The sequence below is a fragment of the Nesoenas mayeri genome, assembly GCF_963082525.1.
Source record: "Nesoenas mayeri genome assembly, chromosome: 9".
NCBI lineage: Eukaryota > Metazoa > Chordata > Aves > Columbiformes > Columbidae > Nesoenas > Nesoenas mayeri.
In genome coordinates this window covers 9,051,431-9,195,609 of record NC_137557.1, presented here as the reverse complement: position 1 = coordinate 9,195,609, position 144,179 = coordinate 9,051,431, and the positions used below count along the sequence as shown (strand labels likewise).

The window sequence follows — 144,179 nt, the reverse complement described above, 5'->3', positions numbered from 1 at the left end:
GCATTTTGAAGACATTCCCAGGAAATACCTAGTGAAACACTGAATAAGCCTCACGCTTCCTCAAGGTGTGCAAAGTTCCCCAAAGAGTTTGTGGCTGCTGTATTGCAAACACAAAGTTAAGGAGCAGATTTACATTTCACAGATGTCCTTGCAAGTGCCCCCATTAATTCTATGTACCCAGTCACTGCAGGAGGAAAGAAAAGGGTTGTGGTGACAGCTGGTTAAGCGGAGCCCTGAGCCTGGAGCTCCCTTTAGCGGGCCGAGGCGCGCAGTGCACCGGCTCCGGGGACTGCACGTCGCAGCAGCTCACACTGAGTCTGAAACGCCGTTATCCGACCCGTTTCCTGCATTTGCAATGGTCTGCTTAGCAAAAAGCTAAACTTTGTTAGTTGTAAGTCTGGACTTGAACCCACCAGCTGAGCTGGTTCTCCTGCTTGATTTGGGAAGCAAGCACCTCCTTAACACTAAGCTCATAGAGCTGGGACTTGAAACAGTTCTTTCCTTCCTTGGTCAAGTGTGTTACAAAAACAAATGTGCCCTGTTACTGTGTGCCTCCAGCCCAGGATAATGGAAGACCTCAAAACCCAAGTATTTATCTGTGGGAACTAAAAGAGGCCACCTGAAGAGGTGATGGGTGGAAGGGAAGGAATTGTCTCCTCTCCCCCTCTGGGTGTGAATGACCCTGTTGCTACAAGGACACACCATGGGCCTCTTACAGCTCAAGTGCTGAGCCTGTGACTTGCCTTTTTCACCTTCCCTTTCCCCACTTCCTGCTGTGGCAGCATCTCGGGCATTCAGAGCACTGTATTGTATGGTCTCTGCCTCTTGATCCTATGGGCAAACTGCACTGACTTCTCTGGAAAAGTGGAACAGAATGTAGGACCGCAATGTCAGCGATGAGCCCTTGGAAATAGATGAGCTGTCTCTGGCATCTGACCCCTGTTTACCTGTGCTTTGGGAGTGGGTGCTACTCCAGCATCTCCTGCATGCCATGGCTGCCTGTGGTGAGGTGGGGCGACTGGAAGTTTGTACTCCAGCCTATTCCCAGCAACTTGTGTACGTTGTCATCAAGTCCTTGAGTTGATGATACAGAGTCCTTTTGTTTATACATCTTAATACTGGGAGAAAATTGTTACAAGCCTGATCCTGTCCTGCCTACTGAGGGCATTTAGAAGCTCCTAAGGCACCACCTGCTGCTGCAAATCCTTGACATACAGCTTACAAACCATGATACAATTCTGGAATTAAAAGTGCTCCTTAAGAGCTATGTGAATGACCAGAGCAACTGTAAATGAAATTGACAATGAAAACCTGATTGATTTATGCTCCTGCAGGTTAAAACCTTGACTTTTGAATCATGTATTGACTTTTTCAGGTTATGACATAAAATGTTCTTCTAAAGATTTCTCTTCCCCCATGGATCCCATGCAAATATTAGTGTTTGCATCAATTATTCATGGGAACTAGTTTGTTTTATTTTTATGCAAGTGAAGTCATCTTTAAGAGATAATATTTGAGCTGTACTGCTGGGTGATGAGTACTACTTACATGTCTTTCTTGCATTTGTTTCTTTGACAAATAGTTTATTCATATTTTTACACACCCCTTTCCAAACTCTTATCTTCAGTCTAGCATGTCAAAAGTGCTTGCCTTGCTGGAGTTCAGATTTCCCATTAACTATTAAAATTTACACTGCAATATATGGCATAATAGATTTTTAAGGAAGTAATCTATACCACTAATAATAAATATTCAAAAGGTACTGATAAGTGTCCCTTCCCTGAAAGTATATCTTGATAAGAAGAATACAAGTCTAGTCTCCATATCCATTCAGAACAGATAAATGAAAATCAATGGTCTGAGTTGCTGGCAGCCTGTACTGTGTTTTGACTGATTGCTTGTATGCAAAAAGTTTGATTTCATTATCAACTACTTTGGCTGTCTGGTCCCCGAAAGTCTCTATTTACCATCCTTCACTGTGATGCAATTGAAAAATCCTGATAACATGCAAACATATTAGAGTAAGCATGCACATTGATAATGTAGAATTTCTTGCACTTTGGAATAAGATAAAGAACGAATGTCTTCCTTGGGGGCAGGAGTCAGTGCCTGGCTTTTGATGAGAATCTAAATTTTCCAAGTCCCAGGAGCGGTCAGGTCTCATGCTGGAGCTCTCGGCTTCCAGCACACTTTGGGGGATACTGGTTGTGTGTGGTAGCACATTTGAGAAATGTGCAGAAAATCAGTAGCGGCTCTAACCAGTGGCTTCAAAGGATGAGGGAGCTGACAGGAGAGAGCAGGGGATAAGATCTTGACAATGTTGCAACTTTCCATAAACTTGTTTTGTTTAATTCCACGGTTTTGAACATATGGTCTATCGAGTCCTCATGAGCATTTAAATTACATTTCCTAGTGACACTGAGGGATGTGTTATTAATGCAGGATGGTGGGAGGTGTATTCACAAATCCATTTATCAGATAATGGGATTAGCATGCATACCTCCCAAGCACTGCTTTAAAAAAAAAAACCTTACTTTTAAATCTACATATTCAGCGACTATAGCAGCCACATTGCAGCACAACAAATGAAAGCGCTGGACAAGCGTTTTGAAGGCCTTCTCTCACGGTTCTGATAATACAGCAGCAGCCCAAAAGGGGCGACAAGCTCCTGTGTTACCGAGTCGATTGGAGGATGTGAGCTCCTGAACTACTGATAAAGTGAAACAAAGGCAGAAGAGATTGCAACTGTGTTTGAAGCAGAAAAGAGCAGTACCTAAACACTGAAGGACACTGTCCTGGCTGCACCAGCATCTCCCTTGCTTCTGATTTCAGCAGGAGACAAAATGGGCCCAGGCAGAGGAGGGGAAAGTTGCAGATGATTTAAAGATTGGACCAGACCTAAACTTCACAGTTCTGCTATGTCTTCTATAGGGCTGGCCACAACACAGCCTCTGTCTGCTTGCATGCACTGGTCTATTATGACTTTTTGTGGTTTCCTCTCTTATCCCACCCAAATTCTATTTTTTTTTTTTCCTACTTTCACCTATATTTGTTACAGTTAACTACTCTTTTAATGTGTAAGTTGTGGTTTGATATGTTCCTTTTCTGGAAAGTCTCATCTCTAGAAGCAGTCCTTTGAGTTTAGAATATGATCAGCCACTGCATTTTTACTATTACAAGCATTATCCTTTTACTGCAAAATAAAAGTACAGGACAATGCATTAGAGGCAGGTCCTCTATGTGAGTTAGCATAACGAAGTTCTAAGTGTTCCTGCTCTGGCAGGGGGATTGGACTAGATAATCTTTTGAGGTCACATCCAATCCCTAGCATTCTGTGATATGTACCTTCTCTTTTGCATGTGGCCAACCACAAAGCTTATTTAAAAAATTATTTCCATAGGCAAATACAGTTTGCATTAAACTTTATCATTTTTTTTCTCTCTTAAAAAAAAAAAACTTGAATGGGAAAAGAGTATTTGCAAGTTTCTTTTTGTCTTTGCTGGTAGAGACTCGAACAGAACTCAGGCTGACATTGCTGAAGTTGTAAATGTTGTAAACATAACCTCTGGCTTTGTTGCACCAGCCTTTATAGTGCTCTCTTTGCTCATTTCATTCTTGCAAAGCAGAGATGAAGGAGCAGTTTCAATATGCAAATAAGATCCCACCGTTTGCAGAATGAGCTAAGTTTCTAAGAGAAGCTGGTCTCTGCAGCCATAAGCCCCTTGGCTTTGGCAGGAAAACCTTGTTAACAATTTGCCTGCCCTATAAAAACTGCTGCATCTTCTCATTCCCCTGCTGCCGTTCCTCCCCCAGCCCCATGGGGCAGGCATGGGTGGAGGAGACATGTCTTACCCTGACTTTACTGCTAAAGCAAACACATCCAGCATACTCAAAGTTTAATTCTCTCACAGTGCACGTGTGAACATCCACTACTGAAGAACATGCACAAATTTGAAGATTAGTAATAACACAGCAAAGTATATTGTGAGGTAGGATATGGAGTTTTATGGAGGAAAAAGATTAGTAGATATTGCAAAAATCCACTGCAGTAAAAGAAATGCTGAGATTTTAATAACCTAGGGTATTAAGTTTTTATCTGCGTTTTTCTAAAGCTCTGCATCAAGGGTTTTTTGAGACATAGGGAGGATTTACATACACACACAAAATCTATTAATGGAATCTGGAAGCCAAGCACCTTGAGACAAGCCAGCCCCAAATTTACTGGTTCTTCTCATCATACTGGATCCCCATTGGATAAGGCACTGGCCTCCTAAACCAGGGACTGTGGGTTTGAGTCCCAGTTGTGGTGACTCCCAGCAGGTGCCTCTGTTCATCAGGCATGAGGCCCTGGATGGGGAATCCTCGAGGCACAGGGGGCAATGGCAGCACGTTGCTGCCCAGCCTAGAAGGAGGAAAGTCTATTCCCAAATAGGAACAGATGGAACCAAACCTCTCAAATAGGTATGAGGCTTTGCAAGCAAAACCAAACTACAGCATTGAGAGAGGTTGTAAGAGGCAACAGGTGGGTTGTGATGGCAGGGAATCAGAAAGCTCAACATGCTCTGTGCATAGGAAGTGCTGCCTCACAGGAATTAAAGGTGTAAAAATCTTACTGCCCTGGTTAAAGCCTCAAACCATTTAGGCGCATGGTTTAGCATTAGACTTAGGTTGTGGTTGGACTCAATGATCCTGAGGGTCTCTTCCAACTGAAATGAGTCTTCTATTCTCTGATTCTACAAAAGTCCAGAGTGTGGCCCTGTTAGGAGTCAATCTTCTGTTCTCTCTCCTGACCTTCAAATGTCAAGATAGACTGATCTGTGGGAGTCCACCATGTGCATTTTTCCCTTTGGACCAAGTAGAACATAGAATACACACTGTTCACTCTTATTTTTGCTGCTGTAAAGCCAAAATTGGAAAGATCAGCCTGTCATCAGTGAGGTTATAATACAATATCCTACAAATTAATCTTGTATTAGTATATTCTGTGTACAAAGGAACCAATAAGGAAAACTTATGGGGAAAAAATCCTTGTTTGGTTGGATTTTGTTTTTTTAAATGGAAGTTAGACTTTGTGAAGTATGACACGTAACTGAAGTTTTTAGATGAGTGTCTGGACGCAGTGAGATAAATAGTAAGGCAGTAAGCAGAGGTGGCAAAAAATGAATAAACAGGGCCAGGAATATTGGCTGAGGCTCAGCTGGGCTGGCTCCCCACAACTCCCCAGCATAGCATGGACAGCTGCTCCTAAGGCCACCTGGCAGAGCAGGCTCGGAGGTCTCCATCTACAACGTCTCTGTTGTGCCAGCTGCCATCATGGCTGTGTCTACTGGAAAACCCAACCATTGCTTACAGACCTTTGTATCACCCTCAGAGGAGGAGGAGGACTGCTTGGTTTGTGTTGTCTTTGCTGGGAGAGCCCTGGTTCTAAAGGGACACGTTCACAGAGCTAGCAGGACCCTTGTGCTGTTGGACCCTGTGTGTGTCAGGAGAGCAAGGCCTGCAGACACTGGGTCACTGTCTGTGGAAGGGTGGTTTACCAGCCTTTTCTGATATGGTAGCATGGAGCCAAATGAACAAAAGCTCTTCCTTAAAGCCCCTTGGCCCTGCTGGCATGGTCAGCTTGTGCCAGCCGGCACACGGCCTCCAATGGGGAAGGACTGTAAGCAGCAGTGAGAAGATCAAGATGGAAATGGCAGGAGCAATGGAGAGTAAAATGTATGTGCAGGGAGCTAAAATACCTGAATCTCAGTTGGCAGTCACTTTTTTCCATTTTTTCCTAGCTCCACCTTATTTTCTCAGTTGTGATTATACCCTGACTCCTTCCCAAAGAGAAAAGAGAACATTTATTCCCAGGGAATCAAGCCCATACTTGGTTTTGTTTCTTTTTCCTTAGTGGGTGTCACTCCCAAACAATGTGTGTCCATGTAAGTCTGATAATACACAGATTTTTTTCCTTTTTCCCGCTAGATGGTGCTTGAGCATCTCCCACCGCCTGCTCACAGAGTCAAAGCTGCTCCTGCAGCTCTGCTGCCCGGAGAACCTGCTCTGTGCCAGGGGAGCTCAGCTCAGGCTCTGGGAGCAGAAGCCTCCAGCAGCTCAGGTCTGGCTCTCGGCCTGCACCCTTGTGCATGGCGAGCACCATGCCATATCGTTCATAATACATTCATTTTCCTCTGCTGGAAACAGCAGCAACACATTATTGCTTAGTGGAAAGCCAGAGACCCTGTGAACTGATTCCTTGTGAGAGCATTCCTGAAGTCACACACCTGTTTGCAGAGTGCCATCATGTCATATATATATACATATATATATATGTATATAACGAGGCAATTTGCATGTCTTTAAGTGATTTTATTTTGGAAGTCTGCAGTGTAGCTGTGTTCCAGCATAAGCTTTGGGCTGTATGGTTTGGGAAAGTAACTTCCAAAATACGGCTGGACTCTGTTCTGGTACAATGCCATTTGATGGCAGATTGTTTGAATCCACAGACCTCCAGTGATAACAGCATCAGGAAAAGGAACAACACCTGCTAGTCAGGCTGTGGTGCATGTTGGCTCTGAAGCTCAGCTACCGTGTGGTTTGTGTCAGTACTAAAATTCACTGCAAATAGTTCTAGACAGATATGAAAACTGTTCTGTGAAGACCACACTGATAGACATTGATATTTTGCTGGAGCCTGATGGGAATGAGAAGTTTAACTGTGTTTCCAGGGCAGAAAAAGACAAAAAAAAACCCTGATTGTACTGTTCACAAAAGAAACAAAAACAAAAACCACCACATCTTTCTTCTTGTCTCTTGCAAATCAGCAATAAGCCTGCTTGGGTATTTTTCTGAATATTCAAAACTGTGTCTGTGCCCTTCTCAACCTTGGTATATGCCGATTTCATCTGGTTTTATATTCTGTATTTGTAGTTCCAGGAGTGAAGCCTTTAAAACTCTCTGAAATGGAAAGGAGCCTCTTGTTAGTGAGGGAGGAGGGAATTACCAGCTGCAGAAGGAATTCAGTGCTCAAGGAAGTAAAGCTTAAAGTGAAGCTGCTGATTTTCCCAGAGCTGGGCCTCTCTGCATTGCTGAGGGGCTAATCAATCTTTTTAAACAAGCTCACTTAAGTGAAAAAATGTGACTCTTCCCTTCCCATATACATAAAAGCTGAGAACTTTTTTATTTAGCTGAAATGTTCCTCTCCTAAGAACTGTTTCTCCTATACGGTTAGGAAACACTGTGTTATTAATCGGTATTAATCTGTGTCTATATTATATCTGTGATACAGTACTATGGGGAAGTGATGCTTTTGTTATTTTCAGAAATTCTGAGTGTAGGATTGAACACCCTCAGCAGGACTGAGCCCACCTGGCTGGTTCCTGGGAGTCTGTACAGCATTTAGCTCAGTCTAAATAGACTGAAATGTCTTATTAATCACAGTAATACCGACGTGAAGCGTGCATAACTGGAGGGTGCACTGATGAAACATCATTCCTTAAGGAAACATCAGAGAGTAAATATTATTTCCAGGTTATTTTGTTCTAAATCAAAGCTTTTGTTGCTAGGCAATTTATTAGTCTTAAAATTCAAGATGGTCCTCAAGCTGAATTTTACTGATCATCATAAAACTCTGCAGAAGGGATGTTTTCCCTTCTCCTGGGCAGGAGATTGGGAAACTTGCTGTTAACACAGCAGTCATTCTGCTGCAAGTGAAGATTTCTGCCAACAGATTCCTGCATCAGGCATCCTTGAAAGCCCAGGCACGTCTGCGAGCTTGACAAGCTGCTCACCTCTGAGCCTTCCCCAGGCACTCGACGTGGGTGTCAGTTTTCTGACTCCACTTGCAAAGTGCTTAATTGTGATCGAGCCCAAAATGATCAGCCTATTGTGCACTGTCCTCCCCAGCAAAGGGTGTCCTCATGAATGGTTCCTATTACATTAGCTCCCCCACTGCACTGATTGCAGAGATAAACAATGTATGTTAGGAACTACCCAAAGTGATGGGTGAGCATTTCAGAGCCTGCCTCTGTCGCAGGCTTCAGTCACAAAAGGCATTGCCTTTTTCTCTCCTCTTGTTCTCTGGTTATTTTGGAAGTGTGTTTGGTTTCCAAAGCTAATGGTGACATTGTTTGCTTGCCAGTCAGCTGATTAGCCATTGTTCTTTTAAATGGGAGGGATTTAAACTAATGCTTTTTAACTGTTCTGGAAAAAATAAAACTTTACAACGGGATTCAAACAGATAATGGCAGTGAGAAATGCCACCCAGTGTTGCAAGAGGGCTGCTTTCAAAATGATCCGCAGTTGTAGTGGGGAAAAGAAAAGGTTGACTGGCAGCTGGTAATGTAATGATCCACCTGATGTTTCTCTTATGCTATTATAGCTGGTTTGTCAAGGGCACCTGGAGAGTCAGCTATTGCACTGGAACAGCAAGGGAAAAGTTATCCTGCAGATGCTCGGAAACAAACATATCACCATTTCAGGGTCATCCCCCCAGTGCTGCTTTGCATTTCCAAGACTCCCTTCTGAAGGTGAAAGTACTTGGAGGATACTGTTCAGCTTTGGCATTTTCAAAGGCATTGCCACAGCTTAGATGCTAGATCAACAAAAGTGAGGCTGAGCATCTGGAAGCCAGGGAGGCAGGCGTGTTTAGGACTGAAGTCAGAAAAAGTGAAAGATTTGTTTAAAAGGAGGCAAGAAGTCTATCACATACCCAGAACACATCCTCCCCATGGAGCACAGGAGCTGTCAGACAGACATCTCTGATCTGAGTACTTAAAGCATTCTCACACTCCTGGTTTTTTTTTTTATTTGTATGCACAGAAGGGACAGAGAAGGGTGCTTCTGTTTTCAAATGAGGCTGGAAGGAAAGAGTACAAGAGTGTGCCTAGTGGTTCCAAACCCTTTTTATCTTGCATCTTTCCATCAGCCTGCAGTAATGATCATACCCACAGGGATTTGCTCATCTCAGCTGGAGTGCAGGGAAAGCTCTCCAAGCATGGCAGGGTTGACACACAGTTGCAGAGCATATCATAAATATAACTGCTAGGCTCAGGGGAGCACAGATCAGAGACACTGAAGACTTACAAGGTGGGCAGTAATTCACCCTTGGGGATAAGGATTCAGCTACAGGGCAAGAGCAGTGCTAAGGCTGGATGTGGAAGTCAGAGTCAGTGTAAAACTTGTAGCCAAAGCCATGTAGCAAGTTCTTGGATACTGGGCTGTGTTTCTTCAAAGACTGCTGTCTTCTCCAGGGGGGAGCACTTCGTCTCAGTCAGTGTGTTAGTTTGTCAGCCGCCTTCACACCCTGCCTTCCCACACTCAACAGTGGCTTTCTGAACTCTCTAATGCCTCTGTTTTCAAATGTATTTCCTTATTATTTTCCCCTGAGATGACTCTCTTGTCATTTCACTTCAGGCTATGCTGCAAGTTGTTTTTTTTGTTCTGTTATTCTCTGTAAGTGCTGGTGTGTAACTGAGCTGTCACAAGAACAAATTGGCAAAATAATTGTCTCTGACGGGGTATTCACATCATGTAACTTCCAGGGTCTGCCGCAGATTTAAACTAGCCAGAAAAACCGCTCTGAAGCACACAAAGGCTTTGATTTTTTGAATATATCGTAGGTCTCAGTGTTACCTCCCTGTCTCATCTCACCCTAGAGGTTCCACTCTTACCCCTCCCCAGTCTGGAGGCAGCCTTTGCATTGACACCACATCCAACCTGGAATATTGATTGAATCTGTGAAAGAAGGAGAAGAAATCATGAGAACTGTCTCAAAACAAGCCCCTCCTGCCCACAACCCATAGCCCTGCTTAGTGGCTTCAATTCACACCCAGGAAGGGGTTAAGGATCTGATTTAGGGCTGGGGCCGGCTTGGTCCAGGACAGCTGGTGGGGTCACTTCTGCCAGCTGTGTACCTGCTTGTGCTGTTTGGAAGGGCAAATGGGTTGTGGGAGCTCTGGCCCAGCTGTGGCTTCCAGCTCAGCACTGCAAAGCCAGGCAGAACTGGTAATAGAGGGGAAGATGTGAGAAACTGCACTTCTCACGTGGGCATCCTATGGGCACACAAAATTAGACTGCCTGATTACATGGTGTCTTGTAATTTGTCCTGATCTCCCCTCACTTTGATCTTAGGAGGAATAAAGACCGAATTTTATGAAGTGTGTTCAAGTATTTAAGTATGCAATTAGGAAATGCAACTTGAAAGTCTCACTAATTGCCTGTCTGCACCATTAGCCATGTAAATAGTTTAAAAATCTATACCCTCAGTACCTGACCCTGTTTCATAGAGCATCTTCCTTCCACCTGGGCACCCAGCCACTATTCTGGGTGCGAAGGCAAGTGAGCAAAATGGTGCAGGGGTTTCTGCCTAAAACAAACAAAACCCACCACATTTTCTCCTGTAGCCATGGGGTTTCTTTCTCTTCCCATTTCAACTGCAGCCACTGCATCCTCACTCTTCCCACTGCAGACAGATCAACTCTAGCAATGAGGGAAATACGCATCAGTAACATAGGGAGTATATCTGTACTGGGAGGGATGGTTAAGCAATAGAAAGCCCTGAGGTTCCTTTCACTTCCACTTCGCCAAGATCAGTTTCAAAACTATCACCCTGCAGAATACCCAAGATTGACAATGACTACAATGTCTAAATACACTGCCTAAAACCATCATCAGATTACAAGGAGGGCTCCCTTAGAGTGTCCTTTGTTCTTAGTCCCCTTCCTTAATCTGCTGCTGACTATTTTGGAAGACTGATTCAGGCCAGTTGTTCATATGTATGCATTTATACACATAAATATTTTCATATGTGATCACTTTATGGCTACCCCCGATAGATGCAAGAAAGCCATCAACCTCAGAGAAGGTTTATTAAAGGTTTTTAATTAGCTTTTTTTTTAGATAACATAATTGTTGTTAATAGTTCATATTGATAATGAGAGAATTGCACCCAAGATTCAGGTATGAAGATATGTAATTTCAGAGAACCTCAAAATTTGTGGTTAATATAATGTAGAGAGAAGTAAAGATTTGTGATATTCTTAGGGAGACTTTAATACTAGAAAACTGTAAGCTACTAGCTAATTGTCACTCTTATTAAATGTCTGTCTTAGTGCAGAATACAGCTTATGAGCTTTAAAGCTTACACTAATCAAGAAGCCAGATCAACCACTGATGTAGGTCACTTATAGCTCATCTGATACGTAGCTCCTCCTCATTGATGTTACCACTTAATCATTTACACTGATGAAATAAAAAGTTACAATTCCCCGACCTGAAGTAGAGAAGTAATTACATTTTGATTATTTGGAAGTCAGTCACCAGTGCCATTTGCACAAACACTCAAGCAGATAAAAGGACAGAAAACTAAATGGTTTCAATGATAAATCATCTGAATTGTATCACTTATAAAAAGTATTGGATCTTCCATATAAAAGTCTTAATTACTGTGATTATTTTAACCACAATTATTGATGTATATTGCAGAAACACTTAGAGCTGTGTAGGTACTGGGTTGTGGGCTGTTGGGAAGGAATCTCTCTAAATCTCTCCTTCGTTTATGCAATGCAGAGATGGTCCAACACTTTTATGGCACGAGGACCTGGACACACATCTCAAGTGAGCATCCTGACTGCTATGTGATATAAGCCAGCCTCTCTTGCTGCCCAGTGATTATTTTTTTCCATTCACTGAAAAACTGTTTCAGTAGACAGGCTGCATCCTACAGGACACTGTTGTTTGATAGAGGTTTCTCCTACAATGGATGAGATGCAGGTTTGGGTCTGCGTTTCATTCCTGGCTCAGGGTGCTCTCTTCACTTGGTTTCTTAGAATATCCCCTGTGAAGTGCATAGAAGAGAGAACTTGGATTGAGGCACAGGAATGAGTAATAAAACAATTGGAGCATGTCAAGCAACTCTAGAGTAACTCTGCATCCTTCTGTGAGCTACTGAGCTACTAATTCCTACTTATATTGGTACCCAGGGAATGCAACAGCATTATTTTTACATATTCTTCATACTATGAAAACTGTTGCCTTAGAAGTTTGCAAACTTCTGTACATGTTAACTATTATTAGTAGCTGATATTTATACATTGGTTCTCCTTTCACCTGTGCTGGTGTAACCAGTGAGTGATTCAGTGAGAGCAGGTCCAGAGCAGATGTTCTCATCACAGTACTACTGACTTACAACAGTAGTTCATAGTAACTGTGGCTCTTCCCCAGTAGGGTTATACCAAAGGAAAGCATTACAATTCAGTTCTTGAATCCAATACCATAGCTGCTTAATGCTTAAATACCATAACTACTAAATGCTTGAAAATGGAGGCAAGGACTTCATAGCTGTGAGATCTGGGGCTACTTAGCACAAGTATAGAAGTAGAATATTGCAGGATGAATATAAAAGGATTGAGAGTTTATTAAAGCTTAGGAAGTCATTCACACTCTCTCCTTGGATTATTTGGATGTGTATTTTAATACTCTCTGTAGTTTAAGTAACAATGAGGACATGAACCAAGGTAGCAAAAGCAAGAAAGTTCAGTTAATGGTGACATTGTCCTTCACTCGCCCTGAGCTGGAAAGGTGCCTTCATGACACAGCAGAGTACTCTAAGGACACAGCAGCGAACTTCACTTGTGTTTTGCCTCTGGCAGGATACAGTACAAGTGTAAAATAACTTAAATAACTTCCTTTCAGCTGAGAAACAGCACCAAATGTGCAGCTAGAGAGACATCCAGCTTCTGATCCTCAGTTCTTTACTTAGCTGTGCTATCATGAGTTTGCATTTATGCAATAATTTGGCCAGAGTTAAAGAATCATGCGAAGGCTTGGTCTGCCATTCCTTGTGCTTACTAGTGATGTTTTCTATGGAGTGCACTGAGTACTGGGTTAGACCCAAAACTAATTAATTTTCCCAATAGCTTGTTCTAGAAGTTATTTTTAGTTTATCCTGATCCAGCTGCATTGTCATTTTGTTAAGAGCACTTTGATAAAGTAATTCAATCGGATGTATTAGTACACAGCAGAATCCAGAAAGCAACATCTTGTGTAACAAAAAAGACATAACAAGAGTTACCAAGTAGGAGCTATCATTTCTATCTGCAGTATTCAGCTTATTATATGAGATTCTGGGTAACGTGAAACAATCCTATTTCGTGAGTTGTAACTAAACATTTGCCAAGGATGATAAACCTTATTTTTTGCTTTTAGCATCTCTGGTGTAAGAGCACATCTCTGGCTCAGAGAAGCCCCTTCCATTTTCCAGGGCCCTGCACCAGGAGGTTTTGAATCAGTGGCTGCCTGAAGATCTTAACATGTAGCAAACAGCCTTTTCTTTCTCCCAGCTCCACTCTTGGAACTGGCTGCAGTTGTTTAGACATGGCTTTTTGTTTCCCACAGAACTTGGCCTGTTGCCGATCTCAATATGGAAAGTCACAGTAAAAGTTTTAAGGTGGAAAACTTGGCCTTACTCTTTTTAACAATTTGTTTACGCCACACTTTTCAAATCAGACTGCCTAGGTGTAGCTCTCTAGCATATGCCCTCTGAATCCATCTGCAAGGATTTAAGAAACAATTGCCAATGTGTCGATGTGGCCTTTCTGACAGGAGATACCACACGTCAAGAAGGGCATGAGCCCCGAATTCAAGGGCTCCAGTTCATGCTGTGGTACCAACGCCAGCAATCCAAATTGATGATTTCTGTTGGACCAGCAACGGGAATAACAGAGTCTGAAGTTAAGCATCTGCTTGAAGTTATGCATGATACCAAACAGGCACCTTAAATTGCACTGAGGCCTCTTAACACAAAGCTGAGTGCCTTGACAAGCTTATGTCCACATTAATAATAAATCCTGGTGACACAACCCCTTTAAGAAGAGCAGTAAGACCTGAAGCCTCCTTAGTGGAAGCAATCTGCTTTGTTTTGTTTCAGCGCAGCCAGAATACTTGGAAAATCTATTTTATTCTGAGCCGTCTCTCATCAGAGGTTCCAAAACCAGTATGGTTCGGCTAATATTCTTTTAACTAGATTGTTACTTTGTCAGGTTAGTCATTTTGAGAGTTATCCACTTGTCTAGGGAAGTCTGTATGTTTTCATTTTATTTTTATCCTGACTGACTGCAGTCATCTGGCTGTTTATGTGGATGATTAAAGTCTTTAAAAGCCCTGATGGATTTTTGGTTTTGCCCACTCACTCCCATTATGTTTGAGTTTTGTGCAAATGAAGGCAAACGTCTGTCGCTTTGTTAAAAAAAAAAATACTGTTAATAAACACTAAATAAACTAAACCCAACTGGACTTCCGTTATAATGACAGACTAATGAGCCAAGTAATTTGAGTGGTATTATAAGGAATGGCCAGAAAGCAATGGAGGTTCTAACAGAGACCATTGTAATGAGAGACTGAGTTTACTGAAGCCTTTCACTAGAGTGATTATTTTATAAAAAGCTTTATAAGCAAAGGTCCTAGGCTTGAGCCTGCTTCTACTGCTTTATTGCTCATAACAGGAGGAGCCTATAAGTGTCAGTGGGATCTGGTTCTCTTGAGTTCTAGCAGAAATGGAGGAGAATCTGGTCTCATGGCTGGAGTTCCTCATTGGTGGTGTCTTTCAACCTGGAGTGCAAAACTGGGATGGATTTCATCTGCAAGAACTATTTACTTAAGGCAGGCAGCTCAGATGTGTCCCTGGCAGGGGAGGGAGCAGGGGAAAGGGCCAACACCTTGAACCTGCAGAGTGTGACAAAAACACCACTTGCATGGGAGGGTAAAGTGGGAATCTGGAGAGCGGTGAGAAGTGAGTTGAAGTGGGAGACTTGGTGGAAAGGATGGTATTAAACTACTTTTCCTCTGAGATGAGGCAAAATGATGCATTTACGATATGTGTATATACATCGGTTTTAGAGAGCTTGTGAATAGATTTTGGAGCAGCAGAGTATAGGAAATAAATGGGCACTGGAAATGACACTGAGGGTGTAGTTAGAGATGAGCAGGACATTTTAGGGATTAACATCTATTATTTAGGGATTATCAACTATATCTATAATTTTAGGGATTATCATCTATTATTTAGGGATTACCATCTGTATCTATAATCATCTATTATACGTATATCATTATCTGAAGGAAGGAGTGGATATTATTCTGCAGTTATTCCTTGCAGAATAGTGTGATGTGGTGTGAGACACAGGACCAAACCAGGAAAAGGAAATCCTGCCAAGGTGTGGATATATCCCAGATCTCTATTCATATAGGCCGAGTTGAAGAGATGCTGATAAAGAGTAGTCCCTGCCTCCCCAGCATGGGCTCCTAGCCAATGTTAAACGTTTTTCCTAGTGTACTGTTTGCCTACACGTGCCACAGGATACTCACAACTACTTTTCACTCCTGTCTTATACTCTCCTGACAATGACTTTTGACTGTGTTTACTTGTGGCTGTGTCAACAGAAGCTGGTGTAAATCAGATAGTTTTAGCTGTTCTGTTATTCAGTTCTGTATTCAGGTTTTAAGTGATTGTGCCTATAAAAGTGTCCTTGTTTCCATCACCTGTGTTCAGCTTCCAAGCTGCATACTATCACTGAAATCTATAGATATTTTGTGGCTTACAAATGCTTTGTGGAGATTTATGAGGAACTGTGTTCTCCATAGGCTTTGAAATTGAGGCTTCATCTGAGTGGAAGTGGTGTTCAGGGCCCAAAACCAAAGAATAAGCAGAGTAAAAGCTGTTTCTCGTGAGCATAATGGCTGCAAGTTTAAAGCCATTTAAAAATGTCTGGAAGAGCCTCCTGAATTATGTCAGGCATTGCAGAGTAAATGATCATGTCCCATTTTTACACTCTATGACAAGAAGAGAAATTTATCACCTCAGTTCCAGGGTGTCCTTGAGCAGGTTGATGCTATTGAGATTCACATGACTTTTTCTGTGCCCCACCAAGTGCCATGAATCATACAGTGCCAGTGAGAGTGGCCCACAGAGAAGAACCAGCCAATGTCAAACTTGGAGCCAATGTCTTTGCATTTTACTTTCCCCCACAGCTGAATATTGTGTCATCCTCTTCTATTTACATGCTGAATGCCACCCAACAACAGTCTCTGCTGCACATAGGAAGAGGTCTGCCCTCCCGTGATGTTTCTGAGGTCTCAGAAATTGCCAGAGCGCTCTTGGGACCTTCCTAGGGCAATGATTTTTCTCTTGCAAAAATACACAACTGGCTTTTATATATATATATATATATATATATATATATATATTTTACTGATAATTCACTGTGCTTTAAACTGGAAAAAAAACCACAAAAATCTCTTTGTAACAAGCATCTGACAATGTAGCTTGAGAAATGCTAATAATGCTGCTTAGTCCAGCTTATTGTACAGGAATATTTGTGCTTTACAAAAACTGACCACTGGAATGGTTCGGCTTGCTTTTGATTATATTTTCCATCCACACTGAATTTTTTCCCTGTAGCAGGTGCAGACAAGTACAAGAACTGAAACAAGAGTGTAGCAATGTGCTTCTTGAGGAAACAGCAAGTGACTCTATAATTTACTCAGTAGAGTATTTCTACTTATAATTATTGCTAATTCAAAAAAAATCAGCGCAAATTGCATGACACTACTGTGCAAGTTGGGTGTAGAGATAAAAGATGAATACAACTGGTATCTTGCAGGCTGACAAATGAAGTGTAAAATGCTATTGTTTGTTTACTGACTGCCTACACATATGATGAACGATTAGCTCTGCCTTGAGAGGTAGCCCAAGGTTTCTAGTGGTATCAGTATTCCTGTTTGACACTCATTTGTGCAAACAGTGGAAAGCTGAGCATGTAACCATGAAGGCAATTAGCTGATTACTTCTCTGCCCTTTAAAAATGGTGGTGTTTCTCCATTCTCTTTCAAAACTCAGGCTTGCACTAGAGTGAGCCTGGGAGGGTGAGCGCCCCTCCAACCCAAACATGACGGGGCAGGTCCAGAGCCACAGTTGTGCTTGTAAACCTGTCCCCTGCAAATCGCTGCCTCCCAGCAGCAATATTTTTTTCATGAGCTCACAGAGGACTGGAGGAGAAGCTGCATTCACCATGGTGCATCCAGGGCTACCAAGGGGTGGGAGCGACCTGTCGCGCTCCCAGGTGGAGGTGGCCTTTATGTGTCATGTCAGGAGATGTTGGATGGGGTTGGCTTTAGGGCGCCACATCCTTTCTCTGCTTCCTGCATAGAGGCGTGAGGAAGCCCCAGGGGCTGAGGCTTCATCCCAGCTCGCACCACAGCTGCAATGGCAGGCTGTGCTGCTGGAAGAAGTAAAGTCCCAGCCTGCTCTAGGCTCTCCTTACCGGCCCGGCTAATGGCAAATTCAATGGGGAAACAGGTCCAGACAGAAAAAATAAAGAAATAAATTTTAAAAGTCAGGTGTGAGCCCAGTGGGTTCCTGAGTCCTCTCTTCTCCAGTGCAAGGTGACAGTGGAGCAGCAGCAAGTTGGGGGGCAACCGAATGCCCAGGGAGTTCCTCCAGCCCTAATGCAGCTGTGAAACCACCATGGTGCCTTGATCCCCAGGATTCAGCTCCGAGCACCTCGACTGAGCATTTTGGGAAGTGCTTCTCTCTCCCTATATCATGCAGCACCCTAAACCTATTTAATCTCTGAAGTGCCATGGTGCGAGGTCTCTACAAAATCCCCTCAGCAGCATGTCCCGCACAGGAGCTGGGTTTTAGTGACATGAAATCTCTGATTTTTCCAGGATGTGCCAAGTAGCATCATCATTTCCCCACACCAACCAATTACACTCAGGCATTGTTTTGCCTTGCAGGTGCCTCTTTCTTTCTGATTTTGATCTGTAATACTTTATTTATTCTGCTTCTGGCCATGTGATTCCCCACGAAGCACTGCCTGTCTGCAAACCAAGCTGGGAGAGTAAGCTGAGCTCTGGAAAATAAACAGAGCTCCCAGTGAAAATTGCAGAAAGCTTAATCCGTTTAGTGGATTAACACAAAGGTGAAGTGCTGACTAGATAGTAGTTTGTAAATATTTACATAAATAAGATATCTGATAGTACTGGACTCTCTAGACTTTAAAGGGCAAGGGGACACCTAAATCCAGTGGGTACCTTAAATCAGATTCAGGTTAAAGTTTTGCCTCTGTTTTTAACAACGAAGCGATTGGATACTCTAACAGCTTTGTAAGTGAGAGCAGGAGGGAGTTTAGAACAAATGGTTTAACTGGCCTGTGAACTTACAGTATTATTTACTACTAAAATAAATGCTTTAAAATTAACATAGCAATTACCTAGCAGCTCTTGAAGAGAGTGTTAAAAACTGAATTGTGGAAATGTAATGAAAACAACATTATGACAAGACACAAAGCCCTAATCTCCCAACTCCCCAGGCCATAGAGGAACCTGATGAGAAGACTGGAATGGATAATTTTGCTACAATTTCCTACAATCTGAAAAAAACCCAAAACAATCAACCAAACAAGAACTTCTGGGTTTTTAAGAAGTACCTCAACTCTCTGTGGCAGATCTGCCCACTGGGGCAAATAAACCACCAGTGACTTAGCATTTTATTCTGTATGGCCTACATTAAGTGCTGTTAATTTTTGTCAGAACTAGAGAAGTTACATTTCACCTGCCATTTGAACAAAACAGAAAGCTGTAAGCGAACAGGTGACAATAAAATAGAATATTTTGAAGCCAGGTTGTGACATTTACAGGAACACCTTGCCTTTCCTTTAATCGCAGCATGGGAAGGATGGGGACTAGTTGTCCCTCAGAAAACACACTGTTGGCGCAGCCAGCTCACAGCCCTATGGACTAAATACAAACAAAAAATGCAAACAAATACAAATAATTATTTGACCATACTAGCTTTCTTCTGGAACTTGGTTTGGATCCTAAAATAGCATACACCCCATCAGCTTTGGTCCTGAAGGCCGTTGGTTTGCCCAGTCCTTGCTTGTGTAGCCAAGTGTCTGCAGGAGCATCACTAGAGCCTGAGGATGATGGAATGAGGTTAATTTCCATGGACCTGCTAGAACTGATCTCCCAGAAGACTGACTCTCCTTACCCACATATCACTTTCTTCCTTTTCTCTCTCCAATTCAAACACTGATGTTCAGCCTCTATTAAAACTGAAAAAAATGACTAATTGTTCTCCAGGAAATAGGAATCTCTTGCAGGACTCTTTTTTTTTGTTTGTTTTTAATACTACCCTTAACCCAGCAGCATCACTACATTGCTATCAGAGTGGAAATGTATACAGTACAGGCTGCAGCCTTAGCTATCTGATCTTATATAGTACAGTCTATCCATGTACCAATTTGTAACGTGTCCAAAGCCTTGTGAAAGCAGCCTGACGTGTAGAATTACATTTGTGTCATATTTATTTAATGATGGATTTGCTAATACAGCATCCACTAAACAGAACTGCAGACTACATTGAAATCAATCACTGTAAGCAAACTGCTTGTAGCAAATGGGATAGGTATCTGTCCAGCTTACTTCTGGTCAGACAGTTGTGTATAGTTTTAACTATGCACACATGTGTGTGTTTAGTCATATTTTTAAACATAGCTAGTAACCTTGACATAAGGCTTTTTGGACATATATTAAATGTTTCTTCTGTTTCTACTGTGTTTAACTAAATGAAATGTGGTGCCTTCTCTAGACTTGGAACCAAACTTATGGGAAGTCAGTGGGTGTCAGGAGTCAGGGCCTCTACGCAAGTAGGGAGAAAATTGTTTCCAGCTAAGCTAGAGCTTCTTCTAGATCTGTATACATGTCTTTGGAGATAGATTTAGAGAGGTTTGAGCTGGAAAAGGCTGTGTTGGCGTTAGTACTTTCTGGCAACACTTTTCTGGGATGCTTGTGGGTGAAATGAAGTATTGCGGGTTCTGACCTGCTCTCAGACTGAGGCGCGTTCTGCTCACCCTCCACATCAGATGTGCCTTTGGCCACGTGCCTAAGAGAAGGAAAATCTCTTTCCTCTGTGGTATGTTGACCTGAAACAGCCCGTGGGGTGGGAAGGATATCTGAGAACACAAGGGCCTCATTCTCATCCCATTTACATCCCTGTTTGAACTCCACTGGCTTCACTAGACCTCTTCCTGGATGACTACCACTCTTAAATACACAGATAAACATTTGCTACTACAAACTCCAACAGAGTTTCCTTGCTTTAGAAAACTGCTTTATTTAATTTTTGGTTTTAATACTCACTTGGAAGCTGGAAGTACTTGAGCTACAAAAGGAGCTTTGTGCACTCGATGCAGCTGACTTGGTTTCTGTCACAAAAAATATATTTATCATCAGTTGCAGGAGTATGTCTTGAATGTTTCTGATTAAAGTGCCCCCCAAAAAGACATTCTAAAAGTTAAGGTAACCAAAAGAAATCTGGTATTTTTTAAGGCACTGGCATGAATTATAAACAATACGTTATATTAAATAAATATAACATTAATGATAATTAATGATGAATTATTGGTTCAGTAAATAAATTAATGATTTGGTACACTACCAAAGACTGACTTGGGGTTAATTCTGGCCATGACATGAAGGAGAGCCAGAATCCTCCCATGATTAACATTGATGTCTTTTTTTTCACGGTTCTGAATTAAAAACAAAGGGAGTATAAAAACTGACATCATTTCTTTAGCTATAGAGGTAACTTTCACATTGGCGCTACAGGCCCCTGCTGTCATAAATCAAACAAAACGGTACATCCGTTCCTTCCTGTACACACTTCCTGCTTTTTGGTTAAAAGTCTGTTTTTCAGAACTGCCAAGACAGAAAGCTTTAGCTACTCAAATATTGGAGAGTTTTTCCTGTAACAGGAGATATCAGCAGAAAAACTGTTGCTCAGCTGTGTGCCATCATTGTCACTGTGAAGGGCACTGGCAACTGGAAAGTATCTGACAAATTGACAACTTGACAGGGATGTGAGATCCTGAATTAATCTACCTTGGCAGAAGGCTGTTGGTGAATATTTAAACAGGTTAATAGACAACATTAGAACCCTGAAACCAAATACAGGCTGGCAACAGAACAGGCCAATCTGATATCTAAATTATACTGTTAATCATGTGCTTCAGTCTCGGAATGAAAATCAGATTCTCAAATCTGAAATTAAAGAGTTAATAATCTTTCCTTATAGGTTCTTTACTGAGCAACAGCCTTTTCTATCAAAATAAAGATTTTTTTAATTTTCCTTTAATTTGTGTGTGCCTTTACACAGGAAAATCTCCAGTTCCTTATGCAGCTCAGATATATGCATTCAAATAGAAGGATAGGTAAGTTAGAGAAAGAAAATTCTATTAAGAATAAATAAAGCCTGTCTGGATCGGTTTTGATAGATTTTGATATTTCCTCAGTTTCTCTGGTCTTTCTCCCAAAACATCACGACAAACGCCTGCTGGTCTGAGCACCTGTGACTGACAGACAAGTCTTTTTGGAGTGGTTTCACAGCCACGTTTTGTATTCCTGAGGGCAGCATCAATCCAACACCAGAGCTGGAAATGCAATAAAATGAGAATTGAAAAAGGAACATAAGGAAGCTTAGCAATTGTGTAGATGATCTAACCTCAGCTGTTAACCGCTGGACTTTCTGGGTCATCTGCAGCATCTTTTTGGCAATCTGCAGAAGGGCTAACTCAGCTGGCACCACAGACATTTACCTTGCAGAATATAATTAAAAATGTAGAAGTTGGACAATGCACTTTGTCTCTATCACTTTCAGGTACTTTCAGGTGGCATTTCTCCAAAGGGCTAACACAGTTTAATAATAATTGTTTTAGCCATCTGTGTGCTCCGTAATGAATTCTTTGACTAACCCAGAATCATGTTTATCTCAAGAAAGGCTCCAGGGTATCCATGCAAGTCTGTTTTCTAAGGATAACTCAAATCCAAATAAGAGCTAGTGCTGGCCAAATCCATTTTTGCTGTGAAAATGGAAGGATGCTTCTTATGGGAATCTGTTCTGGGTCCAATATTAATTAGTATTTTCATTAAGCATTCAGATTAGGGAACCCTGTGTTGTTATATTTGCAGATGATACCAAGCTGGGAAGCACTTTGAAGAAGAGCAGAATTCAAAATATTGTTGGTAAGCTAGATAAATAGTCTGGGTGGTGCTAAAAACATGATCAATGAAAAAATAGGAATTACTTAAGAATAATTTGTCATAGAAGGGCACACATTGACCAGTAGTCAACAGTGTAATAGCTATGGGGTAAAAAAACAGTGTCTTGTTATGGGTTATACAAAGGCATGCAAGATAAATGAAATCATTTTTTCCACTCCTTGCAGCACAGATAAGGTCTCAGTTAAAGCACTGGCCGTGCTTGGTACTTGGCAATCTGGGAAGGAGGTGGCCAACTGGTAAAAGTCCAGATGAGGGCAACAAAAATAATCACAGAGTTTATGATGAAAACTTGAGTAAATTGAAGGTTCTTCAGGTTAAGAAAGAAGGACTGTTTTCAGACAATATAAAGCTATTGCTCAGTATTTTTTCTTGTATTTGGGGCAGGATAAGCAGCAAAAAATTTAACCTCTGGTGAAGAAGATATAGGTTAAGGTTAGAGGTTCGGAAAAACTTAATACTTTGGAGGATGTTGAGCCTTTGTCACTGATTTTTAGGAGCAGCTGGATGACCAGGACTGGCTGGTCTATGGGGCTGGAAGAAAATGTGGCCATTTGATTTGATAGAAAACAGTTGCTTATCTAACAACTGATGTCAGTGATATTGAAGTATTTGCATATATCTTTATGGAGTGATCACAAAATGGATAGCATGAGCAAAACAAAAGAAAATACAGCTACTTAAAAAACATGAAATGCTATTGTTTTTGCTTGCTATTGCTTGTCATCTAACCACATATGCCTGACTACTATATGCTGAACTGTTGCCTTACATTTTAACACAGGATCATAGCACCTGCCATAAAATCTGTAAAGTATAAAGTGGCTAGTAAATTCATTATTCAAAAAGCTTTACTATTAATTATCATCTCATATTAAATTTGAAGTTTTCATATCATTAATACAAGTAACCATGTCACAGATGCATCATTATCACAGTGATGCTGTAAGCTGTAGTTGCGAGAGAAGCATGATTTGTGTGGCAGGGCAATAGCAGCAATTAAATCAATCAATAGAACTGGAAAAGAAGACAGACACCTGAGCTCTTATTTCCACTGACAGGCACTAAGTTTTTAGCTTCTAACCACATAATATTTTATACCATGTCACCAAGGGTTCATTAGTCAAGAGCACTCAGTTATTCTGTGTAGATGCCACAGAAAGAATTACTATAAATGTATGCTTCAATTTGTAAATACATTTACAGTGATTGTGTTGCCACATGTATTTTAGAAAAAAAAAAAAGAAATTGGAGAATATTTGCAGGACTTGCTGAACAATTTATAAATGTGAATATTCTATGCTTAAGAATTATTTCTGTTTTAGCAAGCAAGAAAAAGAAGGAATAACATGTCAAATGTGAAACAGCACATTCTTTCAGTACTTCCAAAGAATAACTTTGGTAACATTTGCAGAGTAGGGATAAGCCTCCAGTGGCCTAGCGCTATTCCCACCCAAGCCAACAAAAAGACTGCTATTTATTTCAGCTGAACGATCTCACAGCTATTTTAGCAATTAGGTTCATGTAATGAATTAATTACCTAAAATTATAAGCAATTTGTAGACAAATACAGAGAAATTAAATTAACTGGATAAATTATATGCTGTGAATCGCTCAGCTGTAATACTTATCTTTTGCTATTGTACACCCTTAGAAATATGCCAAATAAAATATACAGTTCAAAAAAGGGTTTTTTCATTAAAGAAAAGCATAAGAATTGGTGTAAAATAATTTAAATTGATATGTGGATTAATTTATGAAGTTTTTTATTAATTTTATGAAACTGGTAAATTCCAAAATATCTCCTGGAAATATAACACAAAACACAATCACTAGAGCTCTCTTCATTGTTTTCCTGATTTCTGCATTTAAATCTGTGCAGGATCCTGCCCCTTCTGGCCATTTTTCATTGAGCCAGTCAAATAATTTCTAACTATACCAGGGGCACAAATCCTGGGGTAAAAGCAGGAAACGGCACCAGGTTGCCCACAGAGAACTTAGTGCTCCAAAGCTAGAACTGGTTTTTACCAACTAGTTTGTTTATTGCTATCTTGGATATCTTCTGGCTTCTTTGAATTATGCATTGTTGACATACCCTCAGCCAACCCCTACTGATATTAATAAAACATTGAATACAAGAGATATTCTACTAAGGACAGAGTAAAAAATGTTCAAAGACCTCTAGGTTTGTTCTAATTCGTGCTCCAATAGGGTGAGGCTTCACATTTTATAGGCTCAGGCACCAGTACAGCAGTAGCCTCAGTAAAGTACCTTTGCTGTTATCAAACATACAGCACCATAAAGAAGCTGGCAGAAGGCTACAACCCAGACCACTCACTCCATTAGAACCATTACCAACCAAAAATTCATGCTTTGAGAAAACAACAGGAGATTGGGAAATAAAAATATGCAGGGAAGTCACAAAATACAGGAGATTTACAGCTGCAGCAGGCCTACATGGAGAAAGTGAGACATCAGAAAAGGGATTAGGATTAGGATTGCTTATGCACTTATATAACGCTTGTTCTAAATTTGATTACAGTACTCAGTAAAATGAGCGATCAGTATTCATCATGCGCATCAAAAAACGACGTGTCAGCAGCATCATTTACATTTGCAAAAATAATTAGGAATCATTTGTAAAATGCTTTAATTATGTTAATCGGCCAATGTTTTGCTGCACTGTGAAGACATAAAGCATTGTAGGAACTTCAGACGGAACAGCCATATGTTTCTTTGTCTCATATGGCTGCAGGAACATCATCTGTCATGTTCACAGCTACTTTTTTTTTGTCTGCAGAGATCACAAACATCCATCCCTGCATGGTAAATAGATCATTGCACCCTACTTCTAGAATAGTATGCCACAAATGGATTTTAAAAAGTATATATATATATACACTCAAATTTTATTCACAAAGCTTAAGAAGCACTAAACACTTCCTATGATTTTATTCATTACTGTAGTTAGTTCTGAAGTTTGACTCTGAAATTATAAACAGATTTCTGAAACTCCAAGTCTGCATGATTTTTCTTGAAGCTTAGCCAGAAGTGAAATGTGGAGGTGTTGTGGTATCAGCAGTTCCATGATCTGTCATTAAACTACACATATACTCTTGTATATATGTATATTCCTAGTATATGAAATACAACTTGTGCTAAAAATAACCTTTTTCAATCAAGAGACCAGATCATCAGTTTACAGTGACAGAGCTGGGATGAGCTCAGGGTCCGGATCAACAGGTCCACAGCTGGGAAGGGCTGGAGATTGGCATCCCATGGTGTTGTTAGGGCAGATTGGGCAAATATCCCACCGTAAATATCATCTGAAGGTGTGATTAATTTACAAATTCTAAAGTGACAAAAACTTTACTATAAACATTGTACTGGAAGGAAGAAGTATTTTTGCTATCTTATTCTGTCAGGCGAACTCTTTTGCTAAACTCTTTTGCTGTATAAAATGCATCTCTGTTAGAAAAAATTGCTTTTACAGCTGTACTAATGACCAGCCTCAGTACTGTTAAGGGCAATCTAGTGATTTTGCCTTGATCTGTGAGACCTTCTCATACCTGCTGATATATCTGAAACCTGCATTCATGGCCAACATTGGCAAAGCTCTTTTATTTTGTCCTTCGCAGTCCAAGGTGGCTTTATCAGCTTTAGATGAGGCACTGTCATTTTCTTTACCTCTCCAAGGTGTCTGTCTTGCCCCTCCATGATGTCTGTGCCTTGTTTGCAGACACACTGGAGCCCTGTGCTTTGCCATGGACATGCCTGAGCTGGGGGATAACCATCACTCTTTAAGACACCTGTACAAAGCAGGTACAGAGTTAGAGTCACCATCCACCATTTTAATCTTACGCACTCTTGAGAAAGGGTTGAACTCACCTAGACTGCGTAATATGTCCTCACTCACTATTGAGTTGCTGAAATGACAGGGAGCTGATGGAGAATGCTGAATTAAGACACTCCTAAATTGTTTTGCCTTGATCCTTGGGTGAGTTGAGAGAAGGGAAGAGCCTTGAAGAGGAGCCTGTGTAATCCGAGCTCGTTGCTGCTGGAAGTGGCAAGATCCACAGGCACCCAAGTCAGGTTTTCAGCATCCAAACTGGCCACAATGAGCACTGCAAGGAACACCTTGAGGAATATCTGCTTCATAATTTGAATGTAGTACAGGGACAGCTAAGATAGCTTTGTATGAGCTAGCGCAAACACTAGAAAACCTGAGCCCTGGAAACAAAAAATATAGTATAGGTCTACCCTTAGTTAAGACAAGCTTAACTCATATCCAAACCCCACTGAAATTTAGTAACAAAGCTTTTTTCCACTTATGTGACTAGTAAGGTCTGAACCAGAAGGTGCTCTCAGAAAAGCTCTATCAAATTCAGTAGTTTGAACACTCCTCCAAGACATGGGAAACAGAGGTTCAACTTCTACCTCCCATTACCAGGAGAACGTCCTATACAGTAGATGCTACACCAAGAGAGAATGTGTTCAGCCATGAACAAAATTTCTCTGTTCCTGGCTCACGAAGATCTCAAACTGCTTTCCAAAGCAGTCACCTGGGTATCTAAGTGTTTGTACTACTGTCGTCACGGTGGTGTCCCAGGAGCCTAGTGTTGAGACAGCAAGATACTAGTCCCTGTGTTTATGCATTTTGATTCTCCAGAAATCAGTTGTTCATTATCTGCTCTGTGGTCTTAATTGAGATGCTATAAAGGAGAAAAAAGCATACCTATAGAATATACTATAAGTGTTTATTAAGAAATGGCAACATTGAGATGCATCCTTTTTTACCTGGCCATTTTTTACAAGGGCTAATCATGAGGTGATGTATGAATGTGCCTGATAATCACTTCAGCATTTAAAACACAAAAGTAAATTGTTATGAAAGAGTGAGTTTAAGAATGACGAAGTTGGAAAAGCATGTTTTTATAAATCATTAAATAAAGAGTCTGGAGAAAAAAATCAAATTTTATAAGGATATCCATATTGCTAATACAGAATAGCAAAAAGATGTCACTGTCCAGGATATAATAGCAATTAATTGGCTAATCTTAACACATTACCTCACAAAACCCTGTTTTGCAAGATTATGAGTCCTCTGGTTTCCATCAAGACAGGGCCATTGGAGATGTTTCCAACCTTATGAACCTTGAGTTCAAAATTTACCTCTACCTTTAAAACTCTGGTTGTTTGTACCTTTTTTTTTCCTCCCCCCCCCCTTTTTTTTTCGTTCTTCACCCTGGTCATCCTCATCTTCATGAAGATAAGGAAGGGCTTTTAAACATTTCCTGTTTCCTCTAGTCTTGGACTGCTACCCTAGGAAAGAAAAACACAGCTCTAGGGAAAGCCAGAGGCCAAATATTATGTCTTACCAGCAACACAGAATTAAAAAGTTAACGGTGAAGCTGAAAGGGATGTTAAAGTGTAATGTTTTTCAGAGTTTGCTGTTATGCTGCAGCCTTACAAACTGGGTAGCGCTGACCCTAAACTGACTTGCATTTAGCACACCAGGCTATTCCACATGGCCAGGAGGTGACGTAAGTGTTGAGCATCTTTTCATGGAGTGTGGCACAGTGCAACATCCTCTGAGTGCACGGATGCCCTTCAGCACCAAGCCCCTCACCTGGCGCTCTGGGATCCGGCTCTGCTCAGCTTAATGTGTTGGGTAGAAGCTGAAGCTCTGCACTGTAAGGAAAGCTTTCAAGTGAAAAAGAAGAAAACAATAATAGAAAGGTGAAGTTTTACATCAGGATCCAGGTTTTAGCAATTGACAGAATCAGAAAGAAGAAATAACAAAATAATGCACTATTGTGTAGCTCTAGTAAGTGTCTTAGAAATGTCATCTTGTGCATCCTGTAATTTAACCTGACCTTATTTCTTGCAGGGCACAAAAAAGGAATAACAAACTACACACAAGGTTTTCCTTTAAAAAGCCCAGCTCATTTTCAAACTCTGTAACTTTTTCCCTGAAGACTGGTTGCTCTAGGCAAGAATCCACATGTGTGTTTAAATGAAGGGCTTTGTGACTGAAAATCAGCCACTGCTTATCTATATATAATTGGTGCTTCAGCCAGTAATTGAATGCCTGTGGAATAAAGATGCCTTGAAGAAACCCTGTGTCTCTCAGGCAGCTCCTTCTCTCTATGGATTAGAAACAAAACGAGCATTTTTATAGTTAGTGTACATTTTTAATTAGCACCGTAGTTGCTGAAGTAATGCATAGATTAAAATACTCATTTAAAGAAACAACACAATACTTAATTGAAAACAAGATAAAGAGTGAGAGTAATTCTCCATCAGGAAAATAGTGGAGCATAAACAGCTATTGCTATTAGTAGTCATTTGCTACACAAATCTATGCCCCTGCTCCACTGCTCTCAGCCTTTGCTGTTTTTCTGTTTGGCCCCAAAGGACCCAGGTGCTCACCAGCAGCAACACAAGCCCAAGGGTGTCAAATTTGTCAAAGGCAGAACTGCTGGAGGCAGCTCACCCTCCGGCATCAGTGCTGCATTTCCATCTCCCCTCATCATACAGTAGACGGGCCATTTGGCTATGGACACGTCCAACACCTCACCAGCTCCTGCTGAAGAATGGCCCCAAAGCGCCATTTAGGAATAACGGAAATGCATGAATGTCTCACACAAGAACAAGCTCAGAGAAGAACACCAGCAGCCCCAGTGTTAACCTGATGGTTGCACATTTAGGCAATGATTCTGAGGCTACCAACATTTAATTTTATAAACCTGAAAGTAGTACCGTTGATTATGTAAGAATTACTCACACACACATAATTAAAAGCTTGCTAGACTTAACATCTAAGTGTGTGCTTTTATGTTTGTGTACACATTTTTATATCAGAAAACATTTGTGTCCTCATCTTGCTAAACAAACATCTCAAATTATTGCTTTCACAGATACTTAACTGGAAAGCTTGGAGTCTCATCAAGAAATCCTAGACGACAGGTTAAGCTTAATCTTCATATCAGGTGAGTTTTTTATTCAACAGTTGCTTTTTTTTTTTCTGTATAAGGTGAGGCTTCAGGGCAACATTTTAAAGTGGGATCTCTGATATGGGAGTTTTCATTCTTAATACAGTTGACCTTCAATTTCAGAAGTGCTGGAGTGTTATTGGCTAATCAATATCTGGCTTGGCTGCTCTGCTTCAGTTTTTCTCTTCTGAAAACTATTTACCTCTCAAGGGTGAGAAGAAATTTCATAAATGTCTAGCGTGGGCTTTTGAACAATTTAAAAGGTGCCAAGTTTTACGAGCCAGGACACTAGGAAAGAATGTTATTCTGGTGGAATTTTGCTGTGCATTGGAAAAGGAATGCATGTGGTCAGAGCCTTCTGCCACATACAGCAAAATAATTTCATCCTATCAGTATACTTCATCCACTAAAATATACACTTTTCAAAGTGAAAAATGTAAACCACATGGTTCAGATCACTTGTAAATTGCTTCCAAGTTTTCACTGGTGAAATAGTATCATTACAGCAATGTGGAACAGGAAGCGCAAAGCAGATTTATGTAACATAACTGTAAGCCATGGAGAGAGAGGCTTGCAGAAAGCACAACTCATACTCGAATTTGGCAGGGACACAGCAACAAATATACTTGCACTTCAGAGAAATGGCAGACGATTTTGAGCATGCAGTGGTCAGGACACTGTTCTACATCTGATGCGAAAGGTGGAGCACAAGAATATCGAGTGTATCAGTGAAGCTTCTGGCTCAAGGCTGCTCTCCAGGCAATGTGCCATCGCTATGAAATCACACTGTTATTTTAGACTTCACATTAGATGAACAGGGTAGCGCAAGCTGTTTGAAACTCAGCTTTGAATGTATTTAAATGTTTTGAAATAATGACTAGCATTTAATACAGAGTTTTGCTAACATTAGCTTTCCTAAGTGCCTGATGAAAATTGTCTTATTCCCCACTGCTTTAAGGTTATTTTTCTAAGTAAATGCAGATGCTTAAACCATGAGCACTCACCACAAGATTCAGCTGTTCAGACATAGTATCATTTATCTTAAATGCTGAATTACGTCCTAAATTTCTAACTGAACACTAAAAACTACATTAAGTCTATGGCAGATACGATTATGATTTGTTACTATTATATACATCAGAATTACCTGGAAACAAATGGGAAGAGCAGAAATAGTACTCTGATCTTCACACGCAAAAAGACTACTATGGCAGTGTCAAACTTGTCATTGACTTCACTGACAACAGTATTTGGTCACAAATACCCAGGTATTTACTTCTTAAAATAATCTCCTTTAGTTCTTAGCCACCAGGCCCAGAAGCTGAAGACTTTTATTGGTGCGTGCAAGTGTTTGAAGCAGAACACTGTTTTGTCTTCCTAAGTAGTTGTTGTTTTCAGAGCAAAACAGAAGATTTCACAGAGATCACTGCCTGACCTCACGATACGTCAATTTCAGCCAAACAGCAATTCAGCGCAATAGCTCCTGTATCAAAAGGAAGCTGCCAGATTCTGCCAACACATGTACCTTGCTTTGGGATACCTACGTACTGCGCACTCAAGAGAAATGAGTGGTTATCAAAGCTTTTTTTTTTTCCCCAAGTCTTTATTCCAACATGTGCGTTTTGCATCATTTTATAAGAAAAATAACGAATCTGTGAAGCAGCTTCGACTCGCTAGACAAGGGGTGTCTCAGAGTGGCTGAGGCCCCGGCTGACGGGCCCGGACACCTGACAGGCCACGGCCGGAGCTCCTGGATGGGGAAGGTGGGATTTTTTCCAGGCCGCCCCCGTCCAAGATGCTGGGGTAGGCTGTTGAGACTCGGGTCACCCAGGCGGCCCTTGTGCTCCAGAAGCAGCACCTCGGGGCGGTGAAGAACTCCGGAGAAGCACCTCGCCCCTCACAGACACGGCCCGGGCGACACCCGGCGCTTCACCACCATCTGTCCCCCACCTCCCCTCTTCCCGCCTCCCCCCCGCCCTCTGACGTCACTTCCTGGGGGCGGGCCGCAGCGCCGCGGGGTGTCAGCGGCGGCCTGTGATGGCGGCGGCGGGGCGCCGGCAGCCGCGCTGGGGGGCGCCGGGGGGGCTGTGCCGCTCCTAACTCGGCGTCGGGCCCCTGCGCCATGGGGAGGAGCCGCGGCAGGCGGCTGGCCTGAGGCGACAGCGACAGCGGAGGGCGCGGCACTGCCGAGGGGGCCCCGCCGCGGGGGCCGCGACCCGCGCCCCCCGGGGATGTTGCGGTGGGTCCGGCAGCAGCTGGTAGGTGCCTCGGGCAGCCGCGGGGCGGGGAGAGCGCGGCGCTGGGCTCCGGCCGGGGCTTCCCCTGCACCACACGCACCCCCTCGCCTCGGCCCAGCCGTCCCGGTGCCTCTGCCTGGGCCGCTGCCCGGTCCCCTCAGGGAGCGGGTGCGGGCGGCCGGGCTGAGGGGACTGGGGCCGGGGCGTGTGAGGGGGGAGACGACTTCCCCGCCGGGAGGTGTGAGGCTGTGGACACTGGCACGTTTTCCTTGGATCATTGTCATTTAAAACAGTTTTGTTTTTTTTTTAACGTACGTATTGGATGTTTTGGGGTGTTTCGTGGCTTGTTTGGTTGGATTTTTGTGTGTGTGCGCGCGTTTATTTTATTTTATTTTCCCATTGAAATCCCGTTGACACAGAGAACAGCGTGTTCCCTCACCTGTGTGCTCCCTTGGGAAGGTTCCCCAAACTTCTTTTCGGGGAGAAATGACGGTGCCTTTTTCTGTGCACCGACACTTCAGGGCTTCCTTCGCTGGCCTCTCTTCCTCCTCCACGTTGCGAAACCTCCCGAGGCTTTTTCACCTGACGTGCGCCTGTCTCAGTGGTTTCCCTGCACCCCAGAGCTCTGCAGCCATTGCCGGTGCGTGTTACGGCTTTGAAAGTGACGAGAAATTGAAGGAAAATATCCGTTACATTACTTTCGCGGGGGAGTCCCCTTGAAAACGGTTTCGATTAGAGGTGTTTCCCTCGAAATAGGGCTACTTGCTGTGCTTGGATTGTAGCCTGTGAGGGAAATAACGCGGCCGTGACTGTAACGTCTGTGATGCTGTAGGAGGGAAGTCATTGAGTTTGACTGGTTTGATTTGAAGTGTTGGTCGGCTTCCTGTCCTCTCCAGCATAGTGTTTCACTTGCGTTTTCTCAAAGGGAGAAATTCCTTTCATATTATTTACAAACTTACTTTTTCCATTCATTGGAGTTACCTTGTGTCATAGATGTTGCCCAGGTTAATAAGAGAACTTATATTAGCTAGGTTTGTATACTTTAATGGTTAAAATTTGTGTCTCACTAATGATTTGTTACATCACTTCTGACATTTTTTTTCCCTCCTTTTTTTTCCCTATCTCTTTTTCTGTGGCCCGTAAATCTTCCCAGTTCTGTGTCTGAAGTGCACAACTTATAGTGCTGGTCTCAGTGCCAGCTTGACAGTGCTCACTAGTTTGGTCTGACACCAAGAATTATTGACCTGGAAATTAATTGCTCTGTCTGAGCTCTGACTGCACTCTTCTGTTCTGTTACAGTCATTAACATGGTTTTATATTAATCCTGTTTGGTGTAATTTTTCCTCTTGCAGATGGCAGGGGTCTTTATGTGTGGTTTTTAAAACAGCATGATGTTGTCTTCTGTAGAGTTTAGAGTAGGACGGTATCAATGCTAGAAATTCATATATCAAACATGATCACTTTTCTCCCTGGTAGTCCACTGACCAGCTTTCCAGAAATATGTTTGCCCTTAATAGAAAGTAAAGTGTAGCAAGATGAGCAATAAACACTAAGAGGTTTTTTTTCTTCTTCTAAAAGAAAGTGTTTGATGGGAAAATAACTGTTTAAAACTTGCACTAGTTTCGACAGGGAAGGATCAGTGTGGTAGAAGAATGGGATAACAGAAGGCAGTTGAACAAACGTTGAAAGATGGTACTAAGGAAAAGAATATTGCAACAATACATGTTTTGTGTTTTCTATAAACCTCACCATTTGATGTTAATGGCTTGGTTGTTTCACAGCTCATAAAGATGAAAAATAGCTTAAGATATGTATCACACTGCGTGTTTCTTCCAAGGGACACTCAGACAACTCACCCCTGCCTGTAATCATTGGCTTAACGTAGATCTAACCATACGTTTGCTTCTTCATATGTCAGTGATGTTTAGGTTCTGAAAGAATCTCAAAGGGCTGAGTACCTGGGGAAAGATGCTGAGAAAATAATCAGAGCAAGTGGGAAGAGTGGAATGGTAGAAATATTTGAATCAAAGGATGGCAAAATCTATGTCTGATTTATTTCTGATAGGAGAAGAATGTGTGGGTTTGGATGCCTTTTGAGTGTGTATTTGTACCTGTGCTTGATGTGGCAATAGGTTTTGAAAAAATGTTCTCTTCCATACAGGAGAGTTGGAACCAGGCAAATACGTGGGAGTGATTTAAGTGGGATGTTGCAGTAGTACAAAAGAAAAACCTTTGTGTGCAGAAATGTTGGAAAGTAGTAAGGGTTTGGGGAAGGAGGAGGGACTGGTACTTTGCCAAAGGTGCTTTTAGGTAGTTATTAAGTACTCTCTGTACAAAACTAACGAAAGTTTTGCAAATTCTAGTGTATTTCATATACTAATTAATGAGGCTGTCCTGAGCGTGTATGGTATTGTCAACTTGTGTTCTCAATAGTTGTAAAAGGGACAGGAAAAAGGAAGCAAGTGGTCTTAAAAATAAATAGTGAGAGGACCTGGTCTGGAATTCATATTATTTCAGTGAAGTTCTTTAAGTGGTGATTTTGCTGTGCTTTAGCCTGAAGATCTATGCTATGCCTGCATAGCTACATAAAGGGACGACTAGTTCTCTGAGAACAGGAGACTTTCTTCATCTTTATTATGGTCTTACAAGTCCAAAACGGTTTTCTAAATGAGATGTTATTTGGCTTTTCAGTGGTTTTTTCTATAGTAGAAATTGGTCACAGTAATACTGTTGCTTAGTCTTTAGTGCCTATGTGGGACTCTCTTACAAATCATATGTTTTGGTATCTTGTTTTCAGTCTACTTTGCTTGCTCAGAAACAATTAACATCACCCTACATGGACAGTTTATCAGTTTTTCTTCATCTAATGCTGTCCCATGCTAAATAAACTGCATAGTAAGTCCTTAATAGTATGCAACTTTATAGTTAATGTTATTATATTACAACATCATTATCTAGTTAAGTGTTGATAGTACTTAAGATTTCATAATAAAAAATGTAGGGACAAGTGCAGCTACAATTCATTGCTTTGAGTGAAATGCCCTGATGTATTTCTAAGACAAGCTTTGAACAGGGAAGATGCCTGAGTTCCAGGTCTGTTACCTTGAGATCTCAGAAAGACAGTGGGCATGTGGATTTGCTGAGGGTTGCATAACACCACAGGCACAGCCAGCTCTGCTTGAAAAAAAGCAACTGGGTAAACAGCAGTTGATAGGAAGCCTCATTAATATTCAGGAATAGCACAGTACATTTTATTTGCATTTCCAAATACGAAGGGTTAGACTGTGTAGCTGATCTGTGTACAGCAGAGTGCTCTTGTGGCTCTCCTGGTCAAGTTTGTGCAGTACCAACACAAAACAGGAATACAAAATGTCATTTGTAGCACTCAGTGACTTTCTGCACCACTTCTAGTTCAGTAGATTCATGGCAGCGCTTGGACTGTGCTGATGTCCCGATGGTGCACATGGAGTGCAGAAGCTGTTGCAGTGGTATGAACGACATCAGTTGTCTGGAAAGGAGGTCTCCAAAAGTTGTGATAGAATACCCTTGTATGTATGATCTTAGCTGCACAGTTTAGAACTGTTAGTCCTGTCAAGTGAAGAAGGGTCTCTGGATTTCACTTCTAGTTGCTTTATGTGGAGTTTGAGCCTTTTAATTGGTTACCAAACAGTGCAATGATGTACAAAAGATACTGCATGGAGAAAACCTAAGGGTTACCTGCCTGTTCCCTCTTTTATACATGATAGTTCAAGAGAAGCAGAATTATGCTGTATTTGACAGAATATTATACCGTTTAAGAACCTGAACGTTGTTGTGCGCTGGCAACAACTTTTACGCTATGCAGAGCAAGGTATTCAGGCAAATGCAACTTTGATATTTATCTGGAAGTCAAAAATGTATAGATTAATTCCTTTAGATCGATGCCTTTTAAATGGAAAACCTAGGTACCACACTGTTTCATTTTGTGGTTATAGGAAGGCTCAGTTTGGAAGGGACATTGGGAGTTCATCTAGTCCAGTTCTACACAGCCTGCAATGAGAGGTGGTCACAGGGAGTTTTTGACTGTTATGTGTTACTTGTCCCTGTCACACGCCCCACTCACCCCAACAGTATTTGTAGAAGTGTTCTTGTTTTTCTTTTGGATGCATTCTAATAAAAAGTTTCTTCTACTAGTAAGGGCAATATCCTCAAATAGATTAGCTCTAGAGGACCATATGTTTGGGATGTTCTTCCCTTTCCTTCCACGTGTCAGTGTCTGTTAAGATGTTCTAGAGGACAGATTCTCTCATAACATGTAGTTACTGGCATTGTGAACAAATGTGGACAGCATTTGATATTGTTTGCACTGACATGTGTCTGTTATTTTCACTTAATAATTTCATAGAGTTGAACCAATGCAGTTATTTTTTTGGCCAAAAGAATTCCCTGCATTTTTTGCATGCTCAAAGTACTTTGAACTAATCCAGTGGCTGAGGGTCCTAGCTTTGAAATCACGTTGCTTTTCTGAAGTACAGTTCCCCTCCTCTTTTACTGCTTGTCACTGAAGCCTGTTCCCCTTTTTGGCTAAAATTAAGTGGGTGTTTGTTATTGTATACCAGAAAAATAAATGCATATTTGCTCAAAATATTTCCTCTGGTTCAGACTGTGCAGCTCATACCTGCTGCACTGTCCCTGAAAGATCAGCGAGATGCAGCCCAAGGGCTGCACTGCTTTGGTGAGAGTGGTTTGAGAACTGGGGGTTAACGACCTCCCTCATGTGACTTCACACAAGATAAAACATGACCCTGTTTTTTGCTAGAGTTATTCTGTGATCTGCTGAACTAGTCCTCCCATTGTGTTGTGGGTCTTTTAACCTTATTTGCTTTTTATATTCTGCAACTGCTGAAGGCTAATACATTTGCAGCACAGCATGTTCCTGTCTTCAGCCAGCTGTCTATTCTGAACGGAGACGTCCGTTGTGTCCTGTGTGTTTTAAATTTTTATCCTATAAAAATTAAATTTAGAAGTTGCCTACCAAAGCCTAATCAAACCAGTCTTGACACTTGTTCTTTCAAAGACCATTTTAAAAATGGGAAGATCGGGGTTGTCTGATGTAGTGCCTCGCTGTGAGACTTGGATGTTGACCTGTATCTCATCTCACCCTTTTTTTTTCTCCTAGCCATGAGCCTTTTAAGCAGTGAATTTTTATTGTGCCCAACTTCTACTTGTCACACAATAATATGGAAATTTCATTGACTGTATAGTATCCTTGTACTAACAGGGTCCTGCTCATAGCTACTGTCTGTGTTTTATGTGACTGAGGGGAAAATGTGTATTATTTTGTTGACTAAGAGCAAAAGCTTTTTGTGTTCTGGTCAGTAGGTGATATGATGGGGGCTGGTGAAGGTGGATGCCTCTGTTTATTGCTAAGAAATTGCCTCTGAACTCTCTCAGAAGGTAAAATTAATCATCTAAGACTGTAAAAATGTGCTGAATTTAATAACATTCAACATGTGTTTTGGATAGCATTGGTATTTGTTTTTCTGATTTTGGATGGGCTGGCTGAATTCATTAAAACTTCCATTGCTTTCTTCTGAGGTGGAGAAATAAGAGTTACAAGAGAAAAATATAATAATGTTTTTAGATTTCATTAAAAGCCTTGTGACTCGTGCCTTTCACTAGTGATCTGCTGTCTGTTTTTCTTTGTTGTATTGTGGTGTCCTCAGTAGTTACGACTGTAACTATTTAACGGAGAAAAAGGTATCAACAGTATATCTCTAAAAAAAAAAATCTTTTGATTTCTAGTACAAAGTCTGTAAGCCAGCAGATCAGAACTGCAGCAAAATAGATCTGACGAGTGCCTCTGTAAACACAAGGTCATATCTTCCAGCAAAACACAGGTGACATTTGCAGCTAGACTTGGTCTTTTTTTATGCAAACCTCTTTTCAAGTGCTGTTGGAAAAAGACACTTAGCAATAGTACACACCATGGTAGAAAATATAGGAACCGTGATTTAAAAAACATAACCCTGCAATTCCTTGGCCTCCCACATGCTGTGACTTCAGAGGGTTTATTTTTCATGTTCAGTTTGAGTAAAAATAAACGTGGGAAAGGAGAATTTTCCTGTAAATAGGAAGGGGAGTGATTCTGACAAAAGGCAGGCTGTTTGTTTTCATCCTGAAATACGTAACATGGGAAATATGTTTTATATGGTTTACTCCAAAAACTATGTTTTGTTATATGTTGTTACATTTTGTTACTTATTTACTATCCCCTTTGCACATTTTTGTACTAGTTTTATGGGTGACTGTGCTGATTTTTGCAGATATTGATATATATCCATTTGAAAAAGAATTGCAACAATATAGAAAGGAAGCTTAAGATTTAGCAAGCTTTAAGGTTAAACTGGTTTGTAGACGTGTCTGAAAGCAGGATGTTAAACTGATATTTAGGTCACAAATCATGTTTGAAAGGGAATTAAAATTTAAAGTGATATTTGATGAATGGGGTAGACTCAACTGTAATGTTAATTTTTACAGAGCAGGCTTTTACATGTTTATCAAAACATGTTAAAAGGAAGAGCCAGACCTATCTATGAACTAAATTATCTTCCTGTGAAATCTGTTGAGCAACAACTGTCAGAGCAATTGTCAGTATAATTTTGGCACACTTTTTGAAAAAGCCTTAAGATTTATCATGTAGGAGTGGTTTTGGGGGAAGAATTATTTTTTAAGTTTTTTTTCTTATATAAACTGAAGGAAAATGGGAATTAAACTTGCAGTGCAGGAGCTGATTGGCCTACATAGCTGTTGCCTACTAGAACCAATTGGAATATTGAAAATGGTGGTTTTCACTGTTCATATTGAATAATGGTTGGATGAGTAGCTCAGTACAGGAGCCCTTCATGTTTGTGTAAAATATATAATAGTTTTATAAATGACTCTTCAAAGCAACAGGTAAGCAGCGTTTTATTTTAAGATGAAAACGCACACAGTAAGCAAGCACGAGAAGGAATGTATGATTCTTCTGTATTTGTCCTGTCAGGGACTTGACGAATGTAGTTTTTGTATATGGTGAAACTGCTAGCTATGAAATTGGAACTGCTTTCTAATTCTAAGTGAAAGTTCATAACCTGTCACAGATTTGAATGCCTTGTTTAATCTTGAAAATCAAAGAAAAATATTTCTGCTATAAAATTACTTAAATAAATCCAGAGACTGTGCAGATAGGATACAATTGGATTTTTTTGTTGTTGTTTGCTATGGCTATTCAGGATAAATGAAGGATTTGTGTGTTGAATGTTTCATTTACTGTACGGGCTTAGTAACTGCTGTTTCTGTGTGATTGATTATTGCAGAATTGTAACACTTTCTGTGTTCAAAGTATTTTATATGTTTTGAGCAGCGTTCTTAAAAGTGGCTATTGATTTTTGAGATCCCAGTTCTTATTTAATGAAATATGAAGCTGTATATTTGCCTCCTGATGAGTGTCTCAAGTCACCCTTAAGCTTTGAAAATCTTGCCTACTCTCTGTTTGCATGTGTCTGAGAGAGAGATGATACTACAGATAAGGATAAATAATTGCTGGAGCCAACAGAGGAAAGCTAGTAGTTCTGAAATTAAAACTGTGTAGTTGGAACTTCAAACACATCTTCATTCCCACTTTTTTAGGGCAATGGGCTGCTTTGGGAATCATGGCAAAAGACCAAATACTTTGGACTACAGATACTGTCAAGCCTCAACTTGTGATAGACCTCTTGGAGTTTATCATAATGCATCTTTTTTTAAGGAAAATGAATGGCCTTGCAAAGTAGTTTGGGAGTCACTAGTAGTAGCTGTTTCTTTGAGATTGAGGCTTGCTGCTTAGAATCTGGATGTTAACCAAGCTGATTTCTTTATTAGGGTTGAAGACATTTAGTGTAAAATCTGTTTTCTGTCAAAAAGCATCTGAGCAAAAGTATCACTGGATCTGTTCATTATTGATAATTTTCATAATCTGTGTATCTAAGTATGAAAGGGAGCATTCTGAAACAAAGCAGCAAATGAGGAATGTATTATAGGCATTTGGTTAATTAAATACATTGAATGCAAGAAGGTAATAATTTTAATAGTCCTGTAGAAAAAATGCAAAGCTTGGAATTCTGTTGAAGACAATTAAAGAGCAGCTGTTATAAAGCATTAGGTTTGTTTTGTCATGTGAAGTCCAAAATGGATTGTGCTTTGTAAATACCGTGGTTTGGATTTTAGGGGAGGATAAGAAATCAGCTTCCTCAGTTGATGCAAAGTTGGGCTATTCTAAAATTAAGCACTGTACCTACATCTCTCTTAAAATTCTTTGCTATGAACGGAAAGTGCCTGCTCAGCTCACTTTTTCTGTCTGATTTTGTTGTTGTTACAAGACCAGTTTATTGGGCATCAGCCACCTGAAAGGAAACACTGGCACAGGGACATATGTTACCAGTGGACAAGGCCAGTTTAGCTTCCTTCTTTTGCAGATAAATGAAGAGAAGATAGATGTTGTGTGGGGGTTTTGTTTGTTTTTGGTTTGCTTCATGATTTCTCAGACGTTGTTTCCTAGAGTGTTTTCATAAGTACTGTACTCTGGTTATAGGTCTTCTAGGAAGTTGCACCATGGTTTTTTTATCAGATATAAGTGTATATATAGTAAGCAGGAAGTTGCATGAATAGTACATGAGTTTTAATACTGTTTTATTTCTTTACTGCAGTGATATTTAAAAGAGGAGGAACTAATTGCATGACATTATGTAAAGCTCAGGGTGTTTCAGCTGATTCACTGTATTTCTTAGAGCAGTGTTTAAGATGGCTGTGAGAGGCTGTTTCTTCCTCTATGCTAACCTTTGATACGACAAATTCAGTTTGACTGCTGCTCAGTTATATGACTGGAGGAATTATTGGCTGACTGTTTTGAGTACAAATTTACACAGACTTCTGGAAATGTGCATGGAGTGTGAATAGATTATCTTACCTGACAAAGGGAAAAGTATTCCATGCTTCAGAAAAAACCTGAAGCAAGAAAATCCATTTCCTCAAAACACCTTTAATCAAAATGTATCTTGGCAGCAGCATAATAGCAGGATTTTGGGCTATCTGCCAGGCAGTGTGGTGTTGTGTTTGTGTGGCCACGGTCGGGCAGTCGTCTCCCTAGGATAAAGGCTTCCTGAGACCAAGTTTTCCTCTGTTTATTAGTTCTATTAACTAGTACATGGTGTCCAAAGCCCTTTGGAAGGAACTACTACTTTCCCTTAGTGGTGTTCAGTGTGGTTTTTGAAAGGCAGAGGCTCAATTTGAGACTTCTTTCTTTCAAACCACTCTCACTGAAAGCTACTCAAATAGCGGAAGTTCTTTTAGCAAATATCATTTCTCCCCATCTCCCCCACCCCTTTTTTTTCCCTTTAGAAGCTGTGAATGATGAATAAGACGCACTGGGAGATCAGGTTAAAGTAGACTAGCTTTATGCAAATCCTAAGCAAAAATTGCTTGTCAGATGATTTGTAATTATCGGTTCATGTTTTGCAAAGCTTGAAGCGGCAGCTGATTTGTTGTGTGCTGGTCTCAGGTCACTAATCCTGGCTGAAAGATCTGTGGATTTATGCCGTCTCACTTGGTGCTCCAGAGTGCATGGGGAGGATGTCCGTGCGTCCCATCATAAGTTCAGCTTTTTTAGTAGTGGTATTGAAGAAACACGAGTCTGCAGTAGATAGCGTATATTGTATCAACAAGTTGACTGAGAAAGCATTTTTCTTTGTTTAGGTGTTGGGAGGGCTGTCCCTTCCTTTGCACGGGTCTTTCGTGGTGCTGCTTCTCATTTGCTTACTCTGCCTGTTTTCTCCAGTTGCCTAATTCGTTGTTCGTGCTAATAATGCTTCCTCAGCAGCAATACAAAACTCTTCTTCCACACTGTACCCTTTTGTTGTACCACCAGGCTGTTGGCATGACTGTGCAATTGCTTTAGAGAACCGATACATCAAAAAAATAAAAAAACAACTGAGAAAATGGTGGGGTTTCAGTTGGATCAGCTTTCCAGTCTGCTTTACTGTGTGGCTCTATGGGCAGTTTTCCCAGCACAACAGTGGAGATGGAGACAAAATGTAGGCAGAAGTTATTTGGAGGAGAGGTGCCTGTGGAAGGCTGTTTCTTTCATGAAAGTAATAGCATAAAATCATAGCAAAAAAAAGTCATCTCCCTTCGCTGGGATATGTTTTCTATGCTCTTTTAAAGGAGCCTAGTTATTACACAGAGGATGTCTTTGTCTAACTTTCAGAATGCTAACAAAATCACTGCTGAAGAGGTTTACTAAAAATGACTTTGACTTTGGTTAGAGTCGTTACAAATTTATAAAAAAGGAAAACCATGAATACTTTTTTTCTGCAAAATGTTTTCTTTGTTCTGCTTTATAAATCAGCTTGACTCAAGCATATATGTTGTATGTAAATGACATTCATTTAGACTGTTTTCAAAAACAAACATGTCAAGTTTATTTGGGTGCAAAATTTCTGTCGGGGAGGTGTGGATCAAAGATTAAATGAGAGAGGTATTCCAGGTGTAGATAATGCCTGGTTATGTTGATAAATCAGCTAAATGGTTGAACTTAGGCCAGTAAATCTAGATTTAATTTGCAGCATGTAGGGAAAAAAATCACACCGATTTTTTTAAATTTTTATTTTATTTTTTTTTTTTTAATGTCTCTGAATCTTATGGTTAAGCTTTATTTTGTTTACAGTTGATTCATGTAATACACCTGATTAAGAAGCCTTAAATATCAGGTTTTGTAATAAACTCGGCTTTATTTGTCACATTTAAATAGAAATTCACTAGATAACTGCAGGAAAAGTAACTTTTGTTGAAAAATCTTGGTGACAACTGTATCTTTTTGCAAGAATCAAAATTTAATACAGGGATTCTCTGCTTGTGTGATTTATCTGCAGAAATCCTTTCACAAGGACATGGTACCCTGCGTGTGCACCTGAGTTTGATAATGATATTAGGAAGAAAAAGAACTATCTAAGAAGTGAAATTAGGAAACAGTGTGCTTTCTGCACCTCTTTGCTGGCTTGTATGTATATACATTATGCAAAATCCTTTTGCTGGGCAGAAATTTAGACTACAAATCAATTTTACTTCAGGAGCAGGATCTGTGACCAGATGCATAGTTACGGAAAAGTTAAAGGCTTGAACTACTAAGTTCAACATCTGTACAGAATTTTAGTTGGAAGATATGTGTAATTAAAATTGCTCTGGAAGGTCTTGGTTGCAGTTGCAGTCTCATCAGCTAATTATATGATGACAGGTTTGTTGGGTAATTTCAAATGATCTTTCACAGTTACAGAAATGAAACTTAGGAAATCTGGGTTCTGTTCCCAGATCTGACATTTCTATCCTGCTGTAACTACAGTCGGGTCACTGAGGTTGTCATGGATGTGTCATCTCCCGAGAGGTGGTTGTCCCCAGCCTGCCTTGCTTAGGCGTTGCCATCTTCATAGATCTGGTGATTGTGCAGCTTCTGCCCTTTCTCTGTGATATATTTCAACAAAACAGAGCACAACTGCAGCTGTAAACTCCTGTGGCCTGAGATTCTGATTTGGAAAATAGATTCTTTGCTTTTAATCAGTTGAGTCTACCTCAGCGAAGGTGTTATCCTATAGAAGTCTTTGTGCAGTTAGGCTTGACTGGAATGGCCGTCTCTGCTCTTCATGATTAAAATGTCATTAAACTCATCACCTTTCAGGTGCTTGGATAGTGGCCTAAGAGGTGCATATAAATACTTGGGAAAAAATTCAATGATACTGTAGTCACTCTGAATTTTTTTTCATATATCTTTTAATAACTTTCAGCGAGTGGCATGGAGATTAGCATTTATCACCATTGCAAGATTGCCAGTCACTTTATTTGCTTTTTCTGTTCTTTCCCTGCTTTACATGTTTCATTTAGAGTGGAATTTTTTCAGGCTGTATGACTTTCCAAAGTGAGGATGTCTGGCATTTTGTGAGTGCCAGACATTTTCTGAGATAGAAAAGCACTGTGTACATAGTCTTACTAATTAAGCAGGTATTTTTCTTGGTTGCAGAAACACTTTTATTGTGGCATCTTTTGGATTGATATAGAAATAATGTGTCACTAATGTCACATATCCAGAATGCTTCAGCTACAAAAACTGTGCTCTTTTAAAATTTTGTACCTGTTAAATGCTGACACATTTTCTTCATCTTAACTTTCATGCTTTTATTTCCCAAGTTGTGAACAATTTTTTTTGCTTTTGGCATCCTATATATTCTTTCCAGTCCTTTCCCCTGTCTAGTTTTTGTCTTTCTGCTCTACTCTTATCTTTAAATGAGCTTTCATGCTGGAGCATGTGACTGGACCAGCCTTCCACTGCTTGTCATCTAAAGTTTATTCTCCTTCAAATCTCTTTGAAGTCTCTTTACACAATCCCCTTTCCTTTCATTCTTCTGGCCCCCTTTCCTTCTGAAGCCGAATGTTTCTGTAGCAATGATGCCAAATACAAGAATTTGTATGTTTGAGAGGATTTTTTAATGTTCCTTTACTTTACAATGACACCATCCTGAATGTGAATGTACCGTATGCCCTGTGTTAAAAGAACTTTATCAATTAAATAAAATTTCTTGGTTGGTTACACCAGCCGTTATTTACGTAGCTCATCATGCTTGCTGTTCCTCACCCTCTGTACTTAACTGGTACAGGAGTATCTTCTCTTGGAGGTCTGTGGAGTGTCAGTTTTTATTTGATATGAATCAGGGTCTGAACCCAGTTTCACAAGTGAAGCAATTCACAAGTGGAGCAAATAGTTTTCTCACCTCCAATAGTGGAACTGGTAATGCCCTGTCTACCTGTTTCATCAGTTGTCCTTTCACTTGGCATCAAAGAACAAGGAGACTTTGTGTTTACAGCGCAGAGTCGGTTCTAAGGTTAGGAATGTCTGACACTCATGCTGAAATTCACCATTTCCCTGGCAATCATTGATTCCCTATCTAACAACAGTTCTGAATTTAATTTCACTCGTGAGTTGCGTGTCTTTTTCTTACCTATTCTAGTAATCCTCTTGGCCTATTAACTGAAATATTATTGTTTTACTGTCTTGCTTGTTGTCTTTTGCCATTACCTGCTTCTCCAGGTTGGAACATTAGAGCTAGGAAGGGCTCTGGTGAGTCATGTAGCCCCAGGAAAGGCTCAATTAAAGACAGACTAGAATGACCTAGATATAAGCCCTTGTGTTACAGAGACATTGCAACCTTCCCACGTGACTTATTGTGATTTTTAATTATTCCTTTCCATAAGAAAGGAATTTTTGTTTGTTTTTCCAATATCCAAACTAAGTTTTCCTAGTTGCAGCTTAAGCCTGCTTCTGTTCTTCATCCATCAGAATACCCCTTTTCTTGGTGGAACAGTCTTTTATATATTGAAATATGTGCTAGTTTCCTCTAGGCTAAATGACCCTAATTTGTTTGCCTTTTGCTCTTTAGATTGTTTAGCCTTGCATTATATGTCGTGTTTTCAGCATCTTTGTGGCTCCCATTCCACTCCTCTGGATGCCGTCCAGTAGGTTCACAGTGGTTGGGCTGTGGCTCCCACTCTTCTTCCAGCCTCCTTGGTACCTAAGGCCTTTTTTTAAATGGGGTGACATCATTGACACACATTCAGCCTCCGATCAGCCTTTTGATCTTTTTCTACAGAACTCCTATATAGCCTGTTATTCTCATTTTGTAGATGCAGTTAATTGTGTATAACTGCTGTATCTTTCAGTCTTCAGTGCATTGGGTTGGTCAAGATGATATTGAATTTTTTCTTGTTGTTCAGTCTTCTTGCAGTCCTAAGGTGATGTCACCTGCAAATTTAACACCCATATTCCCTTTCCTCTCACAGAACAGTTGATGAAAATGCTGAACATTAGACCTGAAACAGGGCTTTGGTTCCAAGGGACCTCACTCAGATCTTCTGTTTTGGCAGGAAACTATTGATAAGTATTTCTGAGTATCCCTTTTTTTGTGATGAGTTTGCTTTCGGTGTTGCTACCAGTCGTGTGAATTTGCGGTAATGTCAAGAAATCTTAAGGGTCGAATTTTAGACTAGACAAAATGTTTGTTCTTGGAGGCAGAACATGTTTGGAAAAATACTGTTGTCTGGTCAGATGCATATGGTTTTGGCTTTAAGATGGTGAGAATCTTTTCAAAACCAATTATCACACCATACTGGTATGGTTTGTTTGGTTGTTTTGACCTTTTACTTTTCTCACAATCTGTTTTATTAGGGTTATCATGAGCGTGACTGTGAGATTTTGTAATTTGTGTATGTTTTCATCTCCATTTCCTTTAAGTTTAACAGGGCTCGAAGTCTGCATGATAGCAAGTATTCTCTATCCTTTTTGCCTTTTTGACACTTAGGACTTTTTCTTTCATTTTCCAGAATGAGTACACAACCTCGAATTCGAGATTCTGTCCCCATCCTGCCCCCCCGCCCCTGTAATTTTTGTGAATTCTGTGGATACAGCAGGCTTTAATTTACAGATTAATTTTATTTCCCATTCAAAAGCTTCTGTTCTAAAACTGATGCTTGATCTGTGTGTATTATTTATCAGCACAAAGATAACAATTTTACAAAATTTCAGTTAATAAAATAGTCTTTCTTGATCATATTTTATTTTGGTTTTTAGGGTTTTGACCCACCGCATCAAAGCGACACAAGAACTATTTATATAGCAAATCGTTTTCCCCAGCATGGCCATTACGTTCCTCAGAAGTTTGCAGACAACAGAATCATATCATCCAAGGTAAGAAATCAGTTTGTCATGGGAAAACCACTTGATATGCTACTTAAGAAGTTGTGTAGCAAATCTGCATGGGTGTATTATGTCGAACTGCGCATATACAAAATTCAAAATGAAACATGCTCTAAATTGTTTTGAGGAAAAAGCCAGATTGCTTCCTGTGTTGTTTTTTTCCTGCTCTCAACCCTTCTTTCCTTAGAACCTAAGTACAGGACAATTAAATGTGTTGGTCAGAAATAGATTTTAAACGAATGTTTTTTGTGTCTGGATGTGATGCACAGAACATTTTAAAAGGAAGGATGAAGCTGGTTGTGAGGATTTATAAAAGAGCCAAATTGTAAACTAGTACTCTGCAGAAAATAAATCAGCAATGGGCTGCAATTGCAGATCCCCTCCTGGTGTGACCTTGGATTGGAATCAGTAGAACTGCTGGTGGAGATGTGTCTTGTGGCTGTAGCGTAGGAGACAAAGTTACAGCTGCAAGAATTAATTTCTCTGCTGGTCAGGATGCAGGCAGCCAAACGACTCCTGCTGCTCCCATCCAGTTGGTGGGAGAACACTGGAAACGTTGACTGTCACGGCAATGCAGTTGCTACCTCCGCTTCCTTGCTAGTTGTAGTTAACAAAAAAGGATACAGCAGTTCTATGTGGGAGTTGGGCAAGGCCAGAAGGAGGTTTGCAAGAGAGGAGATGGAAAGTGGATATATTTAGTTTAAGAGAAATTAATGGAAGTGGAACTAAATTTCACTGAAAAAATGTTCAGTGTGTCATAACTGTTCTTTCTCTCCCTTTTTCTCTTCAGTATACAGTGTGGAATTTTGTTCCAAAAAACTTATTTGAGCAGTTCAGAAGAGTAGCCAACTTTTATTTTCTGATTATATTTTTGGTTCAGGTAAGTTACATAATACTCATGAAATCGCAATTTATGTTGTCAATTTTGCCACTGATTTTTGTTCTTTGGATTTAACTTCTTTACTTCCATATTCTTTCTATTAAAAAAACACATTTCCATCTTCTCTGAGAAAATAACATACCATTACAAAGAATTATGTCCGAATTTTAAGTACTGTCCTTAGGTTTTATCTCCAGGAATGCTAATATATTTAATGTTTAGCTTCAAAGTCCATTGCACTGCCAGCACAGGCACTCAGTTGTCTGCCCAAAAATACAATTTTAAGTCTGTTAAGTTAGTAATAAAATTCCAAAGATACTTTTTGATTTTTGTGGCCATTGGTGGTATTTGAATAAACAAGGAGTTTTACTCTGTGTGTTTTCAAGTGTTTCTTGGACATCAGTGTGCAGAAATGCAGACATTCAGGTTCACTTGCATCAGATTGGGCAGTATGCTTGCTCTTGAGCTGAGCATCGATTATTGTATATTCTCATTGTAGGTGGAATCTTGCTTTTGTAAATCAACGCGCTATTGTCACACAGTTCTAAGATACTCAAATTCAGTGTGTTCAGATAAAATGAACACAAACATTTGCAGCTAGGATTGACAGTTTGTCAGTTTTGAGGACATGAGTTAATGTTGATACAGTATAGGTCAGAAATATTACTGTGGTTTTCGTAGCAGAGTGTACTTCTTCTAATTAAGAACATCCACAAGCATATTAAAAGTGTGACAGTCTGTAAATTCTCTGTCATCTTTGCATCTCCAACTCTATAATTGTATTTGAATTTTGTTGAGCTATTGCAGGCTTAGTAGGTAGAAGGATAAGTGAGGGAAAGGCTGTAAGGAGAGAGAATAACTTTTGAAAGACCAATTAGCATCTGAGACAGAATTTTGGGATTCATAATTTTTTCTTTCATTATAAAGTAGAATGCTTTGAACATGTACAGCCCATGTACAGTGATTAACCAACATTTACAGTACATATCTGGAGAAGATGGAACCTCATTTGACAAAAAAAAGAGGAATAGTGAAGAGTTCATAAGATTTGTCTGTGATTGTGCATTACGTCAATAGCACAGCCAGTTGGGCAGTTTTTAATCCATTGCCTTCTATAGCTCTTGCTCTTGTTCTTTCACATGTAGAAAAAATGAACTTTCTAATAAGCTGCGAATTCCTGTGTTTGGAGTTCTAAAGTCATATAGTTCTAGGTTAGCCTAGCAGAATGCATTGCCCATCCCATCTTCCTAGTTAAAAATACTGACTTTGTCATTCCTGTTATGATGTTTCATTTTGTTTAACATATTGAAGCATGTGGAAGATAGGGGCATGCTGACGATGGACCATAAATGTTAGTTACAGCAAACACAGACATTGTTGAGGTGTTTTTAAAGCTTTTTTTTTTTTTTCTTTTTAATGTAAATTTCCCTCTCTAGTTCAATTTTGAGTCAAATTCCTTTCAAATTGTTTGACTTTAGTAATATCTAGATGTGACGTCCATGAACAAATAGGATCTAAAGGTGAAACTTCAGAGTGTAATCCTGTTCTTCTCTCAGATGATAACTCTAGTGGATGCCCTAATTTGTGTCTGAAATGTCTTGTCTATGTCTGTATTCATGGAAACCAAACAGAAGAAAAGCTGCAGTCATTTTTGTTCATTTGTTAGAATGAAATTCTGTTTTTATTCAAATCCCATTTGGGTGTTCATAAATATCTAATGTTTTTTGGTTTTATAAGGCAAAGGTGCCTTTAAGAGTTGATTACCATGGTATCTTCTCTGTAGATGAATTTCATGTGACCAAGATGCAGCATCTGTCATTACCACCTTCTTCCACTGTGGATGACAGAGTTGGGGCAGGTTCTCATTGTGTGATCTGAACACACAGCACAATCCAGACCACATTGTTCACCTCATGTATGCATGCCAGAGACATGGGGACAGGCTGCATTTTGGTCACATGAGGCTCCACACTGGTTGTGTGAAGGATGTGTGACCAGTGACCAGTTATGCAGCAGGCAAAGGGCCATGGTGTTCTGGTAAAAGAGCCAAAAGGAGCAGGCTGCTGAGACAACTCCAGCACAGAACTTGCTCCGTTTTCACATAGGAGCCTCTCTTGAGAAAGTCATAGTTAACTGGCCAGAAATCAGGTGCTTTGGGCATGAGTTTTCTTGGACAACATGCTACCAACCTGAAATTGCAATGTGACAATTGAAGAACAGACCATATTGCAAGCTAGATCGGATTTTTGTCATAGTCTGTAAATTGTGTTTCAGTGAAAAAAAAAAAAAGTAGTCATGCATGTGTTGTAAGGTGGCATCATCTGTTTTCCATATGAGTTTCTTGGCTCTTAACAGAGGAAACTTCATGTATGATTTTTTTTTTTTTTCTTCTTTAATGATTCCCAAAGCAATGCCATAAATCTCAGGTAAAGTAGATCAAATCGGTGTTCATGGGTTTGAATAGTTCTTGTGTATATTTTCGTTACCGCACTTGACCATGTTGTTTGTGCCCTGCAGCAGAGGAGAACCACTATCATTCCCTCCACATAGAGAATTCTAGTGTATACACTGCACTTACGGCATGCCAGCAATGACAGCACAAACTGTACAAACTGCATGTTAACTTGGGGCAACCAGAAAGGAGTGGTATAAAGAAAGATTGTTCTCTAATATCTGAACAGCTGGAAATTTCTATTTTTAACTTTATTTTAACTTCTGAAGTGGATGTTGTGATACTCTACATTGCTGTTAAACAGTTGACTCTATAGAGTATTGAAACAGCTTCCTGAAATGTAGATTTCCTTCCTTTGTAATTTACTTTGGAGTTAATCTTTGTAGGATAAAAACATATCTTCCTTTTAGTAAGGACTCTTAAAATTGGCACATGTATTATGAATGTGATTAAGTCTGTTCTGTGCCCTAGAACCTTTGTTTGCATTGTTATTGATATGTATTATTTAGGTGTCAGAAGTTGAGTTTTGCTCCAGAGCTACTGCAGATAGTGTAGTAAAAATACTCACAGGTTATAATGAGGAGTTCATTTGTTTGTTTGGAAAGTACAATTGTAGAAATAAAATTTGGGCTAATTTTTGTATTTTCTTCTCTTTTAGCTCATGATAGATACCCCTACCAGTCCAATTACTAGTGGATTGCCATTATTCTTTGTCATAACTGTGACAGCCATAAAACAGGTAAAGGGGAAAAATCTTGTAGCATGAAATCTTTCCAAGGTAAAGTTACTTAACAAACTCTGGCTACGATAATGTTTAGATACTAAAAGTAAATTAAAAAGGTGTCACTTTTAGAAAGGATTTTGTATTTAATGTTTAGATACTAAAAGTAAATTAAAAAGGTGTCACTTTTAGAAAGGATTTTGTATTTAATGTTTCCTGTTAGGCACTTGAACTTGAGCATTTTGGTTAGTTGTCAAGTGCTCAGTGACTCACCGCGGTCCCCTTAAATGGCCAGTGAATGACTGTCAGGCAGCATTTTTGTCTAAATGTTACATGTCACTTGTTATAAGACACTTTTTGAAAGCTCCTCACTTGTTCCTTTGGCACACCTCGCTGCATATTAAAACCAATCCTCCTGCATGACACACTGAGAAAGGAGCTTGGGTGCAATCCATGTTTGTCAGTAGTTAAAAGGCAAATTTTGCCTCAAGGATTGTGTTTCATGGTGTAAAATATATATTGTAATAACTGTAAAGGGTGAAAGGTCCCATTTAGAAAGCTTCTGGTTTTCTTTTAATTTTCTTTGGTTGCATAAAACATTTTGGAGTGCTTTATAGTACTTGAAATAAGAAAGATCTTCTAAGTATGAGTTTAATAGAAATCTTGTTCAAGCACCATACTGTATCCTACTAAGACCTAAAGCCCCTGGAAGGAGAATGTTTAAAAAAATCAAAAAATCTTATGTTTTCTTTAAACCCTTAAAGCGAGAGGAGAAACAAGCACATAAATAAAGAGGTGATGTGAATAGAAACTATAATCTGTTCTGCAGGGAGGTAATTTTTGGGAACTATCCCCTTCAAAGGGTTTGACAGGGCTGTCTGGGAAAGAGATGCAGTCATAGCAACTGAAAAGTAAGCAGGAGACTTGTGGAGCTACAACTGGAATTTCAATTTGCCTTCAGAGCCAGTAAGACCCAAAGCCACTGTGAAACAGGGCAAAAGTAAAAACAGCTCTAGCTTTCAAGCGGATAGTATGGTGTTGAAGGCAGAGAAGATCTTAATGCTGGAGCAGTATTTGAACTAAAATTTAATCTTGCTGCTATGCAATTTGTACCTTAACCCTATTAAATTGCAGTTGTTATCATCACCCCCAAAAATCCCATGTTCAAGAGCTATAGTCATAAGCAGGCAATGGAAAATATCTCTTAAAGCTGTGCAACTTAGTTATAAATATTAGACTTTTTTTTCCCAGAAAGAAGCTGGACTTGTATAAGTGTAAAATAGTGCAGAATAATCTATCACCACCTTGTTTCCAGATGCCCAATCTCATATTGGGAAATTTAAGTATCTTACCCTCAATTGCAAAGAATAGAAATTCTGGCATTCCTTCTGGAAGTTTCAAATAATTCATGACTTGCCAAGCATCAAGAGTTTTTCTGCTTGTCTCAGTATCTCTGCAAGGACTATTTGAACCACCTGAACTGATCTAATGGACTCTCAGTTTATCCTACCTGCCGCAAAGCAGGCAAACAGCATTCACAAGCTGTTATCTTGGAAGGACAATTCAGTGTTCTATTTCCAACAGGCTGCCCTTGGGCAGGGAAGAAAGATAAATCATCTGCTGGAATTCAGAGGGGAAAATACCCAGGATGGTCTCAAAACCAGCTCCAATTTTCTCTCAAACCAGAAGTGGAATAGAAAGCAGATTTTAGGGGAAGAAACCCCTTTTGAAAGCTGTGGGGCACTGGTTCTATATGAAGTTGCACCAAGTTAAATGTTGAACCTACAATTGAGTAGTCTCTGGAAAGGTGAAGGGGGAAAAATAGAAGCATTAAGCATGTGCAGGTTTGAGAAGCTTAGCAGTGGGTGGAAAAAAAAAGTCAGTTAATGTGGCACCTCTAGCAAACCTCAAAACTCAGCCTTGTTTTATTCTCAGCCAAGAAGACAGAACTTTTTCTTCTTAGAAGTGTAATTGCACCTAGGTCAGAAGAAGGACATGCAGGACTGCAAAATGATGCAACTCATGCTGTGTCATTTGGTCTGTCTAGTTAGCCAGAGCGCTTTCCCCCTTATGCCTGTGAAAATGCGTATACAGTCCTCAGAGGAGTCCAAAATTAGGATATAAAATATAAAGAAAACAAAACCTAAAGTTAGAAAAACACAAAATACACAAAATAACGGTATTCTGTAAGAAACTTTGTGGAATTTAGTCCATTTCAGTAAGGTCATAGGTATTTAGCAAACAAGCTGATTGGACACATTGACATGACTGTCAGGTAAGCTAGAAAGAACTGCTTTGCAGGTTTTGATTAAATATAGACCTAAACTGAGAATGGAAAATCTGGTAATATCATATGCAGGCTTGTTTCAATGCTGTCCTTTTCGCAAGTACATTGATGAAGTTATTTAAGTAGAACTTAAAATCCTTCAGTTAAGTTCTTAATCTTTAGTTTCTGTTCATGCAATTAAGCAACATTTCCTGTATTCCTATTGCATTCTTTTAACAGCATTTTTGCAATATTTGCAAGTGAGGATAAGGAACTCTCTCAAAAACGCTGCAGTAGGTAAATTTGGGGGGAATTTAAACTGGCCACAATAATTTGGCTCTTAAAAATTCCCTGGTGTGAGGTGCTGCCCTTGTGTTGTAGGTGATAGGTGTCAGATGGAGAAAGTGCTGAAATCTGTACTTTCTGAAGAAAATAAATTTCAGTTCTTTGCCAAATGCCCATATTGCTCAGCCGTTCATGTTTATGAGACAAATGCCCCAAGGTTACTGGATGATAGTTAAATCCTGTTTTCTTCTGTCAGTCACCTTTAACAAGGAGCTGTAGGTATTGACACATGCTTTTTCATATGGATTAGGAAAGACCTTAAAGAGTCTTACTTAGGGATATTAGGATTCCGATTTCCCACTTTCTCTCTGTGTGACTGCTATTACTACATAATTATTACGCACTTGGCATGTAAAGCTTCCTTCCGCTTTTATTTTTGTTTTGTTTTGTTTTTTAAACCTAGGCAGTGCAGTTGTGCTGTCCTTACTCATTTATGCTACTAACAGTGGAGGTGCATGAAGGCAGACCTGCAAAACTATACTTTTAACGTGCTAAGTACATCATATAACTTTCCTTCAAACTCTGGTCAACTGCAGAATTCTCCAAACTGCCTCTGCATTAGTGCTCTTTGTATTATGCCATCCATATATAATGTTTGTAGCGTTCTGGGGTGAGTTGGGATTTTGCCTGCTGCTTCAGGGGGCCACCTCCTTCTGTCTGCAAACTTCCAAGGAAGGGGTTTTAATTCTTTCTCGTTTTTTATACCTACAGAAAAGCATTTTTGGAAATGTCGCTGTTACTGCAGATCAGTTGTAGGAGTCTTGCCAGGATGCAAGAGGCAGTTGAACTTTCTGCATTGGCTGATCCAGTTCTTGTATTTGCTCATGGGGCTTCACAAACAGTGCCTAGACTTGGAAGCCAGAGATTGTGCTATTCACAATCATGCTATTAAATTAAATAAGCAGTCTAGTAATAGTTCATCAAAATAGGAGGGGAACAATATAGCTGAATTTACTCTCATGAATGTTTGCACATGTGTGTGCATAGGATAAAGGGTACTTAAAGAGGTGCCCAATATCAGATAAACCAACACTGCTTGATTTATGCATTAAAAATTCAATTGCTGTGAACTGTTGTATTAGGACTCAAAACTAACTAAAATTGTCGGTCATATTCTCTTGCTATACAGAGCTGATGTGTGAACAGCATGTCATAAAAAATTAAGCAATCATAAGATTTCATACATAGGCTATGGCAGTGACTATAAGAAGTGCTATATGGTAGGACATGAGGAAATAATTTCAGTCTGTTACTTCTCTTAAATCAAACAAAACCAACAACAAAACCCCCAGAATCCATAGGAGAGACTGCCAGTGGCTTCCTAGTAGCTTTGTGGTATATTAATCCATGTAGATTAAAGATTAAAGATTAAATGAGTGCTTGTTCATATCATCTGCAGAAAATGTCACTGCCTGTTTTGGCAGAACATGGAACTGCTAGGTTTCTTCACCACTTTTGCTACTTTATTTGCTCTTACTTGTGTAAAGTGAGTTAAAAATAAGACATTTCCCAGGTTCTTAAGTAGCAGCTCTAGTAGAAACTCAAGAAGTTAGTAACTGTATTCAGAATCTGCAACAAGTAATTTGAAGCACATTTACTTAGAAGATATTTGTTATACTTTATAGGTTGCTTGCTTAAAAAGTATATTTGTATGTGTTTTCCACAGGGTTATGAAGACTGGCTACGACATAAAGCAGACAATGAAGTAAATGGTGCTCCAGTTTATGTTGTTCGAAGTGGTGGCCTTGTAAAAACTCGATCTAAAAACATTCGGGTATGTGCCTAAAGACTAGTTGCAAATTGTGTTTCTGTTGCATAGCTAAAGCTGTTGTTTCACTACTAATCGTTGTGGCCTGTTTCATCATGATTCAGTAGCAATGTTAAAATGAACTTTCTTTTAAAACTCTATTTGTACACTTCTCCTTTGTGTTCAATCTGTTAGGTGGGGGACATTGTCAGAGTAGCCAAAGATGAGACTTTTCCAGTTGATCTGGTGCTTCTGTCATCTGATCGAGCCGACGGTTCATGCCATGTTACTACCGCAAGTTTGGATGGAGAGACCAATCTTAAGGTCTGGGTTACTGCTGTGAAATAGAACGTAGTTAATTTGTGATCCCACTTGTGTTTCAGCCTGTTGGAATAACCCCTGTGCCTGGTAGTCCTGTGTCATTAACTTAATGGACATTGTTTTACAGACGCATGTTGCAGTCCCAGAAACAGCAGTGTTACAGTCTGTTGCCAACCTGGACAAACTTGTAGCTGTTATAGAATGTCAGCAGCCAGAAGCAGATCTGTACAGGTATCGCTTTATTAGTAAACATTTTGAAATTAAATAAAAATGAAGTGGTTATTATTTTGAATGTTATGGGTCTTGCTTGGATTAAAATAGCTTCAGACATCTGCTTAAATTTTAGGTTTTAATAATTAGCATAAGTGTTTATACTTATGTACTTAATGCAAGTTGCAAGTGACAAGTTAAATTTGAATATTTCAGTAGCAAATTGGAAATTATAGGGTAATATTTACCTCTTGTATTTTAATTGTGACATGTACATTTTTGTTCTACTCAGTAAACTTGTTTCTAGATTTTAAAAAATAAATGGCCTGTGAGTCTGAGCAGGTTGGAGGAAGAGTTGTATAAGGTTCTGCCAGGAGATTTCAGTACTATATAGTAGATATTTTTAAATGGAGTTAACTCAAACGTAGCAAATTATTGTAAGCTTATGTTAATTCTGAGTATTTAAGTCTATTACATTTTTGAGTCTTGACGTAGCTATTTTTAACGCATGGCCATCTTTCATAGATTTGTTGGAAGAATAACTATAAGTCAACAAACTGAAGAAATCGTACGGTAAGTAAAATTTTATAAGATTAATGTTTAGAATTGATGAAGGTGGTTAAAATCAAGACCATCACAAAACAGAGTTACTACTGCATACACAAAAGGGAAGGGTATTTTTACTGAGAGTACTAATTGTAACTGCATCCTTCAAATGGAGATGACAAAAAATCAGTGAAAGTAAGTTCATTACTGCCCAGGTTTTCAGATTTCATAGGACCGTTCTGGAAAGCTTGGCTGTTCTGAAGGGGGTAGTTTTTAGGCGCTGGTAATCGGCTGGTAACTTTATTGCTATTTGGTTTTTGATATGTTTCTTGATCTGGTTAACGGTCTGTTTTAATAAAGCCTCTGCTACAAATTCGTAGCTTTTAGTATATATTTCAATCTACTGTACTACCTGGACTGTAAAGATAAGTGCTTCCAAACTAAAAATAGTGCTGCTGTTGCACTGTGAGCTCGACAGGTTTTTTACCTGCTGGCTTCTCAAGTAACTTGCAGGTCTCTCTGAAACAGCCACTTCGTATAGAAATCACTAATTATGGGATATTGGCCAGTGGTGGCGGAGTCTGGCAGTGACCAAGGAAGATATGAAAGAGAATGGAGAGATGTGTGGGTGAGGTGTGGTAAAGGAGTAGGAGGATTGAAGATGGACGTAAATGCAGATAGGGTTGGAGTTGTTGTGGTGCTAATTCACAGGAGATATAGGACAACTTTGCGTAGGAAACTGGATTTCACTAGTCCTACAGAATACAGAACAATTTTAAAATGCTGCTATGTCTGTTTCTTTTTAGACCTCTCGGGCCTGAAAGTCTCCTACTTCGTGGAGCAAGATTAAAAAACACTAAAGAAATATTTGGTTTGTAGATATCTGCATATTTAAAGAGTATTCTTTTCTTAAAACATGTTGATGAGCTGTGGTTTAATTCTGCCTGCACTGAAGAAATTGTGATAATCTTGCTGACTGTTACCTGAGGGGAAATGATTATAGATTAAAGTAATGATGCTATACTGAATAATCTCTAAGGATATAAAGTTCCAGCTCTGCTCTGTGAAAATATTTGAAGTGGTTTGATAAAGGAATAACTCAACTTCAATGGATAAATGACTGTTGTTACTGTTACCAATTGTTCAAGACTTTCTCCTGAGATTTACTATTCTGTTTTGCATAAAATACATATTGAAGAGCAGCACAGTCATAATAATGAACAGCATTTTAGTAAGTGTTAAAATTACTCCAGTAGGACTATTTTACTATAGCAGAATATTGTAAATACTTACAAAATACCATCTCACCATTGTACTGAAGTAAACACAGAGGTAGTATCACCTCTTGATTGTGTCTCTAAAAACTAAAAATTCTGCATATTGCCTGTGTGCAGAAAATAAAGTATAACTCTTTTTTCCCCTCCCCCCCTTCCTTCCCAGGTGTTGCAGTGTATACAGGTATGGAGACAAAGATGGCATTAAATTACAAGAGTAAATCTCAGAAACGGTCAGCAGTAGAAAAGTATGTTTATTTTCTAATATCCTTATCTTACTTGTAGAGTTTTAACATAGTCTTTCCTTGGTAACTTTAAAACCCTGATGATCTCATCATTGGGTTGTAGGCAAAGGAAGACAGTGTAATTGCTTTGCCTTCCGTCGGAAGCTATAAAGATAAAATCCATTTCTTGATATTTCATCCTTTATTGATTCTTCCGATGGCGTACAAAATGGAAATAGCCAAGCTTAAAAAGGACTACAGCAGAAAAAGTTAGTTTGGGAGGTTTGTTTTTGAGATATGGAGATTATTTAATGACAGGTGAAATCCTGCTTGAACTGAACGCTCAGAGATCGTTTTCACAACAGTCCCAGCCTCTGCTGCTCTCTGCATCCTTTACTGTAAAACTGCATCGCACCTTTGAAGAAGATTGGTTGAAATGAGGTCTTAGTCACTTACAAATCTTTGTCCCGAGCCATAGTATTTGATATAATGGAAAATGGCTTTGTTTCACATAGTCTAAAGGATATAGCCTATCCAGATATGTTTTGCAATGAATCTGGCTTCTCGTTCAAGTCGCAGGCTCAGTTTTAAACATCCTTACTTGTAGTTACGAGATACGTGTTGCTATATTATATTATAGATTTATATGTTGAACTTCATGAATTATGTTAAAAGGAAGAGGAGTTCTGATGTCTTACCTGTATTCCAGTTACCAAAAATCTGAGATAGCCTCCTGGCTTTCTTTTGCAAACATGGGATTGATTGTTCTTCTATAGCCAGATACAAACAGAATTGTACAGTGCACAGGAAGAAGTCAGTCTTCACAGCAAGGGATGGAAAAAGATCTGGCTAGCGTTGCAGAATATAGAGGCAAGTTTGACTATATCCTGGTGTAGCATGGCCTGGTTTAATTAATCAGATGCACATGATAGTGCTCTTCTAACTGAAGAAGAAGGTGCAGCCTTGGATTTCCACTGTCATTATTTGGACTGCCTTCACAGTCTTGCTAAATATTCAAGGAAGAAGAGAAGGATAAGTCAGGCCCCAAAATCTTGGACAACAGGTGTGGCATAAGTCAGCTGTTGGGGTATTCTTGCACCTTAATGTAGTCGTCGTATTGCAGAGTATATCTTAGATGTAGGATTTCTTTTCATTCCTGTTGCTTACTTGTCACATAGAAACCTTATATCCATATCAAACACAGGATACATGTTAAGTTTTCGATCAATTCATGTAACCACAGTGTGCCAACAGATCAAGTAGAATAAACTGAAGTTGCATTTTTTTTTTGCCTCGTTGTAGGTCCATGAATTCATTTTTGATTATTTATCTAATAATCCTCCTCTTTGAAGCCATTCTGAGCACTATTTTAAAGTATGCATGGCAAGCTGAAGAAAAATGGGATGAGCCTTGGTATAATGGAAAAACAGAACATGAAAGAAACAGCAGTAAGGTAATGTAGCTCTACCCAATTGCATAGCTGAGAAGCCCTCACCACTATGTACTGAATGTAATATTTATTACATCTCTGTTCTTGGATATAGGTGTAACTACCACGTGATCCACTTGCAAGTCAGCGTGCTGCTATGTAGCCTCACCCTGTGTAGAAATATCCCTGTTACTAGTTGGACTTTTTCTTCCTCCGTGAAAAGAACAAGCTTTTTGGAAATACTGGGTTTTGTTAGGACAGATTTTTTATGTTTGATGTTCTTATTTTAGTTATTATTCTTTTCTGTGTCTTTTGTCATTCCTTAAAGGAAAAGAGGATGGCTGTTCTTCTGCCCATTCCATTGCGGTGATTTCACAGTTCAGGCATTTTGGGCGTTCTGTGATGTTGAGATTGGTCAGATAATTTTGTAAGGCTGTAATTTTGCTCAAGTTCCAGCTTGCCCTCTCACTTTTTTGTAGAGATTGGAGCGGAGCTTTGAAGTGATCCTTAAGTCTGCAGTTCTGAGAAGGGTCTTTTTTTAATCATTCTGTGTGTTTTCTACATTCTGTTTAATTTTTGATTTCTGTAGAAGTCTGCCTTCTTCCAAAGCAGTTCAGGAGCTGATTCTAAGAAGCAGAGGGGATTTTCAAAGTACAGTAGAACTGGAAATCTAGTTTCCCATGTGATGTGGTGTCAGATATTAAACACCTGCACTCCACCACACCCTCCCCATCGCCCAGAGAGCTGAGAATTGAATGTGCTCACTAGGTGCGATTTGTGCAAAACTGTCCAAATCTCAAGTCAGGGGAGATCTGTTCTTCACAAGCAGAGTGATAGTTACAGTTAGTACATAGTGGCTCAGGATGAAAAAAGAAGTAATTTGAGAATGTCTTTGATTCAAGGGGAGTTAAGATTTTACTGGCATTTCAGTAGAACATTCAATTTTCTCAGAAGCTTGTAATGCAAAGTGTCTTTGTCATTTAACAAGAAAATAAGTTTATCTTAATGCTGTGCTTTATTTAAAATTATTAATTCAGTTTATCACTAAAGTTATCAAAATCTTTTTAATGTATTCTAAAATAACCTTATTGGAAAGTGTCACTGTTGAAAAGTAGTAAATGAATTTAAAAGCTTTCAAATTGTTTAGTGATTTCTATTTTTAGTACCTGCACCCACTTAAGCACTTCAACCTGTTTGAAATATTCAGTCAAGTGAATTCTTGGCTCCCCTTTAATTTGAAGTAGTTGCTATGTAGGTTAGACCAGCCTGTGAAGCCATTTCAGTTCTGAGTAGAACTGGGATAAGTATTCACTCAATCTTTCAATTTCTTTACCTTTGCCTTCAGGAACATAGAGAACCATCTGTGTTTCTGCAGTGTCGTTCTCCTATCATGTCTTTGTTTGTCTTTCTCCTTTGTTTTCTTCCACAACTTGCTTTGCATTTCTCTGTCTGCTGACATCCTTCCTTGGAGTGCTTTCCATGTTCATCTGTCCCTTGTTGTGCAGGTTGTTTTTTAATAGACAGTGCTTGAAGAAACATGCTAACCTTAGCAATTGCCACTTCTCAGTATATCTTCTTTTATATGGATTACTGCTCTAAATCTTCATCTTTTTTGGTTTAGTTTGGAAGATCTTGTAAGGCACAGAACTTCCTGAGTTTTTGTCAGAGACCTTATTTCTTGGTACTGACTTATTAAGTAATTATAGCAACACTCCCTAATTAGGAAGAACAGACATTATTTAGCTTTGCGAACTGTTGGCTACTTTTATACTCCCTTTGTCCAAACCATCTCCTACATGAGTATCTGGCAGAGTTGAAAGAGATGTCCCAGTTCTTCTCATCTGTAATCTCCTTTGCTCAATATTCAAGTGTTGGTGAGAGTCTTCCCAAAGTACAATTTAGATATTGATTTTGTTGTCCAAATTGAAAAGAGACTTCAAAGAGACTGTAATGTTGCATTTCAGAGTTCGTTAAAATTGTCATACCTAATAAAGAGAAATTTCTATCCTATTATGTAGCTGTTTACCTGAAGTGTATGTGTCGAACACAGTGATTTGAAGACGCACAAGGGAAGCCTGTGTCATTGAAATCCACATGCTCTCTTGTCGTGTGGTCTGGATCACCCACGTCACTGGGGAATGCCAGTGGACAGGAACCCTCTTGTAGCTCTGCTCTCCTAAACCAATGCAGAATACTTACAGATTCCTCTGGCAACACCGAATATCAGTTGTTTGCATTTACCATTTATCCCTTAGAAAGGCCTGTGGCTGCTTGATGGAACGGGGAACGCTTTAGTTTTTTCAGACTCAGCTCTTTCAAGAGATCTATTTGAAAACACAGTCACCACAGGATTGAATATTAATTGGCAGCCCTCCTGACAGATTGAGTAGAACGGACAAAAATTAATGAATCTGAGAACTGAAACATCCAGGGATAGCTGAAGGCAATCTTTGTGTATCAGTCTGAAGGTGCGTTACTGGGGCAGCCTGGTAGCACCTGCTTTGTCAGGTGTGTGTTGTCTTTCTCCTGTGTACAGGGGACTTGTTCTCCTGTGGCTCTATCAATTTGTGATTTTTCATGCATATTGAAATGTAACTAAGTAGCCATGTTTCACCTAGTTGCTCCAGTAATCTTTATATTTTCTCTTTTTCTCCTGTAGATTCTGAGATTTATTTCAGATTTTCTTGCTTTTCTGGTACTTTACAATTTTATCATACCTATTTCACTTTATGTGACTGTTGAGATGCAGAAATTTCTTGGATCTTTTTTCATCGGCTGGGATCTTGACCTCTATCATGAGGAAACGAACCAGAGAGCACAAGTAAATACTTCAGACCTCAATGAGGAACTGGGACAGGTAAAGTAAAAAAATACATAATTTCTTCTTTTTTACTTTCTATTTTTTACTTCTGTTCTAATATTAAAATAAATTATTGAAGACTTTTTACTAGTTGTGCTTTGATTTCTGATTAATTTACAAATAAGGTATAAATATTTGATGGCAGAAATTAAATTTTTACGTGGTCAAAAAAATGTGTGCAGTCAAGAGTGTGAGTTGAGTTTGTTTCATTTTCTTCTGACAAATACATGCAACTCCAAGTCTGTTTCTTGTTTTATTTTACAAAAGGTAGAGTATGTGTTTACAGACAAAACTGGTACATTAACTGAAAATGAGATGCAGTTTCGGGAGTGCTCCATTAATGGCATAAAGTACCAAGAGGTCAATGGGAAACTAACTCCAGAGGGGTTTTCTGAAGATTCTCCAGATGGAAATAGGCATAGTTTGGTAAGACTTTTTTTTCCTCCATTAGGCATCCTACATAGAAGGTGTTTTATTTCAGAGAAATATTCTTCTAGCATTAGCATTAAAAAAAAAAAAAATCAGAATTTCTGAATAGGTTGAAGCTATTAAGTGTTACTGAACAAATAATATTTATTGAACATGTTGAGATGTGATTATTTAACATGGAATACTTGGCAGATTTTTAAGTCAAACCACGTTTTTTATTAAAATGTTCAAAACAGGGTTAATATGTAAATGTTACAAATGAAGTTTTCTCTTTCTTATAGATGAAAGAGGAAGAACTCTTCTTGAAAGCAGTTTGTCTTTGTCATACAGTGCAGATCAATGCAGATCAAACAGATGGTGCTGATGGTCCCTGGCATGCCAATGGAATAGCAGCCCCATTGGAGTATTATGCTTCTTCACCGGATGAGAAAGCTTTAGTTGAAGCTGCAAGCCGGTGAGTTGTACTGCCAAATCTATCTGATGTGGAAATTGCCTACTGGGGGGGAAATTGATGGTAAAAGCAACCTTAAAAATTGCTCAAAAAGGCTTTAAAGCCAATGGCCTGGCCGTGTCAGTTTACTATGAAAACATAAAAAAATAAAATACACAAAAGCCCAGGCATATTATAAAGTGATTGTTTAAAATACTTATGGAAATCCTTGAGAAACTGTAGTCGACAGAGTATGCTCCTGTTAAAATACAGTTGACAGTGAGTATTCTTGGTTTTCTCTAGAAACAGGCAGCAGTAATGGGATATAAAAGTCTCTCTTTTTCCCTCGTCTTCTCTCCTCCCCTCCCATCTAAAGTGATGATTAAATGTGTATTTTCTTTTCCTGTTAGAGTTGGAGTGGTATTTACTGGAACTAGTGGGGACAGTATGGAAGTAAAAAGTCTCGGAAAACCAGAAAGGTATTAGTTTTTATTCCTTGTTTCTTTTGAAGGATAGGTCAGTAGTGAAGATTAATATAATGTTCTCTTCTTTATCCTCTCTGTTCATAAGAAAACCTTGCCTTTCCACACCATGCTCTTTTTAATGCTTTTCCCTCAATGTTTTCAAGACATCTTGCGTCTTATTCCTTGCCAATGGAAAGAGAGATGCGAGAATTTTGTCGGAGGTACATTATATAGGTATATATTGTAACAGTTTGAATCTTTGCCCATTCCTCAAAGGTTGAGACTGTAGTAAAACTGGAAAACTGGATCACTTATTCAAGTCTTAAAATTTTGTGCTTTTACCTCTAGAAGTTCCCAGAATGATTCTCATGTATGAATGACCTAATTACATATTTTAAGCTTTCTCAAAATGAGTAGAAATGCTGTTGATAACTATATATCTGTGATATGTCGTAACACCTTTTATCCATATGATCTGTGTAAGGTACTTGGCAGTACTTTAAAACTTAAATGTCTAAAATTAATTTTCTAAACTAGTGGTAACACAACAAAAAATAGTCCAGTTTTCAGGGAACATACATTCTTATTTGACTGTGTAGATTGGTTACAAGTGTTAGAAACAAAATGTAGTTTTCAAATTTATGCTGGAAGGTAATGATAGAAGGATAAAGGACTAGGTGAGAGCCAATTGTAATCTTCAGGTGTAAAGATGGTGTTCAGAAAACTGTTCCTGTTGATGGAAGAACCTTTTATTCTTATAGAATATAATTAAATATATATAAAGTGATGAAAAGCAATCAATTGCACAAACACTGGTAACAGTGGTAGCATTACTTTTAGAGTTTCTATATAAAAATGATACTTTGGGGAAAGTTCTGTGCAGTAAAGGGTGCATTTATAAGTAATGGTCTTTAGAAATTTGTTTCTAAAAATGTTTTCTTTCCCTTCCTTCTTTTATTAAAACACAAAATACAGGTATAAATTGCTTCATGTTTTGGAGTTTGATCCAAATCGCAGACGAATGAGCGTCATTGTAGAGAGTCCCTCAGGTAAGTGATCAGAAGTTGCACAAGCTGCAGTTGAGAACTTCTTCAATAGTATGTATTATTAATTTCTCTTCTGTTCTACTTTTTAGGGGAAAAGCTTTTATTCACAAAGGGAGCAGAATCTTCCATTCTTCCTCGTAGTAAGAGTGGAGAAATAGACAAAACAAGGATACATGTGGATGAATTTGCTTTGGTAAGTGTGTATGGTTGCCCAGCTGATGGGAGAACGAATTCTGGTACAAATTCTGTGACTTGAAGTGAAAAAACTGTAGGTGACACATTCTTGTTGGATCAAAATCTTGTCTATTCTGAACATAATCTTTTGTTTTCTCACAGAAAGGACTAAGAACTTTGTGCATAGCGTACAGAAGATTCACACCTGAGGATTATCAAGAAATTGGCAAACGCCTTCATGAGGCCAGGACTGCCTTACAACAACGGGAAGAAAGATTAGCAGATGTGTTCAACTTCATAGAAAGGGATCTGGAATTACTTGGGGCTACAGGAGTAGAAGACAAGTATGCAATGGAGTTTCGGCTAACTACCCTCAGAAAATAGAGAATTTAGGATTTCTAGCTGAAATATGATGTGTGCCATGAAAAACTGTCCTGCCACGAGCAAAAGTTCTGTGCTGTTCTTGTTCAGTATGCTTACCACTCTTTGGCTTGAGGAACATTCAAAACTTGTGTTGTACCAACTGAGTTTGGCTTAATAATGATGACATACTCTGTGCTTCATCAAGAGAGATTTAATGTATGTGAAACAGAATAACGGTAGTAAATATTTAGGGCAGTTGCTCATTCCTAGGGAAAACTTCTACATATAGCTACTTTACAAAGCATTCTGCTTGCATGGTGTGTATTCTCTAAGTCAGAGGGTGGATTGTACACTGGAGTGTACAGATGGAACACTTAAATGCTTTTCATGCACCAGAGTAGATAGTAATTACTGTGGACTGTTTTAAAGCTTCTCAGATGCAGTAATGGTGCATAATTTAGATTAAGATATGCTTATAACAAGTTTTTGATCACTTAGCAGGATTGAAGTTCAGGGTTTTTTTCATCAAGGCCTTTGTTTTATTGCTGGTGACAGAATGTCATCTGCCAGGCTATGTTTCTTGAAAATACATGTAACATTGGAAATGCAGTTTTAAATCGTCATGACAGTGGGGTTACAGGAGTAAGTGTGAGCTCTTTGTTAAGTGTTTGATTGATTATTTAAGATTTTTCTTGTTCCTAGACTGCAGGAAAAAGTCCAAGAAACTATAGAAGCACTCAGGTTGGCTGGTATCAAAGTGTGGGTACTCACTGGAGATAAGCACGAAACAGCTGTTAGTGTCAGTTTATCATGTGGACACTTCCATAGAACCATGAACATCCTTGAGCTTGTACAACACAAGTCAGACAGCACATGCGCAGAACAACTGAGGCAGCTAGCCAAGAGGTAAAATACATGAGTTGTCTTTATCTCAGTGATGATCTTAGTTTGGTTTTCTTTTATTTTCAAATTTTACGACAATCTCTTTGATGTATGTGCCAAATACATGAAGTTGCCTTTTAAAAAATTATTTATTAATGCAATAACAGACTTGAAGAAGCAGTCTGTCTAACAGGCGAACTTCTTTGTTAATTGATGGGCAACTACATAGTTCATAACAAAATTTAAATGTTCCTGTCACACTGATAGAAAGCCAACTTTTTTTGTCACTGACTAGAATAAAGGAAGACCATGTCATCCAGCATGGACTGGTTGTGGATGGGACCAGCCTCTCTCTTGCACTCAGGGAACATGAAAAACTGTTCATGGAAGTTTGCAAAAGCTGCTCTGCAGTGTTGTGCTGTCGCATGGCACCCCTTCAGAAAGCAAAGGTGAGAATATAATCGGGACTGTCTTGTCTTTTTATCATGCTTCTAGGAGGCAAGGACTTCTGGAACTGCTTTGTTTGTTTGCCCGACCTTTTGTGTGACTTTTGCATCCTTGTTAAATTCAGTTGATCTGGAGCAGTTTGCTCAGACGTTGCTACATGCACTTGTGAAAATTTGCAAGCATGTGGAGGAGTCAAAATGCTGCCACTGTGCAAGAAAACAGGTGATCTTTAATCAGCCTCTTGAGTGTTCTGTAAGGCAGTAGCTATCCTGATCACCTGTGTGCTTTTGTATTGCCTTTTCCATCACTCCTCATAACAAAAAAGCCAAACTGAAAATTCATGAAGCTGTAGGGAAAAAAATCTGCTCCTCTAAAGATTTAAAAAATACCCAAGTTTGAGGAGGAAGAAGAAGGGAAGGGAAGCTGAGGCTTTGTCTCCAGAGGAGGTTTGCCTTAACCATCTCTGATAAGACCAGTATTCGTTCACATGTACTTAATTTTGCTTAAATACAAATTCATATTCAGTAATTTATTTTTTTGCTCTAGAAAGCTAGGCTCTGAAGAGCTATAATATTTATTCTTTCCTTTTGAATTTTTCTCCATTTTATACTTCTCTTCCTTTTTCTTTTTTTTTTTGACTAATATTCAATTGTGTACCTCTATTGGAGGATTTTTAAGTTTATTACACTTTTAGCTTATCTATGTGCTTTTAAAGGCTTTTTGCCTGTATTTCCAGTAATCCTGAACCTCTGAAAGGACACTGGGCATTCTATTTTTACACCGTGTCAAAAAGAAAAAGACATGTTTTTACCTTAAAGCACTAGAAAACCCTGATGTGAGTTACTAGATGTGCAAAAGAGGGCAGCCTCTTTTACTGTAGGATAAGTGACCTGTTTTGAGGTCACTCTTTCTGCTTCCAACATTTAGTCAGACTTTGAACCCGGTCTTCAGAATCACTTCATTATAAAACTGTTCAGCCATGTATAATGGTATAATATTAGCTTCAATAAAATGTTGACAGGAAGTTGTTTGTAACTTTCATGTGACAATATGTTGGATGTGCCCACTTCATGTACGCTCTTTGAGCTGAAATAACAACAGCAAAATAAGCTCAAGGAAGGCATAATATTTAAATAAGTCTTGTGCTCCAAAGCAAGCAGCTTTTCTAAAGTATCAATGAATATGTATATGTGATATGCCAAAGATGTTTTTTACCCAAGCCTGCTTATTCATAAACATATTGATTATATTTACCAGTAGGTAACTAAGATACTTGTGAATTAGTGGCATGGTTTGTAGGCAGACTGTCTAATCTGAGAAATTTTCTGCCCTTTTGTTCTTTTTCTAGGTAGTGCGACTGTTAAAAACATCTCCAGAGAAACCTATAACATTAGCGATCGGTGATGGTGCTAATGACGTGAGCATGATACAAGAAGCACATGTTGGCATAGGTAATTCACTTTTGTCAGAAGAAGTAAAGGCAAATAGGATGCCAATTTTAGTAGAGGATTAGATCATGAATAGTGTTTGTAAACAGATGCGCTAAGGTTTTTAACTGAGTCATTTGTTGTAGCAGATTTTTAGTGAAATTTAAAATCTTGAGCTGTTTGCTTTCAGAAGTCTTAGGTTTATTATGTAGTCTACCAATAGACAGAGGTCCAGCTTAGAAGTGCTCTAAAGTACAGCTTAGAAGTAGTCTCAGAAGTACTCTGCCTCAGCTGTTAAAAGTGGATATCTGGAACTTCAGACTTTGTTGGGTTCTAAGTTTACACAGCAAACTTGACATTTAAAACTTTCTTTGTGCTAAACTGCCACTGTTTGCACCACGTCTGTATCACCATAGAAATGCAGTTTGTGTTTGTCTTTGAGGAGAAGGCTTTCATTGTATCTCTTGAGAGACTGTTGTTGATTTGCAGCTAGGCTTGGTAGTTTTCTCTGTTTATGTTTCTCTGTTTATATAAAGCCAGGACCTTATTTTTTTTCTGCTGTGTTGTATAACTGAGGACAAAACAAAACATACATAACTGAATTGGTACCCATCACGTGGTGTTTTGCTCTTTACTGACTTTGCTGCAGTAGTAAATGATTAAGGTTCTTACTTAAGGTAGTGGTACATCAGGATATTCAGTCTGTCACCCTGAGTGATTAAAAAGGTTTATGGAATGTTTATCATGTAAATCGTGTGGCCATGATTTCTAAGACCATGGGTATAGCCTGCTTGAAAAGGTTACAGGCCAGTAGCAGATGATGCTTTATTTTACAGCTAATTGGTCAGCTAACAGAATCTTACTATATTTTTTACAAAAGCAAACAGCACTTTTAAGTGTCTGGTTTTCAGGAATCTTGAGCCATTTTTCTCCTGTAAAAGAGCAATTTGTGTTCTCTGTGTATGCTTATCCTAATCTTAAAAGTAGTATTTAGACATGAATTTGTGTTCAGCTGCAACAGGCATTGTCAGCCCATCAGATTAAGTAGACTGTTGCTGTAAGAGCAGCATTTATTTGTTCTGCTGTTGAGTATAGGTCATATATTATTCCCAGCAAGAAAAATGTCTCTGAAGTAAAACATACGAAGCAAATTAATAATTATTGATAGATTGATAATGGTTTCCTTGGTTTGGGAATTTTGGTTTTGTATGAGTGTTATTATTTCTATGTCTTCCCAGAAATCTTTTCTTAAGCATATCTTACAGAAGTAGTATTTTTAAGAATTATTTTTTCTTTAATTGAATCAGCATCAAATGTTTCCTTTCATTGTAACTGTCAGGAATAATGCCTTCTTTTGGAACTGAAAGTTACTTAAGTCTTCATAATGCTGAAGTGCGGGAAAACAGAACTGTAGCTTCAGGCACATATTGCTGGTTATTTGAAACTTAAGTTTTTATAATGTGTAACCTGTTTTCTGTTTTGTTTCCCAAATATTACAGGAATCATGGGCAAGGAAGGAAGACAAGCTGTTAGAAACAGTGACTATGCAATAGCACGGTTTAAATTCCTCTCCAAGTTGCTTTTTGTTCATGGGCATTTTTACTATATTAGGATAGCAACCCTTGTACAGTACTTTTTTTATAAGGTAAGTCTTCAAAGAGTACCAGTGGAGTTCACAGAAAAATGTGTAACCTTTTCCCAGCAAGAAATTCATTTCAGATCTAACATTTTTTGTTTGGAACAGGTTAAATATCTCTGTTCAAACATGTTTTCTGGGCTTTTTTTTTTTTAATATATTTTACAACCAAATGCAGTAGTTTAACTGTGAAATCATTCAATACTTCTTCCACCTAGAAGTAGGTTTTAAATACCACAATAAGTTTACAATAAGTATAACCTTTTTTGATTTAATGTGAACAAAATCCATTCATCTTTCTTAAAAGGAACAAGGAGCACAGGAAGTAGCTGGGGGAGGGAAGGGCCAATGAAGGTGTATGGGGATAGAGCATACTCTTTGCCAGCAAGCTCACCTTAAGAAAACTTAAGTCCTAGACTTGACTTAAGAAATCCTGAGGTGAAACACTGGAAGGGAAGGAAGCACCATGGACCGCATTATCCCCAGTGCCTCGGGGAGCTGTGGGCATGGAGCAGCAGGGTGAGCTCCAACAAAATGCGAGAGGGAGGAGTGGGGAGATGGGCCTGGGAGCTCAATCCTGGGCTGGCGTGTTTGAAATGCTAGTAACTTCTTTTTTAAACCTGATTATCAGTTTTGATAAGAAGCCAAAATTTGCTATGTTACCTGAAATTTATCTGAGATTCTAGCATTGACCACCAAGCCACTTTTTGTCTTATATTGTTTGCTTTCATTTAAAGATGACAGCATGGTGCTAGGTTTTGCGTTTTGGTTTCTATGTTGGCTACTGCCATGCAAAAGGTTCACATGAGCAGGGAACAGACTTTCTTGAAGGAAATGTCTGAACTATTTTGCAAAGAAACTTTTAAAAAGAAACTGAGGGGAAAATGGTGGATTTCTCCTGCTCTAATACTACTTGTACTCCCATAATGAGATGTGTTCATCAGGCATGTATAATTAAGTTTATATTTTACATATTTATTGTCCCAAAGGACAAACAAAATGTGCTTTCAAGCAAAGCGTATTGCTTCACTTTGCCAAGTATTAGTAAAATTCTGAAATGCCTTATGCTCTCCATGAGCACATTTGCCAACTTCTAAGAGTTTTTTTGCTTTTAGGTTTGTGAGGCATGTACTGAGGATTAACTATTTCCTTAGCTTGTTTGTTTTGTTTTTTTTTTTTCAGAATGTGTGCTTTATTACACCACAATTTTTATATCAGTTCTTCTGTTTGTTTTCACAACAAGTAAGTATTGGATGCCTTACATCTTGGTAAATGTGTATGAAACACTCAGGGTAAATAACTAAAAAAATGGGAAAGAACTACAGAGGAGCAGCACAGATTTTACACTTACAGCTTCATTTTCTGTATTTGATAGCTTGATATTACTAGATGGTTATGTGTATACAGCTTTTTTTCTCACTAGTAAATTAACATGATTAACGTTTTTTTCTGCTATTAATGTGCTAATTTTAATAAATATAAGCTACATTTTCTTTACAAGACTCAAAATGTTTTTTGTTTCCATTTTCAGACGCTCTATGACAGTGTATACCTGACTTTGTACAATATTTGTTTCACTTCCTTGCCCGTCCTTGTGTACAGTCTTTTTGAACAGCATGTGCATCCGCATGTATTACAGAGTAAACCTGTGCTCTATCGGTATGTATATTTTACATATATTGTCACAGTAGCACATCATTTAGAACAACAGTGGTGTCTGCAGACGTCTGAACTTGCTGTTCTGCATTCCTACAGTAGTTTTATCTGTAATTTATGCAATTTTTAGTAACTAGCTTGATGAGGATGAACTGCAGCTACGTGGTTTTCAACCTAGAAGTTAGTTAATATGAATATTTTAAGAGGAGGTGAAAACTGCTCAGACACACAAACGAAAAACTAGGACACTGTGTGGTGAGGGGAATCACCACCAAAAAATGCTTTACTAAGAGGGGAAGTGAGTTCCAGTAGAATTAGATGTCCTCCCAGTGGTAACATGTTGCATTGCATACTGCTTTTTGGAGAAAAAAGTATGTATTTTTGTAAAAAAGAGATGTCTCTTAGATGTTTTTCTTTTCCTAAAGGTCTTTTAAGCAGGACAAAGGGCAAGTATTAGGAGATCTGTTTTGTTCTTCCTCTTGCAATTCCACCTCAAGGGAGAAGAATTCTAGTTTGTGCTATTCTGAATTTGACCCACTCGAAACCCTTGCCATTGGTGATCTCTGCTTAAAGCAGAGGCAAATCGTGAGAGCTCAGAGCTCTTTTTTTGCCCATAACTTATGTATTTTTTTTCAGATGTCAGCATTTGTTAAATGTATCTTGATGCAGTTGCAAGTTACATTTATTCAAAGCAGTAGCAGTCATGCAATGTCAATAGCTGATAGGTTATATAAAGGCAATCTAAGTCCCAAATCTGTTTTCTTTCTGCAGAGACATCAGTAAAAATGCCCATCTGGGGTTTAAACCATTTCTTTACTGGACCGTCTTGGGCTTCTTTCATGCATTTGTTTTCTTTTATGGCTCCTATCTTCTAATGGGAGAAGACACTTCTCTGCTGGGAAATGGCCAGGTACAATATCATAAGAATTATTCTGCCACTATATTTTAGGTGATATTTCTTTTTTCTTTTTAAATCCTCTTGTGTCAGAAAAATCTAAGATTTTCTTATTTTTATGAACAACATAATTACCAAAGAGAGCACACACAAATATTGGCAAATCATCAGGAGTAACATTTCTTAGTATGCAAACTGTAAGATACGTTGTCAGAAAGCATATGTCCATGAAGAACATATCTTTCAAGATAATAAGTGTATTATGATTGTCTTAAACTCTGTATGCTGTTTTTGTCGGAATCATATGTCGTAACTTCAGTAAATGAGAATCTATGTTGACTCATTCAAAACTCATTTGGATTTGGACTTCATTACAGTGTCAAACTCTTCTCTTTAGTATCTGCTATAAAATTAGGCTTGAATCTGAACGTAGCCAAAAATCTTAAAAGTTTCTCCTGAAAATCTATTATTTTAATTACTCTGAATTCTTAAAAATTAAGTGCGGCAAGCTGCTTTTAAAGTTATACTTTTTATTCAGTAAATGTTTTTAAGGCAATAACTTAATGAAATAAACACTAGTTTGACACTTTCTGTTTTAAAGATGTTATAGTTAACAGGTATAATAATGTAGAAAAAGCTCTAAAGCTTAGATAAAGCTCTAAAGCTTAGATTGCAAGTCTGTGTCCTCATTTTCCCCAGTTCTGAGTTAGTTAACCCAGTTTAGATACTGATTTTTTTTCCTTTCATAAAACTGTTATGGCTAGTGATGCATAAATACGTTTACTTCTCCCACTAAGCCATTCTTACTACTGACATGAAGCGCTCACTGATTCTCCTGTGGTGCTTGGTAGGGTTGCAGGTTCTGGCCCAACGTACAAAATTATCATCAAGCTGTATTCACAGTGGCCACCTGATGATAAGGAGTGGGCATGAGCTCGGGAAGTTTAGCCAAAAAAAGGGTTTCCATAGAGCAATGTATAGGGAATGGCTGGAGTTGTCTTGGGTGACCCAAATCGGAGAGTGTGTGAATGGGTGGCTGGCGCCCTGGCAGAGACAGGAGCAATGAAGGTGGAGCCAGGGGACCTGTTTCATCATGAAAAGTTTGATAAGAATGTTAAAATAGCTTTAGACTCAAATGTCTCTTACCACTGAGGTATGAGTTTGTCCTCTCTGACCATTTGTTACAAGCTGTGTGACTTTGAAGTTCTTGTGAACTGGTGAAGGACCTTTAGTAGTCTTCTGACGCAGGAATTTTACATTATGAATCCGTGCCTTTCTGTGCATCTGTCTCAGTTGTCAAAGTGCCTCACTTCAAAATTGCTTAGTAAACATCCACAGGGCAGGAACAGAATTTTTTCATTGTATTTAGTAACAAATATTTAGGCTGGGGAACAGACTGATTTCTCTAAGTCTAGACCAGTGTGTTCATGTAGACTTTATGGAGAAGGTTCTCTTAATGGTTTCTTGTATCAACTAACCTGAAGATTTTTAAAATATATTTAGTAAGTGAGCATACTGGAAATAAATCTTTTGGATGCCCTTTGGCTTCTCATGTTTTCTCTGATGTGACTTTAAAAAGCCTTAGATTTTATTTGGAGTTACTCTCTACCTCTCTGTGTTTGCTAAAAGATGGTTATTGGAACTGGTAGAACTGCGTGTTGCAGTAAAACATCTGTGGTGCATAAATTATGTTGCAAATTTAATATGTGCCTGAAAAAGCCGAAGTTAAGAGCAAGAGAAACTCGTGTACTGCTGAGCTGCTTTCTTGCAAGAAGTCCTCAGGAGGTGATCACTGCCCACACGTGTGCAGTACAGGGTAGTGCTGGTGCCAGGCCTCACCTTTTCATTCCAGGTTCTCAGTTTGGAGCAAAGCAGAAGAGATTGTAAATAATTTGTTAATGCTGGTGGTTTGTTAGGCTTACCTTGACACATTGTGCAACAACTTGATCTTCTAGTTCTTTTTTCTCCCCCCTTTTCCATGCTGTGCATGTCGTCAGATATTGAAACCTAACAGGCAAATGGTAAGAGCTTAGAAAAGGAGGAGATACAAAGTATTGTATCTGTTACTTCACAGGGTGAAAGGATGCAGCATCCAACGTGTAAATGTGTTCAAAAATAAAATGGTGGCAAGAACCTGTTCACATTTTGCATTGTAGCTCTGTGACCATTGAGAGCAGTGTTAGCAAAGACACTTTCTTTCACAGGTCACTCAGGAGCAGGAGTCCAATTTTCCTTTAAGATTATCATTGCAGCAGTTACCAGCAAGCATTTTGCTTGTTAAATGTTATTGTCGCTGTGAAAAGTAAATAGAAGGCTTCAGAAGATGTGTTATAACAAAGATCTTTAAAATTATCAGTAAATCCAGACTCATGGCTGCCTCAATTCTGTACTTTGTATAAAGGTGATAAAAGCAGTTGTGAGATCTATCATCAGGCTGTAGGGATATTTTTTTTGTCAGAGCTCTGTAACAAGAACTACAACTGTGCGAATCCCAGTTCCGTGCCGCTGTGCTGTACTAACAAATCAGCTCTGGGGTGACTTTGGTTGCCTGTCTGCATGTGGTACCTTCCTCCTTGCTTGCTTAGTTTGATAACAGAGTTGAGGGTTTGGTCATTGTGCAGTGTGTCAGTGGCAACAATAGCTCCAAAACAGCAATGTCTCTGGATTCAGCACCCAGACTGCTCACAAGAGCAGAGCAGTTGGACCTGGTATAGAATGGCAGTGTGTCTGAGTAGCATGTGTGTAGATAGGTTACAAACTCAGCATCCCTGCTTCATTGTCAGAGCTGAGATTTTATTGTTGTAGAACTTGTTCAGAGTTTTGATAGTTGAATATACATGGGCAAGATAACACAAAAGTGACAGATAACAGCATTTTAGAAGTGAAGCTTAATTTTGTGTTTATCAGCCTTGAAACAAAGTGTCTTTTCCTTAGAATTTTCTTTGAAAAATACAATGGCACCATTATTTTTGAATTGTAGATATGCTTGGGGTAAAAAGTGAACTTTCAAGTGATGCTGCATGTTGAAAATGATCTGGAGATGTTTAAACTCAAAGTGTTTTGCACTTATGTTAAAGTGAATACCTTCCACACAGTATTTACTTTCTACTGGATGCTTATACTTAACTGATAACATTGATATCTTCATTTTCCTATCATTTCATGTTACTGTTGTGGACTTTCTTCGTATTCCATGTAGCCTTCGTGGTGATTTGGTTTGAACCAAGAAGAAAGATGACTTGTGGGTTGTTAATTTTGCTCTTAGCATAAGCTGTATTTTTTTTCTGGTAGTTTGTGTTGTATCTCCTTCTTTTTGACAATAATTAGTTGTCACAATCTTATGTTCGCAGACTTGTTTCATTAGTGTAGCTGACTCAAGAAGAACCTAACTTACCATGAATGCTCTTAACTGATTTTTTTCTTCCATGATTTTTGCCTTGCTGTTTTCTTAGATGTTTGGAAACTGGACATTTGGTACTTTGGTCTTCACGGTTATGGTTATAACTGTTACAATGAAGGTATGATATTGTACTTATTACTCCCTGTGTATAGATATGTAACAGAACAACAATTTTAATTGATTCTTGAGGATTCCAGATAGGTGATTTTTATGTTTGATGTCAGTGATGGTGAAAATTGTTTTTTGTAGTTTTTGTGTGTTACAACAATATTTAATGTTTGAGTGGGAAGTTAATAAGTACGTTCAGACCAGTATTGATCATTTTCTGTGAAGTGGGGGGGAAAAGGAAGTTAATTGAATTTATCTTTGTTTTAGATGGCACTAGAAACGCACTTCTGGACATGGATAAACCATTTTGTTACTTGGGGATCCATTGTATTTTATTTCATATTCTCCTTGTTTTATGGGGGAATTATCTGGTGAGTGATTCTTTTTTTTTTCCTCTCCATAGCCCATAGGATAGATGAAACTATGAAAAAACACTGGAATATCATGTTCTACCATCTTGCTCTGAGTTTTGTGATAGGTGTCAGAAAATAGATTTCAAACCTATAGTGGCCATTGACTTTTGGTGGTTCTTTTAGAAACTTGAGCAATGCTCTAAGCTGTCCTGTGCTCAGGGACAGGCACTACTTGGCTCTGACAGCTTGTAACTACAAAGGCATTGTTGTTTTATAAAGCAGAAAGATTGCCTAAGATGTTATGTAATAGGTAAATGTTTGCAACAGGAGTGAAGACACTGGAGTTTGAACCAGTAAAGAGATATAATTTTGCTTGCATTTTGGGGTCCTGAAAGGATAGGGTGGTGATAGAATTCCTGCAACACTATGCAAAACTGAACCAGAATGTTTTCCTCTGAAGTTCAGTGCCCTCCCTCCCCTGTTTCTTTGCGGGTCAGGTCCAACAGTTTGCTGGACGTCTTCACGGGCACCATGGGGTTGTAACGCTGCATCCTGAGAGACTTAAGCTTGATGTAAAATAAGATACACGTGAACCTGCCTGTGCTGTGCTTTTTTTTTCTATAAGTTGCTTTTAGTAACTGCCACTTCTTTTAACTTTTCAGGCCATTTTTACATACCCAGGACATGTACTTTGTATTTGTTCAGCTGTTGTCAAGTGGTTCTGCTTGGTTTGCCATAATCCTCATAGTAGTTGCTTGTTTGTTTATTGACGTTGTGAAGAAAGTGCTGTACAGACATCTACAACCAACGAGTACTGAAAAAGCTCAGGTAATGTTATATTTTTGGATCCAACTTGATCAATAGTTAAAAGAACACGTTTGTTAAAATCTGTCTTGTAAACTAATTACTTTCCTGTGCTGTTTAATTGTCCTCTTACATTACTGTCATGTTTAATGCACAAAAGTGTTCTCATTTCAAAAGACAGATAATTGTTAATTTAAAATTAGAAAAATTAGGACGCCATTTTACAAAGAAATAACATTTATGTTTAAGTAATTGACAATAACAATGGTAGAATTATTTATAAAGGGGTCACTCAGTCTTTTGCATCTCAGCTTGCAACTGCATGAGAGGATCATACTACACATTTTTGTACTGCTTTTTGTCCAGGTACTAGAAGCTCTCCTTTCAACTGTCATTGGCACTGAATAGTTCTTAAAATGTGATGAAAGCAAACATTTTTTAAATTGCTTTAGTAGGATTTGTTTTAATTAGTGTTTCTTAAATCTTGATCATATCACATGCCATGTATTTGATTATGTAATTAAAGGTAATTACCCATGTGGCATTTTCACAAATTCATAGAAGAGGTCTGAAGATACGCTGTGATAATAGAATCCCCCTTTTGCCTGACACAGGTTATAAAAACTCCTTGAAATTATTATGTTGAAATTAGCCTGTCTTCTAGGTAAATATCTCATCTATGATTGAGTTTCTTCTTCTGTTTAGCGACAGTTATGGAGAAGTCATCCTGACCCACTCTTGCAATAGTTACTGTCTCTGGTTTAAGTTTTCAGCATTTTATCTTATACTTCTTTTACTAAACTGAAAAGCCTTCTATTAATGGGGTTTTTTATTCACGGTTAGGTTTGTGATCAAGTGAATTTTCTCACTGATAAGTAGATTGGACTTGCATCTTTTGTCAAAAAAGTTATTTTTCCAGTCTTTCAATCATTCTTGTGTTTCTCCTGTAATCTTCACCATTCCTCAACCTCATCTGAATTTTGAATTTCACCAGTGGGCAGAATATTCCACCACAGAATATATCAGTGCTAAGTATGGAAGTAATGATTCCCCCAGCTGTATTCAGTTCACAGAATAATAGACACCAGTAGTCTGTTATCTTCTACACCTTTTTCTCATCTGCAAGTGATTCTGTTGGTTTCTTCCAGGGCATTGATGAGAGGTCAAATAGCATAGGGCCAAAAAAAAGTGAATGAAGAATCCAGTTGACAAAGATATCCCATATACAGTTATGTTCTGCAACCTGCTAGCAATTTTTAGTCCGTTATTTTAAGTTATTTGTTTCTGTCTGCCATCACTTAAATTCTAAAACATTCCCTGGAACAGTGAGCAGAACACAGGTTTCTCATCCCAAAATGCTTGCCCCTGTTGTTTTAATTTTTCAGAAACTAAGAGCATGCCAGTTGCGCAAGCTGCCTGATATAGTGTTCTGAATTCACTGTATCTGCAGCCATCTGCCTTACTCTGCTTAGTGTATAAGGAACTTCATTTTATATCTATTTGGTTTTGGTTTCTTTAGTGTAAGGTCATAGCATCAACAGTCAGTCTGTCTCGGATCAGTTAAGTGTTACATGTAACTGATATGAGAGAGAAGCACTTGAGAAATACTGCTAAAGATAAGCTTTTAAATGTAAATACTGTTCTGTTACAACAACTTAAAATCATGTCTGTTCCATTTTGGGAAGTCAGTATATTAAAAATTTGACAGGGAAGCATGAGTTGACTTTTATAGAGGGCTGAATTTGGTTAACTTTACCTTCCTTAATGCACTTAGGGTACATATATGTCATTTTGGTTTTTTTTCTGTGTTCTAAGGTTTTTTTGCTGGCCTTAAAGAAAATCTGATTATGTTTGACTTAGGTCTATTGCCCTGAAGTAGCTTCTGGGTAATTTCTGACTATTAAGTCTGTTACAGAATCATATAGGAGGAAACAGACAGTAAGGTAAATCTGAAGCAAAATGTAAATCTTTGGGTGAATATAAATCACAGCACTGTTGAGGGGAGAAGGTAATACTGAATAAAGGTGTATGGTAAAGTAGAGATGTAAAAGTGTATAGGCCTTTTTTCTCAGTGTGTTAGCTAAGGTACACATAAGGGTGGTCCTACCAAACACAAACTGACTGAGCTGTTCTGAAGGTACCAGGCGTGTGTTCTGTATATGATGTGTATTCCACTGAAATAACAATGTCTTGTCCTGTGTCTTTCTCTTAGAAAATTACTGCTGCTATTTACTGACATGTATGTTCCATCCCTTCTCTGTCCAATTGTAGATGTACTCCAACAGAGTTGCTTTAAGTGACGAGTTCATCGCACTGCAGCCATTGTCCAGGGCAAGGAATCAGCTGAGCAAAATTAGGTAGAGTAGGAGGGACAGTTCCTCATCAACTCTTATGCATGCTGAAGGTGAACTAACCAGTGCCGAGAGAGATGGGAAGAGGCATGAACGTTAGTGGGTTGAGAGGGCAATACCTGTAGTGCAGATACATTCGGTTTGGTTATTTCTTGGCTTTGCTCTGTGTTTTTGAGCCAAATGCTTCTCCTAAGTAGCATGTGTTGGACGTGCTTTTTTTTTTCAGGAAAAAACATCCCTAGCATGATGCTCAACTTTCAGAATACAGATCTAGCTCTTTTTTGCATCCATTTTAAAATAATTACAGTTTCTAGCATGGTTATAATGCTTTTCATTTCTCTGTGATCAAAATTAACAGTGCTTTTTGCATGTTGGATAATTTCAGCTTCATAAGGCCATGTCAGGAAGGTCCATGTATTTCAGGCAGCAATTTCTTGCAAGTTGTTTGCCAATTTTAATTTGCTTTCTCTTGTGTTAAAAGAGCAGAAAATGTTTTAAGTTTGGGTGTGTACCTATACTTGCGTGGCTAAGGCTTTTTGTGTTTGTTTTGTGCATCTATAAAGTGAGTGTTGTTTGTTTTCAATGTGTATAGATACACATAGTCCTAAACACATTTGGCTACAAAGTCCTGGAAAATTATTCAAAAAAAGATCAAAATGTACATGTGTCTGCATAGGTGAACTGTTACGATTCTGAAACACTTGAAATGCCCCGAGTTCAGTACGTGAAATGCTGTAAAATGCTGATTCTCTTTTGTAAAGCTAAAACATTCATATGCACCAATAATGCCTCAACTTGTTTGATGGTTTAGCCCACCTTTATCTACTTCTATATTCTATAACAAGAATTTATGTGAAGAACTGATTCCTTTTAAATATTTTTAAGATGACAGTGTTGCTTAAAAATGTGCAAATAGGTGCTAGGAGAACCAAACAACCAAGATGTTTGGGACTTTATTGCCATTTGTTTAACTGAGGGAAAGTGGGAGACAGGAGGCTGACATGATAAATTGTGAGCAGAGAGTTTTTAGTGGTTAATTCAAATAGGTCTTTTAAAGGGGGGCAGTAGGGAAGAAAAACTTTGTATTTCCTCTGAGAGTGTGCTACACCTTTGCAAGGCAAAACTTGGAAGGGCTGTTGTGTTTAGCTGTTAGTTGTCCCACTGTGAAACATAGCAGCTTGTATTTCCAAACACCTCTCAGAGGTAGTGATGGAGTGGTTTTGTTTTAAATTCAGCACTTAACTAGCTTTAAAACAGGCAAAGTGCTTTATACCTCTTGAATTTCAGTAAACTTACCAACACATTGGGGAGATTTCTCTGCAAAAACTTTTACAAGGTAGCTTTTGAAATTCTTGGTTTATCAGTATCATGTAACTAAGTTACCTTTTTAAAACTTTGGATAAATATATTTCCACTAAACCTCACTGAATTATTAAAGTGAATTCCATGGTACGTCTTATCTACATCAAAGCATTTTAACAAAAGATTCTCTTAAACTTTCCAAAACTAAACATGCTTTAAGAATTATGTCACTGTAAAAGAAAAATAAAGCTGCCTAGGAATGCAGCACCGTAGTTACTAAAATGCTAAAAGCAGGAGAATGCTTGCTAACTCGAGGGCATTTTCTTCATATTACACTTAGGGAAGGGGTAGAAAACCATGTTAAATCTGTTTTGTCCATGAGGAACAAATGTTTATGCAAATCCAATTCTCTTGTATGTCAGAATTTTTACACTTGAGTGTCTAATAGCAAGGTACCTGAAGTGCAGGCACTGAGTGCCTTGTACCATGCAGGTGAAGTTGTAAAGAGCAACAACAAACAAGCATGTGGGTTTCTCTAGTTCTTTATTTGTAGTCTTTGGACGAAGTTTTGAAGCTATCCTGTGGATCCTTCCCCAAAACAGTAAAAAGGAAAATCAGTTAATAGATGGAAACTACTTACTTTGCTATACTAAACAAAAACTAATTTGGGGGTAAGACCACGGGTTTGTTTAGTTTCTGTAGTGTCCAGGGCAGCTGTTTTCCAAAAGCAGCTGTAAGCAGCTAATTCTGCCACACCTCGTTTGTATGCGCCCACCCAGTAATTGCATCCTGTGTGACTGCAGAATGTGTGTAGATTGGGGAACAGACCTTTGCAGTTTTTTGTTGTTCATTAAATATGTATTAAAAACCTCAAAATCAGTATAGCACCAGGTTAAACTGACTTATGCCTTGTTCTGCAAATGTGCTTACTGTACTAGTGATGTACAAAAGCAGAATACCTTTTTGAATGCAAATTAAAAGACAAATATGATGCTGTAATCAATTTTTATGCCTACAGGCTTTACAGTGTGCAGAAAATGTTCAAGTTTATATTAAGTACATTTGTGATATACAGTTAAGAGCTTTGAGATGAGTCTTTTAAGTGTCCATGTGATTCCTGTAAGTCAGAGGTGCAGTCTTATGTGTGCCTGTCCCACTCGTGCCTCTGAACCTCACTGTGACTTTTGTAACTTGGGATGAAGATGAAATCATGTGGCACAGGTCAGGTCTGGGCTTCGTGCTTAACTGGAGCCTGACTTGAGTACTTCTTCTTTCCTCTGTCTCTCCTGCGCTTGAAACACGTGAATTATATATCTTAGGGTACTAACTGGGCCCCATTGCATCTCATTTCAGTTTTTTCTTCGTAAACAAAGCTTTGTGTGTATATGTACGTATACGTGTCTCTGCTTCATAAGAACTGTTGGAAATCTTGAGCCGCATGTCAGAAGTGTTGCTCGAACAGATGTTTTAATTCTACTTACAGATGGGATTGACTATGTTTATAGAATTTTTACCTTTGGACAGTGTGTTATAACTGTATGCAATACTAGGGAAATGTAAAACACAAAAAGGTTTGTATTTCCAGGGAACATTATCAGTGCGTAACGTTGTGCCTGGGACTCTCAAACTGTAGTATTTGCGTTAGCACAGCCCAGACCCCGTTCTTTCCAATTTACAGGCCCGTGAGTCTGTTGCTGCCTTGTTTTCCCTTCAGATCTGCATTCTGGCTCCGTACTCCTGGCCCTGCCTTTATGGCCTTTGTTATTTGTCTGTATTTTTTCCTCTGGTTACTGTTTCATAGGATTCCCTTCCAAATAGCTTTCGTATCTGATCCAGCCCAGCTGTGTAGAAGTCGAGGACAGGTTTCTGTTCCTTTCACAGCGTATGTCTTCTGTAAGGAATGTATCATTTCCAAGAAGACTATTGAAGTGCAAACATGCATTCACACTAGTGAAGTATACGGGAACATCTTAATATGCCAAACTTTGAACAAGGGTAACCTCTGCCTCTACAAGTTTGGATATTGTGTTAGCGTAGCGTGGTTCTGATCTGTTAGCTAATGCACAGAATAAATGAGGGACTAAATGAGAGAAGAACAGACTATTTTGTATTTATCTTCAGTCAAAAAAACACACATATCTACTTAGCTGATGATACTTTTGCATAATGACTTTGAGATAACAAAATAGTTCGGCATTTGTAGGATTACTTGATTCAAAGAGATGAAGAGTAGAAGAACTAGAAACGTGTTGAAAACACAAGTGCCAGTGAGGTTGTTAGATGTCACCATTCTTATATTTTCTTTTAAATGTTTCAGTCTAATTGTTTGAGATTTTGGTCTACAGTGTTTGGAGGGTTAAGGAAAGTGGGCTTTACTGCAGGGACCAAGTTTTAAATTAATTGGGGAGTAGTAATGGCCATCTCATATATTTTCTGAAACATCCGTGTGGCATCAGACATGTTGGCAGCTAGGACCTGAGATCAGGAAAACAGGCTGCAGTGCTTTTACCTTCATGTACAGGATTAAATATATTTCCTGTTCAACAAAGTCCTAACTGCATATTTCAGTGTGATTTAAATGTTTAGTTGAAATGTCTTGTCTTCTGGCATGTAGAATATCCTGTAATAAACAAACTGAAATGGTCCATTCTATTAGAAGGGGCAAACCAACTAAAACTCTGAAATTTTAAACCAAAATCTGAAAACTTTGAATTAGGTTTCAAATTTGTTGAGTTTTCCCCTTTTGTAATATATGGTGTTTGGCCTTTTTGCGCACCTCTAATACTTGTGCACTGATAGACTGTGTTTGATCCACCCATTAACTTGAAAAAATGCCTCTTTACCTTGTAAATGTGCCTTGTTCTCTCAAGAACAGATAAATGAAAGTTCTTGTAAAACAGGTAACTGTTTTAAAGCAATGCAAGCATGGCGCTCTGTAAGATTTGTTGCTTTTCTGTCCTTCTAGATGGAAGAAGATCAGGGTTCAGTCAGCTCAGCATGTGACTTTGCTGAAAGCAGGCACAGAGGGGAGGACAATAGGCAACTGCTAGATCCATCTAGCCTGCCCGACAGTTCTTGCGTTCACTAGGTAGTACTCCCGCTCTACCCTAACCTGTGTGTACATATGTTTTTTTATATATCATACATAGACAGTCATGGAGCCATCTCCAAAATACCCATATTTTTGGTATCTACAAGTAAATTTGCATCATAGTATGTGCGTTTGATTTTTTTTTTCCTTTATCAAGCTGAACCATTCTTTAGTTCTGCACTCTCAGTCGCTTTTTGATTTATTACATGAAATGGGCCATTATCATATAAAGTATAATATTTCTTGTGATCCTGGATCTTGCCTTACGAAAATACCTGATTTGCAGCCTAAATATGAATAATATCAGATATTTCTCTATACTTATTAATTTTTTAAAGCATTGTCTCTCCTGCCTTTTGTTTCCTGCAGGGCATTTTCAGGTCTTTAGAGATCATTATACTCTGTTGCCTTACCATGTTTTACTTTGGTATAAAACTGTGATCATAATTGTGTACCACAGAGATAAAAGTGAGAAAAGGGACTCTAGCATAATACAACTATTTTCCTTCTAGGTAGCAGATTTAAAATAAAATCCATTTTCACCAGGCAGTGATAGATAATATAAATGTTGTTTCCAGGCTTATGTAAGGTCACATTTGTTGTTTTTTAAAAAATGGTAATATTAACTTTTCCATAAACAGTGGTTCAAGCGTGATCCTAGCTTTTTGTATCTAACTTGAGAAGAGCAAAGGAGATTTTAGTGAAGAAGAGATACCAGCCCTCCAAAACACAGAGCTGAGGGTTCACTTCTTGGAAGCTACAATAGTTTGGGTTGCTCTTGGCTCCTCTTTCTGCCAGTCTGAATAATATCTAGGGCTGCTGGCTCTCAGGTCAGCGGATTCTAGGGAATAAGAAATGTCTAGTCCGTCTGATCCTACATACACCCACTGTGATATGATCTTCTGCAGTAACTCTAAAGGTTTTACTTGATCTGCTTCAAGATAATGCATGGACTAAATATTCTTTTTGAAATCTTAAGCGTAGGAATGTTGAGTTTGTTTAGTGTTGCTGTGAACACAACCGTGAAGATCACTGTGGATGCAGCAGGGAGCTTGTTTTCTGACCTCCTAATAGCGATTCCTTCTGTTCTGGGTAATTTCTTGTCCAATACACTGGGAGCGCAGCATGAAGTGACTGTGAAGATCGTATTTGTTAGTGCTGCAAATTGTGCTGTTCCTAATGATGCTATCTTCTGTGGCGGTACAGTTGTGACCAGATGGATGTGCATTCAGGGACTTGACCTCTGAAATGTGATTTGTTGTGGGTTTGTTTTAACCAAGACCGCTTTTAGACCTGTCAGTTGCAATGCTGCTGCTCCTGTGTCTCAGGTATTTGCAAAGTTCATTGTCACAGTAAATGTTCATTTTGTGTCCAGGAGAGCTCCCAAACGAGTACGACTCAATCAGAAGTGTGTGTTCTGCCTGCACTCATACGTGGTGTGCGAGGTGCAGCGACTGAATCAAGGATTTCAGTTTGTAGTGTTTTGTCCAAGTTCCTACAATGGTTAACTGACAATCCTGTGAGCGTCACGTTAAGGGATGTGACTGGAAGATCGGGAGGGACCGCGGGGACACTGAGCAGGGCTGAGGAAGGGGCAGGCAGGGAAACCCCATGGAAACCCCAGTTCTGCCTGTGTACTCCCCTCTTGTCCTACCAGTTGGGATTTTTCTCTTGGATTTCCAAATGCTTCTTGTTTCTGTTCGCTGCCTCCTCTTTGTAGTACAGAAATTGTCCTGTTATGAAGCTGTAATCTGTCCACATGTCTGTTTTGGGGGGATTAGGAAGGAATGTGTCCACTCATAGTATGCCATTCCCATAGGAAACTTTGCTTCTCTTGGAGTGCTGGCCAAGTGTGAGGGGCATTAAAGGAACTGGGATTGGAAACCACAGTCTTTAGACAACAGCCAGCCACCTTTGTTCACACAGTGAAATGTTGAGGGAAGCTCTTAAGTGAGCTCTGTCCTACTATAGACTAAGCTGCCTCCTCCCAGGTCACATTTCCTCCTTCACTGGTGTCCGAGCGTGAGGTGAGGATAATGGACGCTTAAATTTAGCCTGTGTTTTTGGCGTTTGACAGGGTGCTCTCTTACAGAGTCTCAAATCGAATTAATAAACATCCCCACACTCCATATTTGTATTTCCTTTTGGAAACGATACTGAAGTCAGTTCTGTATATTCTCTTTCCATCAGTACTAGATTTCAGTTAGATTTTAGTTGTGCTGTGGTTGACTAGTGTGCAAAAATAATGCAGAGGAGCACACTTAACTTGAACCTGTATATCTCTGTATTACTGCTTTCATTTTGTTTGGGTCTTTTTCTCACCTACTGAGAATGAACACTGGGAAGTTTATTATGCTAATGTTGAATTATTCCTCGTGCTGACATGAGCATGACTGAATCTAATATCAGCCTTGTTTGCATTTAGATAAGATATTCACAAAATTGGGAATGTGCTTTTGTTCCTTACCAAGCCAAGGGTATCTGTGGTAGAGATGTAGCATAAATTATCCTAAGAAGTTGCATTCTACACTTCTTGAGGAAAAGTTATTACTTATGATCAGGTTGCTGCATTACATCCTGCAGCCCTGGTCTGGAGCTTTCTCTTGGTAGATTTCCCTTAAAGTAGGGCAGACCTGCAGCTTGTATAAATAGTTGTACCTCCACTGAGGTTAATCAAGGCTAAAACTGTGTGATGCTCTGTGCCAGAGATTCATTATAGCTGTAACACAGAGAACTGCAAAACAGTTTATTTCCAGCGTTAAGCAGAGATGGTGCTAAATGATTTCCAGACGCTCACCAAGGCTGCATGCAAACCTTGGGAACATCAAATTTTAGTGTATACGTACCTTAGGAAGGGAAATGGTCATGTTATTAGTCACTGTAGTTCTCCTATAAAATTGAAAAATATTCAACACTCTAACTTTAAGAAAACTTGCTTTTCTGAAGTGTTTTCTGATAACATCTTCATTGCTAGAATCTCCGAGTACTGATTATTTTATTGTATTTTTTTTCGTTCTTCCAGCTTACTGAGGCAGGTTCAGGTATCAACTGCTTGGACTCCATGTGCTGCTTCTCAGATGGGGAAACAGCATGCACATCTGTTAGAAGAATGCTGGAACGACTGATGGGAAGATGTAGCCCGACCCGGGTCAACAGGTGTGGCATTTCTCTCAATAGCCTTTGCTGCAGACGATTCTCCTATAAACTGGAACCCGATGAGCCTGCAGCAATAGATGTCTAACACACCAGCTGCAGGTTTTGCTTATTTAAGTAGGAAATGCAGCTCTTTGTTGTACTTTTTTTCATCCTGAAAGACAAGTTTCTTGTTTCTTTCCGAGTGCTTTCTTTTGGGATGGGGAGGGGGAGAAACAATTTTCAAAAGATTTCTGTTAAAACATTTAGTTTGGCTTACTACAAGTTCTTGTGTTGTATCTATCATAATTTCTCTTGATTTGTACATTCTCCTCTTTAGAAAATCAAGCCTTGCTGCTGCTTTTGTTTTCCTTTTTATGACTATTTTTTCCTTCACAAATCAGGAGTTTGTAAAGTTGAAAGAGTTTTTCCCTTTGGTTCTTGATGTACAACCTCCAAATACTTACCTTGGAGCTTGCGTTACTCCTGAGGATATACAAAAGGCTCACACTCCCCCCCTTAAATATAACTTCATTGTTAGAAGGAGAGTCTTTAAATCTTTCAGCCATTGATTGATATGAAGATGAAATATTTTTATAGTATAACTTTTATAATTATTTCTAAAATCAGAGTAATTGACAGAAAAGAGCCTTCAGGTTCTGAGAATTTTAAATGAGGGTTTTTTTGATTCTAGAAGGTATATTGTCAAAATCGTGTGCCATTCCAAAGTATGTGCTAAATAAATCTTTTCCTTCTCAAACCACGTGTGAAACAAACCTCGATGGGATAAAAGCACATTAGAGTGATACTTCTAAGGAGCAATATTGCTCTTGAAGTCAGCATTGCTGTGAGAAAAGCTCTTACTAGACCTGCTGATGTGCCATCTCCCCATTTCCAAAGAAACAGGGCCAGCTAACAAATGTGGAAATATTTGGGGGTAGAAATAAAAGTAGTCTTTTGTACATCGTAATCTCAGTCCCTGAATGATATCACGGTCCTTCAGTGCTCAAAAGGCAAACCTGAAAACATCGCACTTCACACATTTTCAAGGAAAATGTTTGTATTTGAATGACTTTGTCTCCTTTGGTTAAAGGTCTGTGGTACCATTCATCCCGTATGTGTGGTTCATTTTCACTGACAAGCTCTGTCAGTTCTGATTCTGCCTTTAGGCATTGACGGGCTACATGAAATTAATACATCTGGGGTTTGAACTCTTGTGTTGAACACGGTGTCGCTGGTTTCAGTCACTTTCTCTCTCTGGCTTGCTTATGAAATTTATTCAATGTTTCTACAAATCTAGGGTATGATTATGCAAAATGTTTCATTCCATATAAAAAATGAACTGTTATGATTAAGTACATTTTTAATTCAAACTCTTGCTGTATAGAAAGCGGGCATGATGTAAAAAATAAACAATTTAATAGAATTTTTAATCTACAAGGTGAGCATTTAATTGGTCTAAAAATCAACATTTTGGGAGCAGATGCTTTAAGGTGGTTTTGTTTGCGTTTGCTTGGTTGGTTGGTTTTTTCCACTTGTCTGTAAAACTCTGCTTTCCAAATGAGGAACTTTTCATGCTACTTTTTTTCATTTATTATTATCTGATTAGGGCAGATTTTTAGCTAACATTTGCTTAGTAATGTGTAGTCTCATAAGGTAGGTATTCTGTGCTTTATTTTCTGCAATGCATTTACATTTTTACAGTTTCCTCTTTTTTTCCACTAAATTTTTCTTTAAGATCTCACAAATATTTATTGAAGACAACTCGTATTTGACAGAATATTAAACATTTTTTGAAGACTGCTTTTTCTCAGGTTTCTTGTCTGCTTACCTAGTGTAATTTCCAGGTGAAGTTCCATCTAACTGAATAATTTTGGTGGTGTTAGAACGCAGAATTCAGTATTATGTTTAATGAATATGCAAAACTATCTTGGTGCTACACAAAGGGCTCAAAGTTCTGTAGTTTTTGCTTCTGCCTCTGGTTGAAATTACTCTGAACCATCTTCTAGTTTTACTTAAATTTATGTACAATACATCTAGAAAATACTTGTTTTTTTTAATTTTGGTCTTATTGACTTTCTTCAATGACTTCAGTTCCTTCCACTCAGCATTGACACTTAAAACACAGCCTAAAAGTCAAGGTATTAAGGCTATTTTTTCGCCTACGCTTTCCAGGCAATATATGAAAGTCTTTGTGTATTTTTTTAATGTACTAATTGCATCAATCACACGAGGCAGTTAAAAGTTGTGAAATGCTGAAGGTACACTTAACAAATCTATTTGGTGATTTTAAAACGCTTGTAGAGTGGTTGAGCCTTTGTTCATGGGCTTGAGCTGCGTTTCTTTTCCCCTACAGCCAGTATCTTCAGTAGGTTGCGCAGTCCCAACCAGGATGGTCTTCTGAGTGCTTGTGCTTTATAAAACAGCTTTTTTATTCAACCAGGAGGCAGCTGCAAATTATTTTTGTTGAATGAAGTGATGCTTATAAATACATTGTCTGTGAGAGTGCTGTAGAATGCAGAGCACTATTTTAAACAATGTTGCTGCAGCTCGCTTGTGTTCTATTCTGTGCTCCTGATACCCTGTCAAATACGATATTCTGTCAAATACGATACCTGAATATGGAATCAAACATGGTATCAAATTTTGATAGAAACTGATGAATCAAAGATGTACAAATGCTTGGAGTAGCGGGCCACAGGAATATAGTCTCTTGTACTTAATCTACTGCTTGTAAAATGTGTTTGAGACGTGATTTCTAAAGCTTCATTCACCAGTTAGAATATAGAATGTGTGTTGTAGTATGATAAAACACATTTTTGTCTGTCTGTTCCATTAAATTGTCTGTCAACTTGTCAGTCACTAAAATATTAAGAATGCTGGATCACATACATTCTTGTACAGTAGAATTCATTTCTGAATTGTTCAGCTCTCCCATTAGTGGTGTTTGTGTCAAGGCACCGCATGTCAAAGTTCTAAAGAAACAGCAGATTTCTGACAGAGGCAAATTTGGAGGATAAGTCTGTTACATTTTGATTTCCTGCTTTCCAACCTTCTATTTTTCAGCTTTTCACATGCAGTCCTAGAACACTGTGCAACCAGGAACAGCATTTCTCCTTAAATAGGACTTAAGAGAAAGACATTGTGAGATCTCAACTGAATCAAAAGCTGTGACCTGTTAGGAAGCTTTCCGGGTGCCTTAAATTTTAACTCAAATTTAACAGCAAGGGATGAAATAGGTTAGTGGTTGTAGGTGAGTTTTGCCAACGTTCAGACCATATGGAGGTTTATTGAACACCCGCAGTGCTCGCGGTGCCCCCACTGACACGGCGCCGTTCCCATTGCCCTTGAGGCACAGGATTACAACTTCACTTGTAAAACTGGTGCATAAACCTCTGCTCATTTTAGTTCATAGTGATGAAAATATCTGTAGCTGTGGGTAAGCTTTGCCAGAAGGGTAAACCTAGAATTGCTACTTACAGAGCTGGCGTGATGAATCGCAGGCTGTTTTCAAGTTTGAATGAATTGCAGGTGCCTACAGGAGACTAACAGATGAGTCTTTTGAAGAGTTACGTTTGCCTAATCTCATAACACCTTTACCTTTTGCTTTCCTAGACTATTCTCCTCACCTCTAGCTTATAAGTCCCCAGTCAGCCAAACTTTTCTTTTATTGTTACTTTAGATCATGGAGTTCATCGGATCCCTTCTATGCCAACGACAGAAGCATCTTGACTCTCTCCACAATGGACTCGCCCACTTGTTAACAGGGACATTTGTAAATGCCGTGTGGAAGCCGAGTGCTGCTCACACACCTCTAGTAGGTTCTGAAGCGAGTTCAGTGCCGCATCCCTGCCCTGGGAGAGACTTTAGCGCGGCTGCTGCCGACAGAGCGGGGCTTGGCCGGTGCCCCAGTGTAACTCATCTGGACAGTCATTGCTTCCAATACTTTTTTTTCTAATTATAGCCACAAATTGCTAAATATTTTTTTTTAAGGAACATTTTTACCTCTGACCTCTTTTTTTGTTACCATAGGAGCAGATTGGAATCCCACGTTTGATATTTATCACTGTAGCGCAGTGAGAAAACCTTTTTCCTCCCAAATTCGAGTGAACTGAATCCAATCGAACTGATTCTGCACAATGAAACTTTAAAAAGTTGCAATTTTCATGATGACCCAGTTTAAACACACACATTAATTTTGAGCTGTCTTAGCAGTTTGCAAATCAATTTTGTTATTTCCATGGTTGGTTACTATATTCTATAAGCAATCAGTTTAGTAATTTTTGAGAGTTAAACGCAATTCAAATATTTATGCTGGTGTATGAATGGCAATATATTAGTCACTGCATTGAAAAGCACTGTTCACTTTTGCAAATCAATAATTTGGAATAATAAGGGATATAACAGTTCACTGTTCTTCTAAACTATAATTCAGAAGCCAGTCATCTTTAATTACGCCCTGTGTTTCGTTATAACAATTCTTGATCCTGACTTTTGGAAACGTGTAAGAATTGGTGGATTGTGCTGAAGTCTCACTAGCATAAATTTTTTGAATTATTAATCCTTTTAACGTTGGTGAATTTTTGCATGTTTTATTCTTTTTCATGTATTTATATTTGGTCATGTTGTACTTTGAAGATACAATTAATGCTTAATTATCTTCATATATCTGAAGGATCTGAGACGTTGATGGCCATGTTTTGATACCTAAGTATGCCAATAAAAACAAGTTGCAGAGATGGAGCTTTGCATGGTACATCTCACAGGTACATCTCTTGTCCCAGGATAAACGTGTCTGCATGTTTGGGGTTTGGTAGCAACACCTGCGTGTCTGTTCTGCCAGGATGGCTAAACCTGTTGGTCGTCTTTACATGTGAGGGATAAAATGGAGGTGCTGCCACCAGGGCCAGCAGTGGAGCATTGCCTGAGGTACCGCAGCTTCTATGGCTCCACGTTGGTAAAAACGCTGCTGCCTCTGGACCCTTGTTTGGGAATCCAATTTTAACTGACAGGAAGCTTATTGGTGGGACTTCAGCATCAAAGATGTAAAGCTGCATATTAAAATTATCTCTGGGTGGAATAAACTGTAAATCGAACACAGACTCTAAATAACACCCACGAGAAATTCTTTATTAAAGGTGTGGTGAAATGTAGGATTTGGACAAACCCGGTATTAGCTGCTTTCACCCTGCCTGCACCAGTGCGCACTGTTGGCTGAAGAGCTGTCTCCCAAGAAAATTCCATGGCAAGTACTTTTTACTTTGTAATCCAGGCAAATGCATCTTAGGTTCCTGGTACGACATCCCAGTGGGGCCGGGCTGCTGCCAGAGTGAATCCCTCTTGTTATGTGCATCCCAAATTCTCCTGAGTTCAGTGAGCATCCAAAAGGTCCGACTTTCCTTGTATCAAACGCTTTGGATGTTCCTTATCTCTCAGCAGCTCTGCTGTTCGTTATTCATTTAAACAGTATTTATTTAAGTGTTATTTATTTAAGTGGTATTGGTTCAGTTCTTGGAACTTTATTTTTGCATTAGAGACTGGAAGCCTCACTCTGAACTGAAGGCTGCGGATACTGCTGGATTTTGAAGATCTTGTTGTTTAAGGCATTTGTGTAGTAAAAAATTGTCATTGCAACCTCATTTTAATACTTGTAGTGACTTGAACATGCAGTACGTGAGGTTTTGTCCCACTGGCACAGATAAAGGCCAGTTCACAAATTCAGTGAGAAGCTCTAAAAGTTAATTATGAAACAGAAGAAACAAAATAGAGCAAATATTCCTTTCAAACAAGTGTTTAATTCAGCGTTCACAGTTCATGGCTTCAAATGCATAAGCGCAGTGAAGCTTAAGCTTGAAAATTGCAGTTGTACAATAGATCCCCACGTTGAGGGTCCGGATCATTAAAACCACTGAAAGCTGAGTCCCACATACTCCCTGTACCAGGTATTAACAGGTGGAGAGTTTGAAACCTGGTTCTCATGCGGAGGTGCAATAAACTGATGGGTCACCTCTCCAGTCCCCACAAACACTTTATCCAGATACGCAGTAGTAACAACATGTGCTTGGATTTTGCCTGCATCTGTAACTTTTTTATATATATCATGTTAAATCTGTTTTCAAAAATAATGCTTTTTCTTAGTAGTAGTTTCTCATTCTGATCGTCTTTATACTGCCATCAATACCTAGAAAATAATCGGTTTAAATATTCTAATCAGATATCTGCTGTTTTAGCTGTATTGTTTACCTCTAAATCAGTGTTTCATTTTTCAGCAGTACTTGTGTGTCTGTGTCAACCATTCAAATCATCCAGTCGGTTTGTGTGACCATTTAACCTCATTACTCTGTGTGATTAGTGTATCGTGTATTGAAATATAAACGGATTAATTTTTAAGGCAGAGGCTTTGATACGCAACCCCGCTCCAAGCATCTAGATTGGCTCAGCTCTGTGCATAGATGTAGTTTGGCTTTTACCACACAAATATCTTAATTATATTTGCACAAAAGCAGCACAGTCCTATATTTGAAGAATAATTTACATTCATTATGTGTTTCTTTAAAACCTTCCTTCTCCCTTTTCCCCGCTTTCCCTTTTCCCAGTGTTTGTAAGGTTACCGAAGAAACATGCATTTAAACAATTCAGGAAGAACTTAAGAGTCCATCTGTCTGCCAAGGTATATTTTTCTATTCGCAGTAAATCTAAATCAGTAATTTCTCATTTAGTAAGAACGTAGAATTGATTTGTGTAAGACCAGGTGTTTTTTTGGTCTGACAAGTATTTAGCATGGAGGAAATGCCTGTGGTTTTGTACGGATGTCACCAATCTTTTGAACTTCTTCTTTGAATAGAAGCAAAGACTTTTTCATTGTTGTTTCTTTGATGGCTGAAGTGTATGAAACCATTGACTGTGCATTGGGTGCACTGTAGAGTTCTTCGTGAAGGGAACTGAACAAAATACAGCTAATTCAATATAAATCCAGCGTTTGTGTCTGAGTTAGAGTATGAATGGGTGAGGGAGAATGTTGCCATAAAGAAAAGGTTTAGAATTACCTCTTAACCTTGAAATCTGTAACGTAGGGCAGAAAAACCCGTCGTAGATGTTGGTGGTGAGCAGGAGGGGTGTGTGGTCACTTTACTATGCAGGGTCTCTGAGGAAGCACCTTCTCCAGAGCCACCTTCAGCAGGATTGAGTTCTCAGCAGATTTTAGGCCTTATTCTCTGAAAAATAGTTTGCTTTTGTTACTTAGAAAAGCATAGTTTTAGTTGCCAAACTTAAGCTATTTAAAGGGTGCAGTTGAAAAGATTATGTGGGAAGATGATCTGAATCGTTTCACAAATTAAAATGTAAATATTCTGCTTAAAATATTCTGTATATTTTTTTAAGGTTATGGTGAGAGGGGGAACAAAAAAAAATGTGATGAAATACTGAAAACAGGCTTTAAATTTTCAGAATGATTTCTTGTATTCTAGTGCAAAAGCGGATTTGAGAAAAGATTATGCAATTTAGAATGCAGATTAGGCAACTATAATTTCTTACTGGAAACCTTTGGTGATACTTTCCAACCTGTTTTTTATGACAGTATAACTTCTATATGGAAAAAAAAAACATATCTTATTTTCTAGTGTTAGAAATGTCTTCAAGCTGAAGTCTATACATTATTTTTAATAGTTTTATTGGATACTTCTGTACTTCTAATTAGTGATGTTGGTGAAATTCAGTCTGCAGAAGTGCTCAGTCATAATGTGCTTGTGAACCATTTGAGAGTCGCATTGTTGGGTGTCCCACAGCCGGTACCTCTGGCAGCCCCGTCAGTCGCTGCACTCGCTTCGTCACACAGACATCATTGATTTAGGGGAGTTACTCCTGGAGCTGGGAAAACGCTCATTACGGATTGATTTTAGCCTTTTGCCTGTTCCTTTATTATTATTTCCCAGTTAGACCTTCTTTGCCGGTGTGTTTATGTTCTGTGACTGTTTTCTAGTGTTGGTTGTTCTGTATGTTCTTTGCTTCTGTTGTTTGCTTCCAGCAGCTTGTCTGGGTTCAGCTCTGTGGGAAGGACTCGGTTTAGAGCAGGAGGACGGATCGGCTGCCTCGACTCTTGCCATCAGTCATCTCAGAAGCGCATTCGCCTCAGTCTTTGCAAGGCTTCTGCTTCCCGTAGATTTTTATTTTCCTACAGTTAAATGCTGCTGGTAGGGGCAGCAGAAATAGAGACCTGAGCTGCTCTGGCGTTTGTTACAAGGAACCTTCTCCTCCCGCTGGAGTGTTCGCCGTGCCCTTGCTGTCGCCACGCCGTGATGTTGAATTGCAATAGGTACATACGATTGTCATCACTGTAGATACAGCTTTTTGTTGTTGTTGTTTCCAGTTTGTATAAATGCACAGACGTGAATAAAACCATGGGCTAAAGACGCGCTACGTGCAACGTGAAGTGGAATGAAATGAATCCACTGCTGTTCGTGAGACAAAGTGGGACTTGTCTGAAAGAAGCACCTCGAGGGCCTGTGGTGTGTATTAATATTCCTCAGCAGGTTTAAAGGAAATTATTTCATACAGCAGCAGGTTCTCAACCTTTTTACATTTTGGCATTGTGATAAAAGATAATCCATGGGGCACATAGTTCAAACAGGGGAAAATGGTTAAAAATGAGATTCACTTTCAGGTAGAAATGTCATTGCAGCAAGTTAATATATTTTTACAATGCCCAGTTATAGTCCCATGAGAGATTTCGGGTCCTATGCATACAGAGTGACAAATGACCTAGAGGCCATTGCTTTGCACTGAAATGTGATGAAGTTCTGCTTATTTTTTTGAAAGAAAAAGCTTGAATTAATAATCTCTGCAAGAAGTATATTTTTAAAGATATTATTTTAGGGGCATTGACAACTGGAAATCATAGCAATAATTAGTACAAAGAATTTTGGACCTCTGACACTGTGGCTGCCTCATGTTAATTTCTGATTCTGATGGAGTCTGTGTGCTTGCTTGTTGTACAGCTTGGTCAGTAGAAGTTGTTTTAAAAATGGTTTATGGAAATTATATTTATTAAATAAAACTTTCATTTCTAGCTGAGTCCTGGTTTTAATGATGCTTTAGAGGAAAGCAAAGCAGAGGCGAGCGAGGCCGGCTGCTCCCTGTGTGCAGCCGCAGCAGCGCCGTCTCCCATCGCTCACCCATCATTCTGACTCCTGCCCGTTGGCGTCCAAGGGAGGATGGCTTGAAATTTCACACTCTGAAGACACAAAGTTTAAAAGGGAAACAGTTAAAATTTAATGTAAAACATTCCCATTATGGCTAAGCAGCTTTTGTTAAATTGAGAACCTGCAGACAAGTCACTGGAAGAACTTCCAGAAGCAAGGAGTTCATTCTTGTCCCAGTTTAAATGTCCAGAGTTGAGTTTGACTTACAGGTGTCTGTTTACACTGCCAGGAGCAAAATGAGTCCGCTACACATTATGGAGTTAAAGCCCATTTCTGATAGACAAGATTATTTATTGTGTGGGCTACTCTTGTTGAGCTCAGAGGCTGGAATGGCACCATGGGTTTAAAATTCAAATGTAGTCAGTGTACCATAGTCAAACTCTACAGAGACTTCTGGCACCATTAGTTAACTAAGGGGTGAATGACAAAATTTTATTAAATGCATTCTTTAAACAATTATATCTTTCTTAAATGATTTTTCTGTAAGGATTTCACTGTAAAACAGTTCTGAGTAAGTCTTGAGTTACTTACCAGTGTGATCAATAAAGTCACTTACACACAGTCATCTTCAACCATAGTCAAGCACACGCGCTGTGCGTGGTATCGTCCTCCACATCAGGTGCTGCCCGTGCTGCACAGCTGGGAAACATCAGCTCAGTTTTGTACTTACAAACATAAGCCCTAGGAAAGGTGTGCAGCAGTTCTTCTATTCCCTGCCCTCACCCACCAGAAAAACACAACCCCAAAAAACAGACTTACCCGTAAGATGTGTTATTGCAGAACCTAAGTATTCCATACTTTTTTTTCCCTGCTTATAAGCGCATTCTGGAACTAAGTTACAAATAAGACACTGAAACAATGCATGAGAAGACTTAGTCATGGCAGTTTCACTGGAGCTTTATTGCCTCTGTTGGTAATGAGAGGGATTGTAAGAAGTTACATTTGAATTTACAGAGATATGTAAATGATGGTTTGTTTTTTTTTTTTACTAAATATAATCTTGAGATTATTTTATATCAGGGCACTTCTAATTTTGTACATAATGTATAAAAACAGGTTACAAACTTGATGTTCGCCGCCTTTTTTTCTTGACATTTGGCAAAATTAAGTTGATCCATTTAAGGGGAGATCATCAAATTGAAGAGACATAAGCACTTACGAATTAAAGCAACCCAAGTAAGCATCTGTCTGCACTCTTAAAAAAAAAAAATAAAAGAAAATAAAAGAAAAACCACAGAAATATATAAAGGAAAAAAACACGTGGCCACATCTGAGCACACAAAATATTCCCTGTAACCAGGCATTTTGTCCTTAGAACAACACCCTGTTAAAAATCAATGGTTCTTCCAACTTCAATCACTCATTTTGAAAAACTTAAGATGCCATCACAGCACAAACAACCCTATTCTGCAACATAATTAGACAAAAGTTTTATGTATTTCTTTATAATTACACAGTAATTATAAGCGTGTAGTACCAAACTGATGACAACACTATTTTGTTGAAAAGATCTTGCATTCGAAAGGAAGAGTCTTTCAACCACCCCCATTGCGCCACTACCCATCTCGGACTTTTTTTTGAGGGATAAGTCTGGGCTGGGACACAAAGCACCTCAGTTCTGCCCACCTCCAGCACCCTGAACTCACCCACGGGAACCGGTACCAAACCCCTCCAGCCAGAAACCAGCACGCACAGATCCCTTGTAGAGCCTTTTTCCACCCAAGTCCCCATATCTATTTACACAAAACTGAGAAAGGAAATACTGAAAGCAGCAAAACACACTTTTGTTTTGGCATCGCCAAGTCCAGTAGCTGGAAGAAGTTTGCAATGTCTTTGTGGAATTGCATTACTGAAATACATACCTGGATTTTCTCCACGGGGCGCTGCTACAAGGGGAGCCAGCCTTATGGGCAACTTCAGAGAATACAAATCAACATTTTTTAAGCAGGTTAATAGTCAATTTTTTTTTTTCCTAAAAGAGTTTTAGCATCTGCACAAAGTGTTCTGTTGTTTAGTGCAACTATCAGTTACTCACGTCTAAAATACCTCTGGCCTTATCATGAGATTATTCGGAGCACAGACTCTGCCCGTCCTTACAACCAGAGTCTTTCTTTTTTGCTGCAGCTTGGTGTTCATATTTTCCAGCTTGTTTTACAGAGCAGTAGTTACCAGCTCTCTCCACATGTAGCTAACTGAGGAGTAAAGGACCATGTTTAGCACAAAAGCAGCTCACAAGCTCTTGTAATATTCAAAATAAAGGACTGCATTTGATAAAACCTGTTTTGAACAAATTATTTTAAATGCACCAAGACAGTAAGAAGTAGTGATGGATCAACAAAATAATTTAAGCAAACAAAGCCAGTGTAGTATTTTATATCTGATCTGCGCTTGTTTGGGAAAGCCTGACTCTTAATTTCTGTATTTGGCAACCACAGTGATATGTCAATTCAAGGACAACTCAAGATCATTTTTAAAAGGGTGTCATCCATAATGGCAGTACCTCTAAGTGATAAAGATTTAACTTCTCAGCATAATGGTTTCCAAACCTTGATACACAAACTCACCAGCTACTTGTACAACGGGGCCACTTGTTTGTCATACCGCAACCATAAAAATTCATGTCTCACTTTAAAATACTGCAATGTGTAGCAAACATTTAAGAAACAAATTCAGTATAGTCAAGTTTTAGATTTCCACAGAAACGAAAACCCTTTCTTTGACAGACCGTTACGCATTTCCAATCTGCAATGAAATCTTGATTTTTTAGATACTAACCTAGAGAATATTAGATTCTATCCTGCCAGACACAGCTCATCGCCACGACACTCGCTCCAGCCCGACTGCAGCATTAAACGCGGGTGCTTTAAGTGCACGGTGGTGGTGTTGCACTTCGGCTGTTCCACCGTCAGCTCACGGACAATCAAAACCATTCAGGCGGGCACCTGGATGCCCCACTAGCAACACCCTCAGGTTTTCTTGGTTATTTCTGTAATTGTTTTCACCAGATTCCCAAACTCACTTAGACAATACCTGTACTTTTCCAGAAAAGGAAAATAAAATAATAATAATCGGACCCAGTACACTTAAATATATCACTCTTCCAGGAAGTGCTATCGAGACAGTCTTTGCAACTAGCCCCAGGTGTATATTTAAGGATTCTTTTAAAAATCGTTTTGATGTTGATCTGTATAATTCAGATGCCATACAACAGTTGTCTGATGATGACCAGCATTGTGCTTTATGTGAAACCAGAAATCTCAAAATAATTAGAAAGCTTCTAGAACTTATGGGAGATGGAACTAGGGTGGTCCACAACAAAAAAAAAAAATCCATAATGAAATCCACAATGTTGAAATTTTAACAGGCGAAAGTGGTCCAGACTAGAAGAAAAGCCCAAACCACCAGTAGAAGAATGAAATATGATATGGTCCAAGATGTATCCTTAAAGGTTTGTCTCAACCCTCAGCCATATTGTGAGGATTGATCTTCAGTTCAGTCCAGCCAGCAGAAATTGACTGTGCAATTTTCCATTTCGGGTATTTGTACAGACTATGTACACTCTAGAAGGGTCCTTTAGTGCTACACCGTCGTACTTTTTGTCCCAGCAATTTGAGGGCGTGCAAATTCCACAAAGTCATCAATGAGAACTGGCCATGCCCCTAAAAGACAAAAAAGAAAGAGACCAGGCCATGAGAACTCAGTTGAACAAGGTGTTCCTCCTAGAGCTTCAGAGCCCAACAAGTTCTGTACTTTCCAGTCATAAATAGGCAGAGTTTCAAGCAAAAAATTAATCTGATTGTCTTGCTTGCAATTGAGGAGCTAGTTAAAGATGTTTGCTTCCTTTAAAACCAGTTAATACATGTCCCTTTCAAGGGTCATACTTCCTTCATCTTCCTCATTAAAAAAAATAGCTGACAAAAATTCTAGCTTAAAACTGTCAGGTTTAAGCACCAGAACTTGATCTCCTGGATGGCAACAGCTGCTTCAAAGGCTGAACGCTGGAGCAGCCTGCGCTGGAAGCAGCAGCACATCCTGACACACCACGGCATCTGCTACCCACCATTTGATTCTGCTGCTCCCAACTGGATTGTGCAGGAATGTCAGAACCAGCGCACTCAGCCACACCTGAACACGGCAAAACGTGCTCCAACAGTGCAGTCTAATGCCCTAGAAGGCTGCTATTACACTACGTATACTCAGCCATATTCCTTATCGAGAAGTAGTTAAAATGCACGTCAATATTTTAAATATTATGGGCAGCCATATCCCAAAAGCTCCCAGTCAAGCATCATATTCATGCGAAGGTTAAAAATAATTATGAGCTGGGTTCTCTGCCCCTCCTTTTTATTCCGAATCATTACGACATATTTTCTGCCTTTAATCTTTCTAAACGACATTGATTTATTGTGCCCATTTCCTCAACGATAACGGAATGAGAACTGTCCATAATTATTAAATAAGGTTGTAAAAGTTTGCTGCCCTCTGCTCTGGAAGTATCAGGAGCTGAGTTTCCTCCACTCACTGAGAACTGAAGGTAATTACCTGCTCTCGCTACAGATGGACTAGAAAAGGAAGGATTAATACAAAAGTTTACAAGAAACACATCTGGTAGGAAAGAACTTATGTTCAGCAACCCCTGTACGCTGCCAGCTTCACTGAAATATTACTGCATGTCGCATCTTCACATAAACTGAAGCAACCAAACTTTAAATATCTTCTCAGCAAAGAAATACAACAACCAGAGGACCCTATGAATCAGTTACTTATTGAAGATGCCAAGAACAGCGCTGACAGAGAACCTGTGGGTTTGAAATGGACAAATAGCAGGGTTTGTCTCCATCAGAAACAATGAGTATCTGAGCTAGGACAGAAGAAAAAAAGCAAATGGATTTAAGAAAGTTTCAGCATTTCTTTTTTAAACCTGCAGTAATAAACAGATGATAACAACATGCATTAAAGTAGCTCCGACTGGACTTCAGATCACCAGTGATGTTCTAATTATGCTGTTATTAGCCAGCTGTGCCAAAGCAGAAACACACTAATAAATGTAGCATAGAACACAGTTAGAAGTTAATGAAAGAAAATGGAAACGTTTACCTTCCTCATCATAGTTAGACATATCATCTGCTATCATTGTACTAAAGTCTAGAAGAAGGTTCCAGGTATCCTTGGGAATTGATCTTTTATGATGTTCCTGTTTGGAGGGGTGGAAAATGTATATTTTAAAAAAATTTAAAACTCTTGTACACATTTATTTTTACTGTCTTGGACATACCCACATCCCCAAAACATATTTCTTTTGTACACACTATGAAGTGCAGTATCTGGGATATGGGTCAAAATAGTTTATTTCATCGACTTAATAGTTTAAAGTTTTGAAATTACTGCAGTCCAGTTTATGTAAAGATTTAAACTTACCAACAAAAATTTGTTCCACAAGTCTAGAAATTTAAATCTTCCATTAAGTACTAAATTCCAGTAGGCAATGGCCATTTCTAAATCTGTAATATTAAAATATATTACTCTTAGAGATATACAATTCAAATATACCATCTCCACAGGTATCTAACACTAAGATGAACCATATATTCCTAAAGTTGAAAAGATTAATCTAATGCAAATATACTCATGGATCCTTTACAAAAAGACAACCATAAATAAAGTGTTAAACAAATGTTTCAGAGATTTTGACACTATCACTTGAATACAGAATAAATGAAAAATGCCCATATTAATATCCAACATATCTCCAAAACACGCAGGGATATTTCATACGCCTTTTGCTATCTACCAATACTTTAGTTACAACTCAGTGAAATATTTTTGTCTTAGAAATGCTACTGACTTGAAAAGAAAATTTGTAGTATTTTGTAGTAATATCTGCTTTCATTTTTTTTAATATACAAAATACACTTTACATAAAATTAGCCTTTCACGATTTCCCTTTTAGAGCAGCCTTGTTAGAGGCGCTGGCTTTGTAACACGGCTTTTGCCGAGTGCTCATTCTGCAATCGGGTTTCCTTTCAAGAAAACCTTGAAATACTGTCCAAGCAGATGTTTGACGGATGGTTTGTTGTTGCTCTTTTTTTGGGAGGGGTGGGTTATGCTGTTGTTGGTTTGTTGTGGGTTTGCCTTTTGTCTTTTCCCAAAGAGTCCTGTAAAGCTCGTGCCTGGTTTGAATCTGGTTCTCAGGACTCCTGAGAAAGCTGAAGTGACACAGCTGAGGAAGAGGAGCAGCCCGCGGCCCGTCAGTGCTGCTGTAGCAGGGGTGCTGGGATAGCACCGCAGTTAGAAAAAGAGACTGGTTAGTCCAGCGTGTAAGAGAAATCCCACACCAGCCCCACTGGGCTTTGCCAAAGGCTAAACCCACATGCATTTACTGTTTATTAGTGGCACACAGTAACGCGTTAGCTGATAAAACAAAGTTATGTATCCAAGTTCTACGCCTCTCTCTAGTGTGATCTCCATCACCGGGAATTCAAAAGGACCTCTGCACTGCGTAACAAAATGCTCCTGCATCCAGTATCCATCACCAAGGACACACGGTAACCCCAAAAGGCTCCCTAGTTGAGTGACCTCTCTTTTAATAAAAGCTCTTCTATATCGTGCAGTCTAGCAAATCTCTTCTGCCACAAAAAATCTTCTTGTGAGAACAGAGAGAAGAGACACATGACCAAAGAAAAAACCTGAAAACTCAAGAAAACCGTTCCCGTCCCCCAGATGCCAAATCTATTTAAAAACCAAACAGAGAGATGGATCTTAGAGGTGAAATCAATAGCAAACAAACCAAAGTATGAACTCTGCATTGGTGGCTGGAAAGTACATGCTTCTGGGAGAGCTTCTGAATTGTTTAGTATCTTTGAAATTAAATGTTCTTCTTGAACAGCGTATTCACATTCTAGTGCTTCCTGACCAAAGTAAATAATAAAACTTGTGGAGGATTTTCCAGCAGCTGCAAAGGATTTCAGACAGAAGTCTGAGTTTCGAGAAGCAGAGACAAATCAAACAGAAGTCACTAGTCAGTAAATAAGCTACATGTGAAAATGACCACTTACTAAAGAGTATAAAGGCTAGGCAGCTCTCTTTAACAGAAGATTCAGATACAAAGATATGCACTTCAGCTTTCAGCTAAAACTACTGCCTTTCTAAAAATGAACAGATACAAACTTCAGCTTAAGTTGATCGGCTCCTCAAGGAAACGGATTAGAAAACTAAGTTTTACTTCCTTGTGATGCATTCATAGCAGGCATACCAAAAATGCAAGGCCATCAAATCACTGCATATTTACAGTGTTTATAAACAAACACCATAAACAGACTGTGCATTGACAGGCTCATACAGTTCTGAGGTTATTCTTGTGGGTAAACAAAGGATCTCAGAATGCTGCAAGCTCACAGTCATTATGTGAGCCCAAACATGTAAAGCACGCAGCCATAATGCCTTAGGACAAACAACATGTTTTAAAAGAATCTTTATGAAATCACAAAATTTGAAAGTAAAGATATCAAGTTTTCGTGAGAAATCGAAAGAATGCTCAGGAAAGTCCTCATGGATTAAAGACGAAAGTCTAAAAATATATGCTCCACTTTGAGTTTTATCCAGAGACGCAAGAGGAGCAAACAATGTTTGAGATACACATCAGCTAAAAGGTATTCTCAAATGATATGCAAACATCACAAGAACTTCTAAGACATCCACAGTACTCACACAGTAGTAAGGAATTATGCAGAGGAACTGTGATTCCAGAACTGTGCCTGAGCTACTACACGTTTGGAAGATCAGAGACCAATATACATTAAAATCAATTTGCAAGTTCCTACAAGCAGTTTAGACACTCCAAAACTAACTGCCGAACCAGGAGCACTTACTTTTCAGCACTGAACTTCTCCCAATATCCATTTGCTTCAAGGTTTCCAGAATTATTCTGCCCTATCATAAATTCATGCCTAAAACTGTCTATTTGTTGGCACCCAAAGGGTTGTTAAGCATCCCGATTTTAAGCTGAATTCTACAGCACTGCCAGACCCAGGCTTAAAAAAAACCCAAGACACCACAACACAACAAAAACCCCACCTTATACTGTGTATATGCTACATGGATCTGAGACAACTATACTTGTCTCTGTTACTGTTGGAACTTGATCAACATAAAGAAACTTTAAGATGTATGAGAAAGGAATCAAGGGACTTAGTTTTCCTGGTAAATAATTTTCACTGAGGTCTGTTCCGTTCATTTCTAAAGGACTAGGAAAAAAATATTCAGAAATAGAACACAAGTCTCCCTTATACCTTAGAAACATGGAGAAGAAAAAAAAAATATATCAAACAGTTCTGCTATTCTGAAGCTTTGAGAAAATATAAAAATTATCATGTAATTCTATCATCGTAATTTGTCATTTCACTTCTACCACCTTACAGATTTTGAAAAATACTCCTTGTTGTGTAAAGCTGTCTAAAGATCAACAACACCACACAAATGTTACAATGGAAACCACAACCAAAAACCAACCAACCAAAAACCAACACAAAACCCACAACCTACAACCGCTGGCACTGCTGAACTGATTCCACACTGACACTCTCCATAACCAAGCTTCTGTCCTCTCACAATTTAGTTACTGTCCACATTCTCCTTGTTGTAGCAGCCTAAAAAAACTTAATATGACTTTCTACAAGAAATAAGAAATCAGTCCATTCATTTCTTGGCAGGATTCAGATCTGACTACATGCATGCACAAGTATTTTCAAACAGTTCAGCAGTGTGCTTTGACCTTCACAGGCAATGAAACTCATAATCCAATTGAAAACAAAAAGAGAGGATACAGAAAGATGTTGAAGAAAGACACCGAGTCGAAACCAAGACATGGAGCTTCTGCTTATTTACTTATTTTCAGTATCATTTTAAGCCAGAAGGTGGTCCACATATAAAAGAAGACAGAACCAGAGCAGAATTCTCACCTTTCCACAGTAAATGAACACGAAGCTGGTCAGTGGCAGCGAGTTTAAGGCCTTTGCATTAGTGAGAAAAATAAATTCACAAGCTGCCAAGGAAAAAATCTACCAAGGAAGAGCCTTCCAGCCTTTCAGCATTTTATTTCATCTCAAAAGCAGAACAGTGAAGAAGCCATGGTCACAGAGTCATGAAATACTAGCTATGGCTAGTACCTCACCTACGCTGTATGTAACTGAATATGCATTTTGTTTTGTTAACATTACTGCTTGAAAGAAAGTTTTGTTCCCTCATTTTTGTTGTTTTGAATAGACAGATGTATAGGTTGTTCATTTGGTTCCATCAGAACTGTGCTGTTCTGTTATGGGTTTTGGTTGGGTTTTTTTTTCCCCAAAAATAGGGGAAAATTTTTTCCCCAAAAATATTTTTATTAAGTTGTTCTTCCACTACACCTGTTACACCAGTCAAAAGTAAAATCAGCAGAAAAGCTCTGAAATAATGAAAAAATAATCAGCCAGTGAGCTGAGGGAAAAAAACCACGCGGTAGGCACCTGTTACCAACAGCACAACAACAGGCACCAAGCCCAGATATAGAAACGTATCTGCACTATTCCAGTTCTTTTTTGCCAAGACATTTGCAGGCATTTTTGGTGTTACAAGAGGCTGTACCCGTGTACTGACGCGGAAATCAGTTTTACAGCTTCAATTTATTCTAAAAGTGAAAATCCAATTGATCTCCTCAGTGCCACAAATTGTCAGTGGTACAGTTATGCCTTTAATGTAAGAGCATGATCCATTGTGCTTCATGGGCACTGCACACACTCTTCATGAAAGAATAAACCTCCTCTCATTAAATTCTGTAGCCTATATTAATGATGCAGGTATTTCTATCCATTTGAATTGACATCTTTCTTTCACAACAGAGATGTATTTTATCCCAAAAGTGGTTATCTTTCACACTCATTGGATCACAAGAATACTTTCACTTATTGATTTCATCATTTCCCATATTTATGAACAAATGTTTATGATTAAGAATACATACCTAAACCCTTCTGTCCCGGATTCTTTGCAAAGTTGAAAGTAAACTGATAAAAATCCTTAAATCTTCCTGGCTCTTTTAATTCTTGTTCCATTTTAGGAATCTGGGCCTTCAGTTTTTCTATGCTGTCACATCTGCATTTTAAAAAGCATGTTTATTTGTGTATTATTAATTTTGCTATAAAATATGAGTTATAACTTAAACAAAATGTTAATTTTTTTTGTAGAATGCAACACTATTATCAAAACAAAATTCAGGAAGCCTTTCGTTAGTCTATACCTACACAACCATTTCATTTCTTTGCTGTTATTTCTTCATATTGCCATTTGCACATACTAGCAGATATATCAGATTGTATAATTCACAAGATTTTTAGAAAAACATGACAAAGCCTACTCCATAAGGCAGAGAACAGCCCGGTGTGCTGAACTGCAGCCCAGCACCCTTGCTGCGCCTACCTGAGCAGCTCTATGGCAACTAACTGAAATACACAACCAAGGCGAGGAGCTCTCAAAGTTGCCTTCTTTTATTTGGTCACTCAGCATCCAGCACATAGACGGCAGATGCATTTTTACAGAGGTAACAAGTGATGCTAGACTCCAAAGTCTCTGAAGTCTGAAAGGACAACGTGAATGCCCCAAAACAGGGCTGTTTCACCGTACATTCCGGTTTCCAACACTGCATTGTGCTGTCAGTGTCTAGTACTTACTGCACACTTACCCCAGCTCAGTCATTCCGTCCATGAATTCCAGCTTTGAAAATTCACACTGTGTTGCAGCTCGGAATTTCCATGCAATGATGAGTACAGTAATGCTGGCTGGGTCAAGGGCTAGATCATCACAAAACTGCTGTATACCATCTATACCAATTTTATTTTCATCTTGAGGATCTTCAGGATATAAAAGCAAGCATCAAGAAAAACAGATTTTTGAAGAATTGTTATTTATATATTCAACAAGCGTATTTAAGGTAAGTAAATGTTTTCAAGAAGCCATTTCTGGGATCAGCTACAATAAGTGAATATTTTTTTAAACAAAATTAAATTAGTATTTTCAATGGTTAAGCTCCAACAATCAACAAAGTTACTACAATAACGCTAATGTTTTGAGAGACAAAAGCACCGCAAACATTTGTATTCTGCCTAATAATATGCAAGATATTCTGACTCATTTCATACAGAGAACAGCAGTCCTTTCCCACCAGCACACTTAATTATTGGCATCTTTGGTAAGACTGCCAATCTGTGTACCATTATAAACAATTCTGCAGTGTCCCTTTGCAAGCTGTACTGACACAATAACCAAATCTGCCCATAAACTACTAAGTTGAAATTAGATTTATGCATTTTCTGGCACCACCAGCATGCATGAGACTGGACACAGTAACCTCCAAGAGGAAAGTTACACTGCCCCATTACCGATTCCAAGCCAGCCAGGCACACTCCTCTTTCCAAGAAGGAATCAACAGCTGGTCGGGAAGGGAGATGTTTGCATTTCAAGTGCACTAACAAAGATCTACTAGTGCAAGCCAACAAAGACTTTAGGAAAATGGTATTTGGATTATGCAGGCATATGAAAACTGACAGAAAATGTAGCACTCATTTTTAGATTGTTTTTAAAGTGCTAAAACACACAATTTGTTCCACTGTACTGAATCCACTTTACTATTTGTAGTAGGGTATCATCAGTTGAACACTGGCTAGAGAACAAATAAAGAGACACTGTTTTCTTTTCTACTCTGTTTCTAACCATCTGATAATAAGCACGAATTGAATAAAAATTAAGGTAGAATCCAGTATGTAAGCTTTCACTTTGTCAGAAGCAAGTCCCGAGTGATGTGCTTTCCCCAGAAGAATCACCTAAAATCCACACTAACCATCACAGTAACTCACTGCACACACAATTCCAGTTCCAGACCCTAATCTTGTATAAATGTACATTTATTTAGAGCACACAAAGCAACTGCCGGTAATCCTTGCGAAGCAGAATATATACTCTCCTTCTGACTTGTATTATTAGTAACAGAAAAACAAAGCTGAAAGAGCTAGTTAAGATTTCCAAGCACAAGAGCACAGCTGCATTAATACAGTGTAATTAATAATAATACATATACAGAAGTAGGAAATAAGCCTTAAAATTCAGGGTACTCACCTTTGTATCTGTTATATAGTTGTTCTAACTTCTTTCTGTCCAATGATCCTTTAACACTCTCTCGTATATAAAGTTCAGGATTTTGGAAAAAGTTGTCTGTGGCAACATCTAACTTCCAGTCATTCTGAGACAGACAACTCACTGCTGTCTTTTCACTAGATTGTGTGAAGACCATAAACTGACGCACTTTATCCTTCTGTGATGATTTCAACTTGTTCTGGCAAAAACAGACAATACTGTAACTAGAAATGTTTTACCAGACAAAAATAATCAATACTGTTATTTGTTTTAAATCAGTATCTTTTACAATTTTCCCAAGCAATCAGACTTCCTCTAATGGATACAGTTAGACACTCTAAACAACATTTATTTTCCCTATTTACTTTTTTAATTTAAGCTTCCCTTCATTCTAGATACTTCACACTATAACAAAACTGAGTTAAATCATCACAAAAATCATGCCAGCAAAGCAATCACAGAAATAAAAAATAGCTATTTTTATTGCATATTTGGAGACAGAGCTGAAGAGCACAGCAAATTAATGTACAGCTGTAAGGTGGGACACTTTTCCATTTAAACAGGCTCTCCTAATGGGCCTCTTGATGGCACCAAGCGACTAGGCTGGGTCTTCCATTTCAGGGAGATACACACTGCAATAGTTTAAAATGCTTTTCCTTTGTTTTTTTTCCCCAGAAATTTTTCACTTTGAAGGTGCTCAATTCCACCTACATAATTTGCAAAACATTCCTGTGAGGAGACATTGTCTCCATTTCACAGGTGCAACAACTAAAGCTAAAAAAACTTAAAAACTAATAATAATACTAAAAAGGCAAGTCATTTTGCCGGAGGCAGACAGGGGAGTGAGTAGCTCAGGTGAGAGCTTTGGAATTTCGGGCCTCCTGCCCAGACCAAGAGACATCCCCCCCGCTCTAGTGCAAAACTGAACAGAGAACTTGCTGCCAGTAATTTATCAGCCTGGAGCGATTCCCAAGGATGTTTCTGATGAGGAGAAGCACACCCAGTATTTCAAGGGCATTAGTTACACAAAACTAACTGCTGATGAGGAGAAAGCAACCATACAGTTCCTGCACTAAATCCAAATACAGTTCTAAAGTTCACTCAATATATTGAAAGCAAGAAGACTCCTTGTGTTGCAAGCTGATAAATTAAAGTTCTTTTAAGTCAGGATGGGATTTCTTATGTGGCACAAATATTTTGTTTGTAGTTTACTTTGTATTCTAACCAAAATTTGTATATTCTGTTCATTCCAAGTGCATGGCTCCTTCTCAGGGTTTATGAGGAAAAAAATGGCCAAAAAAATCTCCAGATAGGATAAACTATCCTCAGCCACAGAACACAAATTCTCCAGCCCTAAAAGTCAAAATCACTTTTCTGCTGCTTGATGACAGTGGATGTGAACACCACTATAATAGTAGTTAAGTTACACCATTAAAAATAAAATACAAGAGCATCACATTTGGCTTAAACTGATAACCACACAATATACTAAATAGACCAATATTAGTTAGGCTATACTACTTTAACAGTTACAATGTATCTCTGCTTTATTTCAGTCTATTGAATAAGTTTTCACATTGCTACAAACATGTTTCTGAACCTCAGGTTTTCAGAAGTGGTGTCGGGTAGAGGTCAAGTCATCAGAGCGCGTCCTGCAAAGACCCACTGCTGACAACGTGTGCACACTTCAAGTTTCACAGCACAACTTCAGCACTTCACAATACTGAGCTCAAGCTTTCACAAAAGTCATTTACACTAACAAAGCCACGTGGAAGGACTTCCAGAAATGACTAATGAATTATTAGTTGCAATTTTAAAACATACACTGTAAACTCAGATCTATTCGAACAAACCACTGAATGAAATTCCAAATGAAGATGAAATAATTCCAAGGCTAATTTTCTGTATCAATTACCAGCTTCCTCCAATCAGTTCCATGCAGCCAGACTGCTGCATCACCACACTCAGCTGCCCCATAGGGCAGAGTCACACTTATGACCTTTTCCTTTTATTTTTTGAGAAAGGTGGTGCCTTTATTCAGTAGTTTCTTGTTTGTTTTTATCTTTAATGTGTACACATAACTACACATAGCCCTTTTAATAGTTAGTATTCTGTAAAACCTCAAGAGGCTTTGTTCTGCCCTGCTCCTGCAAGGGTAAACACCAAAAGCAATGACATACAACAAAAAGTCATGGAAGAGGCTTACATGGGCTTCACCATGGATCCTCAAGATCATCAAAGGTAGCGGGTTTTGTATGTTCTCACATAAAAGGAGAATGCAATTATTAGATCAAAAAATTGCAGCTTAAATCACTTTTATGATAAAATGTAAATCCTATATATGCATATGGGATCTTTGGGTGCTTGGAGCTCCCTATGTAACAATATAAAACCTTTTTAAAAAACATGGAATTTGCCAAGAGTCAAGCAGCTAATGACATTAATCAGTAGAGCGTTCGGCAATATATTAGGATGCAATCAATCTCACTGCTCAGTTATAATCTTTTTCCAGACTAACTATATTTTTACTACTCAAATATGAGTTTATTTTTAGTGAAGAAGCACCAAAGCCCTTTCTTTGAATTTGATTGATGTTTCCACAGCAGTTTGCCAATGTCGATGCGACACTGCACATCCTAAGTGACTGGACAACTCTTTGAAGGCCCACTACAGGACAGCAAGAGATGAAATTACTGCTGAGTTTTTATTATCCTATTATAGCTCTTCTTTCATTGCCTTAAAACCTCACACTTCAAGCAGGAACAGGTTCCAAGCGCTATTTCTAGAAGCCAAGCTCTAACAGTCTATTATTGTTTTAAGTGTGCAAAACAGAAGCCAGAGCACCCTATAACCTTTAATCCTCTAGTCATCAGGCAACAGAAACCTTACACTGCAACTGTATGTGCTGTAATGCAAAGCAATACATTTAAAATGTCTCAATTTTAACATGAGTTTAAAAAAGAGACAGAACTTTATTTAACTGATATCTGTCTTGCTAAAATATACAAGTGAAAACCAATGGAAAACAAATGCAACAAATTTTCAAGTAAGTCTCTGAAAAATTCACATCTGCAAGTCTTTGATCAAATTTGTGTGGTATCCAAGGCACCTTTCACAATAAGTATGTCATAAAAGACTGAAGGTAAACTTACTTTTAAAACACAGAATAACTTATCCAAATAAAAAGCTACATTACGTAGATTCATAAAACTACAATAATTACATCATTCCAATGAACATCTGATGCTATGACACTGATTTTTAAATGAAAATTTGCCTCTCCCCATGAAGCACCCAATCTGATAATTCTAATTCAACAACCCACCCTTGATCAGATACAGTGAAAGATTAAAAATAAAAATAATACTCGGGCTGTTTTCCCCAAGTATTTTTTTCTGGCCTCAGACTGAATCTCCCTCAGTCTAGCAAAGTAAGTTTTACCAGCTTAAGGAGGGGAAAGAAGAAAAAAACAAATCAAAGCAAAACACAAAAAACCCCAAAAAAACCGCACAAACACTTTATCTGCCAACTCTGATTACATGGTTGTTTTTCCCTACCTTCTACACACAATTTTTAGTCACCTCAGATTCAAAGATCAGCTCTGCACTCTGGTCATGAACATTTTCTGGATGGCAATATGAAGGTTCCACTCTCCTGGATAACGTCCATAGGAAACACTAACAACTTTGGTCCCACACTGCCTGGCCTGGAGAGCTGAGGATTCCTACCAAAACCCTGGTCCTGGACTTAGCTCCAAGTTTACATGTAGCTGCCAGCTAGACAAGCAGTGCATGATCAGCTTAAAGCAGCCCTGCCCAAAACTCCTTCCGGCCCCCACAAAAGGCATTCTCACAGTTACTCCGTAAAGACAAACTGCTTTTCACCTTCCCCATCCAGCCTCGGCTTACAGGACATCTGATTCCTGCTGGTTTCACTGCTCAGGAAAGGAATCTGAGCGATGTGACATCTGTGCTTTTGTTTCAGTCAGGACTCAAAGAAAAGCCTGTTAAGTTCTCATGCATGTGACAGGTAAAAGCCTTTTCTAAAATAGTATCAACCTCCACAAAGTCGAGGTGTTTATACAAACTGCATTTAAACTCTAGCAAGAGATCTGGTCGCGGGAAGCACCCGTGAACCTCCAAAGGACGCCGATGACATCGGTTCAAACACAAAATGACTTCACCTGCACACAGAACGGGCTTGTGGATGTGGCAGCCTCACAGATCATGACTGCCAGTTGTGTCACGTCTTCACGCACACACTAATGGTCAAGAGAATAATGCTCCTTTACAGTGTCTGAATCATTGCACATTGGGCTGTATGCATTAAAGGAATGTACAAGACACCCGCAAATAATCTGGTTTACTGCTTGTATTCAACAAATACATGGCTAAAGCTTAAAAGGCAAAATCACAAGTATTTTTCTTTTATAAGAAAACAAAAGTTAATCACAACAACAGAAGTCTGTGAATACACTCAATTATATTTTAGTCCACCAACTGTGATGGCATACATGTATACTACCAAGAAAACCCACAAAATCTAAGTTAAAGATAAAAACAATTAAAGTAAACAACCATAGTTTCCATATAATGTAAGCAAATATGCCCTTCAACTACGTTTTCTGCAGCAGTTTTTTTAAAAAGAGAGCACACAAAGAAAATTATAAGGACATATTTAAGCTTTTGTTTCAAACTGATGTGAAATCTATTTGTCTGCAGTGGAACAGAACAAAACTGAGAAAATGTACAAGGTCTGTTCAGATATAAAATCCAAGGAAAAATCACAAGCAACATAAAATCAAAGTTGCTTTTTACACCCCTTAATGTACTTTTAGTGGACAAAATCATTTTAGTACTTGCACATGGGCAGAAAGTCTTTTGTAGAAGATCAATATATAGCTACCCAGAAGAATACAGTAGTTGTAATAGTGTTTAAAGGTAATTCATGTTAACCCAGGAGGTTTTATATTTTTCAATTAAAAAGGGACAAAATAAAGCTGTCAGGTTTTCAGCGTTCTTAATTCTGGTGTAGGGCAGAAGCTCTATTCAGTCATTAGAAGCTGCATTCATACCCTATATTTGTATTGGCACCATAGAAAATGAGTAAAATATCAAGAGCTACATAATAAATTTCACACCTTGTTCTCAAGAGTAATTCATATTCCCAATTAATTTTTTCATAGCTCTAGTTAAAAATGATTTTAGCATGTAAGCTCAAAAGGGTTCTCTGGTAAGCTGGGAGAGGAAACAAGATCATGCACCATCTTGTCTAGCACTCAGACCTAAGTGTAATGCCAAGAATCCATACGTTTTACAATGGGAGAACCAAAACCAAAAATATTTAATATCAACAAACTACTACAGACATGACTATGCACCATATAAAACAGCCTTGCAGTATAGCTTGTTAAGTTAAACACTACATAACAATGTCATGATGTGCAATAACATTACCAGAAATGCTGTCAGACATTAAATTCTTGTAATACTAAATTTTTACAACTTCCTGTCACCTGAGGTTTGCAGTAAGAAATTATGTATTTATTTTTAGAAATATTCTTCAGAGAATACAAACTGGACAATATAATAAATATAAATGATATAAGGTTAACATTTGGCTCTGGATAAAGATATGGATACTCACACATTTGCCTTAATTATCACACAAAGTCCTAAATTCATTAACTCATTCAGAATCACACAGCTGGTAGCATCTTCTCAGAGAAGACGGCTTAGAGTATAATGGACCTGCTTGCTGCTCTGTAGGCACATTAGGCATCCTCATGACGAGATGAAGCAATAACGTACCGACAGAGGTGAAGAACACCACTTCTACAGGTGCTGCTTGGCTCCAACAAAAATGTGGCTAAGAGAGGCAGATTGCTACCCTGCCAGGGTGTGCAGAAAACACTTTTCAAGTTACCTAAATGGCCAGAGTGGGCCTAACAGGCTGCTGTAATGGTCTCCCTTCCAGATACTGGACAAAGACTGTTCAAAGTCCTGAAAGCACTGGCTGTACGAACACTGGTGGGACTAAGTCAGAGCCAGAAGAGCTCTAACTGGCGGTGCTGCAAGGGCGAGCAGGAGCCAGGCCCCAGCTGCAGGAGCCTCTCCCACAGCATTTGTTGTGCTGGACAAATAGCCTGGCCCCAGGAACCTGCCACAGCCACTGGGAGGACTGGACAGAGCAGTAACACGTACAGACAGAAGAACGGAACATTGAATCTCGCGTTTCTGGATGGACATTTTCAGATCTCTACTCTCCCCCCTAACTAGAGGATTTTGACATACCACAAGTATAGGTCTAGAATCCTATACCTGGGCACTAGAAAAAAATTCATACCTGTATTTACTGCTTATAAAACCTGCAGCCTGTTGTTTAGCCCCACTTCAGCATCGGTGTCATCCTTTCACCTGGGTGCAGAGCCAACAAGCACAATGTGGAAAACACTTGTGTAGGGCCAAACAGCTGTGCTCAGGGCCATGACCAGAGTATTCAGATGGTCCCTTCAATCTGACAAATACCAACCCATCAGTACAGTATTGCTCCATAAAATACATCTGCCAGTTCTTCAGTTCAGTATTTCCAAGACTAAGCAGACAAGATTCTGCTGTTTCTCACAAAATGCTATTCTCAGAATAACATGCCTCACTATTTTGTTATATTGCCACTTACTATAGTTCAATTTAAATTTCTAACCATAGAGCCAGTCAACAATATACGTATGTACAAGACATCAAGTGTGTATTTATTTTGCATACCTATAGGTGATTTTCATGGAAAAAATGCTTCATAAAAAATGGTGCAATGTTACTGCACAAGTGCAATTAGAGACAGTTCCAGAACTTCAGAATTACAATAAGACACCTCCACAGTCTGAACTTTATCCAGACTTTAGTTTTAAGCTTCCATAAAAAAAAAAACACAACCTTAAGTGCAGATCTATATCAAACTATTCAATTAAAAATTATACTACTAACAGAGTGGCAAGTTCATTAGCAGTCTACACATTGTACCACTAATTTAAATCCTGGATGACTGAGTTATTATGCCAACATCAGTTAAAGGTGACTTTTTTTTTCAATATGCTTTTAACACTGCTTGCAAGAATAATATTAACTGCAGGTATAAGATATCTTTATTCCAATAGGTGTACAACAGAGGATCTTAGAGTCCCTCCTACACTCTACAATAAGACAATACACCTGCTATAGAAAAGTACTACTTTAAACTGTACAGGTGTAGTTAAAGCTGTACAACTTGTGAATACAGAGAAGGTCTAGAAGTAGGACTACAAACATGTTCCCTTGGGTGCATAAGACACCACCAAAGAAACCAATAAGGATTCCCCCCTTACTTAAAGCTAAGCAATGTATTTTTCTTTTGTTTAGGCAAACAAAAATAGCAAGTTTTGTTCCAACTACTGCAGTTTCCCTCTAGAAAAGAAAAGGGAGAAAGTTAGTCGATTTGAGAAGTCCACAGCAAAAACTCATCTATAAGGAAAAAAATATTACAGAGAAAATGCAAGATAGGTCCTTCTTTACAACACTCATAAGAGCCTTACCAAAACCGCAAAACTATTATCCTGAAATTCTGCAACATAATCCCAGTCCAAGAGGGATCAACATATCCAAGTTTCCCAGTGAAACGACAGCACTTAATGGGCCCTGAGTCGCCTGAAATGCTGTGAAAACCTCCGAGTAGCCCCTGGTTTCTGGCAGCCTCTCCAGCCCACACAGGCACAGACTCAGCTGCCCACAAAACAGCTCTATGGCCGCTGTCCCGTACAGAGATGCCCGGACCCTCAGACAACGTGCAGGCGATCCCCTCCCCTCCGTGGGGCAGCCTGACAGCGTCCCACGGGCCCGAGGCCGCGGCGGGATCCCGGCGCCCCCCAGTTGGGCCCTGGCGCTCGCCCCTGCCCAGGAGCAGCCTCCTGCCCGCTCGCCCCGCGGCCCCGGCCCGCCGCGCCGCCCTTCCCGCCCTGCTCAGCGGGAGGACCGAGGAGCCCACGGCCCCAGGACATCATGCTCCGGTTGCGGGGTCCCTGGGACCGGTCCCTTCGCCGCTCCCGTCGAGCCGCTGCCGGACACCCCAGCCCGCCACGACTAGGCCCCAGCTGCCCCTGCGGCGCCGCCGCGGCTGGCCGGCCCGGAGCCGCCGGGCCGAGAGGCGACCCGGGAGGACACTCACCATATTGAGGGCTGTGCGGGCCTCTTCCCTCCCGGCTCGGGCGGAGACTGAGGGCGGCGGCGGTAACGGCTTCCTCCGGCGGCAGCGGCGGCAGCTCCCGGCTCCTCACGGGCCCTTCCGCCGCCTCCCGCTCATGCGCAGTGCGGCGCATCCTCCGCGCCGGGAGCCGGCGCTGCGCGGCCGCGGCTCGGCGGGCTGGAGGCTGCGCGGGGCGGGGGGGCGGCCCCGTCCCGCTCCCGGCCCCGTGCGAGTTTCCCCGGGAGTGGCCGGTACCCGCAGCGCGGCGGTTGGTCGTCGCACGCAGCTGAGGTGGGGGGCGCCGCACCGGGGGGTTGCGGCCCGGGGAAGGGAGGGGAACGCTCCCCTGCTCCCCTCGGTGTTATTGCGGAATCGGGGCGAGGAGACACCGGGGGGCCCCGCCCGGCTCCTTACCCTGGGACCCGCGCTCGCCGCACGTGTGCTTTCTGTCGGGAAAACTCCTTATGTCCTTAAACACTTTGCGAGGGCTGGTGTGAGCGCGTGTGTAAGCGCTGCCCGTCCCGCCCCGCGCTTGCACAGGTGCTGTCGGTGCTCGGGGGCAGGCGGGTGCAGGGATGAGGTGGGAAAAGCCCGCGGGCTGTGCACGGTGGAATTGCAAGGGGGACAGGAGGCGTTTGCTGAGCAGCCACGGAGCCCTGGGGGAGGTGAAGTGTGAGGGCAGCGGCTTTACAGACGTTTTCTTCCGAGAGCCTTGTCAGGTTTTCCTGCCGGGCGTTGCGATCCCCTTTGGGGAGCTGTTGTTTCCAAGGGGCTGTCGACAGACGCAGCCTTTTTTGCAGCAGCACAGATGTACTAGCGCAAGAGGCTGTACGGGTTAAAGCACAGTTTGTACCAGTATCCCAGACAGTTGTTTTTTCCCCGGAAAGCTTATTCTGTCCACTGCAGACTTTTGGCAGCTGTGACGGCTTGGGGCAGCAGAATATTTGCTGATAAAACTCACACTGGTGGCAAACCACTAGTTGTGAAGGATGAAGGTTTGAGATCTGATTCATGTTCTCTTATCTCCCGCTGAGCTGGGAGCCATTAAAGTAAGCTTCTGTATTTATGTTACATGAGTAGTATGACTGCACACGCCACAAAGAAATTAAGACTTGAGAAAGCCATTCTCTCTGCTTCATGGTGAATGTCCAGGGATTATATGTATGTTTTTATAGAAAAGACTCTGAATCACTTCTTCCTTACTTCACTGAAAATCAGAATTAAGCTTAGATGGAGTGTGAGGAGTTCAAGCAGTATTTGGAGAGGGGAAGCCTGTCCTGTGAAGCGTCCCACTGTGCTGGTGTTCTGAGACAGTAAAGAGTTGTCTTGGTATTAAGTGTACGGAACTGTGTGTGAATTCAGCTATCCTGAGAGACACTAGTTGCCTGGATACCTTGAATCCTCCTGAAGAGCGTGTTTTTGACATTGGCCAGTGTAGACCCAAGAACATTGCATACCAGCCTGGTCCATGTGAACCATGGCGGGGAGGCAAAGCCAAACCTGAAAAGCTATTGCATCGAGGTAATGAATCGCCATCACCATGCTGTGACAGCCCTCCTGCAATCTGAAGACACAAATCAGACCTTCCTGTGAATTACTGTGACATGTAACAATAATCTGAGAGATGAACTCTGATTGCAGTGGATTCCTTAGGACAGAGACAGGATTTTTAAGTGGCTTGTTTTTCCCTCACGTCTGTGAATCTTGCTGGTTTTCTGTAGCGCAGGGTCTGTTGGGCAGTGCTGAATGTGTGTTTAGGGGCACACTGTGTTTAGTTTTATGTGTTCTTTTAACAAGTTGTATGTTAACATTCTTTTAACAGACCATTGAAAAAGTGTTTCTCTTTTTCATTTAGCTTAAGAGCACAAGGAACATCACATGCAAGAGCATCATAAGCTTTAATAAGGTGCTACTTACATCAGTAGACTTATGGGTATTATCTAGAAGACCTGATTTTATGCATTCAAATAATATTCACTTTAAAAACAGTCCTTGAAAAATGCACTATTGCTACAACTTTTAGTTCAATAAATTATTTTCCTCTTCTGCCTGGGTTACAAATTAGCAATTATCAAATTAGCTGCAGGTCTGGTGGAAGTTGTTCTTGGTACTTCAATGTTCAGAAATTGTTCCTGCTGTACCATATTTTTTTTCTGGCAGTCATGGACATTTGACTCTGCTTCCAACTTCGACTGACTTGTGATTTGATCTCTCTAACTTACTAAATTCTTCTACATTATGAACTCCTATCTTAGAAGGTATGGAAAAATATGAACTGCTTTGCAGGGGCTTCTTAGCAGAGCAGATAAAAACGGGTGATTCAGTAAAATGTGAGTGAAATATATAAAAAAAAAACATGTGGAACACAGATAAATGCTTTTCCCATGGGCACGCTGCTGTTTTGTGTTTGTTTTGGTTTTTTTCAGTGTAAGTTCAATTTTAAGGTGAAACTGTACATGAGGAGTGTCTTCCTACTGCTGGTTAAGTTGGAGGTGCGGTGTTACTGATTTTAGTGGGAGCTAGGGTCTGCTCTTCTGTCTTGACTTCCAGAGTGCTTCCACAGCTGTGTCCGAATTGCAGCATCAGAGGCAAGCTGGCCTGCCCAGAGCCCAGGCTGTCCCTTGCCTCAGCCTGAGCCAGTTTGATTAGACTGGCCGAGTTATCTTGCCCTTGCGTGGCACGCTGCAGGAGGCAGATCCTGCTCAGCACACACTTCAGGACACAGTCAGATTGCCCCAATTCCACTGGCAGTACAACTGCAGATGGAGATCTGTGCTCCAGTGAGGTGTGTGCTGTCTGAATCTCACCCTTACCACTTCTGAGCAAAAAAATAGGTGCTTTGTAAAGCAAGAGGCACCATGAGGCTGCCAAAAGGGCTTTTTGTACATACTTAGAATAAGTTGTCTAAATTGGGCTTGTAACATGTCAGCTTTTGTACAACTCCATCTAGTGATAAACAGCTCTGCTATTTGTAAACATGACACATGCATTCAGTGATACAGACTAGAAGGAAATATTATTCATTGTGCAACCTGCATGCAGCATAATCACCGTGACCACAATAACATGATGACTTAATTTATGGTAAGGCTGACACGCTTGCCTTGTTTTGTGGTGTGATCCAATGATGTGTTTCATCTCTTGCGAACCCCAGGAGAACCAGTCAGTGATGTATTTATTTAAATCCATGTGTGTCAAATGCATAGCTCTGGATATAATGCTGATCTGTTTTACTGACTTGAGCTCTCTTCTTGAGCAGATAGAGAAACAAGTCTCACATTGTCAGTGCAGAATCCATTTAGTGTAATCCCCTTGCTGAGAACTTCCATCTAGAGCACTTTGTGAGGAAGAGGCCCAAAGCTTTATGAAGGATAACAATAACCTGGAACAGCTTGGCCTAGAAATGTCTTTCTAACCCCCACATCGTTTTGTCAACTACTTAACACTCTAGAAAGTCAAACCACCAATTCATCTTACAATGATGGAAGAGCCATAAAGTGGTTACGACTGTGGTCCTTTGCCTGCGAATGCTGACCACGTTTAACTAAGAGAGCAGAGTCCCATCAACTATCCTGAGCCAGGAGACTCAATGCCACTCTAAAGACATGAAGTTCCACAGCATCCACAGGTAAGACCCAAGGGTTTCCTCCTATCCTGCTGTTCAGCTGATACATTTTAATGTCTGTATCAGCCCACGTAATTTTCTCTGCATTGAAAGAAGCACAGAGGAAGTGAACAGCCCGAGATCTCCACCTACAAACCAGCACATCGCCAGTGTCTGCAGATTGTTGTTAACAGGTTACAGGGAAGGGTGTTCACCTTCTGTTAAGTTTTTCATCCTTCCTACATTACGTAAGAGGTTACAAAGTACTACACCCAGTCAAAGGTACTGTTAGGAGCTGGGTGCCACATGACTGTATCTGTGGGAGGGAGCAGGACAGGTTTATGTGACAAAGGACAAAGAGGTCAGTGAACCTAACAAAGTGTGAATGTTTCTGCTGTACCTAACTATACTGTGGCAGGCTTACCCTGAATAAACCGAGACTTTCCAGGACACGTAATAAGCAAAACTGCAAGACGCTTGTATTTTTTGTTACTCATTAGAAGGACTGAGATACTTAAAATGCCTTGATTTTAGTCTATGTAATATGATTTAAGGAGTCGGAGGCCATAAGAATTGAGACAGCTAGTTGATTTTTATGAGATGTTGGCATTTCCTTGGTTCAGAATGTATGTAAACAAGGTATGATTTATGTAAACAGAATGATTTTAAATTTCCCAAGCTATAAACCAGACAGTGCCATTGTAACTATGACTTCATGATTAAAAACTTTGCCTTTGAACAGTAAGCAGCTTTCCCTTCGCACTACAAAGAATTATGGATGATTTCAAGAATCCGTGACACTGAGACACACTATTATTTCCCTACGACAGTGATTTTCTGTATGTGCCATCTTTAATTGTTTAATAAAAATAAGCCATCCAAATTCAGAGCACATTGCTATTAATATGTGAAACAGTAATTTAAATTACATGTACGGGAGGCATGTCTTGAAGTAAGCAGTCTGCAAAAGTAACACAGACATACAAAGTAAGATGACTCTTACCTCCTGTCAAAGGTAACACACATTTAGCCTTTTCTACTCCACACTATTGTAACAGCAAACTGTTTTTGCAAACATGTCTACGCATCCCAGCCAATAGTATTTTCTTGATATCTAAGTGGCAATTTGTAACCTCCCTGCCCGTGACTAGCTATCCATAGCAATACAGCGGGGCAGGCTTCAAGGATAACATGCATTAACCACATCTGTAATTGGTCTATTCTAGTTCATACTTGATCTCATTTTAACAACTCTATGTCTTATGTTTCTGGGATGTTTAGCACAGGGCACTGAACACATGTGGGCTGTTACCACTGTTTCTTTGTGCGCCAGTGCACGCTGATGAGTGAGCGAGATGCTACAGCCCAGGAAAAGATGTGCCTTCCTTTTCAGAGAGGGAAACAAGGGATGCAGCTCTCAGCAGCAGCTTTTTCACCAGACCCGCTGTGGCGCTTTGCTGGCTCCCGGACGTTAACATCTCCTGCTTTCCCTACTTTTCAAGTGAGTAGGTTGGCTGCTATTCACAGAGACCAATTACCATTTCAAGAGCAACTCTTTGGCACCAGAACTGTTTATATAGAAAACAGATTAAAGCTAAAACTCAGCTACCATCATAACTTCAAAACCCAGTAGGGCTCCAGACATGTGTTTTACTTGCTTATTACTGCCATAATAAAAAATATGGGATATTCAACCAGAATATCCATGTTTATTTTAACATGAATTCGTCATATTATCAACAGGTTTTAAGCTAACATCAAATGTCTAATAAAACACATTGCATTGCTTTCAGAACCCATTTTTTTTTCTTTCAGGAAATACAATCAGTCCACACAAAAATAAATGCCAAGGTTTCAATTATGAATTTCTGCGATATTGATTTTTTAATATGATGTTCAGTAGTGTATATTCCTTTCCAAATTGAGTTCTTATGCAGAAGGCTATGCCCCACTACCATAAAGATACTAAGTGATATTTACCTGGGAAGCATTCATGTGTAAAAATCTATCATTTTGAACATAACTTTATAAGCAGTTAAGGTATCTATTGAGAACATACCTTGCATAAAAGCTCTCAGTTCAGACCTTAATCCATTGCCATTGACTGTTCAGTGAACACATTCTACACAGCACTGTTAAGCTTTTTACAAACACAACAGTCAAAATTTCCTGATCTGACTGAACAGAAGAATAATAAACAAAAATTATACACCTGTGTTAAGTGCACTGGTTCACATGCCCTTTAAAATAGGTACAACTGCTCAGACCAACTACTTTTTTCCCTACCAATGACTCAGTTTTAAAGGTCCTGCCAAAACACTTGAGTATTAATTTTTTAATTATCATGAGGGCAGAAGCCAGGATTTTCTGGTAACTGGGTAGTACAACCATTACAAAGGATTCAATATACATTGGAAACTATTTTTACAATTCACCAATTTAGATATTTACTGTATAAAAGGTAAAAAAATAACCTTATAAGTAAAAATAATCTACCTCTGAAATTACAAATCCGCCAGCAAGCACAGAAAATAATTATTTATAAATCACTGCGTCCACAAATTTTGCAGTGTTTTGATTAACATGAACCTCATTAAGCACAAGCAAATACCTACTAAGTGACTTGCCTGAAGTCACGGTGAGTCAGTGGCTGCAATGAGATCAGTCCTGCTCTCCTGCTTTCTACCCCACTGTCCTAATCCCTGATTCAGTGTGAATTCAGGCCCCACGCCACAGATCTTCACTGGGTGTAAGCTACAGTAACTGACGGCAGCTGAAGGGTGCACGAGAGACCGAGATTCCCGCAGGCGGGCAACTAAAGTTTATGGAGGGCTGGCATTTTGGTGACACTCGTGTTCCCAAGCGGGATGTCTCTGACCTGGTACAGCAAGCATTGAGCTCACTGAGTGCTTCTCTCTGCTCTGGTCTCCCAGAAGCCACAGGCTGGAACACCGATGCCCTCGGTCTCTCCTGTGGGCCACCAACTGTGGGTGAACCACGTACCCCTGACCTCTCCCCTTGATGATGATTATGATTAGAATCAGTTCAGATTCATTGTTTCTGTAATATATATGACTCTCATATCAGAACTACAAGCACTTATTTGAAAAGGTATATCAATAACTAAAAACTGGCAGAGATAATCTTAAACAATTACCAAGTTTTTTCTTTCTTACTCTACCACAGTGTTCTACAGACAACAGCTTAGTTACAGCTATGTTATTATCATATGACTCTCTTCTATCCTCATAACCCAAGGATTTATTTGTAATAAACAGAAAAATTCTGAGTATTTTGTAAATTAAAATTCAAGGTTACAGGAACAATCTACCTTTAATAATTCTCTGCACATCTCTTAAGTTCAATTAAATCACATTGCAGTAAAACAATTTGCATGTGTGAATTCTGACACTGACTTCAGCGAGAGCGCTTATTTTGCAATTAAAAAGAAAATCACTATTTGAAAAATCAATCTCAGTGGAAACCTATAGAGAAAAAACCCTAACAGCTTATTTTCAGTCGTGAGAGAAAATTAAAGCTTGTAAATTATTTGTCTCCTTTCATTCCCAAGGGAAACATTTTATCAGCTTCTAAGGAACATGTTCTTGTTTCACTGGCTGAAGCAAGCAGTGCGGGCTCAGTGGACAGAGAGCCTCATGGGGTGAGTTTTATTGTTTTGCTACAGATTCAGTGCAGCAAAGAAGGTCTAGAAACACAGCAATGTCACATAGAAAGGAAAAAACAAATGCCAAGCTGCAGTGTTTCTTCATGACTGAGTCCACGTTTCTGCACGTAGATTCAATTTTTAAATAAAACCAGTCACTAAACTTACTTGCAGTGAAATCCATTATGAGAGTCTGGATTGCTGCCTCCTAAATGTGATCTGCAGATTGTGGTCTGTCAGATATCAGATGATGACACATGAACAGCTCCTTAAAACCCTCACACATAAACATAACCAAGGAAAGAACAAAATGAAGAAAAATAAAAACAAACATTCAAAGTGAAGCTTAATTTTTATTTAGCAGTACATAAAAATCACTGTGGTGATATCATACAGGGTGATCAATGAAGTGGAATTTCTTGGTAGGTGGCCATTGGATTACAAAGAAATCTGAACAGTATTACAGTTTGCTTTTAATATACAGACCATCCAGAGCCATTACTTTTTTGTCTGCACTGCGGGCAAGGCTGCACAGTTACAGAGTCCCATCAGAATTCCCTGCAACATTGTGTATCGATTCAGAAATTAGATTTCAGATAAGTAAAAGAATCCATTTGCAGAGATGTAACTACAAATTTGGGATCACTGCAACATCTGCGTTTGTTCCTTTCTGCAGTATAAACCATGCTATCATCTTAAATTAGTGTATCAAAAGTTCATATGACAAGCAGAACTTCACCTTAACTAAAAAGTGAAGAAATTTGGCAAGTTTGCAACAAGTAAAATGTATCTTTTTTTTCCCCTTTTCCTGCTTCTCTGAGGTGCTTTTTAAACAAGTTAAAATAAATTTATGGCAAATGAACAGTATCCTGCATCGGAGAAATATTTTCTTTGCATATCAAAAAACTACCAATTTTCCCTTCTATTATTCCTAGTCATATTTCATGTTGTTGTAAAGAATTTGGTATACTTCATCTCAGCCAATAAGTAATCTATTAGAATATGAACAATATAGGAAAAGTGATAAGGATTTTGAAGTCAGTATTTTATTTGGCACAACAGTATTAAATAAGCTGATCATCCTTCTGCACTACAATTTCATGTTTATAGATCAAATTGTATTTTTGGAAAGCACTTACATTCCATCTTTGATGAGTATAGCTACGTATTTTAAAAAAGCTTTGTATCATATATTTCAAAGAATATTAAAATAATTGTTGAAAAGCAAATTTTCATTATTCATTGAGGTAAATGGGAAAAAAGATGCAACAAAAATGACTGAGAGGGATCCTGGGTTAAGGAACAATCCTGAATTCCCTATTCAGGCAACAGCATAAGCCACAAACAGGGATTTTGCCAGAGAAATGAACTCACAGAACAACTGTCACCTTTCAGATTTCCTTCAAATCAATGCTCTCACATCTCAGGAGAAAAAAAGGCATCTGTGAATGCAAAAGTAGGAGCCTACCTGTCTGTAACATACAGTCCTTTCTAACCTTTCCCACCCTTTAGGAGTTCTACATCTTTTTTCCAGTCTAATGCCTCCTCACAGGCAAACGTAACAACTGAACAACAATCATGTAGGTCCGCGAGTTACACATACAATTACAGTATAGCAATATCCAAATTTCAGCAAAGTCAGTATAATTTACAGTCAGAATATGTAGGAACTGCAGAGGAAACCAATTCCTCAATCCATTATACAAAACAGTTTGCTGAAAATATGAAGAAATCTTCTCCGGAGAGAAAAATTAACAAAGTAGAAAAAAATAAAATGCACCTTCCTTGAATTTTATTTTGACTCATCCTCTTCATCCACAAATTCAACTAGTGGAGCATCTCTATTGGCCTGGGCACCTTCCTGGAAATTAACCTTTTTTATCACTCCTGCCTTTGGAGCCCTTATGGTGTGCTGCACAGAAACACAGCAACAGGCAATCAGTAGAGTGGTTTGGTTTGTTCCCCCCCGAAATGCTAATACATGCTAATATTTCTCTTCTGGTGCAATTAGAAAAGAATGCACTGAATTACTTCCTCTGACATGTACATTTTAAACTTTCTTTTAAAATATTATCCTAGTCATTTTTCAAGTTTTATTTTCTCATCAATATGTATTTTGATAAATATACCTGGGATAAAAAGGCTATAAAATATTATATCTTGAAGTATGAAAAGCTAAATGTTATTTTACTTCACTAATACTATTTGTTATTATAATAAATACCGAGCAGAAATAATACAGTTTTAGTCCAAATTGTTAATCATAAAGCAGATTTATCCCCATAAGAGGAAGCTGCAGATTCACTGAAGATATTTTTGTTCACTGGCCAGGAAGGGTCTTTATTGAATAGATATTTGGCAACATCCAGATGAAATACAAATACAGCTACTAGTGACAGTAAAGGAATAACATATTCACATTACACACCAATCTTCAAATTGCTCTACTTGCTATTGTATCAGGTTAGTTTTCCATTGTAGCTTTGTTTGTTAGTAATTTTCTACACAGGGTTAATCTAATATCAAAGCGTTTCATATCAGATATTAAATCCTCACATCTAAGCAAGAATTCATTTAAATAATAATTTGCTTTTTTATATCTCAATAGCATTGAAAAAAAGAACTACTCAGATAATGTCAGACTGAGATGTCAGCTGGGGAGGCAGAAACATTTAGCGTCCAATCGCAAATAATTTGGGCGTAATTTTTTTTTAGTGCACACATGTTGTATTTCATGTAACTTTAGTGTTATTTACAAAAGGTGAAATAAGTGAAAGGCAAATTTTCTCAACAACATTAATTCTGCTGACACAATCTGGTTTAAAATAAACTAATAGTCCAAACCAAACCGGTTCAGGCTACAAAGCTGTAGTTCAAGCAATGTGAGCCATGGTCGAGCAATGTGACACTATATAATGGCCAAAATACTAGTCCACTGAATGCCACATGGACAATTACAGAGAATATTTAGTGTACTCTTGGTAAAACTTTATGGAAGTAATAATAAAAATACTATAAACAAAAAGAATTATCCTGGGCATATTTATAAAGTGACCATTAGCTAAATTTCTGCCTGAAGTAACTGCAGGCTTTCCATAGGCTTATATCCTGACATTCACAAGAGAGATACTGAGTTTTCTGCTAGAAAAATGAAAGAATTACAGGCTTCTTGGAAGGGGAGACAGGGACTGACAAATCTAACCAAACGAATGTTAAAACATCTGCAGAATACTATGGATTATATAATCACCACTGGTTATTAAAATAAGAGCAAACATAATCCTCTAAAATCTAGTGAGACGCACTTGTTCTACAGCATATAAAGTGATGCTGACATCTGCAAGCTATAATCTGCATCATACTTAAATAATGCAATCAAAAGCGATTACATTATGAACAGGTTTTTATTTTCTCAGTAATTAAAACCTTTTATACGTCACTCACCTCCATTTTCATAGCTATCATAACCATCAGAGGGTCTCCGATCTGAACTTTATCCCCTGCTTTAACAAACACCTACAATTCAAGAGAAAATTGGAAACAAATAAAAATCACACGTCTGTACCATTAAAAACCAGCAGGTGGATCTTGGCGAGCACAACCCACTGACTGACGGTGGCTTTGCAATCCAATCTCATAGTATCTTTGTTATTGTTGAATTGGGTATCTGAGTTCTCCACATAATACTCAAGGGGGTCAGAGGATCAGTAACAGCTAACGGGATGACCAGGAAGCCATTTATTTATCTAACAAGCAGCATTAGAAGAGACAATATATGTTCTACCCTTTCTGTGCTTAAAGAGAAAGCTCAGAACCTCTTCCTGGAGCCAGTCACTAAAGCTGTTTTCAAAACAAAATACAGAAAGATTGCAGGAGACACCTGGCTTTTCCACAATAACTCTGATTTAGAGTGTTCACTCGGTATGTCAGCGATCCACGTTCAATGCACTCTACCCTGTGAAGGGCTTCATGCCTTTTATTGTTAGCAGAATGATTAAACTACTAAACTCTCCTGGAAATCTCTTTTGTTTTGAAACTTTTCCACCATACAGGAAAATACACAAGACTAAAGAAAAAGAAACAAAAACAGAAACAGAAGCAGTCAAACACACAGCTTAACAAAAAAGGCATTTCCAAATATTTAATTGTTTTTGCAAGTCCATCTATCATCTTGTTCTTTTGGTCAGATGAAATGGATCAAAAAGCCTGTAACACTTCAGGGAACTTTGACTTAGAAAGTAATTAAGAAAACATTACTCAAGCGGTAAGATTAGTTAAATATTCAGATCTTCCAGAGCTCTCAAAAGAGAAGACGAGAAGCCTGAAAAAACTCTTGAGTGACTGCTAATAAGTCAGAATAAATAGAGCTTTTTCCAACTGGGAAAAGTTACCCAGGACTGACACTCTGGCCCTGATTCTTTCATGGCAGTACAGGAAAAAAAAGCACCATTTCTGGAAGAGTGAACTTGGATATGTATCGGATCATTAATTTCCTATCTGTATTATTATAATTACCTTCTCAACTGTGCCTGTCATGGGCGCTACGGCACCACTTTGCATTCCCACCGAACTCACTGCAGACAAGTACTTGGGTACGGGAAGGCCAATCTGAGCGCTGCCTTCCTACAGAAGTAAAATCAATGACATCTGAGTTAACAACATAAAATAACAGCACTAGTACACGTGCTGACACACAGGGAAAACCAGATCCAGCTTCAGGCAAACGAGCCAGCTGGTTAGTGTGCCAGCTGAATGGGGCCAGGGCATCAAAAAGGCTGTGGGTGCATTTAATAGTTCGCCAATGCCCAAGTCCTTAAAAGCCTGAGGATCAGCAAGGAAGGAACGACCCCTGTGAAGAAGAGGCTCCACACAGACCTTTGTCCCAAACCTACACCTTCCCTGTTCACACAGCAACAGCACAGAAGGTTTTACAAAATGAGTAAAGACTGTTTGCACAAGGAGTAGGCAGGTTGCTACAACAAGACAGACATTGGCATCTTCATTGCCAAGCACTGTCAATGAGTGTTTCTTAATTCACAATGAAATTTTAATGAAAAATTCTTGCCATTACTGAAAATCCCCTAATTCCTCAGACTTGCTACCCAGTTTCCCAAAGGCTCATTCTCCCCCATATCCTACCCATACTCTAAAATTCCTGTGATTTCTTTGAGATTTTCACCTCACACTCCACTCTGGTACCACAGATTATTTTTTTTATCATTTAATATTAAAAATTAAACATACTGAAATAAAAAAAAAAAACAGTTACAAGCACTTTCAAATAATTGTCAGTTTAAAATAACTGCTACTGTTCTACAACAAACTTGGGATATTTGACCATTTCAATATGTTGTGTTCTCCCCTCCCAAACCATCATTTGCAACTCTGATTCATCTGAATTTATTTTATAACCCTTCTAAAAGCAATGGATGTTCTCACTCACTGACTATAAGCAACTAACTTCTAATTATAGCTATAAATCAAACAAGTATCAAAACATTATGGGCCAATGTAACAAGTTGAAATGATGATTCTCTTTGACATTCTCTTGAAATTTATATTGCTTATTTACATGGATTAAAACTCTGAAATTTTATACTTGTGGTAATAAAGAAAGGAACTTTACCGGAAAGAAGAGATAAATGATGTTGTCCAAAATGACCAATTTGGACTTACACACTGTTCCATTTACAGAAGACCTCAAGTAAACTGAATCACCTTCATTGAAGATCTCTCCAGAAATCAGGTACGTTTTATCTTGAATCTGAAAGTTAAATGCTTTTATAAGGACAAAACCTACCCCTTCACGAACAATAAACCAAAAGTTAGTGTTTGCAGTATACACTCATAACCTGTGATTCTTCATAGATAATTCTGGAATTAAAATATTTTTAAAAAAATCTTATGTATCCTTTATTTGTCAATTAACACACTCATCTCTATGCAGTCTAAGCAGTTCAAAAATACTGACTTATAATTGGCCTTTTCTGAATACTGGAAACAAGAAGCTGAACTATAGAGAGACTGCATTCTCAAGCATGCAATCCTTCTGCGTGCCACTGGATAGAAAATCCATTCAACTCAAGCTATTCAACACTGCAAAACACAACCCCATAAGCCACACAATTAGAGACGATCACACATGCACACACAAAATTATCAATGTTTAAAGAGTTGTATCTCATAGGATCTCCATAGCGTAGACAGAGAAAGAAGCCAATGCTATGAGGCATCATTCCATTATTTAACCAAAAGATTTACTACTCTCATCATTCCTCAATCTCATTTGGTAATCGCTTTTTTTATTGTGAAGGTGGAAATTGGAAAAGTGTTATCTTACAGACAAAGCTCTAGAAAGCTCTTATTTATCCCACAGGAGATCCATCTCATGCACAGAATAAGGCAGGAGTCCTGCGGAAAAAAGTCTTTTTAAATGCAGATTTAAATGTAACTTCCAATGTTTTAGACAAATTTAAGGAAGAGAAAAATAAAGAGTAAGATCTTTAAAAACTTGAAAAACAAATGCTTTTCTTAGCTTTAGTTTTCAAAAGCATTTTAGTAGCTCTTCCATGCCAATCCAGCATCTAGCAAAAATGATTTCAGGCCAAAATAATAGTCCACAACAACAGCTGCAAGCAAACCAAAACCAGAATCCTGTATCAATAATTATGAAGCAACTTTAATAACAGTTAATACTGAGAGAAGACCTACATAAAAGAACAATGAGTTTCATGTAATGAAATATCTGAAAAAAGGACGTGTACCTGCATATTGTATGACCCTTCTTGATTGTAACTTACAGCTACATCCACAACTGTGCAATAAAACAAAATAAGTGTATGTGAGTAGATTCAATTATAGCATCTGAAGAATAATGACATATAAATGATATTTAGCCTTTCTTGATAAAAAAAAGACTTACCAATACTAAGAAAAGAATAGGTATTTTCAAATTAGCTTAGTACACACTACAGATTTCATATTGAATTCTAGACAATTTGTTTTTCAAAAATGAACACCTCATATTATGACCTGAAATCTATATTAAGTTAGCTGGACAGAAACCAGATTTTTCACAGGAAAAAGTACTGAGCATTTTCACACCAGAGTGAAGCAAAAAAAAAAGTCAATGGCACTGAGGTCTTAAAAATCTCAACCTTACTCATTTAAATGATGTACATTAGTAGAATCATTTGAAGTTGGTTTATATCCTCTCAAGATTTAACAGTGTAGATTAACCATACAATTCTGTGAATTTCCAGATTAAACTGCATTAAAATCATACTGCTTCTATTTGCTGTTTCTTTGCCTGAATTTTCAAGCACCAATCAAAATAAGTAGCTATAAAACATCTCCTCTCTCTTCACACACTTTTTTATTAACTTACCGCTTTCCTCATCCAGCAGAGACAGTTTCCTAGTATAACACATATTTATTCTTCTACCAGTGCTGGATGCAAATGGTGAGAATTTATCTAAAACACAAAATACACAGATACATTACTTTCATTCTACCTTGACAGAATACAATACCTAGAACTTACACCATAACAATCAATGTCCCACTATTACTACCATCATCCTTATCTGCTTATATTGCACATAAAAACTGGGGAACCACCGTAATAGATAGTGACAACCCCTCACTCAAGCTTCAGCACTGAATAACTGAGGCTGTGTAACCTACAGAAAACACGACACTAACCACAGCACTCACTAAGAAGAGGGATATTGACTGTTGGCCACAAACACACCCTTGAACAGGACAAGAGAGCATGTGAATTAAACTGCAACGCAGCAGATTCAGATTAACCTTTAACTGAAAACTCCAACTGTAAGAGAAGTCAAACATGGCAGCAAACTGCCTGGGAAGATTGTGGGGTGTTTCTGTTACTTGGTGGTTTTGAGAATGGATCAGATTTAGACCTATCAGATACTGAGTGACCAGTTCATTATCTCTCGAGGCAAGGGAATAGCGTATAGGAATCTCTCCAGTCCCACTCTCCCGTGTTTCCAGGATTAAGTGGAAGATGATATAAAATTAACAAGGTTGTTGGCAGCATATATTAGATTTATATGAAGATTTCATTAAAAGCAATTGCATGTCCCACTGGTATAGCCATTAACAGTGTCAGAATTCCAGAATGTTCAGCTCCTGGAGGGCTGTTCATTCCATTAGACCCCCCTGCCTCTCCCAGCCTTAGCAGAGGCAAATTCCACCTCTGAAGACCTTGGGCCAACTGTAGGGATAATAGTGACTGATACTCACTGTTCATGCCTGTAAAGAGCACACAGTGACACTGATCATGAATCCCAAGATCTTTCAGACAGTGCCCATCTGAAGTGCTGTGGGAAGTAGCCTGTACCTTACAGTGGTGATATATTCAATATCTGCCCCTTAACAAAAGTGACATCTGTTCTGCACGTAAATATCTGACAGATGCCAGAATGCAGAACCCTGAGCAGATACAAAGTAAGGCAAAAAGGGAGCACACAAATTAAATAATTGCACATGAGCTCATAGCACTGTCTCATCCAATAAAATAAATCAAAACAAAAGAATGATCCTTACCATTTGACTGATCTCTAAAAGCATCTGTTAGCATTTTCTCTTTCAGTATGAGTCCTAGAGCTGCCTGACACAGAACTTCAGGTGGGGTCGCCTTTTTGGTTGGAAACAGTTCATCATGGTGCTGAGGAATGAAATTAGTGTGCACAATTCCAGCCTCAAACTGGGGGTGTCCTGACAGGCTCAGTAAGAAATCAATATTAGTGCTTAATCCTACAATCTGTAAAGAAAAAGAAGCACATTGCCAAATTGAAGTTATGAATAAATATACATCTTTCTGCTCAATTTGTGCATAGATAGGTGAATCTTTCTTCAGACAGCACCATCGAAACACAAAGGTTACCAATAAAATGTAATGAATTCAAGCGGTGTGTTTCATTACCAATGAAACCATTTGTTGCAAAAAGAAAAACAAGCAAACAAAAGCAGCCTTCTCAAAAGCATTCTGTTTTCAGAACTCGGCCTTTGTCCACCGTTAAACCAAAGAAAGTTTCCCAGCAATAGTAATGGGAGGTAATTTAGGAAAAAACAAACACCACACACCATAAACAAACCAACCAACAAAAGCAAAACCACCAAAAACTACTGGTTTGAAAATTCATGCTCTGAATATTTAAAATAACATTCCTAATACGAAAAGTGCCTCTTACTAAAAGGAGTTATAATAGTTCCAGATAGTCTGTATTTGATCTTTCAATAGTAACAAATGAGAATGGTGACTTTATAAATTCACTAGATACTATTCGTTTTCTGCAGTGCAAAATACCTATGCAGACAACAGGAAAACACAACTAATTATTTTAGATAAATCAGTGAAACTGGTAAATATATTGTGCTTTCAGCACTTATTGACAGAATTACTAAGAAAATTCTGAAAAAAAACCACAAGGGAATTATTTTCACCCTTTCACTTGCAAAAATTTTCATTTCTAGCCAAAATAATAGTGGGCCAAACTTTTCCAGTACCTCAGTCACATTTATGTTTCTGATTTAAAAGTGTAAATTAATTCTATATGAATAATATTGTCTCACCTCAAGTCAAACCTTAGATATACAGATATAACACCTGTAGTTTTTATAGGAGAAAAAGGAACCACTTCTTAAATACAACTGACAGCATGAAAAAATACTCCATTATTTCTTTACCACATGGTTCAAAAAAGTAATTCCTTTTATAAATTAGAAATGACAAGTAAACACCATCTAACACAAACTCCACCTACAAATTCCTTTAAGTTTGAGAAAGCTCACGCTACAATTAAAAACATTGTTGTTTGGCCTTCCTCTTCTACAAAGTCCCAGCTGCATCATCCAGCTGAAGGTATCGCAAACTTAAGAGGAAAACCTGTGTGTAAAACTGGACTTCACGCTTATCTCTGCTCACTCCCCCAATGAAAACAGTTTGCAAATCAGGAAAAAATACAGGCTCTGCAAACAAATAACAAAGCCGAAACAGGAGCAGCAATGCAGGCTCCCTCTTAGAAACCACTTCTGTTTCACCGCAGTATTTTATCCATATTTTGCTAGCTCAAGATCTGAAATCATACTGGATTCCTTCTACTTACATTATATTGACGCAAACTGTATCGCAACTTTCTCAGTGCTGCTTGACGATCCTCAGCCCAAACAACCAGCTTTGCAATCATCGGATCATAATGAACAGAAACCTCATCACCTAAAATATATTAAAAAAATGCTGTAACACTAAACCAAGTTATTTCTGAAAGCTGGTAATGCATAGTATTGCACCCATATGGCACTAAACACTGACACAATTGACGGCCACATTTCTCTGTGTCCTTAAAGAACATTAATTATGTAACCTGGCATTTCAAGCCCAAGGACAACATCCATACAGACTTTCGTAGAGGTAACATTACTCAAGTTCAGTTTTCTTTGTTGCAATCAGAATGCAGGACTGATAAACTGTGATGAGAATATAATCAGCATGATCCAATGGACAATATTTGGATACAGGTAAATAAAGAGGTAAAGAAAACATTCAGCGATTGACCCAAAGTACTTGGAAAACCACAAGGAAGAATAATTCTGTAGAGATTTGTCTTCATAACTAGACCCTGTCAGATAAACTTATTTAGGCCAAAGAGGGAAATGCTTACAAAGAAAAGCTTTTGATGTAAATATTTCTGATTACATCCCTGCCTTCAGTTTTACCTTGTCGGACTCCAGTTTCTATTCTGGTGAAACGATCAGGCGGTGGGGTGGATAAGTGCAACAATGGCCCAGCCCCTGGCATAAAGTTATTATTAGGGTCTTCAGCATATATTCTGGCTTCAAATGCATGGCCCCGGAGCAGAATCTCTTCCTGCATTAGGGGAATCTTCTCTCCTGCTGCAACCTGAAAATAATAGTTATTTTTCTTTAGTGCAGGATTAATATTCTGGAGTCCCAAAGTATGAAATATTAAATATCTTTCTTCTAAACATGAACAACTAGAAAGTAGATTTTAAAAAAGCACAAGGAGAAAGATGTGGTAGGTCATAAAAGGCTAATTCTGAAGTTACGCCTTCGTTTTCTCTGGGAATCATCAGTCAAAGGACTTTAAATTATTATTGTGTAAACTCATCTCCTAATATTTCACACAACTAAAACATAATGGAACTTCTTTTTTTTTCTTCTGGTTGTGTCAAAAATAATTAAATGTTTAAGTTAAAGCCTGGTCAACCAAGACAAGATATTTTTAGAGAAAAATTGCTCCAAAAGCAGATGATAAAATGGATTACAAGCAGCCAGCACGACTGGCCTGGGCTGTTGAGTCTTCCATGTAATGTGGGACTTGCACATTTAAGGGAATGTTTCTATAGGTGGATTTCTAACAATTTGAGAACCTTTAACAGGGAAGGAAACATCATTTAATTACTCAAAGGAATTCACATTACAAATACACGAATACCAACAAACACCAGCAACACACCAGTTTGACATTGAAAAAAACAGGGCTTTTAGGGACAAAATAACAAAAGCAGCCTGCTGTAATTAAGCAGAGCAGACCCTTCACCAGGAAGTAACACAATATCCATCTACATGGGGAAATACAAGTTCCTATTAAAAAAATTACAGCAACATTTCATCTTGTTTTGAAGTGTCAGGAGTTTTCCATACTATGTCTTCTGTGCCCAAACTACAGATTTCAGCAGAGACAGCAGAATGTAATTTAGTCTTTAAAGAAACAGCACTATACAGATTCACAAAAGTAATCTCTCCAAGAACTAATAGACATTTTTTACCTATTGGCTGATTAAGCCACACAGTAAGACAACTGAAATCTTTCTGCCTTATGTCTTTCTTCCAGTATTGTTTGGTCCCTGCTCCAGCTCAGCACTCAATGTTCAATTTCTATTCACAGATGAGGAAGACAAAAGTTTCTCCTTTTTGCATCAGCATCTGCCATTTTATTTTTCTGGTTACACAAACACTCCCCCACGCTATCTACTTCAGCTCAATGTGTGCTGCTGGCCTCACTGCTGCATTGCTCTAACAAGAACTGGTTTTCATTTGCAATTCGCTAAAGTCCAAAACTTCTTGTTATCACTACATGTGAGTAATCTCCCTGCAAATTGGGCGTGTGAGGAAATTGCCTGTTTCCAGTCCACACTATACAATTATTTTAGAATGTGACTATACTGGTATAACACCAGACACATATTTTTGTGAAGAGTTTTCCTCCTACGGCCTGATGTAAGAATGATTTTTCGGCCAGAGATACATTTGAACTCAAGTTTTAAAAAATTTTAAGCATGGTAAGGGAAAGATCAGGACCCTACTCCTCCCAATTTCCACAATCTCTATAGCCTCTCTAAAGTGCTTTAAAAAAACCATTTTTTTCTTTATACAACTAGAAGAATACTTTGTTGGAATTCAGAGCATCTACACAATGCTCTACGATCAAATACAGTAATACAAGATGTTCCTTTGGAGCAAGGGAAACTAGCCCATTAGCTGAACCCATCTGGTGTCTCATAATAACTATCAAAGAGCACCACTCACCAGACAAGAGGAACTCTACACATAAAATCCATTAACACTTACCCTAAGCTGCCATTCCACCAAGTCTGTTCCAGTGATCATCTCTGTAACTGGGTGCTCTACTTGCAGTCTGGTATTCATCTCCATGAAGTAAAAATTATGTTGGGAGTCCATAATAAATTCCACTGTTCCTGAAGCATTTAATAAAAGGGCACTTCAACAAAACAAGACTTCTTCAGAATGGGCACCTAAGATACTTAATTCACTTATGCTAGGACAAGACTACTATTTCTAAATCAGATACACTGAATTTCATTAAATCCTATACAAATTATCTTAAAGGGTCACGAGGTGTGAAAACAGAAGGGCTGTTTCCTTGCACATTTACATATCCTGTGCTGTTTATCAGCCACTCTACAGTAAGAGCTGCATTTAGTAAAAAGTAGATCAAGACTCTTTAAACTATTGTGTATATGTACAGAGTGTGTAATTATGTTTTAAAAATAAGTACCCAAAGCAAGCAGTGAGAAAAGAAAGCCACGAATAGTTTTAGCGGGTTCTTTTTGATTTGGGAAACAGTGTGGGCTTCACAGTGAGTTGTGTTTTTCTTTTAAACGCTTTACCGTTTCAACATATTGTTCTTTGTATGCTGAAATTATTTTTCCCTTGCTCCGCTCAAAATTAACAACATTCATAATGCAAACTTTCCAAAAACAATCTAGTTTCCTCAATTATCTGCTCTGAATTTTTTTCCTTCTATTTCCAGCTGCCACCAGTCTTGAGCTCAGCCCAGGTGTGCTAATTCAGATTTATAACTACATCAGAATTAACTATGTGATGACTTTCTGAAACCTCAAAAAAGTTGGGGGATGTGTGACTTATTCTAAAACAATCACACACCATTTGCCTTGAGGCTTGAAGTCTTACTAAGTGAAAAGCACATCTCTGCAGCAGCCATTCCTCCACAGACTTACCTGCTCCCACGTAATTCACTGCTTTAGCTGCTTTGACAGCAGCTTCTCCAAGTCTCTTTCGAACTTCAGGATTAATTCCTGGCTGTTAATAACACAAAAGATAATAAGTTATTGTGAGTGTTGGTAATATTCAATCTACTATGCATGAATATTTGGTGGTATTTAGCAACCGTACCAAAATCCTTATCAATGTTGAAATCCTTATCAATCCTTACCAATGTGCTTGAAATTTGCATAATTATTTTTCTAAGAATCATTTTCCTAAAAAAGTGATTTTTTTCAATTAGAACACGTATTGAGAATTACAAATAAATTATTATCTGCTAAATAAATTCAACAGGGGTTAGCAATTACTTCAAAAATATGTCGGTTCATAAAAAATATCATGAGAACTTTCTGCTCACCCCTGGTGCCTCTTCAATGATCTTCTGATGTCTCCTTTGCACACTGCAGTCTCTTTCAAACAGATAGACTGCGTTGCCGTGCTGGTCACCAAACACTTGGACTTCAACATGCCTGTTCCGTAATAATAGATGTTTCAATGGTTTCAGTAATGCCCCAATCCTGTGACTGACTTCACCCAAACAGATTCTGAACTTGTACACAATCCTGTACACGTCAGTAGGACTTCTTCTAGGTTCAAATGTCTGACCTCAAATAGACAAAACTGTAGAAAAGAAGCTGCTATTATGCAGGATTTCAACAGGTTTGGACTTCCTCAGTCCCCTGAATGAAACTGGATTCTAAATGCAGTGAAACCTCACAGGTCGTAAGATAAGCAAGATACGTATCTAAAGGCTGCTACCTCTTTATTGGTTCTTTTTTAATTATAAAAATAAAACCATTTCACTATTATTTGATAACAATGATTTCCCTCTGAATTTTCTGTGTAGCAGTTCACAAGGGGCAGTAGCCCTGGCCCAGGAATCACATTGTATTTTTCAACATGCCCTTTCAGAGGACAACTATTAGGTGGCAGAACTTCGTTCTATGTATAAAACTAACAAAAATGTGTAATCATTCTGATAATCCTCTGATGCTGGCAAATGAAATTCCCCAATAATTTCATTAGATAGTTCTCATGCCCACCTGGCAGCATAAGCAGGCCTTCGGTTTCTTTAGACTAAATGCTTTCTTTATAGTGATGCTTCAAGAAAAACAGATGTAAAGTTCAAGAGTATCAAACAGAACGCTGAGTTCTTTATTAAAAAAAAATAAACTAGCTCAGTTTCACAGGTCAGGCATGAGCTAAAGACTACAACTTCTGTTTGAAATATCACACTAGAGAAAGATTAAATAACCAGTTTAAGACAGCTGAGGGCAGCAGAAACACCACAACCGGCTGACTCAGGTCTGAAGTTTAACTATTATAAAGGGATTTTTTTTCCTAGATATAAATCAAATTTGGAAAGGTCACTCAAGAAGGAATATCAGTGTCTTTAAATGTCACTGCCATGTGTCCGAAACAGTGATAATTTAATTCTTATCATTCAAAACAAAGTCATTACAACAAATTCAATACATTATAAACAATTTTTACTAAATTAACACCTGCCGTAGTGCAAATAAAACATACAAGACCAATTTTCATCCTACCTGTAAAACAGCTGTGTTAATGTAAGAGTGGAATATACTACAGTGTACATTTCTCACCTTGGATTATCTACAAATTTCTCAATTAGCATTGCATCATCATTGAAAGACTTCTTTGCTTCTCTCCTGGCTGATTCGAGCTGGTCCAGAAACTCCTTTTCTGAGTGAGCAATTCTCATGCCCTAAAATACAGAAAAAAGTATATCTAAATGTCTAAAAATATGATATGCATAAAAATCCTCATTGCACGCAAACAGCAATAAATTAGTTTAATGATAACACTTTTCCCTTCTTTCTTAAACTTGTTTATCAACTCCCAGTAAGATAATCCCAGCAAGTCCCATTGAAAGTGCCATAAAAAGTGTAAAAACTAGATATTACCATTCCACTGATAGGGATGCGTACAAATTTCTATTTTATTCTTAAATACCATAGAAATTTTCCAAGGTTGGCAAAGAAAAACTGATTTCACTAAAAACCAAGTATAGCTGTTTTTGAAATAATTATAATTCTCTATCATGTCATTTTTATAGAAATTTATTTCAGGCTAAAATCAGATTAAACAGGAAATTCATGGTACATTAAAAAGTGTCTGCACATCAAATATTTTAATAGTGCTCTAATCACTTATAACACAACATTTTAAACTGTTAGGAAAGAGAGAACACAGAAGCTGTCACAAAGTAACGATTTACAGTCATCTAATTTCACACAAACAGATCCACAGAACTTTTCTGTTTATCTGAATTACTGGAGATCCACTGAAATAAACAAAACCCTTCCATTTCATATCAGCTACTTATCTTGCGCCTGACTGCACAACAAAAGGAAATGAGATTTCATAGTGCCAGACTGGACATTAATAATAAATTCTAACAAAAAGTAGTTTTCCAGCTCATTTTTAAAGATTTCTTTCAGAATATTCAGTTACGGACACCAAGACACGACAACTTGACAGCACAGGATGAATAGATTAGGTCTTTTACCTTTCCTCCACCCCCGCGAACAGCTTTAATCATCACTGGATATCCTATTCTCTTGGCATGTTCCTTCAGACACTCATCTGATTGATCTTCTCCATGATAACCTTCAACAACAGGAACGCCAGCAGCAGACATTATAGCTTTGGAAGTGCTTTGACAAAACAGTTTTATGTTTAGAATTATAATAGCTTTTTTTTTCTTTTACTTTAAGCTCCAAACCTGTATATGTTCCCAATACTATTTCTCCTCACAAAAGTAGTTCCACTGACCTCAACGGGACTATTTGCATTACATGCAATTCGATTGTAATTAATCAAATGCTTCGAACAGGGATTTTTTTTCTCCAAGGCGTCCACACAAAAGCAGCAGTTTCAGGCTCACTGTTCTTTCCTGCCTTTTGACTCATGTTACAGAGGTCAAAACCTCACATTTTCAAACTACAACACTGTGTCCTGTCAAAACTGTATTTAAAGTCATACAAAGGCACAACTCTTCATGATAGAGGCTGGATTCACACCACACATAAAACACTCAAGTGTAACAACTTCAAATAGACATATGAAACTAGTTAAATTAGATAATGTCCTCTCACATCAGGAAGTGAGAAAGAAGTATTTCTCTGAAATTAATATTACATAGTTCATGTGTTAGTAATAACTTTATTTCCATATTCTTGATTTATGCTCTATACCCTGGAAACATTTCTTTGATCTAAGTAACTAAGAGTATGATCCTCTGTGATAAACAAAACTTATCACTCCATTTTATATGAGCCACAATAACTCCTGATGATATGGTGGGTGTTTTCCACCATTCTTTTGACCATTATACATGACATCCAATCTGACTGTTGAACCCTTCTACATAACACTGCAATGCCCCAAATCTGGAAAACTAGGATCAGTTAGGTATTTAATGACCAAAATCCTAAAAACTCAACAATCTTGACTGTTTCTAACTCTGTAGTAATCCCACATCTCTTACCCTGAAGCTTATCCCTTTGAAGAAAGCCATAAAAACAAAAGAGAAAGAGAACTGATAGAATAAAACAATTACGGAGCAACTGGTCATTTGTTAACAGAATTAGCTTTGCCAAACTGTAAACTGCACAACCAAGTAACAAATCAGAAATAGATACCTCTTAATACCCATATCTCTGATAGCAGATGAAGGCGGACCTATGAAGATGATTCCCTCTTGCTTGCACAACTCTGCAAACTCTGTGTTTTCTGAGAGGAAACCATAACCTGGATGAATAGCCTAAAATAGAATAATGTTACCAGCCTATTTTTATATTAGTTTAGCTTAGAAAAGCCTGAAACTTCAGTAGAGTGCTAAAGAAACACAAGATGGAAACGCCATGGGTAAAAATAAAGAACTAAAGAGCATGGAAGTAAAGGAAGATTTAAAGTCATTATTTCCTTACCTGTGCTTCTGAGACTTTTGCCACCTGCATTATTTTCTGCATGGCCAGGTAACTCTGCTGGGAAGGTGCTGGACCAATGCAATATGCTTCATCTGCCTGTTGTAGAAAAAAAATACACATAACGCAGACCGTTTAGTGAATAATAAAAGCAAGCTTAACTCAATATCTGAACTCATATTGCTTATCAGACTGCGGGCATGCAACAGTTTAAATCACTGGCTCTCTTTATGGGGAGATTCAACTGGGTGAAACAAATTCTGACTTTCTTCACAAAAATCAGAGTCCATTCTCTAACCTCCAGTGGCTACTCCGGAGTCAGAGCCAAACCTCAATGCATTTCCTGAAAACTGTTCAGCTGCCCAGACAGAGACTTGGCAAACTTCTCATGGATTCAAGGAAAACCTGGAAGTAACTCTACAGAGGTGAAAATCAGTTGCTTTAGCACACACATCTACTTTCACACTGAACTTATGAATGAGAAACGCTGTTGTGCATGAGCGTTAATCAAGAACTTAATATACTTCACCATTGCTACATGCATGGAATTCCTGTCTGCTTCACTGTAAACTGCTACAGACTTCACGCCCATTTTCTTCGCTGTTCGCATCACTCTGCATGCAATTTCTCCTCGGTTTGCGATAAGAATCTTCCTTATGTTGTGACCTCCTGTTTAAAGGGATGAAGCACAGTAAGTAAATTTTAAAAGAAATCCTTCAAAACATTCCTGAAAATAAACAATTCTAAAATTCAGATTTCTCTTCCAACATTTATACTGTTTATGCATTTTTTCCAATAATGAAAAAACACATGCGTCACCCAAAGCATTTCCATGCTGGTCTTGGAATTTTTTCCTTACAATCCTTATGTTGAAATATGTTCAATTTAAGACTTTTTTTTCTTTCTACAGTTCAAGAAATACATTCTAACCCTAAAACAGCAAACTTAATGCTCATATATTTACTGTGTACTTTCCGGACCACCTAGGAAATGATTAACGCCTGTTCGCCTCCCCAGCAGAAGTGATTAACAATTCTTTGAGGGGCACTATTCCCCATTGGTACATAGTGACAAAGGCATAACAAGGTACGAGGATTTTTTGGGGGGGGAGGATGTTTGTGGTGGTTTTGTTGCGTTTGTTTTGGTTTTAAACAGCTATTTACAAGCATCTAGCTTCTACTGAGCCTCATGACAACAGCTTAACACACAATACAAGGCCAGCGCAGCCAGAGACCTCAGAGGCAGAACTAAATAGCTTAAAACTAACTAATAAAATTAAAATGTATGTCTGAATTATATAACTTGTCTTTTTAGACAACATGGTAACAGGGAAAGTTTAAATCAGTTTGCTAAATATTTTTTACTTTCCTTCATATATTGTTTAAATACCATTACGTCTAAAAAATAGTTCTCACAGACTCTGCAACGTTTGTCTCAGAAAAGGACTCAGAGGAGAACATCACAAAAATAAATAGTTTTCATTGAGTACACCTAAGTATGACAAATAAAATTATTCAAAATGTTGGTTACACATTAAAGATTATTTCTGTTAGGTAAGCTATAGACTACCATTTTCAAGAACTATACAAATATTGAATATTTACTTTAAGAAAACCTACCATTTTTTCAACAACTAATGGTGTAAAACTAACTGTAAAACCATCCACATTACAAAAGCAATAACTGTGGGGTTGTCATACGCAGGGACAGGAGTTGGGCTCGATGATCTTTGTGGGTCCCTTACAACTGAGCACATCCCATGATGTGCTGTTTGCGTACAGGGAGGATTTTTATGTATATCATATTTTTAGACATTTAGATATACTTTTTTCTGTATTTTAGGGCATGAGAATTGCTCACTCAGAAAAGGAGTTTCTGGACCAGCTCGAGTCAGCCAGGAGAGAAGCAAAGAAGTCTTTCAATGATGATGCAATGCTAATTGAGAAATTTGTAGATAATCCAAGGTGAGAAATGTACCCTGTAATATATTCCACTCTTACATTAACATATCAGTAGCTAAAGAAGTTAGATTTCCTACCTATCGTTGAGGCCCATTTCACAAATCTTTGCACTTGGTTCCATTGCCTGTAGAATTATAAACACACAAAAGTGTTAAAAAAGTACATGAAGAAGTGGCAACTAAGATACTGTTATTTTCAAGTGGCAGAAGGACTAACGTGGCTGTGAAGCTTTTGATACAACTACTTATACAGAACGTATTTGAGTACAACAAGGCAGGTTAAGCAAACTTAACCAGATCTCTCATTAAAAGGGTTTTCATTTAGACACAACAGAAAAAAGAAACTGTCCCTTTGCTTTTTTTTTTAAGCAGAATTCCAATTGAAATAGTCAACATAAGTTGTTTTTTGGTTTTTTTTTTAAATCTAGCCAACAGAATGGGCAACATCTTGTGTTTATTACAAAGATGTCAACTTGAAGTATTCAGGAAAATAAAACAGGAACAATCACAAACCAGAAATGGTTAAAAAAGGACACAGGAGTTGTTTATATAAGGTGCAAGAAGGAGGAATGTGAAAGAGAGCAAGAAAGAAGAGCTATGAAGAATTCTGGAATATAAGTTAGACCTCAAGCTAAAGTACTGAAGAAATCAGATAGAGAAGGCTAAGTGGCTGGAAGAAACAGTAAAAGTAAACTCTTGGAACTGTTCTAATTAACATATAAACCAATTTTGGAATCCTGGATCAAGTCCAGCAATTTTTAAACAATGTCAGGCAAGAGGACAGGAGACCTCCTGGACACCACATAACCAGCAGCTCAGTTTTAATAAGGAGAGGGGGAATCGGGGCATTTCCTGAATTCCTGATAGATAACCAGCTGCCAGGGCGAGCATCTCCTGCCCCGGACAGCACACAGGGGCGGCCACAGCGGCTCCTCCGCCCTGCTCGCCAAACCCAGCACCCCGGACAGGCTCATGGAGTCTGTGCCAACGGCTAAAACGATGCTTGAAGCTCTACTTGGGGGTTTTTGCTCGCTCTTTCCCCAGAGGAGCTCGGGGTAACCGAATCCCTCACACACACGGCACCGAGCAGCGGCTCCCTCGCTGCTCCCGAGGGCAGGGCCCCTTTCCCCTTCCCGCTGCCCCGGGCAGCCCGGCTCCAGGCTCGGCCTTGGGCAGCCTCCCCCGCGCCAGGCCCGGCAGCCGCCGCCAGTTCCCCCCCGGGCGCGGTCGCTGCCGCCTCCTCCACCGCCGTTAACGGCGGCGACAGCGCGCACCGCCCCAGCGGGGAAGGCGGTGATTGGTGCGTTGGACGCCCCGGGCAAAGCGCGGGGCCCGGCGCGCCGTGTTTCGCCTCCCCGCACTCACCGCCGCCGCAGCGCCCAGAAGCAGCAGCCGCCGCGCTCGGCCGCCAGCACCAGCGCCATGTTGGGCAGCGCGGGGGGCGGCGGGACGGGGGTGTGTGCGCCGGAACGGCCGGCACTGGCTGCCTCGGCGGGGCGGGGAGCGGCGGGGAGGAGCCGCGGGGCGGGGACGGAGCGCTCGGGGGCTGGTGGTTACCGCCACGGAGGTCCGAGAGGCGGTTGTGTGCTCGGGTCTGAGCGATCTGGGAGACGGGGAGAAATGGCTGCCTGGTGGGGCAGCGCCGGGAGGAGGCGCAGGGGCTGGATGGCACCGAGAAACTGGGCGATGAAACGGCAGATCCAATAAAATTCATATAAATGTGAAGTGATGCACGCTGCAGGACTCCCAGCTTCATTTATAAAAGCACAGAGGCGTGTTCCTTCAGAAATTGCATCCTGGATTGTAACAGAGCAGCGACGAGAACCGTGGGGGTGGCTGCGGCGGGCACGGGGCTCCCGGGCACCGACACCTCCCTGTGCCCGGCGCTGCCCCCAGCTCAGAACCGGCTGGGAGGGGGGAGGTTCGGAAGGTTTTGGGACCAGCACATCCCGCCCTCCGTGGACAGAAAACAGGCCCAGCCGGTGCGGCTGCCGCGGCCCCGCAGGTCGGTGCTCACCCCGTGAGCTCCCGAGGGGCGGCCCATGGGGACCTGCGCCTTTCACAGGC

At 39.1% G+C, this 144,179-nt stretch overlaps 3 protein-coding genes across 10 annotated transcripts; 1 reads left to right on the top strand and 2 right to left on the bottom strand.

Annotated features, from left to right (window-relative positions):
- Positions 1-31,119: 31,119 nt before the first annotated feature.
- Positions 31,120-89,965, top strand: ATP11B (ATPase phospholipid transporting 11B (putative)). Of its 4 annotated transcripts, none has more exons than XM_080349953.1 (30): positions 31,120-31,351; positions 45,996-46,112; positions 46,912-47,001; positions 50,112-50,192; positions 54,452-54,559; positions 54,728-54,856; positions 54,981-55,084; positions 55,589-55,636; positions 56,416-56,480; positions 57,050-57,131; positions 58,410-58,560; positions 61,196-61,393; positions 61,664-61,822; positions 62,107-62,279; positions 62,666-62,734; positions 63,695-63,768; positions 63,855-63,958; positions 64,102-64,283; positions 65,005-65,208; positions 65,480-65,633; positions 66,980-67,082; positions 68,558-68,703; positions 69,877-69,936; positions 70,226-70,353; positions 71,122-71,260; positions 74,698-74,763; positions 75,021-75,124; positions 75,769-75,934; positions 85,677-85,810; positions 89,469-89,965. In XM_080349953.1, exons 1-30 carry the CDS (start codon positions 31,325-31,327, stop codon positions 89,548-89,550), a joined length of 3,447 nt encoding a protein of 1,148 aa, XP_080206079.1. In that variant the 5' UTR covers positions 31,120-31,324; the 3' UTR covers positions 89,551-89,965. The 4 variants fall into 4 exon arrangements, with proteins under 4 accessions (XP_080206079.1, XP_080206080.1, XP_080206078.1 ...); XM_080349954.1 differs by lacking the exon at positions 89,469-89,965 and adding an exon at positions 88,853-89,010; XM_080349952.1 differs by lacking the exon at positions 89,469-89,965 and having other exon boundaries at positions 85,677-85,924.
- A 5,512-nt stretch (positions 89,966-95,477) lies between these two features.
- Positions 95,478-115,463, bottom strand: DCUN1D1 (defective in cullin neddylation 1 domain containing 1). Of its 5 annotated transcripts, none has more exons than XR_013922489.1 (8): positions 115,339-115,463; positions 107,125-107,341; positions 105,695-105,863; positions 104,978-105,108; positions 100,402-100,484; positions 100,081-100,177; positions 96,846-98,642; positions 95,478-95,622 (listed from the first exon to the last, which is right to left on the bottom strand). XR_013922489.1 is itself a non-coding variant. In XM_080349387.1 (7 exons), exons 1-7 carry the CDS (start codon positions 115,339-115,341, stop codon positions 98,563-98,565), a joined length of 780 nt encoding a protein of 259 aa, XP_080205513.1. In that variant the 5' UTR covers positions 115,342-115,463; the 3' UTR covers positions 95,632-98,562. The 5 variants fall into 5 exon arrangements, 1 of the variants encoding a protein (XP_080205513.1); XR_013922490.1 differs by lacking the exon at positions 95,478-95,622 and having other exon boundaries at positions 95,632-96,897; positions 97,019-98,642; XR_013922491.1 differs by lacking the exon at positions 95,478-95,622 and having other exon boundaries at positions 95,632-97,175; positions 97,759-98,642.
- Positions 115,464-124,416: 8,953 nt separating this feature from the next.
- On the bottom strand, positions 124,417-143,536 carry MCCC1 (methylcrotonyl-CoA carboxylase subunit 1; the record flags this gene model as incomplete). The annotated part of the gene is made up of 19 exons (XM_080349706.1): positions 124,417-124,536; positions 126,069-126,140; positions 127,140-127,247; positions 128,251-128,388; positions 129,389-129,438; positions 130,012-130,098; positions 131,196-131,412; positions 132,758-132,867; positions 133,368-133,551; positions 135,243-135,370; positions 136,154-136,235; positions 136,558-136,669; positions 137,807-137,928; positions 138,733-138,880; positions 139,868-139,989; positions 140,156-140,251; positions 140,682-140,821; positions 142,191-142,237; positions 143,478-143,536. 19 exons carry the CDS (start codon positions 143,534-143,536, stop codon positions 124,417-124,419), a joined length of 2,142 nt encoding a protein of 713 aa, XP_080205832.1.
- Positions 143,537-144,179: the final 643 nt, after the last annotated feature.

Coding starts and splice junctions, on each gene's coding strand:
- ATP11B (XM_080349952.1), top strand. CDS start 31,325: ATGTTGCGGTGGGTCCGGCAGCAGCTG. Junction 58,561..61,195: donor ATGAAAGAAACAGCAGTAAG/GTAATGTAGCTC, acceptor TTTCTCCTGTAG/ATTCTGAGATTTATTTCAGA. Junction 67,083..68,557: donor AGAAGCACATGTTGGCATAG/GTAATTCACTTT, acceptor CAAATATTACAG/GAATCATGGGCAAGGAAGGA.
- DCUN1D1 (XM_080349387.1), bottom strand. Junction 100,485..104,977: donor TCCGGGACAGAAGGGTTTAG/GTATGTATTCTT, acceptor TTAATATTACAG/ATTTAGAAATGGCCATTGCC. Junction 98,643..100,080: donor GTCTAACTATGATGAGGAAG/GTAAACGTTTCC, acceptor TTTGTCTTTTAG/GGGCATGGCCAGTTCTCATT.